This window comes from Macaca thibetana, chromosome 14 (genome assembly GCF_024542745.1).
Source record: "Macaca thibetana thibetana isolate TM-01 chromosome 14, ASM2454274v1, whole genome shotgun sequence".
Classification (NCBI taxonomy): Eukaryota; Metazoa; Chordata; class Mammalia; order Primates; family Cercopithecidae; genus Macaca; species Macaca thibetana.
In genome coordinates this window covers 36,000,305-36,144,483 of record NC_065591.1, presented here as the reverse complement: position 1 = coordinate 36,144,483, position 144,179 = coordinate 36,000,305, and positions in this window count along the sequence as shown.

Here is a 144,179-nt window from a genome sequence, read left to right as displayed (position 1 = left end):
TGTTATTGCAAAAGAGCCAAAAGTTTTTTAAAAAAAGTTTATAAATACTTACAATAAGCTAATGTTAATTTATTAATGAAGAAATAATCTTTGTATATAAATTTAGTGTAGCCTAAGTGTACAGTGTTTACAAATCTGCAGTAATGTCCCAGACCTTCACATTCACTCATCACTCACTCACTGACTCACTCAGAGCAACTTCCAGTCCTGCAAGCTCCACCCATGGTAACTGCCTTATAAATGTGTACCACTTTTTACCTTTTATACTATATTTTTACTGTACCCTTTCTACACTTGTTTAGATACACAAATACCACCGTGTAACAATTGCCTACAGTATTCAGTACACAGATATGGTGTACAGATGTGTAGTCTAGGAGCAATAGGCAATACCATATAACCTAGGTGTGTATAGGTTTGTGTAAGCATACTACACAATGCTTGCTTAGCTATGTGCAAGCATACTCTATGATGTAAACATACTCTAGGATGTTTGTATAAGTGTACTCTACGGTGTTTGTGTAAGCATACTTTAAATTTGTGTAAGCATACTCTACGATGTTTACATAACCATGACATCAACTAATGATACATTTTTCAGAATGTATTCCATTGTTAAACATAAATGACAGTATTTAATAAATAATTAAGTGCCTACTGTATTCCAGGCACTGTACCAAATGTTAGAGAAACAAAAAAGAATGAAAAGTATATTTTAAAATTTTTGACGTGTAATTTTAGTGTTGAATGAATGCAGATCCTAAAGCAAATTATCATCTTAATGAGGAAAAAAATCACCTTTAGTTCAAGATGAACAAGAACTCTGCCTCAACTCCTAGTTTATGTAGAAAGAGACTGCACAAATGTATTCACGGGGAGTAGGTCCTTGCATACCTTAGGGGAGGTCATGGGTAGAAATATGAGCCAAGTACTTGGGGGGACAGATTGAGGAAAATATAGTTGGATTGAAGTTCATTCAGCAAAGCCATTTTCAATCCATTTCAATAGAATAAAATGATCAAGAAAGGCTTCCATAGGAAATATTTTAAATAAAAGATAAAAAGATGTTAAAATAATTATACAGCTATTTTAGCTATTTTAATTACATTTAAAAATATTATATGACAAATTAGGATTTCTACTCCTTGCACTTGGCCATGAAGCAATTCTCAACAAATTCAAAAAAACTGAAATCATACCAACCACATTCTCAGGCCACAGGAAATAAAAATAGAAATAAATACCAAGAAGAGATCTTAAAATCATGCAATTACATGGAAATTAAACAATCTGTTCCTGACTGACTTTTGGGTAAACAATGAAATTAAGGTAGAAGTCAAGAAATTATTTGAAATTAATGAAAAAAATATACTTTTAATTGGAGTATTTAGCCCACTTACATTTAAGGTTAATATTGTTACATGTGAATTTGATTCTGTCATTATGATGTTAGCTGGTTATTTTGCTCATTAGTTGTAGTTTCTTCCTAGTATCAGTGGTCTTTACAATTTGGCATGTTTTTGCAGTGGCTGGAACCAGTTATTCCTTTCCACGTTTAGTGCTTCCTATGGGATCTCTTGTAGGGCAGGCCTGGTCTCTAAGCATTTGCTTGTCTGTAAAGGATATTATTTCTCCTTCACTTATGAAACTTATTTTGGCTGGATATGAAATTCTGGGTTGAAAATTCTTTTCTTTAAGAACGTTGAATCCCCACTCTCTTCTGGCTTGTAGAGTTTCTGCTGAGAGATCCGCTGTTAGTCTGAGGGGCTTCCCTTTGTGGGTAACCAGACCTTTCTCTCTGGCTGCCCTTAACATTTTTTCCTTCATTTCAACTTTAGTGAATCTGACAATTATGTGTCTCGGAGTTGCTCTTCTCAAGGAGTATCTTTGTGGCATTCTCTGTATTTCCTGAATTTGAATGTTGACCTGCCTTGGTAGGTTGGGGAAGTTCTCCTGCATAATACCCTGCAGAGTGTTTTCCAACTTGGTTCCATTCTTCCCATCACTTTCAGGTACACCAGTCAGACGTAGATTTGGTCTTTTCACATAGTCCAATATTTCTTGGAAAACCCTTCAAAAAATCAATGAATCCAGGGGCTGGTTTTTTTTTTTTTTTTTTGAACAGATCGGTAAAATAGACCACTAGCCAGACTAATAAAGAAAAGAGAGAAGAATCAAGTAGATGCAATAAAAAATGATATAGGGGGTATCACCACCAATCCCACAGAAATATGAACTACCATCAGAGAATACTATAAACATGTCTACACAAATAAACTAGAAAATCTAGAATAAATGGATAAATTCCTTGATACAAACTGGCAAATTGGATAAAGAGTCAAGACCCATCAGTGTGCTGTATTCAGGAGACCCATCTCACGTGCAGCGACATATATAGGCTCAAAATAAAGGAATGGAGAAACATCCACCGATCAAATGGAAAACAAAAAAAAGCAGGGGTTACAATCGTAGTCTCTGATAAAACAGACTTTAAACCAACAAAGATCAAAAGAGACAAAGAAGGCCATTACATAATGGTAAAGGGATCAATTCAATAAGAAAAGCTAACTATCCTAAATATATATGCCCCTAATACAGGAGCACCCAGATTCATAAAGCAAGTCCTTAGAGACCTACAAAGAGACTTAGACTCCCACACAATAATAATAATGGGAGACTTTAACACTCCACTGTCAACATTAGACAGATCAACGAGACACAAAGTTAACAAGGATATCCAGGAATTGAACTCAACTCTGCACCAAATGGACCTAATAGATATCTACAGAACTCTCCACCCCAAATCAACAGAATATACGTTCTTCTCAGCACCACATCGCACTTATTCCAAAACTGACAACATAGTTGGAAGTAAAGCACTCCTCAGCAACTATAAAAGTACAAAAATTATAACAAACTGTCTCTCAGACCACAGTGCAATCAAACTAGAACTCAGGATTAAGAAACTCATTCAAAACTGCTCAACTACATGGAAACTGAACAACCTGCTCCTGAATGACTACTGGGTACATAACGAAATGAAGGCAGAAATAAATATGTTCTTTGAAACCAATGAGAACAAAACCACAACATACCAGAATCTCTGGGACACATTTAAAGCAGTGTGTAGAGGGAAATTTATAGCACTAAATGCCCACAAGGGTAAGCAGAAAAGATCTAAAATTGACACCGTAACACCACAATTAAAAGAACTAGAGAAACAAGAGCAAACACCTTCAAAAGTTAGCAGAAGGCAAGAAATAACTAAGATCAGAACAGAACTGAAGGAGATAGAGACACAAAAAACCCTTCAAAAAATCAATGAATCCAGGAACTGGTTTTTTGAAAAGCTTAATAAAATTGATAGACCACTAACAAGACTAATAAAGAAGAAAAGAGAGAAGAATCAAATAGATGCAATAAAAAATGATAAAGGGGATATCACCACAGACCCCACAGTAATACAAACTACCATCAGAGAATACTATAAACACCTCTATGCAAATCAACTAGAAAATCTAGAAGAAATGGATAAATTCCTGGACACATACACCCTCCCAAGATTAAACTAGAAAGAAGTTGAATCCCTGAATAGACCAATAACAGGCTCTGAAATTGAGGCAATAATTAATAACCTACCAACCAAAAAAAGTCCAGGTCCAGACAGATTCACTGCTGAATTCTACCAGAGGTACAAGGAGGTGCTGGTACCATTCCTTCTGAAACTATTCCAATCAATAGAAAAAGAGAGAATCCTCCCTAACTCATTTTTTTAGGCCAGCGTCATCCCGATACTGGCAAACCGAATCTAGCAGCACATCAAAAAGCTTATCCACCATTATCATGTGGGCTTCATCCCTGGGATGCAAGACTGGTTCAACATACACAAATCAATAAATGTAATCCAGCATATAAACAGAACCAAAGACAAAAACCACATGATTATCTCACAGATGCAAAAAAAGGCCTTTGACAAAATTCAACAGCCCTTCATGCTAAAAACTCTCAATAAATTTGGTATTGATGGAACATATCTCAGAATAATAAGAGCTATGTATGACAAACCGACAGCCAATATCATACTGAATGGGCAAAAACTGGAAGCATTCCCTTTGAAAACTGGCACAAGACAGGGATGCCCTGTCTCACCACTCCTATTCAACATAATGTTGGAAGTTCTGGCCAGGGCAATCAGGAAGGAGAAAGAAATAAAGGGTATTCAATTAGGAAAAGAAGAAGTCAAATTTTGTCCCCGTTTGCAGATGACATGATTGTATGTTTAGAAAACTCCATTGTCTCAGCCCAAAATCTCCTTAAGCTGAGAAGCAACTTCAGCAAAGTCTCAGGATACAAAATCAATGCGCAAAAATCACAAGCATTCTTATAAACCAATAACAGACAGAGAGCCAAATCATGAGTGAACTCCCATTCGCAATTGCTTCAAAGAGAATAAAATACCTAGGAATCCACATTACAAGGGATGTGAAGGACGTCTTCAAGGAGAACTACAAACCACTGCTCAATGAAATAAGACAGGACACAAACAAATGGAAGAACATTCCATGCTCATGGATAGGAAGAATCAATGTTGTGAAAATGGCCATATTGCCCAAGGTAATTTACACATTCAATGCCATCCCCATCAAGCTACCAATGACTTTCTTCACAGAATTGGATAAAAACTACTTTAAAGTTCATATGGAACCAAAAAACAGCCTGCATTGCCAAGACAATCCTAAGCCAAAAGAACAAAGCTGGAGGCATCATGCTACCTGACTTCAAACTGTACTACAAGGCTACAGTAACCAAAAGAGCATGGTACTGGTACCAAAACAGAGATGTAGACCAATGGAATAGAGCAGAGCCCTCAGAAATAATACCACACATCTACAACCATCTGGTCTTTGACAAACCTGACAAAAACAAGAAATGGGGAAAGGATTCCCTATTCAATAAATGGAGCTGGGAAAACTGGCTAGCCATATGTAGACAGATGAAACTGGATCCCTTCCTTATGCCTTATACAAAAATTAATTCAAGATGTATTAAAGACTTAAATGTTAGACCTAAAACCATGAAAACCCTAGAAGAAATCCTAGGCAATACCATTCAGGACATAGGCATGGGCAAGGACTTCATGTCTAAAACACCAAAAGCAATGGCAACAAAAGCCAAAATTGACAAGTGGGATCTAACTAAACGAAAGAGCTTCTGCACAGCAAAAGAAACTATCACCAGAGTGAACAGGCAGCTTACAGAATGGGAGAAAATGTTTGCAATCTACCCATCTGACAAATGACTAATATCCAGAATTTACAAAGAACCCAAACAAGTTTACAAGAATAAAACAAGCAACCCCATCAAAAAGTGGGCAAAGGATATGAACAGACATTTCTCAAAAGAAGACATTTATGCAGCCAACAGACACATGAAAAAATGCTCATTATCACTGGCCATCAGAGAAATGCAAATCAAAACCACAATGAGATACCATCTCACACCAGTTAGAATGGTGATCATTAAAAAGTCAGGAAACAATAGGTGCTGGAGAGGATGTGGAGAAATAGGAGCACTTTTACACTGTTGGTGGGACTGTAAACTAGTTCAGCCATTGTGGAAGACAGTGTGGCAATTCCTCATGAATCTAGAACTAGAAATACTATTTGACCCAGCCATCCCATTACTGGTTATACACCCAAAGGATTATAAATCATGCTGCTATAAAGACACATGCACACGTATGTTTATTGTGGCACTATTCACAATAGTAAAGACTTGGATCCAATCCAAATGTCCATCAATGATAGACTGGATTAAGAAAACGTGGCACAAATACACCATGGAATACTGTGCAGCCTTGAAAAAGATGAGTTCATATCCTTTGTAGGGACATGGATGAAGCTGGAAACCATCAATCTGAGCAAACTATCACAAGGAAAGAAAGCCAAACACCCCACGTTCTCACTCATAAGTGGAAATTGAACAATGAGAACACTTGGACACAGGAAGGGGAACATCACACACTGGGGCCTGTTGTGGGGTGAGGGGAGAGGGAAGGAATAGCATTAGGAGATATGCCTAATGTAAATGATGAGTTAATGGGTGCAGCACACCAACATGGCATATGTCTACATATATAACAAACCTGCACGTTGTGCACATGTACCCTAGAACTTTAAGTATAATAATAAAAAAGGAGAATGAGGAGAAAAAAAAAGAAGAAGAAAAGAAAACAAATATACAACATACAGTAAGCTCTGGAACATAGTCAAACAATGTTAAGAGAATTTATAGTGTTAAATGCCCATATCAAAAAGCTAGAAAGATCTCACATTAACAACCTACCATCCCACTTGAAGGAATTTGAAAAAGAAGAGCAAGCTAAGCCCAAATGTAACAGAAGAAAAGAAATATCCAAAATCAGAACTGAACTGAATGAAACGGAGATGAGAAAAACAAACAAACAACAACAACAACAAAAACCCCGAGAGATTAATGAAAACAAAAGTTGGTTCTTTGAAACAATGAAGGCTGATAGACTACTAGTTAGGTTAATAAGGAAAAATATGGAGAAAAACAAAATAAACACTATCAGAAATACAAAGGGGGCCTTGCCACTGATCCCACAGAAATACAAAAATCCCTTAGAAACTATTGTGAACACCTCTGTGCACACAAACTAGAAAACCTAGAAGAATTCCTGGAACCTAGATAAATTCCTGGAAACACACAACCTCTGAAGATTAAACTATGAAGAAATTGTGTCCCTGAACAGACCAGTAATGAGTTCTGAAACTGAATTAGTAATAAAAGCATACCAACCAAAGGAAAAAAAAAAAAAAGCCCTGGACCAGATAGATTCAGAGCCATATTCTACCAAATGTATAAAGAAGACCTAGTACTATTTTCCTATTAAAAAAAAAAAAATCAAGGAGAAACTCCTTCCTCACTCATTCTATGAGGCCTTCATCATTCTGATGCCAAAACCTGGTAGAGATACAACGAAAAAAGGAAACTTCAGATTAATATCCCTGAAGATCTTAGGTGCAAAAATCCTTAATAAAATACTAGCAAACCAAATCCAGCAGCATATCAAAAAGTTAATTCACCATGAATAAGTATGCTTTATCCCTGGGATGCATGGTTGGTTCAACATGTCCAAATCAATAAATATGATTCACCATATAGACAGAACTAAAGACAAAAACCACATGATAATTTCAATAGATGCAAAAAAGTCTTTCAATAAAATTCAATATACCTTCATGTTAAAAACCCTCAACAAACTGGGTATCAAAGATACATACCTCAAAATAATAAGAGCCATCTAACACAAACCCAGAGCCAACATTATACTGAATGAGTAAAAGGTGGAAGTATTCCACTTGAGAACAGGAACAAGACACAGAGGCCCAGTCTCACCACTCCAAATTCAACATATTACTGGAAGTCCTAGCCATAGCAAACAGGCAAGAGAAAGAAATATAAGGCATCCAAATAGGAATATAGGAAGTGAAACTATCTCTCTTCACAGACATTATGAAACTATACCTAGAAAACTTCATAGTATCTGCCCAGAGTCTTCTAGATGTGATAAATAACTTCAGCATAGTTTTAGAATACAAAATTAATGTACAAAAATAAATAGCATTTCTATATACAAATAGCATACAAGCTGAGAGACAAATAAAAAATGCAATCCAATTCACGATATCCACAAAAGAATAAAATACCTAGAAATGCAGCTAAATAAAGGAGGTGAGAGATTTCTACAGTGAAAATTACAATATACTGCTGAAAATAATCAGAGACAACACAGACAAATGGAAAAACATTTCATGCTCATGGATAGGAAGAATCAATATTTTTCAAATGGCCATACTTCCCAAAGCTATTTACAGATTGAAAGCTATTTCTAACAAACTACCAACAACATATTTTAGAGAATTAGAAAGCAAATTTTAAAATTCATTTGAAAACAAAAAAGAGGCCAAATAACCAAAAGAATCCTAAGCAAAAAGAAAAAAGCTGGAGGCATCACACTGCCCAACTTCAAACCATACTACAAGTACACAGTATGGTACTGGTACAAAAATAGACACCTAGTCCAATAGAATAGGTTAGAGAATCCAGAAATCAAGTCACATACCTACAACTATGTGATCTTCAACAAAGCCAACAAAAACAAGGAATGGGGAAAGGACTCCCTATTCAATAAATGCTGCTGGGATAGCTGTCCTGCCATATGCAGAAGATTGAAACTGAATTTCTACCATTCACCATATACAAAAATCAACTCAAGACGGAACAAAGATCTAAATGGAAAATCTAAAAGTATAAAGGCCCTAGAGGAAAATTAGGAACTATCATTCTGGACATCAGCCCAGGCAAAGGCATCATGAGGAAGACTCCAAACCCAATTGCAACAAAAACAAAAATTAGCTAATGGGACCTAATTAAACCAAAGAACTTCTGCACAGCAACATAGACTATCAGCAGAGTAAACAAACAACCTATAGAATGGGAGAAAATATCTGCAAAGAATGCACTCAACAAAGGTCTAATACTCAGAATCTATAAGAAATTCAAACAAATCTATAAGCAAAAAACAAACAACCCCATTAAAAATGGGCAAAAGTTATGAACAGACAATTCTCAAAAGAAGACATGTGGCCAATAAGCATATGAAAAAATGCTCAATATCACAAATTTTTAGGCAAATGCAAATTAAAACCACAATGAGATAGCATTTCATACAAGTCAAAATTATTATTATTAAAAAGTCCAAAAGTAGATGTTGTCAAGGTCACAAACAAAAGGGAACACTTACACACTACTAATGAGAATCTAAAGTAATTCAGTCATTGTGGAAACCAGCCTGGAGATTTCTTAAAGAACTTAAGCAGAATTACCATTCAACCCAGAAATCCCATTACTGAGTATATACTCAAAGGAATATAAATTGTTCTACCATGAAGATGCATGCACTCATACATTCATCACAGCAAAGATGTTGAATCAATGTAGATGTCCATCAGTGGTAGACTGGATAAAGAAAATGTACATCTACACCATAAAATATGCAGCTGTAAAAAATGAGATCATGTTTTTTGCAGCATCATGGATGGAGCTGGAGGTCATAATGCTAAGACAATGTGTGAACAGAAAACTAAATACTGCATATTCTCACTTATAAGTGGGAGCTCAACATGGACAAGATGCACATGGACACAAAGAGGGGACCCATAGACACTGGGACCTATTGGAGGGTGGAAGATGGAAGAAGGATAAGGATTGAAAAACTTCCTATTGGGTGTTATGCTGATTATCTGTGCGACTAAATAATATGTACACCATCCCCCAGGTCACTTAATTTACCCATGAAACAAACCTGTACATATATCCCTTGAATCTAAAATAAAAGTTGGAAAGAAACACAAATACTGTCCGGATATGGACATGTAAAAAAAGAATTGTATATGGAGGCTTAGTGTGAAGAAAACTGTACTGTATGTGTGTTTCAGGTGAGCACACTCTCTGAACCTTTTTGTTTACATAACAATAGACAGTTTTATTTGTTTATAACAAACCTCCATTATCAAGTCATATGAAAGGATAAACATTCTTAATGTAAATAGCTCAATTTATGCTTGTGTGTATATATATTTATGTTTGTGTGTGTGTTTATATATATGTGTATATGTGTATGTATGTGTATATACACATATATGCATGTGTATAGGTTTGTATATATACACGTGCATGTACATACATACATATGTGTGTACATGCATACATATATACACACGTATATACATATATACATACATTATATATGTGTATATGTAAACACACATGTGTATATAAACACACACATGTATATATACACACATACACACATACATATATACACACACACACACATATATATGTGTAATCAAACCAACAAACAAATCAAACCATTGGTTTGAATCTCATCTTCATAATTAACTATTTGCATGATTATTTTCTCTTCCTGTTATAGTGAGGTAGGTAGTATTTAGCTATTCTTCATTCTACGAACAACTATCAAAACTGGATAAAATTTAAGGGGAAAAGCTTATTTTTGGATTTATTGGAGAGCAGACAGTAGCTAGGGCTTGAGGAATCACGATGCCAGATATAGTCAGAGATAATGTAAACACATTGAGAGGAACTGTGTATTTATGCCAAAATTTTCTCCTCAGAGAATTTGTTTTTAATAGTGATAAATACGGGCTGAACAGAACATAGTGATCCAGATATTGCAATGGTTTCACTGAACGAGTTAAACTAAAATTTGAATTTAAGGCTGCTATAGCATTTATAACTTGAAGGACCAAAGTCAGAGAAAAGAGAAACACAAATAAGTAATCCATGAATTTTAATAAAATTTCTTTTTTTAAATTATTTTCCAATAAGTTATTGGGGTACAGGTGGTATTTGGTTACATGAGTAAATTCTTTAGTGGTTATTTGTGAGCTTTTGAGGCATCCATCACCCGAGCACTATATTTGTAGTTTTTTATCCCTCACCTCCCTCCCACTCTTTCCTCCAAGTCCTCAAAGCCCATTGTACCATTCTTATGCCTTTGCGTCCTCATCGCTTAGCTCCCACATATCAGTGAGAACATACGATGTTTGATTTTCCATCCCAGAGTCTGTAATCTCACTGCAAATGCTGTTAATTCATTTTTTATGACTGTATAGTATTCCATCATATTGGTTCCACGATTTTGCAGAATTGTGCTGCTATAAACATGCATGTGCAAGTATCTTTTTTGAATAATGACTTCTTTTCCTGTGGGTAGCAGTAGTGGGACTGCTTGATCAAATGGTAGTTCTAGTTTTAGTTCTTTAAGGAATCTCCATGCTGTTTTCCATAGTGGCTGTACTAGTTTACATTTTCACCAGCAGTGTAGAAGTGTTCCCTGTTCACTGCATCCACACCAACATCTACTGTTTTTTGAATTTTTGATTATGGCCATTCTTACAAGGAGTGAGGTGGTATTGTATTGTGGTTTTGATTTGCATTTCAGTTTTTTTCATCTGTTTGTTGGCTATTTGTATATCTTCTTTTAAGAATTTTCTATTCAGGTCCTTAGTCCACTTTTTGATGGGATTTTTTTTTTCTTACGGATTTGTTTGAGTTTGTTGTAGATTCTGGATATTAGTCTTTTGTCAGATGTATAGATTGTGAAAATTTTCTCCCATTCTGTGGGTTGTCTGTTTTACTCTGCTGACTATTCCTTTTGCCATGCATAAGCTCTGTAGTTTAATTAGGTCCCAGCTATTTATCTTTGTTTTTATTGCATTTGCTTTTGGGTTCTTGGTCATGAAATCCTTGCCTAAGTCAATGTTTTCCAATGTTATCTTCTAGAATTTTTATAGTTTCAGGTGTTAGTTTCAAGTGCTTAATCCATCTTGAGTTGATTTTTGTATAAGGTAAGAGATGCGGATGAAGTTCCATTCTCCTACATGTGGCTAGTCAATTATCCCAGCAGCATTTGTTGAAAAGGGTGTCCTTTCTCCACTTTATGTTTATGTTTTTGTTTGCTATGTCAAAGATCAGTTGGCTGTGTTTTGGGTTCTCTAATCTGTTCCATTGGTCTATGTGCCTATTTTTGTACCAGTACCACGTTGTTTGGGTGACTAGGACCTTATAGTATAGTTTGAAATCAGGTAGTGTGATGCCTCCAGATTCGTTCCTTTTGCTTAGTCTTATTTTGGCTCTGTGGGTTCTTTTTTGGTTCCCTATGAATTTTAGAATTTTATTTTCTAATTATGTGAAGAATAATGGTGGTATTTTGATAGGGATTGCATTGAATTTGTAGATTGCTTTTGGCAGTACGGTCATTTTTACAATATTGTTTCTACCCATCCATGAGCATGGGATGTGCTTCCATTTGTTCTTGTCATCTATGATTTCTCTCAGCAATGCTTAGTAGTTTTCCTTATAGGAATCTTTAGACTCCTTAGTTAGGTGTATTCCTAAGTATTTTATTTTATTTTTTATTTTTGCAGCTATTGTGAAAGGGGTTCAGTTCTTGATTTGATTCTCTGCTTGGTCGCTGTTGTTGTATAGAAAAGCTACTGATTTGTGTACATTAATCTTGTATCCGGCAACTTTGTCGAATTATTTGATGAGTTCTAGGAGCTTTCTGGAAGAGTCCTTAGGATTTTCGAGGTGAACTAACATATCGTCATCAAACAGTGACAGTTTGACTTCCTCTTTACCGATTTGGAAGTCCTTTATTTCTTTCTCTTGTCTGATTGCTCTGGCTACAACTTCCAGTACTATGTTGAAGAGGAGTGGTGAGAATGGGCATCTTGTCTTATTCCCATTCTCTGAGGAAATGCTTTCAACTTTTCCCCATTCAGTATTATGTTGGCTGTAGATTTGTCATAGATGGATTTTACTACATTAAGGTATGCCCCTCATATGACAATTTTGCTGAGAGCTTTATTCATAAAGAGATGCTGGATTTTGTTGAATAATTTTGCTGCATCTATTGAAATGATCATGTGATTTTTGTTTTTTATTTCGGTTTATGTGGTATATCATATTTATGGATTTGCATATGGTAAACCATCCCTGCATCCCTGGTATGAAACCTATTTGATCATGGTGGGTTATCTTTTTGATATGTTGCTGGATTTGGTTAGCTAGTATTTTGTTAAGGACTTTGGCATCTATATTCATCAAAGATATCAGTCTGTAGTTTTCTTTTGTGATTTTGCCCTTTCCTAGTTTTGGTATTAGAGTGGTGCTGGCTTCATAGAATGAATTAGAGAAGGTTCCTTCTTTCTCTATCTTGTAGAATTGTGTCAAAAAGATTGGTTCCAATTATTCTTTAAGTGTCTGGTAGAATTCTGCTGTGAATCTGTGTGGTCCTGGACTTTTTTGTTGTTGGTAATTTTTAATTACCATTTCAGCCTTGCTGCTTGTTATTGGTCTGTTTATCTAGTTCTTCCTGATTTAAACTAGAAGGACAGTATTCTTTTCCAGGAATTTATCCATCTCTTCTAGTTTTTCTAGTTATATGTATAAACGTGTTCATAGTAGCCTTGTATGATCTTTTGTATTTCAGTGGTGTCAGTTGTAATATCTCCTGTTTTGTTTCTTAGTGGGGTTATTTGGATTTTCTCTCTTCTTTTCTTGGTTAATTTTGCTAATGGTCTATCAACTTTATCTTTTCAAAGAATCAGCTTTCTGTTTCATTTATCTTTTGTATTTTTGTTTGTTTGTTTCAATTTTATTTAGTTCTGCTCTGATCTTGGTTATTTCCTTTCTTCTGCTGGGTTTGGGTTTGGTTTGTTCTTGTTACCTCTAGTTCCTTAAGGTGTGACCTTAGAGTGTCAGTTTGTGCTCTTTCGTTCTTTTTAATGTAGGCATTTAGGACAATGAACTTTCCTCTTAGCACTGCCTTTGTTGTATCCCAGATATTTTGATAGGTTGCGTCATTATTGTTGTTCAGTTAGAAGAATTTTTAAATTTCCATCTTGATTTTGTTTTTGATCCAGTGCTCATTCAGGAGCAGGCTATTTAATTTCCCAGTATTTTCATGGTTTTGAAGGTTCCTTTTGGAGTTGATTTCCAATTTTATGCCACTGTGGTCTTAGAGAGTGCTTGGTATAATTTCAATTTTCTTATACATATTGAGGCCTGTTTTATAGCCTATCATATGGTCTGTCTTGGAGAAAGTTCTCTGTGCTGTTGAATAGAGTGTGTACTCTGTGGTTATTGGGTGAAATCTTCTGTACATATCTGTTAAGTCCATTTGTTCCAAGGTATAGTTTAAATCCATTGTTTCTTTGTTGACTTTCTGTCTTGATGACCTATCTAGTGCTGTTGGTGGAGCATTGAAGTCCCCCACTATTACTGTGTTGCTGTCTAGTGCTGTCAGTGGAGTACTGAAGTCCTCCACTATTATTGTGCTGCTGTCTATCTCATTTCTTAGGTCTATTAGTAATTGTTTAATAAATTTGGGACCTCCAGTTTTAGGTGTATGTATGTTTAATATTGTGGTATTTTCCTGTTGGACAAGGCCTTTACCATTATATAATGCCTGTCCTTGTCTCTTTTAACTGATGTTGTTTTAAAGTTTGTTCTGTCTGATATAAAAATAGCTACCCCTGCTTGCTTTTGGTGTTTATTTGCATGAAATGCCTTTTTTATCCCTTTACTTTAAGTTTATGTGATTCTGTGTGTGCTAGGTGAGTCTCCTGAAGGCAGCAGACAGTTGATTGGTGAGTTCTTTTCCATTCTGCAGTTCTGTATCTTTTAAGTGGATCATTTAGGCCATTTACATTCAATGTTAGTATTGAAATGTGAGGTACCATTGCATTCATTGTGCTCTTTGTTGCCTGTGTACATTTTTTTGTTTTTGTTTTTGTTTTTGTTTTGCTTTTTAACTTGTATTTTTGTTTTATAGGTCATGTGTGATATATGCTTTAAAGAGGTCTTGTTTTGATGTGGTACCAGGATTTGTTTCAAGATTTCGAGCTCTTTTTGCAGTTGTTGTAGTGGTGGCTTGGTAATGGTGAATTCTCTCAGCATTTGTTTGTCTGAAAAAGGCTGTATCTTTCCTTCATATATGATGCTTAGTTTTGCTGGTTAAAAAATTCTTGACTTATAATTGTTTTGTTGAGGAGGCTAAAGATAGGTCTCCAATCCTTTCTAGCTTGTAGGGTTTCTGCTGAGAAATCTGCTGTTAATCTGATAGGTTTTCCTTTATTGGTTACTTGTTGCTTTTGTCTCACAGCACTTAAGATTATTTCCCTCATCTTAACTTTGGACAACTTGTTGACAATGTGCCTAGGTGAAGATCTTTTTGCAATTAATTTCCCAGGTGTTTTTTATGCTTCTTGTATTTGGATGTCAAGGTCTCTAGCAAGGCCATTGAAGTTTTGCTCAATTATTCTCCCACGTATGTTTTTCAAGCCTTTAGAATTCTCTTCTTCCTCAGGAACACTGATTATTCTTAGGTTTTGTCATTTAACATAATCCCAGACTTCTTGGAGGCTTGGTTCATACTTTCTTATTCTTTTTTCTTTGTCTTTGTTGGATTTAGTTAATTTGAAGACCTTGTCTTTAAGCTCTGAATTTCTTTCTTCTACTTGTTCAATTCTATTGCTGAGAATTTCCAGAGCATTTTGCATTTTTAAAAGTGTGTCCAAGGTTTCCTGAATTTTAGAATTTTTTTCCTGTAAACTTTCTATTTCCTTGAATATTTCTCCCTTCACTTTTTGCATCATGTTTTGGGTTTCCTTGTATTGGGCTATGGCTTTCTCTGGTCCCTCCCTGATTAGCTTAATAACTAACCTCCTGAATTCTTTTTCAGGCAAATCTGGGATTTTGTCTTCGTTTGGATTCATTGCTGATGAACTAGTGTGATTTTTGGGGGGATCTTGATGAGCCTTGTTTTGTCATGTTACCAGGGTCATTTGTCTGGTTCCTTCTCATTTGGATAGGTTCTGTCAGAGGGAAGGTCTAGGGTCAAGGCTGTTATTCTGTTTCTTTTGTTCCATGGGGTGTTCCCTTGATGTAGTACTCTTCCCCTTTTCCTGTGGATGTGGCTTCCTGTGAGCCAAACTGCAGCGATTGTTGTCTCTCTTCTGGGTCTACTGGCTCTGGGCTGGTGCTGAGGGTTGTTTGCACAGCACTCTGTTGTGAACCATCTATGGGTCTCTCAGCCATGGATACCAGCGCCTGTTCCAGTGGTGGTGGCAGGGGGGTGCAATGGGCTACATGGGGGTTCTTGGCTTTGGTGGTTTAATGCTCTATTTTTTGTGTTCGTTGGCCTTCTGGCAGGAGTTGGTGCTTCCCAGAGAGCATCACCTGTGGTAGTATGGGAAGGAACTGGTGGTGGGCAGGGCTCTGGAACTCCCAAGATTATATGCCTTTTGTCTTCTGCTACCAGGATGTGTAGGGAAGGACCATTAGGTGAGGGCAGAGCTAGGCATGTCTGAGCTGAGACTCTCCTTGGGGAGGTTTTGCTGTGGCAGCTGTGGGGAATGGGAATGAGATTCCCAGGTCACTGTAGTTGTGTACCTAGGAGGATTATGACTGCCTTTGCTGAGTCATGCAGGTTATCAGGGAAGTGGTGGAAAGCCAGCGGTCATAGGCCTCACCCAGCTCCCATGCAAACCAAAGGGCCAATCTCACTCCCACTGTGCCTGCCCCTGACCCGCCAACAGCCCCCTGTTGGAGAGTGAGATGGGCTTGAAATTTCCAGGTGGAGAGTGAGATGGGCTTGAAAACCTGCCCCAGGCTACCCACCTCCCAGCTGCAAAAGATAAGGGCTTAGTTCTTCCCCAACCTAAGGAATCTGCACACCGGAATTGCACCCTCCCCTGAGTTCTGGCCAGGAGGCTTCTCACCTGGTTAAAAGTGTTACAAAGTTCAGCTAAAGATCTCCTTCTTGCTGTGTAGTTGTACCCCCAGCTCCTCTCCCATTGGATCACTGTGGTGCTAGGAAGGAATGGCCTGCTAGGGGACCCAGTGAGCTCCCAGGGCATTCTGATGCTTCCTCTACCCCTGTATTTCGCTTGGCTCTCCAAATTGACTCTGTTGCAAGTAAAGTGGGAAAATTATCCTGCAAACAGACCGTCAACTTCTCCAGTGGGGGGCAGTGTGTTCGGGAGAGGAGGGTCTCCCTTTCCCATTTCTGCAGTTGGGGCACTCACAGTTTTGGTAGGGTCTCTGGGTCCTGCAGGAGTAGTCCACTTCCTTCAGAGGGTCTGTGGGTCCTCTCAGGACTGCTGGTTTGTTCTTGCAGTTGATCTGGAGGTAAAATTCACAATGTGAGTCCCCTCCTGCTGCTCTGTCCAGAGCTGCAATCTCTGATGCAAATTCTTCTTGAGACATTTTTTGTTTCCTAATTTGGACATGGGCAGGGCAAGATGCTCAGCTACTGAAAATTGTTAATCAATAATTTAAAAATAAGCAGACATTTTAGCAGTTTCATCATACTAGAGACACAAAATTTTGAGTTGAAAACCTACCCAGGAAAAAGATCCTAGTATATATGGAAGGCTTTCCAGTTATGAACCCAAGAAAAAAAAGAGTTAGAAGTAATGGTACATTGGAAATAGACTGTTTAAGATCATGTTGCCCATTGTCTTCATGCTGCTGGAAGAAAATTAGTTTACTACATCATGTATACCCTTGATATTTTTTTCACATAAATTTCAAAAATTCAATAACAATTGACAGGAATAATAAAAATAGATCTAAGTTGCTAAAAATTAAATTAAAAATTTAAATTTCTATAAGTAATCCAAATATTTGTGTTATCATCTGATATGGTTTGGCTATGTCCTCACTCAAATCTCAACTTGAATTGTATCTCCAAGAATCCCACATGTTGTGGGAGGGACCCAAGGGGAGGTAACTGAATAATGGGAGCCTGTCTTTCCCGTGCTATTCTCATGATATTGAATACGTCTCATGAGATCTGATGGGTTTATCAGGGGTTTCCACTTTTGCTTCTTCCTCACTTTCTCTTGCCACCACCATGTAAGAAGTGCCTTTCACCTCCCACCATGATTCTGAGGCCTCCCCAGGCACATGGAACTGTAAGTCCAATTAAACCTCTTTTTCTTCCCAGTCTCGGGTATGTCTTTATCAGCAGTGTGAAAATAGACTAATACAGAAAATCGGTAACAGTAGAGTGGGATGTTGCTGAAAAGACACCTGAAAATATGGAAGCAACTTTGGAACTGGGTAACAGGCAGAGGTTGGAATAGTTTGAAGGACTCAGAAGGAGACAGAAAAATGTGTCAAAGTTTGTAACTTCCTAGAAACTTGTTGAATGGCTTTGCCCAAAAAATGGCTGATAGAGATATAGACAATAAAATTCAGGTTGAGATGGTCTCAGATAGAGATAAGGAACTTGCTGGGAACTGAAGCAAAGACCACTTTTGTTATGTTTTAGCAAAGAGACTGGTGGTATTTTCCCCCCGCTTTTGAGATTTGTGGAACTTTGAACTTGAGAGAGATGATTTAGGGTATCTGGCTGAAGATACTTCAAAGCAGCAAAGCATTCAAGATGTAACTTGGGTGCTGTTAAAGGCATTTAGTTTTATAAGGGAGGCAGAACATAAAAGTTTGGAAAATTTGCAGCCTGACTTTGTGATAGAAAAGAAAAACCCATTTCCTGGAGAGAAATTAACGCTGGCTGCAGAAATTTGCATAAGTAACTAGGCACCTAATGTTAATCCCCAAGACCATGGGGAGAATGTCTCCAGGCCATGTCAGAGACCTTCATGGCAGCCCCTCCCATCACAGGCCTGGAGGCCCAGGAGGAAAAAGTGGTTTTGTGGGCCTGTCCAAGGGTCCCCCATGCTGTGTGCAGCCTAGGGACTTGGTGCCCTGTGTCCCAGCCATTCCAGCCATAACTGAAAGGGGCGAAGGTACAGCTAAGGCTGTGGCTTCAGAGGGTGGAAGCCCCAAGCCCTGACAGCTTCCATGTGGCATTGAGTATGTGGGTGCATAGAAGTCAAGAATTGAGGTTTGGTAATCTCCACCTAGGTTTCAGAAGTTATACGGAAGCACCTGGATGCTCAAGCAAAAGTTTGCCGCAGGGGCAGAGCCCTTATGGAGAACCTCTGCTAGGGCAGTACAGAAGGGAAATGTGGGGTCAGAACCCCCAGACAGAGTCCCTACTGGGGCACTGCCCAGTGAAGCTGTAAGGAGAAAGCCACCATTCTCCAGACACCCAGAATGGTAGATCCACTGATCGCTTGCACTGTGTGCCTGGAAAAGCCACACTTAACATCAGCCCATGAAAGCAGCCAGGAGGGAAGCTGTACTCTGCAAATCCACAGGGGCAGAGCTGCCCAAGAACATGGGAACCTACCTCTTGCATCAGCATGACCTGGATGTGAGACCTGGAGTCAAAGTCATTTTGGAGCTTTAAAATTTGACTGCCCTGCTGGAGTTTGAACTTGCATGGGCCCTGTAACCCCTTTGTTTTGGCCAATTTCTCCCATTTGGAATGGTTGTATTTACCCAATACCAGTACCCCCACTGTATCTAGGAAGTAACTAGCTTGCTTTTGATTTTACAGGCTCATAGGCAGAAGGAACTTGCCTTGTCTCAGATGAGACTTTGGACTGTGGACTTTTGGGTTAATGCTGAAATTAGTTACAACTCTGGGGGACTGTTTGAAAGGCATGATTGGTTTTGAAATGTGAAGACATGAGATTTGGAGGGGACAGGGGCAGAGTGATATAGTTTGGCTCTGTGTCCCCACGCAAATCTCATCTTGAATTGTATCTCCCAGAATTCCCATGTGTTGTGGGAGGGACCTCAGGGGAGGTAATTGAATCATGGTGGCCTGTCTTTACTATGCTATTCTTGTGATAGTGAATAAGTCTTACAAGATCTGATGGGTTTATGAGGGGTTTCTGCTTTTGATTTTCCCTCATTTTTCCTTTCTGCCACCACATAAAATGCACCTTTCACCTCCCGCTATGATTCTGAGGCCACCCCAGCCATGTAGAGCTATAAATCCAATTAAACCTCTTTTTCTTCCCAGTCTCAGGTATGTCTTTATCAGCAGCATGAAAACAGACTAATACATCATCTAGGGACTTTAACTGCAATTACAATAGCAAAGACGTCATATCAACATAAGTGCCTGTCAATGATAGACTGGATAAAGAAAATGTGAAACATATACACCATGGAATACTATGCAGCCATAAAATAAAGAATACAAGATCATGTCCTTTGCAGGGACATGGATGGAGCTGGGGGTCATTATTATTAGCAAACTAACACAGAAACAGAAAACCAAATACTGACTATTCTCACTTATAAGTGGGAGCTAAATAATGAGAACATGTGGACACAAAAAGGAGAACAACATGCACTGTGACTTTTCAAAGGATAGAGGGTGGGAGGAGGGAGAGGGTCAGGAAAAATAATCATTGTGTACTAGGCTTAACTGGATGATGAAATAATCTGTACAACAAACCCCTATGACACATGTTTATCTATGTCACAAACAAGCACTTGTACCCCAGAATTTAAAAGTTTTTTAAAAAGAAAAATAACAGAAACAGAAATATAATAAAATAAAATAATTATGATTAATATGTGGGTAGGAGGAGGGAGCAGATCAGGAAAAATACTGGGTACTATGCTTACTTGGGAGTTGGAATAATCTGTACAACAAACCCTGTGACACACTTATATCTCTGAACTTAAAATAAAAGTTTTCTAAAAAATGAAATAAGAGAAACGGAAACAAAATAATATAAAATAATTGTAATTAATATGTTTGAGAGAATATATGGGAAAGTTAATTTTATCAGAGAAATTGAATGCATTAAAAATAAATCTAAATGTAATTGAAAAGAAGAATAACTGAAATTAAGAATTGGATCGATTTAGCATATTTCATAGTACACAACAAATAATTAGTGAACTGGGAGTTACGTTGGTAAAAAGAAAAACCCAGCTTGGAACATACATGAGAAAAAAAAAATACAAATTAGAAAAATGAGAGTAAAAATTAAGAAGATCCCAGTAAAAAGTTTTAACTTAAATGTAATTTGAGTCTCAGTAAGGAAGTAATAAACAGTAAGTGGGTCAGAAGCAATATCAAGAAGATAATGATACTAACAAATGAGATATATCAACTCAGAGATTCAAGAAGCTTTGCTAACCCAAAATGGAAAAAATTCAATGAATAACCATGCTTAGGTCCATCATAGTAAAACTGGTGAAAACCAAAGGCAAGAAAAGAGCATCCAGAGATAGAAGATACTCTAGCTTCAAAACACTAAAACTCATGTGTAATTTTTCACTATAAACAATGGAAGTCAGAAGATAAGATAATGCCATTTTTAGAATACTAAAGAATACTTCTAATATTCTAATATTAAATATATAGTGAAAATATTTTTGAAAATTAAGGTAAAATGGCCATCCTTGCCTGCTTCTACCAAGAAAACCCCACAAAACTAGGTTTGTGACCAACAGCTTCATAATAAAGAAATTATTGAAGGAAGAACTTAAGGCAGAAGAAAACTAATCCCACAGGGAAACATAGTAGTATAATAAGTGAAGAGTGCTTTTAAAAGTACATATATAAGCAAAACATATATCTATATATACACAAATAAAATGTTTAAAACAACAATGATTTTTAAGGTAGAATAAATCTAAAATAAAATACATGAATAACAGTACAAAGATTATGTTTGCATGGCTAAGAATTGAAACAATACTAATTTAAAGTAGATCCTTATTTGCCTTTTTTGCTAGTATTTATAATATTAGCATTTTACTCATGTCTAGGGAAGCCACTAAAGGAGTAGTTGAAAGACAGATTTATAACAAGCCCATAAGAGAATATTATAGACTACTTCATCCCAAAATTTGGAAATTGAGTGGAAATAGAAAAATTTCTAGAAAAAAAAAATGTCTCAAAATTGACACAAAAGAAATGGAAAATGTAAATAGCTCTATATTCATTAAAGCTATAATCACAATCTACAGCCTTTCAACAAAGGAGACTTCTGGATTAGATGGTTTCACCTGCAAATTCTTCCAAACAATTAAGGAAGAAATAACACCAATAATACATGAAATTGCAGAAAATAAAGATGGAACATATACCAATAGATTTTTGTGTGAGAAAGAGCCATCGATTGGAAAAACAGATGAGGATATACAATAAAGGAAAACTACAGACCTATCTATCTAAAAAAATGAAATAAAAAATCCTGAACACAGTATTAGAAAATTGGATCCAGCAAATATTGTATGTAAAATTATATATCACAAATAAATTTGACTTTCCAAAAATGTAAAGTTGGTTTATTATTTGGAAATATATCATTGTAAGTCACCACATTAGGTGAATATAGAAGATGAATCATATGTTCATGTTGACTGATACAAAAAGCAATTGATAAAAATTCAACAGTCATTCATACTTAAAGTTTTTAGCAAACTGGAAATAAAATGAAAATTTGTTAGTCAGTGAAAATTAATTTAAAGTTTAGAGCAATTATAATGTTTAATAATGAACTATTACAAACTTTTGTCCAAAGATAAACAATTTGACAGGATGTCTGCAGTCTTTGCTTCTATTCAGCATTTTGATAGAAGTCTTCCTGACCAGAGCAATAAAAACAAGAAACAAACAAATGAATTTTATAAGAATTTTGCAAGGAGTAGTAAAATATTCATCATTAATAGACAAAATCATTGTGTATTTAGAATATTATGTATGTGTACATATATGTACTTATAAATATATATCCATGTATGTATGTATCTGAGTTTAGCAATGCTACTAAATACCAAGTCAATATGACACTATCAGTTTTATTTCTACTTGTAGCAATGGACACTGAGGAATATATCTAAAGAAACATGAGTGAGATCTCTATAAGGCATTGCCACCTTTAGTCAAGGGTCTAGCATCTTGTTTCCTAGTGTTAGTTAATCATTAAATACAGGCTCTCTCTGCCTTTACTGCATGGTGGTGGTCTGGAGACAAATCCTCCCAATATGATGGTTTTCAAAGACAATAACCTACAGAAGCAGCACGTGTGCGCAATTATCAGCCTAAACTCACAACTATCACTAGCTGAAGTAGGGGTGCATTGGCTTAGTAAATGGGATTTGAAGGCATACCAACAGGGTCCCTGGCATTTGAGTTTCTGCCAGTTGCCTCCCCATCAGAAAAGAGTACTAATATTCCTCTCACCATAATTTATTATATCTTAATCAATAGTTTAGAAGATTACTAAGAATCTCTTTTAATATATAAGAAAATTTAATATAGAAGAACATTTCATAAAGATGAGAGTATAGGGTGAAATGCAGAAAAAAACAGCATGAGATGCAAAAATGAAAGTTTTTGAAAATACAATGCTCAGATTTTTTAAAATACTGTAATACAAGAATGCTGGAATAGATCACTTAAAAAGCAGAAATAAAATTCAATGTAGCCCTCTTAAAGATGATATCTGACTAGCAGAATATAGTCTACAAAATAAAAATTAAAAATCTCATTATAAAACTAAAACATACAATCATGAAAACAGAATCAAACAAAATTTTATGTAATGATGAGCTTGAAGATATGAAATGAAAATCACCACTAGTGATTGAAGCTAAAACAAAATTTTGTTCCGAAGGAAATAAAATTTGGGGAAAGAGATGAGAAGACATCTTTGCATTTTATTTTTGTGTTTTAGAAATCAGGATCTCCACTAAGAAAACTAGTTGTCATGATTTTAATCCCTTAAGGCATTGTTTATTCTGTTTCTAGTAAAGTAATAAAGAAATGTGTAAATAGATAGATGCTAGCACTCTTATTCTAGAATTTGAAATCAGGCAAGCAATAATTTGTGACAGAAAAAGTCATGGGATGGTACTGTCTTCACATTTTGAAGTTTTGGAATTTTAGATTTTTCCTCTAGCTTTCTGGCCAGAGGATAATTAAGCATTACAGTTGACCCTTGAAAAACAGAAGGGTTAGGGGCACTGATCTCCTACCATGCAGTGAAAAATCTGCATATAACTTTAGACTCCCCCAGATCTTAACTACACCCTATTCTTGGCCAGAAGCCTTATCAATAACATAAATAGTTGATTAGCACATATTTTATGTTACATGTATTTTGTACTGTATTCTTAAAATAAGCAAATGAAAATAAAATGTTATTAAGAAAATTATAAGAAAGGGAACATATGCTGTTGACCCTTGAAGAACATGGATTAGAACTGTGTGCCACCACTCATGAGTGCATTTATTTATTTATTTATTTATTTATTTATTTATTTATTTATTTTTGAGGTGGGTTCTCACTGTGTTTGCCTAGGCTGGAGTGGAGTGGTGAGATCATGGTGCACTGCAGCCTCAAACTTCCTGCTCAAGCAATTCTCCTACCTCCAACTCTCAAGTAGCTGGGTCTACAGGTATTCATTACTATACCCAGCTAATTTTTAAAATAAATATTTTGCAGACAAGGTCTCATTATTTCTGGCTTCAAGCAATCTTCCTCCCTCAGCCTCCCAAAGTTTTGGGATTAGGGATGTCAGCCACTAAACCCAGCCTGGATTTTTTTCAATAGAAGTCAACCGGGTGGCCGGGTGCGGTGACTCACGCCTGTAATCCCAGCGTTTTGGGAGGCCGAGCAGGGCAGATCACGAGGTCACGAGACCATCCTGGCTAACACAGTGAAAACCTGTCTCTACTAAATATACCAAAAAAAAAAAAAAAAAAAAAAAAAAAAAAAGAAACCCAAAACCAAGAAAACAAAACTAGCTGGGCATGGTGGCGGGCACCTGTACTCCCAGCTACTCGGGACACTGAGGCAGGAGAATGGCGTGAACCCCGGAGGAGGAGACTGCAGTAAGCGGAGATTGCGCCACTGCACTCCAGCGTGGGCGACAGAGAGAGACTCCGTTTCAAAAAATAATAATAATAATAATAATAAAATAAGTAAATAAATAAATAATAAACAAAAAGGTTAACGGGGTGTGCCTAACTCTTCTGCCTTATCTTCACCTTCTTTACCTCTTCTGCCCCTGCTGAGACAGCGCAAAGCCAGTCTTAACCTCTCCCTCCCACTCCATAGCCTGAACAAATGTGAAGATGATGAGGATGAAGACCTCTATGATGATACACTTCCATTTAATGAGTAGTAAATATGTTTCCTCTTACTTGCAATTTTCTTTGTAACACTTTCTTTTCTCTAAGTTACTTTATTGTAAAAGTAAGATACATAATACATACACAAAATATGTTTATGTTATTTGTAAGGCTCTGGTCAGCAGTAGGCTATTAGCAGTTAAGTTTGGGGAGAGTCAAAATTATACACATTTTTACTGTGTGGTGGGTTGACACCCTAGCCCCTGCGTAGTTTAAGGGTCAACTGTGGGTAATATTTATTAAGTGGAAGTGGATCATCATAAAGATCTTCATTCTCATTGTCTTCACATTGAGTAGGCCAAGCAGGAGGAGGAAGAAGAGTTGGTCTTGTCTCAGGGGTGGCAGAGGTAGAAGAAAATCCACATATAAGTGGACCTGCTCAGTTCAAACCCGTGTTGATCAAGTATCAACTCTATTTTCAATTACTGACAAATAATTTTCACTTTTCTTAATTCAGTCCAGAGAGAGCTGATGATAGCTTCCCTTAATTTTGTTAAGCCACATTTGATAAACTAAACACAATTTTTTTTTTCTGAAAAGCTACATATTAATACATCTGCTGGCTCTCTAGCTTAAGTCCTGAGAGGAAACACTGATACTCAACCAGTAAACAGGAATAGAAATGAAGGGAAATGCCAGTTTATGGTCAAGTAGTATGAATGACTGAATCTCTTTTCATTCAAAGATGTGTAAACAGAAATACAGAACCAAAAACTGACCATAAAGTGATTATGTACTCAAGTCACAGAAAAAAAATACTCAAGAAACAGAGCATACTTTAAATATTATAAATATCCATAACAAAAATATTAAAAATACATTTGCTTTAGTTCTAGGATATAATTAAATGAATTAAGAGCTTTATAAATCTCAAATTTTGACAAAAATAAACTAAGGTTTTTTTTTTAAAAGAGATGTTGTTAAATGGAGAATGGGAATAAAAAGGCGGCCATTTTATATGTGGGATTATTAAAATAAAATTATTTATAGATGCACACATACACACAAACCAATACACACATGCAATTTAAAAATAATCATTAAAAACAGTAAATTTCAAAAGCAATTTTAGAGGAAACATGTTTGATGATTTGTAAGATAACTTAGCAATAACTCCTAGAATACAGAAGTAAGTGTAATACAACAGGGCCAATAGGGAGAGAATATGATCAGGATGGAAGAGCCAGAAGAAAACTCACATTGTTTGTGAGACTGTTGCATAATAGACAAACTCATAATAGTTGCTGGTAGTGATAGGCAATATGTTCATTTATTCAACAAATATTTAGCACCTATGATGCATGAGACATTAGTATAGATTTCTGCAGCAGTTCAGAAAACAGTTAAAGATACCTATGTATGTAGTGTCCAGAGTGAGGAGAGAGAAAAATTTAAAATATCACAATAAATGGTTAAATTATAAAGCCAGGACTTTGAGGGTGGAAGTTGCAGAAGAAAGAAGATGATAAGGCTACACTTCATTGAAGAAGTGAAATTTGAGGAAAACATTGTCAGAGATATGGTAGACTCCAAGCAGGTAACTGAGAGAAGAATAATTTACAAGAGGGAACTAAGAGGCTAGAATGTGAATGTTGTGTAAAAACAGTAACCAGGAGGCCAAGTGTGTTCACAGTGGAATAAATGAAGAAGAAAGTAGTGAAGGAGAGGTCAGAGCTTAAATAGTGGGTCACATATGTAGACCTCATAGGAATTTTGGCTCTTACTTTGATTGAAATAGGGAGCCACTAGGGTTCTAGGCAGAAATTTAATAACCTTTCTAGAGAGAAATGTAATAAGATGAAACAAGAGATTTGAAAACATTCATATTCATTTCTCTAGTAATTATATTTATATAATTTACCCTGAAGACATAATCAGATATGCAGCAATGATTTATGTCCAATGATACCATAACAGTAGTGAATTTATTATAACAAACAATTGAAAACAACTTACTGTTTTGATGGTAGAGTGGATTAAATAAAGTGTGGAATACTCTGCAAGCTTTATAAAAAGATTGCTTTTTTCAAAAACAACAAAACGAAAAATTTTTATAGAATAAAAGCTGGTAAAAATGGAGGTGGGCCTGTGTAAATATGCCTTTTTAAAATAAAAGGCTAATTAACATAAATGAATTAATACATGAAGAGAACAAGAGGAAAATTCTAGCATAGTAGAAGAGAATGTCTTGGGGTGCTGGTATTACAGATTTTTTAAATGTTTTTCTTTAGACATATTTACAAATTTATTTTTGGTAAGTTAGTATGCATATTTGAAAGAAATAACCATTCTTCAAAATAAAAAGAGATTATGAAATAAATTACTTAGAAAAATCCGTGTCAAGAGGTCAAACATGAAATATGTTATTTTAATGATGGGGATAGCAAACAGAGATTTCTTCTTATGATCCAGGCACTGCTTTAAATGTTCTGCCTTAATTAAGGCAATCTGCTTTCTGATCTGCTAGATTCAAATTAATTTTGTGGACTATAAGGAGTTGTAGAAATCTATTTTATTTCATCTACTGGATCAAAAGATGCACAACAAAGATCCCTTGATAGCATCTTAATGGCCAATATTAGCATATTTTGCATGGTATTTCAGTCTAAGACTGATTACAATCAAAATAAAACAAAACACTGTGCCAACTATGGAGCATTTTTGTTTCAGGGGTTTCATGAAATATTACCACACATTATAATTTTTAATCTTTACAACAATGTGAAGTAAGCATTGCTCATAATTTACATGTCATAAAAGTGAGTCTTTGGGTGGCTACATTGTTCAAAAAGATCTTAGCTGACAAATGCCAGAAGCAGGGTACCACCCCAGGCCATATCCAACACTCAATCTCATTTTTTTAACCACTCCTCTGAACTTCCAGGGGCACCATTTTAACCCTTAAATTGCTAGATTTTCATTAAAATGTTGAGTACTTTTCTTTCACTACATTTATCTAAGTTCATTAGGTTCCTAAACAATCTATTTTGTAATTTTTATTTATTTATTTATTTATTTATTTTTTTCCTGAGGCCACCTCGCTGTGTCACCCAGGCTGGAATACAGTGGCGTGAACTCGGCTCACTGAAACTTCCGCCCCCTGGGTTCAGGAGATTCTCCTGCCTCAGCCTCCCTAGCAGCTTGGATTATAGGCATGCACTATTATGCCCGGCTAATTTTTGTGTTTTTAATAGAGACGGGGTTTTACAATATTGGCCAGTCTGGTCTTGAACTCCTGACCTCAAATGATTTGCCCACCTCAACCTCCCAAAGTGCTGGGATTACAAGCATGAGCCACTGCACCCGGCCCTATTTAGTAATTTTTAATGACCACATTATACAGTTAGAATTAGAGAATACTAGAATCCAAAGAGAATTTATATATTTTGTCTAACCTGACAAGTCAATACCAAAAATCCCATTTTAATGTGCATCTGCTACATCAGACCATAAGTTATGATATTTCTGGTTAACACTTCTTATTGGCATTGATCTAACTACTTTCTGCTCAAATGGAACTGTTCCCACATTATTTTCAAGGACTGTTCTATAGTTTCAAAGCATCCTTCACAGTTTTAGAAAATGTGAAGTGAGTTTAGACTCAGATATCTTTGCCTTTATAAGAAGGAGTGATATCTTTAATAGCACATTTAGTAATTAGGTAGAATATATTCAAATGCCTAAATATATACTAAACACCTGAACGCACATGTGTGTGCACACATACCAACCTCTCGTACTCATTCATTTAGTTGCAAGTACAGGTGGCTAGAACACTTACAGCATTCCAGTCAATATCCTAGATCCTAATGGCACACTGCTAACAAAAAAGGTGTGATGGTTAATACTGAGTGTCAACTTGATTGGACTGAAGGATACAAAGTATTAATACCAGGTGTGTCTGGCAGGGTGTTGCCAAAGAGATTAACATTTGAGTCAGTGGTCTGGGGAAGGCAGATCCACCCTTAACCTGGTGGTTACAATCTAATCAGCTTCCAGCAAATACAAAGCCAGCTGAAAAACATGAAAAGCAGATGGTGGGCTTAGCCTCCCCAGCCTACATCTTTCTCCCATGCTGGATGCTTCCTGCCCTTAAATATCGGACTCCAAGTTCTTCAGTTTTGGGGCTTGGTCTGGCTCTCCTTGCTCCTCAGCTTGCAGATGACCTGTTGTGGGACCTTGTGATTATACAAGTTAATACTTAATAAATTCTACCATTTTTATGTATACATGTATATAAAAGATATGTCCCTCTGAGAGAACCCTGACCAATAAAATAGGCAATGTTCCTCACTTTCAGACTTTAGGGAGGACCACATGCCTGAAATACCCAAGATCATTTTTTGAATGGGGAAGTGACTGGAGATTGCACAATTGCTAATAAGGCTACACCCAAAGTAATTGTTCTGAAACTATTTAACTTCATTAATATAATTTACACTAATTTTATCTTTAGGCTGGTTGAGGCCAGGAAAATATGCATTATATTATTTTACAGAATTTTAGAGTTGAAAAGAAAAGAAACCATCACCTATGCTCAATCTTCCTGCTTATTTGTAGTATTTCTTTAACTTTCCCCATTAATCTGGGTTCTGCTTACTAGACAGTATAAGAACAAGAAAACATGACATGAGAAAGGTATTTTTATTATTACAATGCTCTACAATATATGTCAGCATTCTTATTTTACAGATTTTCTTTAAAAAATGATGCTTAAAGAAGTAAATTTCCAGCCTAAGACATACAATTATTAAGTGGAAGATCAGAGATTAGAGCACAGGACTGTTTGTCTTGAGACCTGGGTTCCTGACCATAGGATTCCCTCCCTAGTCAAATTCTTCCAAGTCAACAAGTTCAGTCCTTCATGCAAAGACTGTGCTAGGTGACCTGAGAGAACTCTGTGTCTCATAGTCTCTGACTTCCAGATGTTCACATTACAGCATGATCAACAGAGATATGCATGATTTTACTCTACTAGATTGACCAATTTGTTAAAACAATTTGTAAGAGATGTGCTAGGGGAATAGAGGTAAAAACATAATTAATGCCAAATAGGAGAAATTAGGCATGGTTTCACAATGATTGTTTGAGGTAGCATGGAAGATAAATAGGATTTTGACAAATATAGATATGGTAAGGCATACCCTATGGTCTTATTTTGATATAAGTAGTAAATAAGAGCTGACTTCCTACTACCCGAGAATTCTCTACTACATCGGATCCATGCTGCCTACACTCAAAGAAGGACAAATACGACAAAAAAAAAAAAAAAAAAAAAAAAAAAAAAAAAAAAAAAAAAAAAAAAAAAAAAAAAAGACTATTAGCAGCAGCCCTCAACCAATAACAAATGAGAGTTTCTCTTCTTTCCTTCCCATTTGGTGTTTCCTAGGATGTCTGACCTGCTAAACTACTTCATTTGAATCCTTGACTCAGGATCTGCTTCTGGGAAGCCCTAAGACTTTACCTCCATTAATCTCAGCCTGCACACTAGAGTGGGTGGTTCTGAAGAGACTGAAGAGGCTACTGTCAGTCTCAAGGTCATCTAGTAAATTTCCCCTCAGTAAATTCAAAATCTTAGTAAATTGAAAGACAAACTTAGACTGCAACAGCCAAGAGAGTAGTTGTCAACTACTGACACCAACTGTGAATCTCAACTTTTGCTCATGTGGGGCCTCTAATGTTGTCAAGATTGATGAGCTCCCTTGGTATTCTGCCTTCCAAATCTCACACTAATGCCTCTCCCTTGACACCTAATGCAAAAATTCTGAAAGTAGTGATGGTGATGTTGAATCAAAAACAAAAAAATGAGCATAATTTTAACCTAAACGTTCTTTCATCGTTTATGTGTACAAATACCACTGCCTGCCACTATTTTCATTTCATATCAACATTAGCCATGGTGAGATTTCTTGCCTCTCCTTTTTCTCTCTGTAAATAAACATTTTACCCAGTCTTCAAAGTGCACTTTTATCACTCCCTTTTGGTAATGTTGGGCAGCTGGACGAGATTTGAATAAAGATGAACTTCTCTTGTTGAGAATTAACAGAGAACATGCCAAACTTAAGGAAAATTAATGACAATGAGTTAAGGAATAAAAAGCTGAAGAGAATTAGGAAATTTATTCAGACCCATATGGCTAACTACTGATTTTAGAAAAGCATCCAGCAAATATTAATGAATTAGCATTTTGAGGAGGTTACCAGCACTTTTCATTTCCTGTCTTTCTGACTCTGGGAGAGTTACCATTTCCAAAATGTTATATCAGCAAGCTTCATCATTAAAATGCTGAAAAAGTGCTGCTGGAAAAGTTTTACTTAATTTAGTTCTGGAACTGAATATTGGCTTGATGACCTTCTTTGAAAGAATTTGAAAACAAAACCCCTTCTCAAACAATGACATATTTTCTTCTTTCTGTTTTGTTTGTGTGCATAACCAAGGCATCTAAGCAAAGATTTTCCCAAATTTTATTTGTCTGGGAAAAGCAAATTCAATCTTTAGATGTGTGTGTGTGTGTGTGCGTGTGTGTGCGTGCGTGCGTATGCATGTGGTATTTGTTATGTGTTCCTCTATGTACCAAAGGAATAAAAGATTTGAAATTATGCTCTGGATTATGTTCTTCTAAATGCTTGGGAATTGTGATAATGATTTCTCCTAAAAATTTATTACAGTTGTAAGGCTCTATGTCACGCTTCCATGTGTATTTTCTTTTAATCCTCAAAATAAACCTATTGCATTCATGCTTTTATTATCTTCACTCTTGTAAACAGTTAAATAAGTTAAATAAGTTGTCTAAGAGCACAAATTATTAAGAGCTGGATTCAAGATCCAAGATTGTTTAGCTCTCACTTTTAACCAAAAATCTTCTGTCCCTAGAAGATATTTAATTTTGTTTAAGGATTTATGGTTCATTATTGGAGTATTTCAATGACTCGGACATGGGATCTGAGGCCCCTAACATGTGAGGTGAACCAGGATGCTTGCAATTTTCTGTCCATTCCCATACATGACTGTATATTAGCATCCTAAACATAAGCAGTAAACGTCAGGCTTTGTTTGAATGTAAAATAACAGGATTTTCACCATAAGGACCAGATCTTCATTTTTAAAGTGAAAATGTATTGAAATAAGTGGATACAATTGGAATCAACATTTCTTATTTTGATCTCAAACGCCACCATATTACCAGTTCTATCTCTGCTCTTTGAAATGGCTGTAGAACTTCCATGAACATAGATAGGACGTGGTCAAATTACAATTTCCTGTACTAAATGTCCAAGTGACTGGAAACAAATAAGAACTCTCCAGATTATTTCAGTGGGTAGCCTTGACAAACTATGACTCTATGAGGAATTCCAGTGCGCAAGAATAAAGTAACCCTTAAGAACATGATTAAGTACTTGTTTTGTACTCTTGGATTTGATAACTATATACATGATAGTGTTCCATTTGTGTTAAGCCTATAATATACGATCTTTAAAAATAAAAATGTCATAGTGCAAAGTAGGGAAAGTTGTTAGAAACCAAAGCCAGGAAAGATATTACTACTGCAATGGTCACATAATGATAAGTCTGTATTGAGCATATTATCTGCTTTCAATAAAGTGATTTTTCATATAGTCTTGATCCAGAAAGCATCTCTCTGCTTATGCTGTTTAAAATGGTTATTATTTAAGTACATTTCTGTCTTAAATGTGAGCCTGGAAAGTGCAGATTGCAACAAAAACAAAGACAAAACAAGAAAATATTTCTCAGCCGGGAATGGTGGCTCATGCCTGTAATCCCAGCACTTTGGGAGGCTGAGGCGGGTGAATCACGTGAGGTCAAGAGTTCGAGATCAGCCTGACCACCATGGTGAAACCCCATCTCTATTAAAAATAAAAAAAAAAATAGCCAGGTGTAGTGGTGGGCACCTGTAACCCCAGCTACTCAGGGGCCTGAGGCAGGAGAATCACTTAAACCCAGGAAGCAGAGGTTGCAGTGAGCTGAGATTGCGCCATTGCACTTCAGCCGGGGCAACTAAAGAGAAACTCTATCGCAAAAAAAAAAAAAAAAAGAAAAAAATTCTCTTTTTTATACCTGTAAACAGGCCATGGATCAATTAAGCCTGGTTGCAGTGACTAGAAGTAACATATAAATGCATGAAATGAGATTGGTCTAGTTGTAGCAGAGGAGAAATGCTAGATGTAAGGTCAACTAAGAACTGTTACAACAGTGGTTATTCTAAGTAAGAGGGAATTGAATTATTTGAATGGAACAATAATTGAGACTAAGCTTCATTTAACACTTAATGAAGAGGTAACAAGGATGGACTGTCATAATAAGGTTTCACAGTGTTCATTTCTGGATAATTTTTAAGCACTCCTGAGATTAATTGAATCTCAAAGAGAATACCTTTTGAGAAAATAAATCTTAGGATATAGTTAAGAATAATCACTTTACATTCTTGATTAGAAAGAGGTCTAATCAAGAATAAATGTATAAGGACCATTAAAGAGGATAGGGGCAAAAATAATAACACCATTGAATCTATACTAGATTTTTAATATCAAAAACACTTTGATAAGCTAAACAGATGTTTAAGTCATTTGAATTCTATTTTTCTTTAATTTCCTAGTGTTTTAGGAGGATAATAACCTATGTGATGGCGTCTTACCTTTGCTTCAGCAAGCTATTTAAATTGCAATGGTTCATTTAAATTTTATTTATAGCAACCAGAACCTTAACAGAAGGGAAGAGAGATGTTTTATTATAAATTCTTATCCTTTAAAGAGACAACATATTTTCCTTTTGTCCAAATATCTTCCCTCACATTGTATTACCATGAGTTTCCAAAATATCTTGTGGTGTTGCTTGTATTTGCACATGCCTGGAATTCTTTAACTCTATTGTCAGAGAATAAAGAATAACCACTGTTTTAACAGTTCTTGGTTGACCTTACATCTAGCGTTTCTCTTCTGCTGCAACTACACCAATCCCATTTCATTCATTTATAAATTATAATTATTTTAAATATCAACCTTGGAAAGGTAGAAGTAAAATCATTTTAAGATGGTATGGTGTACATATTGTAATTCAATTGCTCTATTCAATTAAAAAATGCAGAATGAGAAACGACTATAGCAGTCTTATTTAGAAGAACAGATTCCACCTGGTAAATACAGCGAGTTAATTTCCCCAGGTTCAGCTGACTCCAATAGTTAAAAGCAATCCCTCAAGCTTCTTTCATCTCATATCTGATCAGTTCTTCTTAATTTGCTTCTTAGGTGATATACTCCATTTGTATCATGGTGATCAATGCCATTCTTGTATCAGTCAATATATACTTTGATAACAAGCAATGCCCCTATTTCAGTGGCTAACAACTTGTCTACACTCTATGCCCTAAACGTACAATAATAACCCTCCTCCATTCCCAGGCTATGATGGTAGAAGAGACACGATGTCACTAGATACTCGTGTTTGACAAGACCTACAAACTCCTCTATATCGACCTCTTTTCTTTAACTTCATCTTCCTCCTCTCTACCCTATGGACCCTGTGCTGTAGCCACACATAACATGTTTGTAGTTCTTTGACTATAACAGACTCTGCGTTAAACCCTGTTTTTTATTTTATTTATTTATTTGTGATATTGTTTCCTTTACTTGGAATGCATTTTTTTTTCTCTGTTATCTGGCCAGTGCCTATTCACTCCTCTAGATTCAGCTTAAATGTTGTCTTCTCTGGGGATGAATATAGTCTGCCTTGCTTTCACACCAGCCAAATCTTTTGTGGACCTCATGTATCCTGCTGTTTCCTTGTGGCCTTCTTTTGGCCAATCTTTACCACAAGGATATGAATGCCTGGAAATCAGAAGTTCTACCCTTCTCTGAATTTGAGTACAGAACGTTGTTTGCACACAGCAAGACTGTAATAAGTAAGTAAATAAGTTGGCATTAAATGTTTGGTGAGCTCCTCTCAGAAAAAGCAGCATTTTGATGGGGATTGTATGTTAAAAAAAAAAAAAAAAAAAAAAAAAAAGGAATGGTTTATGCCTGTCAACTGACAGGATAAGAAAGTCACATTCCTGTTGTGACAAAAGGTTCCAACAAGAATCATAGGTCCAAAGAGATTCCAGACACTTTGTTAAAAAGCATAAATTACCTGTGTGCTATTCCAAAAAGATGAATAAGTAGACATTTTTTAACTGCAAAGATAACATCTTGCACAGTCAGCACTAAAATTAAAGTTTTAAAAGTTTTCAGGAAAACTGATGGCTATATGTTGGTAACAGAACTCTTTTTGTGCAAACAATGATAGTATGCCTAGGTCTTCTATCCTCTGAATTTAGTATTAAAATTTTCACATGTTTAGAATTCTCATGAAATAGAATGTCCTAAGCAATAATATTTATTCATTGAAGAGTAATTTTGTAATTTTTTAATATTTTATTCACTACTCTATGTAAGTCAGGTTCCTTTAATATTGACAAGAACATTATGAAATAGAAATAATAATTATTTTTCACAGAGGAAAATTGAACTTAGCAGTTGTGTGAATGCTCACATTAAGATAATTACATTTTTTCTACCATGTAGAATATCTTTGTAAAATGGGAAAATTATAATAATTAGAACTGGAAAATACCATTGAAATTATTTTTATTCTTAGATCAAGCTAATCTCCTGCCTTGTGAAGATGGGTAAATCTTGCCATTTGAAATAAATAATACTGTGTTCTTCACAAACATGCTGATGTATGCATTCCAGTATGTATAACTATTTGAAACAAAACTTTTAAAATCATACTTTGAGAGTCCCTAAATAGTCAGCAATGAATGTAGAATGACAGAAATGAATATTTGACAAAATGATTCTGGCAGTAACTTTATCCTTATAGCATCCTCCTAGTACTGTGATTCAATTATATGGCAATAAGACCCCAAAAGCAATTGCAGCAAAAACAAAAATTGACAAACGGGAGCTAATTAAACTAAAGAGCTTCTGCACAGCAAAAGAAACTACCAACGGAGTAAACAGACACCCTACAGAATGGGAAAATGGGTTCACAAACTATGCATCCGACAAAGGTCTACTAATATCAAAAATTTATAAGGAACTTATACAAATCAACAAGCATAAAACAAATAACTCCATTAAAAAGTGGGCAAAGAACATGAGTGGATACTTCTCAAAAGAAGACCAAGTGGCCAAGAAACATGAAAAAATATTCAACATCACTCATCATTAGTGAAATGCAAACCAAAACCACAACGAAATACCGTCTCACACAAGTCAGAACAGCTATTATTGAGCCAAAAATTAACAGATACTGGCAAGGCTGTGGATAAAAGGGAATGCTTATATAGTCTTTGTAGTAATGTGTAAGCCCCATTTCCACTGTGGAAAGCAGTTTGGAGATTCATCAGAGAACTGAAAACAGAATGTAATTCGACTTAGCAATTCCATTACTGGGTATCTACCCAGGGGAAAATAAATCATTCTGCCAAAAAGACACATGCACTCACATGTTCATTGCAGCAGTATTCACAGTAGTAAAGACTTGGGGTCAACCTAGGTGGTCCATCCATGGTGGATTGGATAAAGAAAATGTGATACATATATACCATGGAATACTACACAACCATAAACAAGAATGAAATCATGTCATTTACAGTAACATAGATACAGCTGGAGGCCATTATCCTAAGCAAATTAAGGCAGGAACAGAAAGTCAAATACCATATGGTTTTGCTTATAAGTGGGAGCTAAACACTGGGTACATTCAAACACAAAATGGGAACAATAGACACTGGAGGCTTTAAAAGAGGTGAGAGAAGGAGAGGCAAAAGGGCTGAGAAACTGTCTACTGGGTATTATGGTCATTACCTGGGTGACAAGATAAATCATACCCCAAACCTGTGACATCATACAATACCCCCATGTAACAAACCCACTGAATCTAAAATAAAAGTTAAATAAATAAATAAAATACTTAGAAATACATTTTTAAAAAAACAAATGTGTGGCTGATCAAAATTACACAATGCTAAACATCATGGATATATGGGTTCATTTTGGAATGGCCCAAATCATGAAGAACACATTTCAAGTGGCAATTCAGTGATTATATGAAACCATTTATTTGACATTTGACATTCAAAGGATTTCCAGTGCTTTGGGGTCTTGATTCAATTCTGATTTCTAGTTCTGTGAAGGCATTTAGATCCAACTAAAGGAATGCAAATAGTAAGGGATCCAACTGCAAGATAATTTTTTTTAACAAGTCAACTTTACCAATTTCTTTTTTTCCTCTCTTTTTTATTTTCTATTTCCTTTCTTTCTTTCTTTCTTTCTTTCTTTCTTTCTTTCTTTCTTTTTTTTTTCTTTCTTTCTTTCTTTCTTTCTTTCTTTCTTTCTTTTTTTTTTTTTTTTTTTGGCAGAGTCTCACTCTGTCACCCAGGCAGGGGTGCAGTGGTGCAATCTTGGCTCACTGCAACCTCCGCTTCCTGGGTTCAAGCAATTCTTCTGCCTCAGCCTCCCAAGTAGCTGGGACTAGAGACATGTGCCACCATGCCCCGCTAATTTTTGCATTTTTAGTAGAGACAGGTTTTGCCATGTTGGCCAGGCTGATGTCGAACAGATCTCAAGTGATCTGCCTGCCTCGGCCTCCTGAAGTGTAGAGATTACAGGCATGAGCCGCTGCACCCAGCTCTTTTCTGGATATTTATATTTCTGGCCTAATAACCAAATGTAATCAATAAAATGTGGTCAATATCTCCACTTCATTTATTTGAACATGTTTTGCAAGATTCCCTAAGTAAGGTATTGAAGATTGAGACTAGTCTGGCAAAGTCATGAGATCCTTAGCTGATCTCATAAAGTCCACCTCATGAAAGGAGATGATTCAACATCTCAAGCTAAGGTATAAAGTGTGGACATACAAAGGCTTACAGATTTTATACTTCCTTATATGTTTCATATTGCTCCATACATATTTATTACATATTATATAGTCAACGTCTCCTCATCCCTTCCCTGTTCAACATGTCTCTCCCTGTTTGAATCATTTTTGCAACAACATTCTTTTAAAAGCAATGATGATTTCATCAGAAAAGAAAGAAGAAAAAACATACTAATGTGGCCTTAGCCCTCAGTTCAGAGGTGTTTGCACTGAAGGAATTGATTCTTGATATACACAGTATGTGCATTGCAACTAAAAAGATTCAACTGGAATCAAAGTCCTTTTACATTTTTGTGCAGTAACTGTTTAGAATAATAATGTCCCCTACATTACCCTTAATTTAACTTCATTCAGGCTTGCATAGGAAATAAAAGAGGAAAATAGTATAGCTCTAGCTACTTAAGTACCCTCTCAAGGTAATGCTAGGATTCATACTGATGGTAGTACTACCCAGAGAAAGTGAGTGAGGGGAACTAGACATTTTTTCAAATTGTAATTAGGATACCTACTCACTTCTTATCTTTGTCTCCTAAACTGAAACCCAATTAAGTTAAATTTCATTTAAATAATTACCCTTTTATGGTCATCTCCACTACACATATTTGAGGATTATGGATGGTTGAATCCTGATTAATCAAATTAAGATGCATCATAACTGTGTGCATTTACTTAATGAAAGATGTTCAAATAGGATAATGAGCGATTTGGACTGTTAATTGTTCATGGAGTTCCAGAGGGGATAAGACAAGGCATATACAATTTTTGAAGGTCCTAAAATTATGTACAAATATATATGTTTAACTATACATATGAATGAACATCAGAAGATGTTCATTCCATAGATTTGTTTTTCAAGGTATCAAAATTACTCTCTTGTGAGTACTCTATTACTCAAAAGAGAGCCCTTAGTGACCTCTAATATTATATATTTTTAATCTTTCTTAGGAAACAGAGCACTTAAAAGTCATTGTACTTATAGTGGGACCCCAAATATAGATATATTTTAGATGTTTTATGAAACAAAAATTATTTTAATGGCATAAAGTATGACTTATGTACTACCCAGCTTCCTTCAGGTTGCTCAGGGTAATTCCTCTCTCCTATCTTAATACTAATGTTGGAACATATTAAGTGGAGTGGCTTAAATTAGAAGCAAAAATACAACTATCCTGGGCAACGTGGTGAATCTCCATCTCTACAAAAAATACAAAAATTAGCCAAGCGTTGGTGGCTCATGCCGGTAGTCCCAGCTACTTAAGAGGCTGAGGCTGGAGAATCACTTGAACCCCAGAAACAGAGGTTGCAATGAGCTGAGATCGTGTCACTGCACCACTTCAATTTGGCAATCTGGGTGAAAGAGTAATACCCTATCTAAAAAAAAAAAAAAAGCAAAATACAACAATCTTTTGAATTTAGATTTACTTTGTACCACGTTTGGATTTGCTGCTTGTACTTGAAACATTCATGTCTTTCACCTATCCATCTCTGTCCGTACTAAGGCAGTAATGTAAATGTGGAACATATTAAGTAGTTTATCCTGATGATTAAGGGACAAGTCTAGTTGTGGGACCATGAGAAAGGTATTTAACCACATTGACAGGATTGCTGTGGAGCATGGATGAGATGATCCATGTAGTGCATTTAGTACAGTATACATTTTTAATCGATACTAGATATACTATTTTTTATATTATAATGATTTTATATGTCTCCTGTGTGGCAGACACTTAGGTCTTATATTCATGAGAGCTCAACCCTCATGGACTAATTACCTTCCAAAGTCCCACCTCCAAATATCATCACATTGAAGATTTGGGTTTGATTATACAAGTTTTAAGAGGACACAATCATTCAGTCAATAGAACATAAGGCATTTGTTATGGAAAACTACATTTGCTACAGTGTTTATTAGAGAAAAATGTTAGTTGTTTACTTAGGATGATAAGCCATATCTACCACAGAAGATGATTTTTCCATCAAACTTAGTGATAATTAATGCAGCCAACCTCACTTATCTAGCTCTAATTTACTCAGCTGGTAAAAATAAAAATTAAAATTAAAAAAAAGAAGAGTGTGAAAGTCCTTCAATTCATTAAAATTAGGAAATAACTAGAAGAATATTTAATCCTTATAAAATATTTGCAAATAGAGGTAATTTTTAAATAAAGTGCAGAACCTAAATATTGTCAGACTAGTGATATGTAATAAAAATATTCTGTTAGCCAATTAATTTTGTGAATTTCTGGGTTAATCAAAGTTAAGTTGGTTTCTTAATTACAGAGTTTCTCTGAGTCTTTAATTTAAATCTTTATGGTGCTTCTTAAGGTGAGGATAGTGTAAACTGCATTTAATACATTCATCTGGACTCACAATTCTTTTTCTTAAGACATTCCCAAAGAATATGCCTAGGAGTGCTGATATACAAATGTTTTTCTTCTCTGTAATTCTACATTTTATGTCTTTGATTTACACTCTTATGAATATACCTGGAGAAGAAAAAGAAAAAGAAATAAGACTCTTTTAAAGTTCTGAAGCAGGGATTTCAGCCTTAAACAAACAAGGAAAGAATGGCTTTCAAATCTAGAACTATATGGAAAAGGACATATTCTATGCACTTTCCTTTTCCCCAATCCAATTCTAAATTGGAAGTGTTACTCCTTTATGTAATATACACCTAGACATATGCTCTCTGCCTCTGGCTCTCTCTCTCTCTCACACACACACACATACACACACACAAACTTATAACACTTGGTTGAATACAAATTGCTGAATATAGATGAAACAATGGCTAGTGATATTTTCATGACCTTGAAGGTAATCCAAATGTGAACTTCAATATACTACTGTACACTGAATGCCTTTCAATATCCAACTTTTAAAATTTAAATTCTAAACAAAGTAAGCAGAATCTTTCCAGTGTACACTAGCTCAAGTATCAAATTATATAAATTATTTAAATGCTTTGTCAAAAATATGGCCAGTTTTAATTCATATTGCCAAATAAATTCAAAAGAACACATTCATTAAATTCTTCCATTATGTTCTTGTCATTGCTATTGGTATGAACGTTCTGACCTTTGAAAAGGATGAACAATTCAGAAATTCAACATAAAAAAGCAGTATTAAACTATGATTGAGGATACTGAAGAGGTGTTTTAGTATTATTGACTTTTAGAATTTGCTACCAGTTATTAATGTCATCTAGCCTTATCCTCAATAAAAATAAATAAGTAAAGACTAAGGTAGCTGTAAGGTTGATATATGGGCACTTTTATTGAAAAATCAAATATGGAGCCTGAGGAATTATTTTATAAATCTAGCACCATAGAATAATAGCAAAACAAGTTCTGAACTCTGACTCATAGAATCTAGTCAGATGTCAGAGATCAGGTTTTTCTATCTAACACATTCTGCTGCCTTTAATTTATAGTTACCAAGCATCTACATAAGGGAGGAAGATGCTCAGTTACCTTCTGGGAATCCAAAGACAAATGGGATGTGGCATTTTTATTTAGGACCCACAGTACTTTTGGGTAGATAAACATACAAACAACTAACAAGTAATTCAAATGTTTAAATGGAGCATATTCATCAAGTGATGACATCACAGAAGTGAGATGTGGTTTTCAAGGAAGAATTCAAAAAAGGTTGTAATTTTAGTTGGGTTTTAAAACATGTGTAGGACTTTACAAAAGGAAATGGAGGTGGACGGGTGAGGAAAAATGAGGGAGCTCTAAGATTGTCAGATTTAGTAAGTAAAAATATAGGATGCCTTGGAACTACTACCTGTATTTTATTTGACATTCCAAATAAAGAGGAAAACATACATATGCATGATTGAATAACATTAATGTTCATATTTAAGGAGTGATCCTAGTTAAATATAATCTTGAATTTATCAGTGATATGTAAAGCCAAGTCACCTCTGTAGAGTGAAATGGGAGTCAACAGGCCTGTAAGTGTGTGCAGATTTAAAAAAATTAAAAACTTTAGAACAATCCTAATGGGAATGGCAATGGTTAATGACTAGTATCTACTAAAAGAACGTCCTCTTGGCATTGAATTTTCTTCAAGTTAGAAACTTTCTCTACTATTTTAAATATTTATATACTTGATACAGTGTAAGAACACACAGAGACAAATATATAGTTTTAATTATATAGATGCTTTTTATATGTTTTATTATATATTGCATATACTTTATGATAAAATTAATACATATGCAATCCAGGACATTAAAAAATACATAATAGATAAATATAGAGGGAAAACCATAATTATATCACCACACAGAAATAACATTATATTGTTATTTATAATATATGAATATGAATAGATATATAGATAAATGTTATATATATAGGTAGCTATAGATAGGAAACGTATACTGTGTTTGAAGTTTTGAACACTGCTCATTGCACATAATATTACAGGGAGAGCATTTTATTTCATTAAAATATGAAAATATCATTTTTATTTGCTATTTAGTGTTAGCATTGTTTGTATTGATCATTACTTACTTAAACAAGTCCCTATTGTTTAAGCCTTAGATGGCTTTTTAATGTGCACTGTTATAAATACAACACTGCAGTAAAAACTCTTTAGTGTAGAATTATCATTTTCATTTTTGATACATTCTTAGGATGAATTCCAGAAAGTGTAATTAGTTGGTTAAAGCATATGTGTCTTTTAGATCTCTAGATTCGTTTTGCCAAATTGCTTTCTAGAAAGGTTGTATGAATTTAACTTGTTCTGGGAATGTAAGATAATATTTGCCTCACTATAAATTTGCAAACATTCAGTATTTTTAGAATTCTTGAGTATTTTTGAAATTTGCATTTGTTCATTAGAAAATTTTAATGTTTATATTACAGTAAGCATATATGTTTTTAATGTCATGACTTATCTGCTCATGTGTTTTTCCAGTTTCCTCTTAGATTATTAAATTTCTTTTTTTTTTTAAATTTATTTATTATTATTATACTTTAAGTTGTAGGGTACATGTGCATAACGTGCAGGTTTGTTACATATGTTTACTTGTGCCATGTTGCTGTGCTGCACCCATCAACTCGTCATTTACATCAGGTATAACTCCCAATGCAATCCCTCCCCCCTCCCCCCTCCCCATGATAGGCCCCGGTGTGTGATGTTCCCCTTCCTGAGTCCGAGTGATCTCATTGTTCAGTTCCCACCTATGAGTGAGAACATGCGGTGTTTGGTTTTCTGTTCTTGTGATAGTTTGCTAAGAATGATGGATTCCAGCTGCATCCAAGTCCCTACAAAGGACTCAAACTCATCCTTTTTTATGGCTGCATAGTATTCCATGGTGTATATGTGCCACATTTTCTTAATCCAATCTGTCACTGATGGACATTTGGGTTGATTCCAAGTCTTTGCTATTGTGAATAGTGCTGCAATAAACATACGTGTGCATGTGTCTTTATAGCAGCATAATTTATAATCCTTTGGGTATATACCCAGTAATGGGATGGCTGGGTCATATGGTACATCTAGTTCTAGATCCTTGAGGAATCGCCATACTGTTTTCCATAATGGTTGAACTAGTTTACAATCCCACCAACAGTGTAAAAGTGTTCCTATTTCTCCACATCCTCTCCAGCACCTGTTGTTTCCTGACTTTTTAATGATTGCCATTCTAACTGGTGTGAGATGGTATCTCATTGTGGTTTTGATTTGCATTTCTCTGATGGCCAGTGATGATGAGCATTTTTTCATGTGTCTGTTGGCTGTATGAATGTCTTCTTTTGAGAAATGTCTGTTCATGTCCTTTGCCCACTTTTTGATGGGGTTGTTTGTTTTTTTCTTGTAAATTTGTTTGAGTTCTTTGTAGGTTCTGGATATTAGCCCTTTGTCAGATGAGTAGATTGCAAAAATTTTCTCCCATTCTGTAGGTTGCCTGTTCACTCTGATGGTAGTGTCTTTTGCTGTGCAGAAGCTCTTTAGTTTAATGAGATCCCATTTGTCAATTTTGGCTTTTGCTGCCGTTGCTTTTGGTGTTTTAGACATGAAATCTTTGCCCATGCCTATGTCCTGAATGGTACTACCTAGGTTTTCCTCTAGGATTTTTATGGTATTAGGTCTAACATTTAAGTCTCTATCCATCTTGAATTAATTTTCGTATAAGGAGTAAGGAAAGGATCCAGTTTCAGCTTTCTACTTATGGCTAGCCAATTTTCCCAGCACCATTTATTAAATAGGGAATCCTTTCCCCATTTCTTGTTTCTCTCAGGTTTGTCAAAGATCAAATGGCTGTAGATGTGTGGTATTATTTCTGAGGACTCTGTTCTGTTCCATTGGTCTATATCTCTGTTTTGGTACTTTCTTAATGATTCACAATAAGTTTTATTAGGTTAATATAATTTATTGTTGGTCTTATCTTTTAAAATATTCCAAATTTGCCATTTGCTTTTTGTGATATTTATGATATACAGTAAAATTTTTTTCTTTTTTCTTTTTTTTTTTTTTTTGAAACAGTTTTGCTCTGTCGCCCAGGCTGGAGTGGCACGATCTCAGCTCACTGCAACCTACTGGTTCAAGCAATTCTCTGCCTCAGCCTCCTGAGTAGCTGGGATTACAGTCACCCGCCACCACACTGGGCTAATTTTTGTATTTTTAGTAGAGATGGGGTTTCACCATCTTGGTCAGACTGGTCTTGAACTCCTGGCCTCGTGATCCACCTGCCTCAGCATCCTAAAGTGCTGGGATTACAGGCATAAGCCACTTCACCCAGCCTACAGTAAAGTTTTATGTCATTAAATGTTTCAATATTTTATATATTTATGGCTTATATACTCAGAATATACTTTAACCCAAAAGTAGATGGATATTTATTTAAAAGTCCTAGTGTTTTATGTCATATTTTAAAACTCTGAACCATTTTAAAATTTTATTTATTTATTTATTTATTTATTTATTTATTTATTTATTTAGATGGGGTCTCACTCTGCCACCCAGGCTGGAATTCAGTGGTGCAATCACAGCTCACTGCAGCCTCAACCAACCCTGGACTCAGGTGATCCTTCCACTTCAGCCTCCCAAGTAGCTGAGGTTACAGGTACATGCCACCATGCCCAGATAATTTTTTAAAGTTTTTTGTAGAGGCAGGTTTTTGCCATATTGACCAGGCTGGTCTCGAACTCTCAAACTCAAAGTGATCTGCCCACCTTAGCCCCTGAAAGTGCTGGGAATTACAGACATGAGCCAAGGCGCCTAGCCGCAATTTATTTTTTAATTTGTCAGTTTATATGTAGATATAGATAAAAAATACAGATACTATGTTTGGGGGCTATGTATTATGTTCCTATCATTTTATTATTATGTCTTGAACCAGTTCCACACTTCGTAAAATTGCCCAACCTGGGTAATATCAGATAGGTGCATGGTTATCAAGCTCAACCTTTGTCTCTGATAGCATTACGCCTAAATGTCTAGAATAATTTTACTGTTGATTTCTTTTCCAGACAACCTTTAGAATAGTTTTGTAAACTCCTATCCTTGACAAAAGGAATTTTATTGAGATGACATCAGTAGTTAATTGGAATTTGGTAAGAACTAAGAATTTTGAAACAATTGTCTCTTCAAGGAACATAATAATAATAACATTTACTAAGTGTTTATTATATTCTATTATTCTAAGTCATTCCCACTTACTAACTCATTTTAAAAACAAATGCACTCACTTCATTGGTGATTTGATTTAGTTCCAAGGCTTTAAATGCATTCTCTGTAAGCACATCCACATTTGCTTTTCCAGTTATAAATGCTCTCCTGAATTCTATTAAATGTATCATCTCCCTACTCAACGCTTCCTCTTTGATGTCTAATAAGCATTTAAGGTTTGACATATCCCAAACTAGACTTCTCTGTTCCTTTCACCGTCGAAGTTAATGACTCAGTTTAAAAACCTTGTAGTCCGAATTCCTAATTGACTTTTCTCTTTCTTTCATACTCTTCATGCAATTGATCAATAACTCTATTTTCAAAATGTATCAAGGATATATCTTAATACATATCCAGAATATATAGCTGAATACTTCAGATATATTTGGTGCTGGATTCAATTCTCAAAAATTTCATTGCTACTATAATCCAAACAATTTGTCATCTATAATGCTACAATAGCCTCCTTAGGGATCTCCTTGCTTTGAACTCTGCTCCACTAGGATCTTTCCCCAAGAGAACAGCTAGACGGATCATTTTAATAAGTGACTCAGATAATGTCATTCCTATGAGAAAAGTGTCATGTGGTTCCCCATCTGCTCACAGTAAAGCCAGAATTTTTACTGTAACCTAAAAGGCTATCTGATAATTCTGTGCAATTTTCTTACAGTTTTTCCATGGCTTATTTCTTTTCCCTCTCAAGAATATACTTCCCAAAGGCAGATATTTGTCCATTTTGTTCACTGATATATCAAGGCACCCGAAATGGTATATTCTTGTTATAAAATATTGCTCAATAAATATTTTTCATAAATGCATAAACTTTAACATAATCTGATAGGAAATATGCTATTATTGTTTTTACTTTTCTAATGAGGAGACATAATTTTAGCAAGGATATTTAGCAGCAATTTTAATAGCCAGGATTTGAACTCAGGCCCTATTTCTGGAGTCTGACTTCTTAAGCTTCAGATTGGGTACTGCAATTAACCTTATTTTTCAGTTAGATTGTGGTTAGTATTGTACTACCTAAGCCTCTTTGAGATTAGTCATGGTATGTGCCTTGCTTTGGCCAATGAAATGTCAGCAGAAGTGTTACAGGACTCTGTTATGCAATCTTCCATCTTCCTTTTCCCTTGCCACAGATGCAGAGTATATCAATAGCTGGGACCTGAATGAGCACCATGTGGAGGAGAGTTCTCTTCCACCTAACCAAGGATATGTAACAAGAATGAAAAATAAACCAAGGTTATTTGAGTAGATTATTTGTCAACACAATATAACCTAGTTCATTCTAAATAATACAAATATTTTATAGTTTTCTTTTCTTCTCTCTCTCTTTTTTTTTTTTTTTAGGAAGTAGGGTCTCACTGTGTCACCCAGGCTGGGAGTGCTGTGGTGTGATAATAGCTTACTGCAACCTCAAACTCCTGGGCTCCTTCTACCTCAGCCTCCCAAGTAGCTGGAAGTACAGGTGTGTGTCACCATGCCCAGTTACTTATTTTTTTTTTTTTTTTTTTTAGAGATGGGATCTTGCTATGTTGCCCAGGCTGGTCTCAAACTCCTGGCCACAAGGGATCCTCTAGCCTTAGCCTCCCAAAGTGCTGCAATTACAGGTGTGAGCTACCACACCCAGCGTATAATTTTCTTCATGTAAATTCACCCAGTGATATTCCTAGACAGTGGTTGCATGTATATGTATGCAAATGATAGGTTGTTTTATGTTTTTTCATGATGGCATGATTTGAGGTTGAGAATGTTTAATTGAAAACTTTTTAAACATATTTAAGTGATACAGTTTCGGTGTTTGTCCCCACCCAAATCTCATGTTAAATTTTAATTCGCAAAGCTGGAGGTGGGGCCTGGTTTGGGGGTGTTTGGATTATAGGAATAGATACCTCATGGTTTGGTGCTGTCTTCACAATAGTGAGTTCTCACAAGATCTGGTCATTTAAAAATGTGTGGCACCTCCTCCCCACATTACTCTCTCTCTCTTGCTCCTGCTTTTGTTTTGAGAGGTGCCTGCTCCTGCTTCATCTTCTGCCATGAGTAAAAGCTCCCTGAGGTCTCCCCAGAAGCAAATGCTGCCATGCTTCCTATACCATCTGCAGAGCCATGAGCCAATTAACCCTCTTTTCTTATAAACCACTCAGTCTAAATTATTTCCTTATGGCAATGTAAGAATGACTTAATACATTCAGGTACTATATTTCAAGCATAGTAAAACATCTAAATTTTTAATATTAATGTAGAATACAACCACTGTTCAGAAGATAAATTCAATCTAAAAGGTTGTCCATCTTCCATTTACTTCTATACAATTTCACCACCTGCAAATAATGCTAATTTTTTCTTGTATCCAATAGTTTTATCTATTTCTGTCTCCTGCCTTATTGTTTTGGAAAGAACTTCAAGACAATGTTAAAAATAATGATGTCTTTGTCTTGTTCCTGATTTTAATGGGAATGACTATAGTATTTCACCGTTAAGTGTGATGTTGGAAGTTGATTTTTTTTTTTTTAATTATCATGTCAAGTAAATAATGTTCTGTCCTGGCATATCTACATGTTTCTTTTCTTTTTACCCAGAAGTGACTATTCAATGGCATGAAATGCCTTTCTTGTTATTTATTGAAATCATCATTGGATACTTTACATTAATTAGTAGAATTAATATTAACATATTAGTTTATTTCCAAATGTAAAGAAATGATATTTCTGACATATTGTCCACTAGATGGCCTTTTCTTGGTGTGTGGTGTGTGGTGTGTGGTGTGTGTGTGTGTGTGTGTGTGTGTGTGTGTGTGTGTGTTTTCCCGAAGCCTTTCTACTATTAAGATGAGGGTAAGGCTTATAGCCCCAGAGAAGAAGAATAGAAATACTGCTCTGGAAGGAGAAAAAAACATTAAAGTAGTTGCTTTCAGACCAGAAGGGGAGATGGAAGCCTCCTCTGTTGCAAAGATGAGTTTCTGGGGAGAGAGATGAAAACAGGTAGTTTCTAGGGGATTAGAGAGCACATGCTGCCAAAGATGCAGTTCTCACTATTCCATTTGCACAGATGACCCTAGGCATGGGGAATCAAAGCACTTTCTAATTCTCCAAAGCTTTATGTGTTCCTAGAATAAAATAACTATTTTTATTCCTCAGTAAAGGCAGAAGTTTAAAGCTTCCAAATGGAGACTACTAAATGTTTGCAATATAGGAGCTGAACGTTTTAACAGGCCTTTGTCCCTTATAATTTGGATGGTATATATGTTTAGTGAAGTAGTCAGAACTCTGGTTTCAAAAAACAGAAACTCAACTTCCAGTAATTAAATAAGAAAGTTAAATTTGTTGGTTGTATTTTTACCCTATTTGTGGTTTAATTTTGGGAACCCATAAATCTCCCTAATAGAACCAAATATCATTCAATTTTCCTCACTCTCTGCCCATTCTTTCTCATCCTTCTCTACATATTACTTTATGTCTGCCAGGTCTCTTGTTATTATGAAAGTGACATCATGGCTACTGGTATTTTAATGTGGGGTGGGGGCAAGGAAAAACCGGTTGGTCTTGCTGGGGTCATATACCTCACTGGCATCAATATATTCTGTCCTGGAGATGAAATGCTGTGCAAATAGGTCGTATGTCTGTTCTTTTGACTATAAGAGTTGGATTCTATGACTGTTAGCTCCCACCTGAAATCTGTAAGTGGAGAGATTGTTAGTTCCCACCTGAAATCTGTAAGTGGAAGTATTTCACTAAAGTAATGGGTATGTGGTGACCAGGAGAATGGAGAGTTATTTGCAACCCACAGCAGCAAATATCTATTGCAACTAGGAAATGGAAAACCATGACTAAATATGTTCTGATAAACAAAAAAGCAACATTAAAATGCAAAGTAAAGATAGGCTGAATTAACAGTTCAAGAAAGAGAATGTAATCAGTTGACAGTTAACAACTGACAGTTGAAAAAGAGGAAGAAAAAGAACAGTGAAGTGTTGAAAATACAAATATAATTGGTATTTGCCTACTGAATGGCAACAATGGAGAAAGGAATTAAGAAATTGAAAACAATACGGTCTAGTGAATACTTAAATATTTATCAATAGATCTCAAATTACAAACATATTTGCTTTGCTATTAATGGAAAACAAAAATTTGTGATATAAGGTTATGAGAATTTTCTGATTGAGAAAGAAAGGATACACGGAATCTTAAGGTGGTAATTGTAACTCTCTGCACCTGATCTGTGAAGAATCACAAACACTCCAGGCACAGGGAAAATATTCACAATCATGGCCTGTCACTACTGTCTCACCTGCCACTGTCAAGAGACCATAAAAACAGAAGGTGGCTCATGGGGGATGGGTTAGAAATTAAGTAGTGATTTATTAATGAAGCAATTAAGTAGTATAGTTATTAAGCAGTATGTAATTGTTGTTTCTACCATAAAACCTATGGAGATTAATATATTCAGTAAGCATTTGAAGATATCAAGGTGACGTCATAGGAAAAGCTGAGATGAGGTAAGATTTTAAGTTGAGACAAAAAGAAGTATGTATTCGATAACTCTATCCATCCCCCATACTCTCTCAGTTTACCCATTCATTCCAGCTTTTGCTGTGGAATCCAGGTGTGTACCGCTGTAACCTTATAGCATCTCACCTCATTTGTACTCTGTAGCTCTCGTTTTCTGCTTCCAAGCTTTCATTCAGCCATTTTGATGCATTTGCAAACAAATGCAAGGTAGTTATAGGTCAACTGTTGTCTGGTGAGAAACAGAATCTAGTGAATTAATACCACTGCTTTTCTTATCCTTGGATAGATAATTCTGAATGCATTCTACGTATAATCCTCAGAGCTTTATAACAGGAGCAAGGCTCAACTATCTATGACGGGTTAGGCTTGCAACTCGCCCTTTGGATAATTTTTCCCTCCCTTCTTGTTGCACACCTACTGGTACTTTACTCTTGTTCTCAAAATAAGCTACCTGTAGAAAAGCCGCTATTTTAGACTTTTCTTTCAAGGAAATCTAAAATAAGACAAAGGAATACATATGTGATACATATATGCATCATATGTAACGTACATATATGATAGGCACAAACCAATTCAAAGAGGCTAAAGGCCAAAACCGATAAAGTTTGCATGCTAAAGGGAAAAACTAATAAAAATACTGACTTTGTAAGTTATGATCTGGCCAATGAAGTGAAAGTTCCATTGCTTGGTGAAAATGGTATAATGTTAAGGGATTATAGTGGAAAAATAAGCCTATTTATTTTCAACTTTACTATGAGAAACTATAGTGCTTCGGATAATGTGACTAGGAGCAAGTTACTTGAGTTCTATTAGCCTCAATGTCCTTATCTGTAAAAAGTGGAATAATGATAATAAGTACCTTATTTTGCTGACATAAGAATGAAATTAGGTAATGACTATAAATAAGTAAGATATTTTGAAAACACAAGGGCCGATATTCCCTCCCTGAACGGAAAGAGAAACACCTTATATTACATTCTGATGAATCAATACCCACTCAGAAACAAGATAGACATTTCCCCCTACAGATGTAAAATCAATAATTTCAAGTTAGTTATCAGTAGGTCATCCTACCATTCCAAAAACTTCATAGAATACCTTATTGCTTTTACTAGCACTGTTTTTGCTTATATTCCCATCAATACTGTTACTAATCCTATCATCAATGTAATTTTATTCACATTTATACTTCTCACATCTATCTAGTGTCTCACCTAGGTACTCAGTAAATATTTGTTGAATGTGTAAATAAACAATTTGCTAACTGTGAAGAGTGGGAACAATTAACTTAAATAAAGAGTTGATAGCTATACTGATGTGGAAAATATTCTAGCAGCTTGGGCTCCTTGGTGGTACAAGTTTACTATAATGAAGACAAATATTAATATAGGGTACCAGAGCAGAGAAGTTTAATAAAATTAGATAATAATTAAAAAAAATTTATTATAAATAATATATTGTTTATTTTTTTTTAAAATTTTAATTTTTTTTATTTTATTTTTTAATAAAAAAAAATAAAAATTAAAAAAATTTTTTTTTTTTAAATAATTAAAATAAAAAAATTTTTTTTTTTTATAAGTTTTTAAATTGTAGGTTAACATCATAATGTTTGTCTGCATCACAGGCATAGATAACAACATCTAAAGCTCAACTAGGAGGAGGAAGCATTTCCCATCCCAATATATTACTGTGTTGAAGAGTAGATAAACACCAAACTTACATATATTTCACATAGTATACTTCAGGAAGGTAAATAATTTGATGACACTATAATCACAATTTAAAACTTCGAAATGCTCTGAATAAAATGCAGAATGTTGCAAAATAGCTTTTAGCCACAAATAACAACACATGTAGGCCTTTACCAGCAATATAACCGTATCACCCAAGAACAAAAGGCAGTCCCCAGGCCAACATAAAAGTGCTCAAACCAGTGAGGCCAACTTAAAAATTTCAAAGAACACTGTTGTCTTTCAAAATCTCTGGACAACATACAATTCTGTTTCTACCCAAATACCTTTATTTTTATTTTATTTTATTTATTATTATTATACTTTAAGTTCTGGGATACATGTGCAGAATGTGCAGGTTCGTTATACAGGTATACATGTGCCATGGTGGTTTGCTGCACCCATCAACCCGTCATCTACATTAGGTATTTCTCCTAATGCTATCCCTCCCCTAGTCCCCAATCCCCCAACAGGCCCTGGTGTGTGATGTTCCCATCCCTGTGTCCATGTATTCTCATTGTACAACTCCAACTTATGAGTGAGAACATGCTGTGTTTAGTTTTCTGTTCCTGTGTTAGTTTGCTGAGAATGATGGTTTCTAGCTTCATCCATCTATGTGGCCAACAAATATGAAAAAAAACTCATCATCACTGGTCATTAGAGAAATGCAAATCAAAACCACAATAAAATACATCTCACGCCAATTAGAATGGCGATCATTAAAAAGTCAGGAAACAACAGATACTAGAAAGGATGTGGAGAAATAGGAAGGTTTTTACACTATTGGGGGGAATGTGAATTAGTTCAACCATTGTGGAAGACAGTGTGGTGATTCCTCAAGAATCTAGAACTAGAAATACCATTTGACCCAGCGACCCCATTACTGGGTATATACCCAAAGTATTATAAATGATTCTACTATAAAGACACATGTACACATATGTTTATTGCAGCACTATTCACAATAGCAAAGACTTGGAACCAATCCAAATGCCTATCAATGATAGACTGGATAAAGAAAATGTGGCACATATATACCATGGAATACTATACAGCCATAAAAAGAATGAGTCTAAATACCCTTATTTTTAAGTGCCCTTAATAAAGCCAAGTGCACATGAGAATATATTTTAAAAAAATGTAGTCACTCAGATTTAAAGGCCCAAATGTATTGCATTTTAGTGTAAAAGTAAACTTTGAATTAAGATCTCAGTATCACAATGCTAATTTTGGAGAAACCATGGTTTACTGAAGAACTGCCACATGATTACAGACAGACAGACATTTCACTTGATTGAAAGCAGAACAGAGGAAAATGATGAAAAATGTAATAAGTAAACCTGATGTCCAGCTTCAACAAAATTCTAGAGTAGACTGGTAAACACATGCAAAACATTTAGTACAGAATGTGTGAACATTGGTTATATAGGGAAAGTTATGTCAAGCTAATCAAAATGTTTAAACTATCGTGTTCATAATGTGCTATAAATCTAAAATGCTTTAAGTTCATCAAAATACTTGACAAAGCGAGAAGACTTTGGAGATGGCAATCTTATGGTGAGCTGAAGCCTGAGTGATGTGAGAGTGCAGCATGTGAAACTCTGATGAAGTGCTTTTCCATGAGAAAACAGCAAGGGCAAATGTCCTAGGGTGAGAAAATGCTGATTATGATCAAGGAACAAGGACGTCAACTTGAATGGAGTGGATGTAGATTAGGTCAGAAATGAGAGGAGAGAGACAAATTATGTAGGGGCATGATCATAGTACAGAGAATGTTTTCTATTTCATTGTGAGAGTAAGCCACTGGATGTTATAAGCAGGAGAATTACATGGCATAATCTGATATTTTTAAGAAAGTTATTCTGGCTGCTATGGGGAAAATAGATTATAGGGGGGGCAAGAATAAAATCAGGAGACAAGTTAGGAGGCTATTGCAATATTCTGATTTAAACATAGTAGTGCCATGGATACGCTGCCATGGAAGTGGAGGTGGTGAGGAATGATTATATTTGAAATCATTTTGAAGATCAGCCAATGGACTTGCTCTTAATTACATCTAGTGACAGGGCACATGGATGGTCCTTGACAGATTTTTTTTTTTAATTAATAAAATATTTTGTGATGAAGTGAAAGGGAAAAGCAGGGGCAAGCATCCTTCTTACTTTCAGACCTAATATGAATTGTAGAAAATTAGGAAAGAAGCAAACTTGGTTAGAAGAATCAGGAGTTTTACTTTAGATGCATTTAGAACATCTATTGTATATATATTCTCCTGGGATGTCACAGGGTCTTTTAATAAATAAACCCACATGTTTAACTAACCTTTATTCAGTGTCTACTAGTAGGAAACACTAAAGATAAAACATTTTCTCTGTTCTTGTCTTTACATTGGCAGATAAAATATATGTTCAGTGGGTCTAGAGGAGAAAGCCAACCTGGGCTCAGTTCTGTAGAATTATTTCTTGTCAAGAATCAGAGCCACCAATTAGAGTAGCCCTTGAAATGTTCTGAAGATGTATTGTTTTATAAAAGAAACACTATTGCCTCAACATTTAGAGTGCTTCATTTCTTTAAACATTTGTTTCGAATGGTATGTTGTATTAGTTTCCTATTGATACTAAAATTACCATAAATTTGGTGTCTTAAAACAACTCAGCTTTACCATCTTACAGTTCTGGAGGTCAAAAGCCTGAAATGGGTATCACTGGGCTACAATCATGGTGTCATAAGAGCTGTGTTCATTTTTGGAAGCTTTTAGAGGAGAATCCATTTTTTCTCTTTTCAAGTTCTAGAGGCACTCTTAGGCTCATGCCTCCCTTTCATCTTCAAAGCCAGCAATGGTGGTGGGAGTCTGTCTCAAAATACATCACCCTGACATTGACTCTTCTGTCTCTCTCTCTCCCGTGTTGGGCTCACCCAGGTAATTCAGGATGATCTCCCAGTTTTAAAGTCAGCTGATGAGCAACCTTAATTTCATCTGACAGCTTAATCTCCTTCTTGCCATGTAATATAACATATTCACAGGTTCCAAGAATAAGGATGTGAACATATTTGTGGGATCATTATTCTATTACATATAAGTAATATCTATACCTATTACATATACCTAAAATTTCTCAGGTTAATATTGTAGAAAAGAAGGAGGCAGATATTAGGCGCGGCTATTGCCCTATTGATTTCTGTGCATTTTATCACATTCTGGGAAAATACAGCTTAATTTTCCCAGACAGCTTAATCTCCTTCTTGCCATGTAATATAACATATTCACAGGTTCCAAGAATAAGGATGTGAACATATTTGTGGGATCATTATTCTATTACATATAAGTAATATCTATACCTATTACATATACCTAAAATTTCTCAGGTTAATATTGTAGAAAAGAAGGAGGCAGATATTAGGCGCGGCTATTGCCCTATTGATTTCTGTGCATTTTATCACATTCTGGGAAAATACATCAAGAAAACCAAAACATTGATGGGTGCAGCACACCAACATGACACAAGTATACATATGTAACAAACCTGCACATTATGCACATGTACCCTAGAACTTAAAGTATAATAAAAAAAAGAAAGAAAACCAAAACATTTGTAGCATTTTGCACATTTATTTAATCTTCATCAGAACATAGTCAAGTATTAATTACTAAATAAAATGCATGGCTCAATATTGATCCATAGAAATGGGTATGAGTTCAGAACTTGTTTATCAATGACACCACAAGAGTCAAGTTTGGTAGAAACTATCTCTTAATGGATATGATAATTTTCAATGGAAGTTAAAACTATGTATGTTTGGCATTGGAAACTCCTTGCACTCCATTCTCTAATTTATACACGAATGACTTCATAACACTTTTGATAGGCAGGATGCATGATCCTTTCTTTTATATCCACTGAGAAAAAAAAAAATGAATGTTCCCTATAGATTTTTGTCAGACACTTCCAGAACCACAGATCCTTATTTTAGTGAATGTTTCTGAAATTCTAAGCAGCAGCAAATATCAGATTAGATAGAGATGTTGTGTTAGTCAGCGTTCTCTTAGAGGGACAGAACTAATAGGAAATTATATATGGGAGTTAATATATTAAGTATTAACTTACATGATCACAAGGTCCCACAATTGGCTGTCTGAAAGCTGAGGAGCAAGGAGAGCCAGTTTGAGTTCCAAAACTGAAGAACTTAGAGTCCAACGTTCAAGGGCAGAAAGCATCCAGCATGGGAAAAAGATGTAGGCTGGGAGGCTAGCCCCATCTCACCTCTTCACGTTTTTCCTGACTGCTTTGTATTCCCTGGTGGCTGATTAAATGGCACCCATCCGATTAAGGGTGGGTCTGCCTTCCTCAGCCCACTGACTCAAATGTTAATCTAATTTGGCAACACCCTCACAGACACACCCAGGATCAATATTGCAGCCTTCAATCCAATCAAGTTGACACTTGGTATTAACCATCACAGATGTCTTCCTTAAGGAAACTTTCTCTGTGATCCTCACCTCTTGAGATTAGAGTAATTCCTTTAGTGATGTCTCTTCATGAAACTTTGCACTTTTTCTTCATACTTATTACAGGTGGAAGGAATTAATTGTTTTAATTGTTATTTGCTTGATGTTTGTCTCCCCTGAGTTGGAGCACTGCGCCTGTCTCATTGACCACTCTGCTTTATCACTAGTTCTTTGCACACTATCTTGCTACCAGATGCTCAATAATTATTTGGTGAATAAAGAGAGTCATCAGACTTAAGAATCTAGAGGTTTTTAAATTAAGCTAACTTATAGGTATTTCATTTTATTTTGAATGTCATCTTGGGAATTTGGTAACATTTACTTTAAATAAAAGAAAACATCCTGGCTAAAATTATTAGTCAGGTGAATTATTGTGGGCCTAAAATAGATAATTGCTACATATCTAAAAATGGATCAAAAATTATTTAGAAATATTTTTGCCCTGCTGGCATACCATATTCTTGGTTCACCTCTATGTAGGCCTTCAATAGAGTACATCCCTCTTATTAAAAATACCTTTGCTGTCATAACTTACCGTTAGATATAATAGTGACTAACATTTATTGAATGCTTACTAAGGGCCCGGCACTATTCTGAATATTTTTCATACCCATTTAATCCTGGCAACAATCCTACAATAGAGTTATTAGTATTGCCTTTATTTTACATATGAACTGAGGCAACTGAGACACAGAGAACATACTTACCCAAGGTTATACAATTGAGGGAGGTCCAGGATTTATACCTGGTCTGATTTGTTTCCAATGCCCATGCTTTTAACTAGTAAAATTTATTATCTATACTCAACTGTTAAAGTGATAGAAATTGCCTTTGTTTCAGGTATTTCTTAAAGGGTATAAACTTGGTGCACAGCTACCAGATAGTTTTCAAAGCTTAAAAGTGGAAAATGATTTAAATATGTTGTATCATAAATTAAAGTGAGGACAATCTGAAGAAACAATTGTCTGAGTATTCCTTTAGATCAATGATTCTCAAAATGCAGTCCCCAGACCAGCCACATCTTCATCCCATGGGAATTTGTTAGACATGCAAATTCTCTGCCACATCACAGACCTACTGAGTTAGAAACTCTGGGGGTTGGGCCCAAAAAGTTTATCAAGCTCTCTGGATGATCCTGCATGTGTAAGCCTAGGAGCCTCTGCTCTCCTGCATGGTAAGCAAACGATGGCCTGTGGGCCAAATTTGGCATAGAAACTTATTTTTGTATCACCCATAAGCTAGAAATTGATTTTACATTCATAAAGAATTTAAAAAATACAATGAAGGGTAATATTTTGTGATGTGAAAGTTATTAAATGTGAAAATATTTAAATTTCTCATTCATAAGTGAGTTTTATTGAAAGACAGCCAAAGCTCATGAATTTACATATTATCTACATCTATTTTTACACAAAAAATTGCAGAGTTGAACAGTAGCAGTAAAGCCTATATAACATGCAAAGACTAAGATACTTCCTTAATTAAAAAGTGTTTGCTGGCCCATGGCCTGATGAAACAGTGGTTTTCAACTGGGAAATCAGTGTCATGGTGATTAGAATCACTTGTGAGGCTTTGTGACCCTGTAGGTGCAGCCAGCCACCCCAGAGCTACTGAACAAGAAACACCAAAGATGGGACTTAGGCATGTGTTACTACAACAAAGACTATTGCAATCATGAGCTGAGTTTGAGATGCAGCCAGAATGGGAAACCCCATTTCTAGAAATAGATTCATCTGTAGTATCTCAGACATTTCTTACAATAATTCTGACAGATAAGTTATTTATTAATTTCCTCCTTACTGATGGGAACACTCAAGTTCAGAGATATCAAGAACTTTGTCCAGTCACATAATTGGTAGAGTCTGAACACTGGATTTGAGCGCAGGGTTGTACATCACAAAATCAATGTTTTAACTCCCTCCTTTATACTGCCTCTGTGCTTTTTGTGTTGTTGTTGTTGAATGGCATTATTGCTGGGTCTCTTCCAAAGAATATCTTTAAATATTCTTTCACAGTCTCTTGGCTTCACTACTTAACAGGTGTCTGGTTGTCAGGTTTTTACAAGTTTCTACTATGTCTGAGTATTCCTTCTGGTTCTAAACTTATGTTTATCTGTCCAGGTCTGGTCGTATTTTTCTGGCTTTCAGCTCATTTCCATTTGCCTGCTATTACCTGTAGATCCACCTTGATCTTGTACCTCTGTCAAGGTCAAACCTATTACTCTAGTTTTCAGCCTCAAAACGAGGTGAGCTGATACCCAATCATGGTTTCCTCATCTGTTCAAAGAGATAAATCTGAGTACCTAGGGGAGGGTAGAGACATAGCATGGTAGGAGCAGGAGTTTTGATCTCTGAGTATCTGCAGGGAGTAAACCCCAACACACACACACACACCCCCTAACAACCTACCTTGGAATATGACATGAGCAAAAAATAGGATTGTGGCTGGACTCAGTGGCTCACACCTATAATCCTAGCACTTTGGGAGGCTGAGGTGGGAGACTTGCTTGAGTCCAGCAGGTCGAGGCTGCAGTGATCCATGATCATGCCACTGCACTCTGGCCTGAGTGAGAGACTGACAGCCTGTCAAAAAGAAGGAAGGAAGGAAGGAAGGAAGGAAGGAAGGAAGGAAGGAAGGAAGGAAGGAAGGAAGGAAGGAAGGAAGGAAGGAAGGAGGGAGGGAGGGAGGGAGGGAGGGAGGGAGGGAGGGAGGGAGGGAGGGAGGGAGCGAGGGAGGGAGGGAAGGAAGAAGGAAGGAAGGAAGGAGAGAAGGGAGGGAGGAAAAAAGATGAGTGTGTTAAGCCACTACATTTGGGACTTCATTTGTCACAGAATCCAATGTTGTTCACCTTAAATAATGCTGTACTTAAAATCAACTCTGAGTAATCACATTAGTTGAGGTAAAAGTAGACATCAGATCCTGGGACAAAAAGTAACCAAGTGCAGTACTATCCCTTTAACAGCAGTTTTACTTTCTTGGTTTTAATTGCCCATGGTCAACCATGGTCCAAAAATAAGTACAATAAGACATTTGGGTTGAGAGAGAGAGAGACTGATTTTCACATAACTTTTATTACAGTATGTTGTTATAATTGTTCTAACATTTTATTAGCTATTGTTGTTAAACTCTCATTGTGCCTAATTTATAAATTAAACTTCATCATAGGTATGTATGTATTTTAAAGAAACATGGTATATATAGGCTTGTTGCTATCTGCAGTTTCAGACATCCGGGGGGGGTCTTCCAACATATCCCCTGGGGATACGGGGTGATCGTTGTATAGATGACTCAAAGCAGAGAGACACTGCAGTTATAAAAACTTTTTTGTGTAATAACCTGTTTAACCTCCAAAGGACCTGTTTTATGGATAAGGAAACCAAGGCACAGGGAGGTTGAGAAACTTATTTCAAGTGACACAGTTACAAGAAGCAGAGCTGAGATTCAAACCCTGGTCACCTGACTCTAAAGTCTTTATTTATACTTGACTACTATGCAATACAAATATGCTATTACACTTTTATAATCTTCAGATTATCCTGAGTTAAAGATTGCTTCCACCACTGTTTTTAAGAGCCTGTTTCCTAGGGTGAGGTGGGTACAGTATTCAGTATTTATAGATCTGATTTCATTGAATACCTTGTAACAGTGCTATTATCTCCACAGAAGAAACACTGAAGTTTGACAGTTTAATGGTCAAGATGCCAGAGCTGTTCTGAGCTGTTATTCTTACCCAAATCTTCAGATTCCAGAGTCTGTGCTCTCACAAGTATGCTCTGCTGTCTCAAACCTGTCAAAACATCCCTTCTAGAACACTGTTTTCCTCCTGGCTGGATTCCTCCTGTCTAGAGGATTGCTTTGTTAGTAAAATGACATAATATATGGGAATGTGTTCTGTAAACCAGGAAACACTGAACAAACATAAGGCATGATTATTACCAGTAGTACTTAAGACAGAGAACAAACCATGACAACCCAATTGCATGTACTTCCTTATTATTCAGAAAGGGAGCTCAGAGGAAAAATCTTGCCTGGGGAATTCAGTACAGTCTGAGTGTATACTCTGCAGTTCATTCAGAAAACTGATTCCACAGTTCTCTTCCTAAGTTCTGCTTCCCAAGTAATTGGGTAATATCCACGTACATGCAGTGCAGTAGGATCACCTCTGCCTCACGCATCCGTGCCTCATTTCCTCACTTAATGCCTTCTCAGTTCCGTTATTTATTTTCTTTAATATTACAACAGTACAGCAGGATGAGTCACACTCCCTGCCATTCCCAGTAGCACCCTCGAAGGCCCACAAAACAATCCGGTGATTTATGAGGCCTTTTTCTACCCAAATGATACATAATCACAGAAGCTGGCTTTTCACTGCCTTAGTCTCCAGATCAGGGACAGGTTTCAGATATCAGGTCAGAGAAGGGGTTTGGATGCTTTGATGGAGCCCCCACAGTGGGGTTGTTCTAAGGCAGGGTAAATTGGATGACTGGATGGGGCAGAAATGGTGTAAATGAGGGTTTGGAAGACAAGCAAATGTAGTTTCCAGGAAGAGTCATCGTAAACACAGGAACTCAGGCTGTATACTAATACTGAGAATGAGAAGGCTGTATATGTAAACCAGTTATTCTCAACCAAGGAACCCCAAGGGGCACTTGGCAAAGTATGTAAACATTTTTATTTGTCACTAATGGTAACAAGTAAAGTGGGTGCTGGTTGGGTACTACTTATACCTAATAGATAGACGTCAGAGATGCTTTGTAAATTTATTTAGTTAACTCTATATATTTATAAGAATCATATATATATTTATGGTATACAACATGATGTTTTGATATATGTATACATTTTGGAATGGCTAAGTCAAGCTGAGGAACATATCTACTACCTCACACACTTATTATTTTTGTGTAGTGAAAACATTTAAAATCCACTCTTTTGGCAATTTTGAAGTATATAATGCATTGTTATTAACCATAGTCACCATGTTGTACAATAGATCTTCTGAACTGATCCTCCTTTCTAACTAGAGTTTTGTATCCTTTTACCAACATCTCCTCAATCCCCAACCTCCACTCCGGACCCCCAGCCCGTGGTAACCATCATTCTACTCTCTGCTTCTGTAAGTTTCAATTCTTTAGATTGCAGAAATGTAAGATAAGGCAATATTTGTTTTGCTGTCCTAGGCTTGTTTCACTTAGCATAGTGTCCTACATTTTCATCCATGTTGTCACAAATGACAGGATGTCCTCAATTTTTAAGACTGCATATTATTTCATTGTGTGTGTGTGTGTGTATATATGTGACTCTGTGTGTGTGTATATATATATAAATGTGATATATATATCATTTTTTTATCTATTCATGGTTGATGGACACTTAGATTAATTTCACATCTTGAGAATTATAAATAATGCTGCAATAAACTTGAGAGTACAAATATCTCTTAGACATACAGGATTACTTTTAAGCTTTCTACAATGCACAGGACAGCCCTCTCACAAGAAAGAATTATCCATCTGAAAGTCAGTTGTGTGGAAGTTGAGAAAACCTGCTCTAAAACCAAGAGAAAGAGCCCAATTCCATTCAGACATAGAGGTTGAACCATGGGACCATGATAAGGGGAGACAATGAGTCTCTAAACCCTTGGCAACACAAGTGTTTTCTTCTACCAATGGTACCTGTTTCGAAAGTTTAATTATATCACCTTCTTAACTTAAAGATGGAGCTTTACAATTGAGCAAGAGGTGGTGAAATTTGTGCTGAATAGACCCTAACTTGAATTCTTGGTCAGTTGCTTACTAGCTTTGAGACCATGCAGAATGTTCTTAACCTCTCTGTGCCTAAATTCCAACATCTGTACAATGAAAATAATAATAATTAACTTGCACAGTAGCATGAACATTTAATAAATTGATGAAGTTTCAGATGTTCGCAGCTAAAGTTTAAGATCCCTGCCATCAGATCTACAGTCTAATATCCATGCCAGTGGAGAAGACATTTTTGATGCTTGCTATGTGTTACTTACTTTATACACATAATAATTTCACCTATTCAACAGCATTTAAAGTTGACTGTTGCACTGGCGGCCGACAAAAAGGAGAGGATGGGTACCATATTATCTCGTCTAGACTGAGGTTTTCCCAGCAGGGATCTTAATTGTACTTTTGTGATGAGGCATTTTCTTAGTGCAAAACAGGACAATATCTGACTCCCTAGAAAGACCGCTCACAAAATTTCCCTTTGCATCCTTGACGTCATCCTCCCTCAGCTCCTGCCTACTTCTTTGACTTTTTTTGTGTTTTGTTTGGTCAATCTCATTAAATAATGCATTTTAAAGATTAATGCATTCCTGAAATTCTGTCCTGAATCTTCTGCACTTCTGAATCTTTCTCATTCATTCCTAATTAACACCATCCCTGAGTGACTTCATATACATTCCAGATCTCAACTGCTTCTTCTAGGAGCAACATCTCCAGAATTGATTTCTAGCTAAAAACAATTTTAAGTCCTACAGAGCATCAGCTTCACAAAGGAGGCAGTGTTGTATAGTGGTTAACAAATACAGGTTTGAATATACATAGAACTGTAGTAATATTTGACTATGGCATTTAACGAATTAAATGGAGCAAGTTAACTTCTATGAGACTTCATCTTTAAAATAAAAAAGAATAATACCACATTACATGACTTTTGTGATGATTAACATATGGAGGGTCTGGTAGAGTTTCTGATATTTAATTAACCCACAATATTTTTACTCAACATAGATACCTTAAACGTAACTGTTCCCAAATGTAAATTACTTTTCCTGTATTCTCATTCGCCAAAGGAGAAATCCTCACTCTTTTTTTACCTTTCACATTGAATACCTATATATTCTAATTATAATTCTATTTTGGTTCTGACCTTTCCTTCCATTCTCAGTGTTCCTGCTTTAGTTTGGGCCTTTATCACTCCTTACCTGGATTACTACAATAGCCTCAAAATGTGTCTCTCTACCTCCCCTCTCCCCATGTCCCTAAATTCCTACTAAAAGAACTAATCACTTACATGAAAAACAAAAACAAAAACAAAACAAAAAACTAATCGCTTACATTTCACACAAACTCTTATTGACTTCATTTGACTTTGAGAATAAAATTCAAACTGTTTAGTCTACAAGATCTATGGTCTGGCTTCTGCTTTCTTCTTTAGCCCCATCACCACTACACCTGGTGAACTCTAATCTTCATTTTTCACTCACCTTGTAGCAGGCATTCTCCATCACCTCCAAAGACAGTGAAGCACCTCTTCCTCTATGTTCCTACACCTCTTGAGCTCACCTCTGTCGTAGTATGTATCACATTATTGCAATTATTTGCTATGTGTCTGGCCAGATGTACTGAGTTCATACGAAAAATTTAATAAACATTTGTCAAAGGATTGACTGATGTGTGAATTTGTCTTGCAATATGAAAGACAGCAGCTACTGGTATCCTTGCCCTTGGTGTGTAACTGTGCTTTACTAGCCTGTATTGCCTATCTCTTTCTACTATGCTGGGCAAGTTAAACTGGTTTATTCATACCTGAAGTTTAGAAAGAAAATAGTAATAAGTCATGCATACATACCTACAATCATAAACACATACAGGTTCCCAGTATAAATGTAATCAAAGCAATCATTTGATAAATAGTTATTTGATTAGTGAAATTATCTTTTGTATATGCAGCCTGCAAATCCATTGGGTCATAAATGGCCAGTAATTCTCCCTAATTCAGCCTTTAAAGGTATCTTCATATTTTTATAAAACACATTTCTGAAAAAAAGACTGCTATATAAGGAAAAGGTCAAATACATCTGAAGACTAGCTTTCAGAGTTGTAGTTTCCTTTGCCACCAATGCTTGCCCAGCACAGCCTGGTGCAGTAGAAAGGTCTAGCTTTTGCAGCTAGATAAGTCTGGATTCAAATCCAGATGCTTACTATGTGAACACAGGCAAGTCATTTAATTGCTTCCAGTGGCCTCATCTATAAACTGGCAGTATTAACACTTATCTCAAACAGCTTTGTGGGATTCGGTTGCAGGGTTTCTTAACATCAATACTATTAAGATTTGGGGCTGTGTAAATCTTTGTTGTGGTAGGGGGACTGTCCTACGCATTTTAGGATGTTTAGCAAACACTAGATTCATGACAGTCTGCAGACATTGCCAAAAGTTCCCCAGGAGGTGGGTGGGAAGTGATTATACCTGGTTGAGAACCAAATTATATATGTTTTTTTTTAATTTATTTATTATTATTATACTTTAAGTTGTAGGGTACATGTGCATAACGTGCAGGTTTGTTACATATGTATACTTGTGCCATGTTGGTGTGCTGCACCCATCAACTCGTCATTTACATCAGGTATAACTCCCAATGCAATCCCTCCCTCCTCCCCTTTCCCCCCTTCCCATGATAGGCCCCGGTGTGTGATGTTCCCCTTCCTGAGTCCAAGTGATCTCATTGTTCAGTTCCCACCTATGAGTGAGAACATGCGGTGTTTGGTTTAATATTTACAATATGCCGAGAATATAGTAGATGTTTCATGAATCTCCTTCTCCTTTCCTTCCCTATTGGGGCTAATGAAATTCCATACTTACATTTTCTTGGAAAAATACTTATATATAACAATAAGCACCTTCCTGTCAATGCTTAGTCTGAGATGTGTGATATATTTTTCAGCCTTATCTGGCTCTCCACAGCAGATTTACTCAGAAAAATTTAATTATCAATGCAAAGTGATGGTCTGAATTTTCCAGTGATGAAGTTGGGGTTCTAATAAGTGGTTTTTGTGAAGATGGAAAATATATACTTCTTTTAGTTGGAGAGGAAAGAGAAGGAAAAGCAAAAGAAACTACAAAGCTGAAATAAATTTGAGGCTGTAGGTGTCATGGCAATGCAAGTTGAGGGATGATCGATTCCCCTAGATTCTGAGTGGCACATTCTGTGCACGGAGTGCCGGCTGACGTCAATCGGATTAAGTGGCCTCAATGCGAGCACTGCATGCAAGATGAGTGCAACGCAGGCCCCAGGATTTGTCATTGCCTCCAAAGGAAGGTTCCTGCTTCAGAGCAAGAAGAAGGACAGTCTGTGAATAAGTAATGAGAAGAGGCACATTCTTGCTTAAGGAAAAGCTCTCCTGATTTGTAAAATTGTTGCAATGCAGGTGAAATCTGAAAACACATAACATTTTTTGCACATGCATTTATTCAGAATAATCACTGCAGCAAAAATGGTGTACTTTTCTATTGGATTTGGGGAGTATAAGCTCCTCTGACTTCATTTTGTAAAAAGGTGATAGATTTTCAAGGCAATATGACCTTAAGACATGAATTCAGGGAGAGCGGAGGCTCAGAGTTCAGTAATAGATGTTGCCACTTCTTCTAAATTAATAATTTAAGTAAATTAATCCATTCAATCTCTTAAAATTATGTCTGACATAATAAATTCTATATAAGTGTTAATTATTTTTATTACTATTACTTCTACTGCTACTGCTGCTACTTTCATTTTTTACAAAATACTATCTTTCATAGGTCATCTGAGGAAAGATTTCTCAAAACCTCTAGGATGGATTAAGCTATTCTCTTCTGTGATTTCATAGATATAAGTTATCCCATTTATAACTTATTCTATTCTATTAAAATTGTCCACTTAAGCTGTTTTTCTTTTATTGAAATGATCTCTTTGGTTGAAAGGTCTTGTATTATTATTTTCTTTTTTGAATTTTTAGCATGAACACATTGCTTAGTTCACATATGTTTGTGTAATTAATTGAAAATTTCTTCTCATTAAATACTCTTCATGATCTTTCTAGAATATTTCTGTTGTAAAGAATGCATGCCTGGCTAACCAGTAAAAGTGAGAAGAATGTTAGAAACTGTTCCAAAGCATCGTGGGCGTGCTCTTCATCAATGTCATTCATCTGAGTTGAATGGAGACTCTTTTTCTAATCCTGTGCAGTGAAGAATTAACCTTACTGAAAGAGAGGACTGGCTTTTTCCCTTAGCACCAAGAAGTGATCTCTATGTCCCTGGAATGCTGTCTATAATAGGAGTGTCTTTGTTGCCTGGGAGCTTTGGCCATCAGATACCCTGATGATATAATTTATGATGGATACTTTGGGCCACACACTCTTGGTTTTAACATCTGGGGTGATTCATAATTAAAGGATTAATCTGACCTCTGGAAACAGCTAGAAAGTAAGCCTGTGGATGGCATGTGATCAAGCCCCAATAAAATTTCTAGACACCAAAGACTCAAAAGTGCTTCCCTCGTTGGCAATACTCTTGTGTGTATTGTCAGATGTCAGGACCAGGAGGAGGTAACACTCTCCTTAACTTCACAGGAATAAAACAATTGGAAGCTCCACATTTATACCCCTCCAAGACTCTGCCCTATACATCTCTTCTTTTAGATACATTAGACATGCTTTCTTTCCCCGTAATAAACCACAAGTGTCATAGTTTTCAGTGAGTTCTGTAAGTTCTTCCAGCAAATTTTCAGATCTGAGGGTGATTTTGAGATGCCCCTGAGCTTGATGCCAGAAGTGATGGTGATCTCAAGGGTAATGTTCCCTTTAACTATACAATTGGCTAACACTACTGCATGTTGACTTGAGCTTAGGTCAATTGATGATGTTATCCTTTATAGTTTGCATTAGATTGGTTTAGTATTTTTCTTGGAGATCATTTCCCTGTGTCTGGAACCTTTGAGTCTACCCGAGACCTTAGCAGTAAATTTTCTTCCATCCGTTGTTGGGCAGAATTGGGTGGGTACAGGGGTGGGGGTGCAAAGATAGAGTGAACACATTTTAAGGGTATTACAGGATGAATTTAGCTGAATTGTTTGCCCCCTTTTTACTTGAATAGATATAATCTCACATTTCTTCGTACACATGTTATCCTTTGCTTGCGTTGTTCAAAGATGATCACTTTTGTCTGAATTGTTTGCCCCCTTTTTGCCAATCACTCAGGACTATATGTTCATACTTAGATACATTGTTGGATAATAGACATCATTTTCCAGAACTGAGTGAATCCAGGGGCTGATAGTTAAATTGCCAAGAGGAATAACCATCCCCATATTTGGAAGCACACTTTTTTTCCTACCTCTACACCTGAACCTTCTACCTTTCATCATGGGGCCACTAACAAGGCATATCCTTAGAATAAAACAAGTTTGTAAGTCATGAATCAGAGAAAATCCTCAATCTTCAAATGGAGGTATACAAGTATATAAGTATACTTATGTAGTTACCTATGTATTCAACATAGCTTCTTTTTCAGGCCCTCATTCCCCTAGGCTGGAGGGCATATTAAATCATTCTTCCTGGGGTATTTCATGGTTTTAATAGGAACATGTGTAGTTCCAGGACTTTGTAAGATATGACAGAAAATATATGGTCTTAGAGATATCTAGATTCATAAGTAATCACCAAAATGTTCATATCTACTATCAGTTTGGTGGCATACTCTGTTTCTATGCCACTCTGGGTCTGAAGATTCTTTCTGTGAGCCTCTCATGATCCCATCTGTCTCGATTAAACAACTTTCTCTCTCAGATCTTATTGCCTTCAAGGGAAACTGCTGAGAAGTTGGTGGCTGCACTTCTTCCTCATTATCTGCCTCCTCTATGTCTTAGCTTAGAAGAAAAATTATTCTCCCTATGTTTAGCCCATACATATGTGTGTTCATATATCTACACAATGTAATACATATATGTACACATATATACATGTATATATGCAAGCATATGTGTGTATATGTATCTATAAGAGAAACAAAAGTTTTTACAAAAATTCATACCTCTACTACATTGTATAAAGAGTATTCTTTAAAAAGTACTTATGTCTATCCTATTTTGTTATTGATGATGGTCATTAACCAGATTGATTTTATGAACACTGATGCATCACCACCTAGTGTTTTAAAAACACCAATTCAGTCATGTGGCAGTTCTGTTTTTACTGCTGAAATGAACTTTTCTGGGAGGTGTTGAATTCTCTTCAACTTTCAGGTCAGAGAGTCAATGATCCATGAAACCATGCAATTGGAAGGATTTTGTTGCAGAGGATTACATTAAATTCCAACTCCTATTAAGTTCTATGATTCTGAGAATACATGTTTGGAAAACTAAAATTTAGGGCTTAATAATCATTTTTGAGTAAGTGATCCCAAGTCTCATGTAATCACTTCAGCACAGGTATTAGTGTTCCTGTTTTATTGACAGAAGGAAAGGAAAGGGAAGGGGAAGGGGAAAGGGAAGGAGAAGGGGAAGCGGAAGAGAGATTCTGAGAGATTTACCATCCTTAGTGTCACACAGCTAATAAATTTAGAAGTGGACTTAAATCCATATAATCAAGTTACTAACCTCATTCACTTTATACTATATCACTTTGCCTTTTCAAGGACTGTTAAGGTTTATAAAGTGCCTATTATAAGTTAACCACTATTCCAAGACCATTGCATGTAGTCACTAGTAAAGCCTCACTGCAATCCTACGAAATGTATGGACTATTATTTCCCCCATTTTATAGAAGATGAAACTAAGGCAAAATAGGTTAAGCCACTTGCTTGATAGCATATAGCTTGTAAAGCATTGAACCAGAATTCAGGCTGAGATGGCTCAAGTGCAGAAGTCTGTAGGAAAAGTATGTTTACTCACTGGTCTAAAAAAAAAAAAAAAAAAAAAAAAAAAAAAAAAAAAAAAAAAACCTTGTACTTTCAAAGGTAAATTTTAATGTCAACCTATGACTATGAATATATGAATATATATATATAGTTTTTATTTTTTGCTTAAGTACTTATATTATGATTCATTATATATGCATATGTTTCACATATAGACAGAAAGTTTAATAAACTCTATATCATTAAACCATAAGCTAAGAATAGTCAGGAAAAGGGCTGGACATTGTAATCCTAGCACTTGGGGCAGCTGAGGTGGGTGGAGTTCAAAACTAGCCTGGCCAACATGGTGAAACCTCATCTCTACTAAAAGTACAAAATAATGAGCCGGGCATGGTTGGGGGCACCTTTAATCCCAGCTACTTGGGAGGCTGAGGCAGGAGGATTGCTTGAACCCAGGAGGTGGAGGTTGCAGTGAGCCAAGATCATGCCACTGCACTCCAGCCTGGGTGAAAGAGTGAGACTGTCAAAAAAAAAAAAAAAAGGAAAATAATGATAGAATAAAATAAATAATATATAGTTATTACATAAGAACCATGATGAATGTCAGCCTTGGCCTTGACCACTTGGAATGGGAGGGATGATTTAGTGCTGATATTCCCTGAAGGTTTTATTTTTGATTACAGACAGAATTTATTAAGTAAAATAAACTTTTATCATAATCTAACATAGAAAAGTGGTTCAGTTTATTAAAATGTTTGATTAACACCAAAGAGGATTTATAAAACTAGCCCAAAGACTTTATAGTTCTATGGCTATATTAGGATTAAAGCCAAGTATTTAAAGTTTAAAAGCTAATAAATTGTTGGTAATATATAATAGGAAATAAATAGAAGTGGAAATAGCATAGATTGGAAATAGTATTGGAAATACTATTAACAGAGGCCCCATTGATTAAGTAGAACTGAGCCTGGAAATAGACAATATTACCTTATTTCAGTGACTTTAGATGAAGAGTTAATTCTGTAGACTCAGTAAGCACGTGTTGAAGCTTTTTTTGTTTTTGTCACCAATGCTTACATGCCAATGATTCAGTGTTATTTGCAGATTTTGGTGAAACATCACAGTTTTTCAAAAAGTAAAGCATAGCAACAATTTATTATCTGAACCAGGAAAAGCTTGAAAATAAAAGGGGAGTTATTAATAATGACACTGCGACAATAGGCATTAAATGGGACTGTCCTAGGCAAATTGAGAGGTAAAGGAAGAACTTTCAGCTAGTATAGTTAAAATGTTGAAGTTCTTTTTCTATATCAGTTAGAACATCACACACTGGTGCCTATTATGGGGAGGGGTGAGGGGGAAGGGATGGCATTGGGAGTTATAACTGATGTAAATGACGAGTTAATGGGTGCTGACAAGTTGATGGGTGCAGCACACCAACATGGCACAGGTATACATATGTAACAAACCTGCACGTTGTGCACATGTACCCTAGAACTTAAAGTATAATAAAAAAAAAAGAAAAAAAATTTTAGAATCAGCTTGTTAATTCATACAGAACTTCCTAGTGCAATGTTGGTTGGTCTTGCCTTTTATCTATAGATCAGTTTGGAAGAGAATTGATATTTTAAAAATATTAAACATGAGCGTGGTGAAAAAAAAAAAAAAGAAAAGAAAAGAAATTGTCCACAGCCCCGTCTCCCAAATATCCCTCATTGTTTCTTGAAGCATTTCAGTCCCTCTCTTAGGACACACCAGACCAAACCTTGATCCAGAAAATGAAGAGACAATGGCTAGGCCCTCTTATAGCACTATACATTGGGGTCCTGGTATCCAGAAACAGGGCAACCATATTCCCAGTTTCTACCCTGATTTAACTATTGATAGTGTCGCCTTTAAATCACAGAAATTATGCTGTAAGTTGAATGAATTTGTTTTGACAGTCCTATCTACAGGACATTCTGAATGAATGCAGCAATCCTGGTTGGAACAGGAAAAGAGAATGGAAACATTTCCCAGTTCCCAAATCCACCAAACTAAATAATGTAATAAGTACTCAAGTTGTGAAATATGGCATATAATAATAGCCTCCCAGTGTGACTGGTATCCTATGGTGTGGGTCTTGCAGCTTTACTCTAGAACACAAAGTTATTTGCCTTGAAGCTGTGGACTTCTTTGAATGAAGATGAGTCAGACAGTCCTTTGGGGCAGAAAAAGAGGATGTGTAATACTGCACTGGAATTGATTCCATTTCCTGTGAATATTCTGTTCTCCAGAAACAGCCTTTGGTCTCCAATAATTATTTTAAGATACTTTCTAAGTTGACATTGTGTTGGTTTTTTGGCACTTAAAATTGTGTTTATCTTGAAGCATAATGTATCTCAACCACCTACATATACAAATCTTATCAAAGTCATACTAAGAGTGGTATTCTTCTAAAAGCTGAAAGTGATCAGAAAAGATTAAATTTGCTCATTCATAGATTTGTCCAGTGATTAAGTATTTATAAGTACCTCTTCTGTGTCAGGTACTGTCCTAAATACTTGGAACACATCAAAGAAAAAAAGACAAAAGAATCTTGGGGAGAAGACTCTGCATTTTTAAATAAGGTAGTCAAGATAATTCTTATGAAGAAAATGAGATCTGAGCAATGACTAGAAAGAAGTGAGAGATTTACCATTATGAAAATTCTGGAGAAGAGAATTCCCCGAGGTGGGAGTAAGCAGTATACAGGTTCTGAGATGAGGTTTTGGATAACCAATCAAAGAACAGCAAGGAGGCAGACATGACTGTAGCAGAGTAAACAGGGGAGAAAGTAGCAAGAGATGAGGCTGGATGAGCCAGGAAACAAGAGTCAGATAATGTCAAGTTTATATAGGTCATTGTCATTATCTAGATTTTAATCTAAGAAAAATAGGATTCCACTGGATGGTTTTGTCCATATCTGTGACATTATATGACTTGCATTTTATAAGGTATACTTTGACTGTTGTGGTTTAGGAACAGGCTGTAGGGATGAAGGTGTGGAGTCCACAGATAGTAATCCAGGAGAGAGATGATGTTGAGTCAGAATAGGGTAGACAAAGCAGAGCTGGTGAGAATTGGTAATATCCTCTCTACAGTTTGCAAGTTCAGAAACAAGAGTTCCTGAGGAATATGAAGTGTGAAAGAAAGAGAAAAGGGAAAATTCAGTGATGATTCCCATGTATTTGTTTGTGTTACTAAGCATCTGGAAGGATGTTGCTGCTATCAATTGATATAGAACAAATGGTAGGGAGGTAAGGATTGGAGGATTGCAAGCAGAAGAAAAGTTTAAGTTATGTTTTGGACATCAAATTAATATATCATGTCAGCATTTAAGTATATATGTCAGGAATTCAAAAGTTTCATTGTGTTCAAAATTGTGTTGTATCTTGGAACATACAAAATTACAGAAGATACAATCTCTACTCTTTTTGAACCTGTAACTCCTTTACTACAGATTTATTTTTTGCCTTCACAGTCACATTCCTAAAAGGTAGTTTGTACTTATTTCCTCTTCTTCACCACAGATCATACCACCCACTACAAAAGGCTTCTTCCTTTACCAGTTCCTTAAAATTAACCTTCCCAAGTTAACACATAAGTTGTCACTCCAAAAGTTTTTAGTTATTTTGTTATTTGACCCCAATGTGGTATGCGACACTGTTGATCACTTTCTCTTGAAATTTGTCTTTCATTGATTCATGAGACAACTCTTCCTCTAGTTCCCTCCCATCTCACTATTATTTTTTTTTATTTTCTCCTGATGGGTAGTTTTCTTCTGCTCATGGTTGAAATGTTAATATGGTCTCAAGTTCCAGTGTTAGTCCTCAAATTCTCTAACTCAATGTAACTCTCTGAGAAATCTTTTTTACTGCCATAGTTTCAATTTTCATTAGCTATGCTAATGGTATTTAAGTATATACCTTTATTACAGCCTTTTCTCTTCAGCTGTAAACTCATTCAGGTAAGGCCGGGCGCGGTGGCTCACGCCTGTAATCCCAACACTTTGGGAGGCCGAGGCGGGCGGATCACAAGGTCAGGAGATCGAGACCACGGTGAAACCCCGTCTCTACTAAAAATACAAAAAATTAGCCGGGCGCGGTTGTGGGCGCCTGTAGTCCCAGCTACTCGGGAGGCTGAGGCAGGAGAATGGCGTGAACCCGGGAGGCGGAGCTTGCAGTGAGCCGAGATCGCGCCACTGCACTCCAGCCTGGGCGACAGAGCGAGACTCCGTCTCAAAAAAAAAAAAAAAAAAAAAACTCATTCAGGCAATTGTTTGCTTGGTATCTCCAACAATTTGTCTTATAGACACCTCAAGTCAACATAATTTCAACTTCCACATTCCCTAGACACATACACATGCACACACATACGCCACATGCACGATCACACACACAAACGAATTTCCCTTCTCAGTTAATGACATTTCCTTCATAAGAGGTCCTTCAAGCCAGAAAACCAAAAGTTACGTCGATCCCTCCTTACCCCACCAAATTAATATTACCACATTTAAGTTTTTAATGTATTCCAAATATCTCCCTTTCTGATTGTTCCTTTAATTCAGCCTCTCATGCATACCTGCCAGATATTTCTGGACTTGTTACCTACAAAGCTGGTATTATGTGCTAACTAACTGAGATGATAATGTGAATGCTAAACTGTATTTGCTTGGTTTTTCCATGAACTTCCTTTAAGCTCATGACTTTTTGTTGCCCACTAGACATGAAAATTTATCATCCTAAGAATGGTTCAGAGCAAAACCAAAGATCCAAACCCTGCACTTTTACTGTGTACTTCACTTCTAATGTTTTAATGGTTTTATTTTAATGTTCAAAGAAGAAGTCCTGTTATAAAGAGGAGCAATTTTTGTGAGAATACTTCATGAGTCTCTTTTTATTCTTTTCAGAAGTGATAAATACTCTCTGAGCTGGAAAAAAGATTTAGATGAGAGAGTAAATGAGTATGATTACTATGTCATCTATAGCTTATTTTTAAAAACTTCTGTAAAAATGGTTTTCAAACTTTTTAAAATCTCAATTTATAGATTGAAGGACTTTGTTGAAGTTCAGCATGCACAGACATGCAGATACACACATGTGTGTATTGTAACTAATATGAACATTTTAAGAGAAATATTTACCCTTGTTTTTTATGTCCCAGTATTCTTTATTTCATACATCATTTTGTAAAAATTCTGTTCTTGGCACATGAAGTCGTTTTCTTGACACATTAATGGGTCACTAAAATCTGTAATTTGAAAAACAACAGTAGACAGAGTGACATAGGCACATGTGTGTGTAATTTAATTTTAATCTACAATCAAAAGGCAGTTAGTTAAAATTTGAATCACCGTAATCGGTTGTTGGTTAGCACACACAAAAAACTCAAATCAAGGGTTCATGTCCCTAAACTTTATAGCAAGTATTTCAAAAACTTTCTAAAATTGCACTAGCATATTGGCTAATTAGACTAAAGGATGTTGGAAATATATTTTCTATGTCAAAATAAGTAGTATTCAAAATATGAGATGGCTACAAATACTGTACAGGCATGTCTGACCTTGAAAACCTGTGAAAACCTGGTAAATTCCACAGCCAAAACTTGGAATTGTACATTTGGTCTAAAAGTCCATGCTGTTCTAGGTTCCTACTCTTTCTCCTCACTAACGCAAAATTATCCTGTCGGATCTAATCTAAATAAAAGCATATCTGATTCTGCCATAGGGTCATTTCTGCGTTTACTTTGTAGTAAACCTTTCACTCAAGGTGGCTGTTGGAGGGCTTAAGACAAAAATTTTAAAAATACTGAGGTTGTAGAACAGTTTGCTTGTATAACTGTCTTTGGACCTGTTTGTTAACAAATGTTTATGCCTGTGGGAGATTTGATTCTGGATTAGCTCACATTGTAAGAAAACATATAGTAGTGAGAAAGCTCAGGGAACAAGAGCCTTCTGCACCTCTAATCATCGGAGTATCCTCATATTACCAAAAAGGAACAACCTGAAACATGTCAATGGTCACTTTAGCCTATGTCAGTTTGCAATGTAGATATTAGTGGTGTTTGAGAAGTGCTACAACTTCTTAAGCAATTTGTCCAAAGTCACATAGCATAGACATAGTTATGTCTACATTAAAATTTGAGTCCGACTTTAAAAGCTGTCCTCCATGCTCCCACCTGATGTTGTCATGTTAAACAAAGCTGAACACTATGTGAGGAAGACTCAGTAGATCACCTTAAGAATGAGGGCAAGTCAGTCAGGCATGGGGGCTCACATCTGTAATCCCAGCATTTTGGGAGGCCGTGGTGAGTGGATCTCCTGAGGTCAGGAGTTAGAGACCAGCCTGACCAATGTGGTGAAACCCTATCTCTATTAAAAATGCAAAAATTAGCCATATGTGGTGGCATGCACCTGTAATTCCAGCTACTCGAGAGACTGAGGCAGGAGAATTGCTTGAACCCAGGAGGTGGAGGTTGCAGTGAGCTGAGATCATGCCATTGCACACCAGCGTGGGCAACAGAGAGAGACTCCATTTTGAAAAAAAAAAAAAAAAGAATGAGGGCAAGTCATCCACACTACTTTTAGTAACATTCTGGAATATATGGAAGAAATAATTTACAATACCATTTTTCCAAAGGAAGTTCAACAAAGAAATTTCAGAGATATTTTCAGGTAGAGGAAAAAAAATGGTTTGAAGTAAAATCATATAAATATTTTTGCAGGATAAACAAGTAATTTTTAAGGTATAATCTTTTTTTCATAGCCTACCAGCATTACAGTAGACCAAGATTATATCCTTCAATTAAAGCTTAACCAATAGAAATCTTCCTGCTTGTGTTTATTTTAGTAGATACCACAGAATAGTAAATGAATTAGAAGTACAGGATTTGGTTGTTCCTGATTATTCAAGATGGAGTGTCACTCTTGTTGCCCAGGCTGGAGTGCAATGGTGTGATGACTGCAACCCCTGCCTCCCAGGTTCAAGAAATTCTCCTGCCTCAGCCTCCCAAGTAACTGGGATTACAGGCACCTGGCACCACACCTGGGTAATTTTTATATTTTTAATAGAGACAGCGTTTCACCATGTTAGCCAGGCTGGTCTTGAACACCTGACCTCAGGTTATCTGCCTGCCTCGACCTCCCAAAATGTTGGGATTAAAGGCGTGAGCCACCGCACCCAGCCTAGCCCATTATTAATAATAACAATATATAGCTTTAGATTTAAATATATTATCTTGTCATTTTTACTATGATTGTATAAGATGCTTTTTTGTTAATTCCATTTGACAGATGATGGAATTGAGGTTCATGGAAATTAAGATATATGTCTAAGCTCATACAGCCATTAACAATCTGTTTCTTGGTCTCTCCAAGCTCCATTTACTTTCCACTTCTCATGCTGCCTCTATTTTGCCAAAGTCCTTTAAAATCCCTGGGAGATTAGTCACTGGAAAGAGCATTCACCAGAAGAAACTCATGAGGCTTGAACTCCAGGTTGACCAAACATCTCTATCTCCACCAAAATCAGTTTTATTGTTGCCTAACTATTCTAATCCTCTCTTAAGCAACTGTTTGATTCCACCTCAAATACTCTCTACTTGGGATATTTACTTTTTTATTTTGATAAATTGTCTTCTGTTGCAGCAAGACTTGCCTGCACCATTAGAAATGCTGCCAGGATATTTTCACTTTTCAATAATCCTAACAAGGGCACTCAATGTTCTACAATAGATATATTTATTATTTATTGAGGAAAGGGGCTTGAGAATAAAATGTTAAGGAGATAAACCCTTATTATTGCTTATCAAGTTTAGATGAAACAGTCTCACACTTAAAGTAAAATCGGGGCTTACTTTTTAAAGAGTTAGAGTTGCCTTCAAATAATATTATAGAAAACTAGTATCAGGGTTAATAAGCATAATAAAATCAACTCTACATTTCTGACATCTTGTGGTACTGTGGGTTTGAATTGCCCTTATTGTGAGTGTCCATTCATCAGAGAACTTTAAGTATACTGGTAGGACTGCCATTTTCATTTTTCTCAATGCTTTTGTGAAGGTCATGTCCAAGAAACCTCTTTGGGAATGGATGTACAAGGTGAATGTGTTAAATCTACCACACTATTCCTCTAAGTCTTCAGAATGCTTTCTCTACATTATTCCAGGGACATTTTGATACATCAGCCTCGTTCAATATAGAGCATTGTTGAATCCAAATTTCAATCAACAAACTCAGTCAAATGACAAAGCCACTTTTAGCTAAAAGAACTCACATGTTAATTCTGCAAACTCTAATATGTACACCCATATTAATACATTTAGCCCAGTGTATTATATTTCCTCTCCCTTTGGTACATATTCTCTAGTTTCTGCTTATATAGATTAGAAAATTCTTGCAGACTTTTTGGAGAATGTTTCCTCTTATGTCAGACATTGTCCTACTGATCCCACTGAAGCATACTGGGATCTGACCCTGGTGTGTTCAGCGACAATGAAAGATGGTTATAGTAGGTCATGACAAGAAAGAGCACCCCTTGCAAGACAACTGCCCCAGCCAAGGTTATAACAGGGTCTTCAAAGAAGGAAAAATTGGCTTCTTCAGACATAGAATAGCAGGCCTCTTCCACAGACAAGGAAAGCTTTAAGTAACTCAGGGGTACACGATTTTCAGCTGCATGTCAGTCCAACCAGATATTCTTTTTCCAAATCTCAGGGTCGCACTCCTTCCTAAACAAAGCTCTATTTTGTACATGAGCAACTTGTGAGGCTGCAAAGTAAAACTTTCTTTTTTATTTTACAATATATAAAATCAAACTGTGTGTGATTTTCAATGAGGTCAGTTCCAAGCTTGCAATAAAAAAGGGAGTCTTTTAGGACCACCATAAAAACTCTCTGATTCTGTGATCTTGATTGAGCTGAGTCTAAAGAAGAAAGCTCATCAGTTTTTCTTCTGCAAGCTCTTCAGTATTCTCTACTAAGATGTGTCTACCCCACCACAGTCTTTGTAGTAACTACTATTGTCCTATTAGTTAAACACAGCAATGACTTGATATATATAGGCACTTACTTTTGTTGAAATTTCCAAACGCACAAAACACAAATAACTTTATCAATTAGGATGCTACAGTATGTGATGGATTACAAGTGTAGTGGTTTTAAAACGTCCACAGTTATTTGACTTTCTTCCTAAAGAGAGATGGAGTCCCCATCCCAATCTCTTAAATCTTAGCTGGGCCAAGTGACTTATGTGTAATCAATAAAATGCAAAATTATTCTGCATGACTTCAAGGTTAGTTGAGAAGAAGCCAACCTGCTTCTACTTGGCTCTCTTGGTAATTAATTGACTTTTTGCTTTTCTGTGTGTCTCAGTGAAGACTGGGATAAGCAGTATTTAAAGCTGGAAGTGGATATATTTCTCCTATTATCAAGTTGTTATGGTGAGGGTGTTGAGTCAATCTATTCAGGAGATGTTTGGTTCAGATTTTGTTGTTAACATTATTCCAGTGTATTTTGTCTTCTAGAGGTGAACCGATGTTGTTTTGTGCTTACGATGAGCCCTGGAGTGCCAAAGGGGTTGTTTTTAATGATCGTGCTCCATCTTTGTCCTTCAGCCATCTCTGCACATCCCTGCTACAGAAGAGATCTTTCTCTATGCTCTTAACTATAACCCAGCAGTAGACAATTGTAGCTAACCTAGTTTCAAGGTGGGAGCTGAGAATTCTGTTAGTATAGTCCAACCTCTCTAGTCTGTTCCTGTGTCCCTGGACCTCTTGTGGTAGAACTTTTTAGTATTCCTACCTCTTTTCTGCATAGCATCCAAGTCTGCCTGGTATCTGTGGTTGGTCTCTAGTGGGTATTTCCTGCCCCAGTGTCAACAGTAGCAGACCTTTGCTTTCTACACATTTAAAATATTGAACAGTTAAAGATTTCCTGCGGTAGCCTCCTCCTCAATTAGATTTTTTTTTTCTACTTTCTCTCACGTGAAATGGACCTTTGACATGCACAGGGCATGATTGAGGTTGCTGCCTCTTCCCCAGCAACCTAAAGCTTATTATTATTATATTTTAACAGAAAGAAAGTATCCAGGAAGTAGGTGAAGTGGGTACCTTTTCCTTAGCAGTTGCTATTCATATCATCTTCAGGCGGGCGTTAACAAAAGGGATTTTCTTTTTTTTTTTTTGAGGTCTCCTATCCTATGCCCAATTTATCTTGTGAGCTTCTGGTGGATCCTCAAGGAAAACAAGTGTTGTGTGAGTGCAAGCTCCCCTGTGTCACGGTTTTCCAGCTCTTCTGGACTAACTCTAGCTCACACTTGACCTTTAAAAACTCATTAAAATGTTAACTAATTTCCTCCTTTCCTGTTTATGTGGCAACCATGCATTGGCTGCAGGTGATCCAGTTTATAAGTCCAATCTCTCCCTGGAAAGGCTTGTCTCTTTAGGAAAATTAATGATTTTTGTTAATTATTTATTTTAAATGTCAGATTAGTATGTGTACATATTTATTCCATATTTTTCTATATATGAATATCAAAACAAACTCTACAGAATATGAGTGAACTGAAAATCATGCAAAGAAACTTAAAGTTCATCTAATTTGATGAACTGTCCAATTCATAAAGGTGTATTACAGCATTCTATCATGTATTCACGTTGCCTTTAAATTTTAAAATAAACTATTTTATGACAGTTTTAGATTCACAGAAAAAAATACAAATATAATACAGAGACTTTCAATATACCAAAGGCCCATTTTTTCTACTTTTAATATCTTACATTTGTATGAGACATTTATTTTAATGAGCAAACCAATATTAATACATTGTTAATTAAACTTAAGTTTATGCTTTTTAAGAGTTTCTTAGTTTTTATCTAATGTCCTTTTTCTGTCCCAAGATCTCATCTTGGATCCCACATTATATTTAACCATCTCTCTTTAAGCTTCTCTTGTCTCTGACAGTTTCTCGGACTTATCTTTTTTTGATGACCTTGACATTAAGGCAGCTCATGCATTTTCTAGAATGGCCACCAGTTGGGATTTTTCTGTTTTGGGGAAGAAGACCACAGAAGTATATTACCTTTTTCATCACATCATATTTGAGGCACATATAATCAACATGACTTATTGTTGATATTAACATCGATCTGCTGGGTGAGCTAGCGTTTGCCAGATTTATCCACTATAAAGACTTTTCCTCCTGCTTCAGTGTACTTTTTTGGATGAAAATCACTATGTACAGTCCATACCTAAAAAACAGAGAGTGACATTCTATCTATTTGAGGACAAAATATCTAAATATTTAGAATTCTTATGCATGGGAGATTCATCTATTCTCCCAAATGTATTTATTTTTTTCAATTGTTGGTATTATTGGATATCAGTATCAGTATATATTTATTTTATACTTTGGATCAAAAACCCAATATTACTTTATCTAATCTGTTGACCAGTATGTTCCATCTTTGGTCACTGGAAGCTCTTTCGGTGACCCCTGTGTCCTTTGGTCTGCCTCCATCAGTTTTGTATACACATATGCATGTGTATGTGTGTTTAGCACTTTCTACTTTTTGTCACTGCCAGATGTTCCTGGTCATGTTGCATATATCCTACCCCAGTCTTAGATCAGGCATTTCTATAAGAACTTCTCAATCCTTTTGTGGGAACATGGAATTAGAAACCAAGACCTGAGTGTCAGGTGTGCTTGTTGCAACTGGGTTATCATTGCTTTTAGATCCCTCACTTGACAAAGCAAGGAAATATATGTGCATATATTAACAAATGTATATATACACATCTATTAATATTATGCAACCATCTCTGTGTGTGTGTGTGTGTATATATATGTGTATATATATGTATATGATCTCGAACATGAATTCAAACTTGTCTTCAACTCTAATCCGTTTACTCATGGATCATTCTAGATTCTTCCCCTTGGTTATCTCTAACTACGCTAACAGTGAAAACATGGCTCCCACATTTGCCATGTATTCACAAAATTGTTCAATTCTTGTATACATTTACAGTATCAGAATCATGAAACTATACCCCAGTGGGATAATGCTTTATCAGCTAAAGTACTATTCTTACATACAATTCCTTTTGACTTCAGTTTTAAAGATTTCTCTTACTATTACTTAGATCCGTGCCTTTCCCTTCCCCACTTCAGTGAGATGGTGTCACTGATGGTGTCACATTTTTTATATGGTTAGATTGTTTTGTCTTTCTCTGCATTCCATCAAGATATCCCGTAACTTCCTAAACAGTTTTTTTAAAAATATTTGCATACATTAAGCTTCCATCTTTGTGCTGTAAAGTAATATGGGTTTTGACAAATGCATAATGTCATGAATCCATCATTACAGTATTATGCAAAATAGTTTCAACACCGTACAAAAAAATCCCCAGTGCTTCATCTATTTAAACATCATGAAACATCTAGTTTTCACCAATAAATATGATGTTAGCTGTAGAGGGTTTTTTGGTAGATATTCTTTATCAAGTTGAGGAGATTTCTCTATTTCTAGCATTTCTGCTGTGAATTTTTATCATAAATGTTGGAGTTTATAAAATAATTCTCAATTATAATTTTTTTCTTTAACCTATTGATATGGTGGATTACATTAATTCATTTTTGAATGTCAAACAAAGCTTGCATAGTGTTTTTTCTAACATAGGCATTTAGTGTTATAATTTTCTCTCTAAGCATTGCTTTCTAAACATCCACAGGTTTTGATAAGCTGTATTTTCATTTTTGTTTAAATTGAAAATATTTTATAATGTATTTTTCTCAAAGAAACTTCTATTTTATTTAGAAGTGTTTTTCTTAACTTTAAAATATTTGGAGCTTTTCTTGCTATCTTTCTGTTGTTCATTTCTAGTTTAATTGCATTGTGGTGTGAGAATATGCCTTGCCTGATTTCTATCATTTCAAACTTTGCTTAAGTATATTTCATAGCCCAAAGTGATATCTATCTTTGTGAATGTTTCATTTGAGTTTGAAAAAATTGTGCATTTTGCTGTTGTTGGAGGGAGTATTCTGTAAATGTGATTTAGGCCAAGTGGATTGGTAGTGCTCTTTAAGTCAACTATGTCCCGATTTTCTGCCTCCTTGCTATATCATTTACTAAAAGAGGATGGCTGAAGATACCAACTATAGGAGTCAATTTATCTATTTATCCTTTCCCTTATATCAGATTTTGGCTCACATATTATGACACACTGCTGTTAAGGACATATACATTAAAGATTGCTATGTCTTGGACAATTTTCACTTTTATTATAATGTAGTAGTCCTTTTTAAACCTGATAATTTTCCTTGTTCTAAAATCTACTTTGTATGAAGTTAATATAGTTGCTCTAGCTTTCTATTGATTTATGTTGACATGGTATATCATTTACTATCTCTTTATATTTTACCTGATATTTTTATATTTAAAGTTGTTTCCAGTAAGCAACATAGAGTTAAATATCATTTTTTGTTTATTTTTTTAAATCCAATCTGACAATCTCTGTATTTTAATATGTGTATTTTGTACCATGCCCATTTAAAGCGATTATTGGTATAGTTGGATTATCTACCAAATCAGTAAATGCTTTCTATTTTTAGCATTTGCTCTTTATTTTTTCTCCTCCTTTACTGCCTTCTCTTTTTTAGTTGAGCATTTCATACAGTTCCATTGTACCTTCTCTCAGCACATCAATTATGCTTCTTTTTAGAAAATTTTAGTAGTGGGTTTAGAGCTTATAATATAGTTTTTTACCTAATGCATCTCTACTTTCAAATAACACTATACTACAGCACATGTAGCACAAGTATTTTATAATATAGTGTTCACAATTTCTTTTTAGAGCATTGCTATCATTAATATCACTTGGACATATGCTATAGTGACCCAAAACATCATTAGTGCAATTATTTACACAGTAATTTTTTAGATCAATTAAGATACAAAGAAAATACTTTATTTTACCTTTATTTTATATGATATGTGTACTCTGAGAGCACCATGAGGGAGGTCTCAGGTGTTCCCATCAACACTCCCAGATTAACCCTCAGGTCATAGACAGCAGTAACTGCCAGTCATTAGGGAGACCTGTTGAAGAATGTGATTAGCAAACTATGGCCCACAGACCAAATCGACCCTCTGCCTGTTTTTGAAATCATTTTATTTTAACAAGGTCACATCTACTCATTGAAATATTGTCTGTGACTGCTTTTGCACTATGATAGCAAAGTAAGGTAGTTGTGACGAACTACTTTGTTTATAAAACCTAAATTATTTATCACTTTTCTTTTTGGAAAAACCATACACCTATGTTTAGGACCTCCAGCCTAGTTGAGTCTTCAGATGACTACAGCCTCAGTTAACATCTGACTGCAAGAGACACTCTGCAAGAATCAACTGGAATACTGTTTCCCAAATTCCTGACCCACAAAATCATACATAAAACAAATTTTGTTATTGTTTTGTACAATTAAATTTTGGAGTAATTAGTTTCATGGTAATAGAAACAAGAACAATGTGTGCCTGGCTTCTGCTTATCAAGAAGCTTAGCATTGTGTTCACGGTCAAGACAACAGCCTCAGGATCTTCTGTGAGGCTCTGTTTGCTGCCACTGTTTTTGTTTGTTTGTTTGTTTTTAGTAAATACTGTGTCATTCATGTTTTATTAAAGAAAACAGGTACACATGTGTTATTTTCAGAGCAAGAATTCCATGCAAAGAATTGGCTAAAAGGACATGAAAGAACTGGAAATTCAAGCGAGGGTTCTGAAGTAATACAGAGACACTAACTGCCAGAAGCAGTTAGGGATGTATACTTAGGGAAGAATGAACAAATAAATAGAAGAGACTATGAGAATTAGAACCTTACAGTTTAAAGGAGATGCTTTTCAGAACTTGGATTTTGACCTCAGAGGAGTTGGTGCTGTCTAATTCAGTCATCTTGGGAGACAGGAGAAAAGACTACTGATCATGGCCCAATTTGAGCTGGTGCCTCAGGAACTCAGAAGAGGGATTAGGCAGAGTTGGAGCTCAGAATAAAGAGCAGGCACTGGTCAGTGGGCACTGCCTCTTGGGAAGGGCCATATGAAACTTGTTCTGGGAATATAAGAAAAACTGGACACAAAGAGGAAAAAGCCCCAATAGTATGAAAGAACCATTACTAGGAACCTGTTGACAGGGATAGAAAGCAAAAGAGGAAGCAACAGCCCCTCTTCTCTCCTTCAACTATGTAGTCTCCTTTTAGCACTTCCTTTTGGTTTTTTCTTTCTTTCTTTCTTTCTTTTTTTTTTTTTTTTTTTTTTTTTTTTTTTTTTTTTTTTTTTTTTTTTTTTGAGATGAAGTTTTGCTCTTGTTGCCCAGGCTGGAGTGCAATGGCGCGGCCTTGACTCACTGCAACCTCCGCCCCCTGTGTTCTAGCGATTCTCCTGCCTCAGCCTCCTAAGTGGGATTACAGGCATGCCCGACCACACCTGGCCAATTTTTTTTTTTTTTTTTGTATTTTTAGCAGAGACGGGGTTTTACCATGTTGGCCAGGCTGGTCTCGAACTCCTGACCTTAGGTGACACACCTGCCTTGGCCTCACAAAGTACTGGGATTACAGGCATGAGCTACTGTGCCCGGCCCCTCTAGCACCTCTTATAGACAGAACCTAGTAGGTAACAAGCTAGTGAAACACATATGCTTCATCAAGAAGCCAATAAAGAAGGTGAGTTTGCAGCTCAGATACTATAACAGTAAATATTATACTCTTATCATGGGACATCCAGCTCTTTCTCCACCAAAGTATTCCCAGCTGTGTACATAAACAGTTCACATATCCTCTCAGGTACTATGTGACATCTACTACTTTTCCTACTCTATTGATCTTTCCAGACATTGGAACTTGAAAATAAGAGATAATGGCTTCTCAGATGCTATTGCTACTGGGGTTGCTTCCTAGCACTGGGATACTTCTTACTGAAGGTTCACCTGGGATTTCAAGTGTGCTAATACTACACAGCACTAATGTCATTGAGCTGTGCTGGGGATAATTCCCATCCAGTCTGCATTCATATTTTATCCCTTCTAGACCAATAATTTTTGTATATGTTAGGACTGTTAGGTTCAAGCGACAGGAACCTAGTCTTGCTAACTAAAGCAAATATGAATGTATTGGAAGGATATGGGAAGCCGAGGCACTGAAAATTCTTTTGGGTCTGGGTATTTGAAATTTGTAGTCTCTTTAGAGTAATATAGGGCAATGTTAAAATGTTTTCAGTTTTTGTGTCACATTGCTCAAGATTCAAATTCAGGCAAACAATATCTAATTGGCTTAACTTGTTCATGTGTTCAAATTTTGGACAAGGAAGACAGAGACACCTTCAATGACAGCTATACTAAGATGATCTACAATGGATGTAGGGTAGTTTCCTTAAGTAAAATAGGTATATTTCTTAAAGAATTAAAAGAAGAACTGGATTCTAATCTAACAAAAATAGCTGACCACCTCCTGGTTAGACACTTTGCCATGATTACTACCAATGACTTCATCTGGTATCCTTCTATAGGTCATTTTACCTTGTTTTCCATCCCTTTTCTCAGATAGACATGGTATGTTCAATCTGAGAGTACTCACACTCATGCATTCATTTTGTCTTCTTACAACTGAAACACCATGTCTCCTTCTCCTGTTAGTAATCTACCCCAAGTCATGTCATCACTCAATTTAACACAAGGCTACTTTAACATTTTACTTTGAAATTTTTTCTTTCTTTGTTGTTCCTGGATTTAAAAGGCCAACATTGTCAAAGACATGCTGTAGGCTGGGCACGTTGGCTCACACCTGTAATCCTAGTGCTTTAGTAGGCTGAGGAGGAAGGGTTGCTTGAGTTCAGGAGTACAAGATTGTGGTGAGCTGTAAATGTACCTCTGCACTTCAGCCTGGGCAACAGAGTGAGACCCCCTATCTCAAACAAAAAACAAAAAACAAAAAACAAAAAAAAAAACACTGTAAACAAACTATGAAAAGCATTCGGAAAAGTTAGAAAATTTGCACATGAAATGAGATTGCCACTCCTGGCCCAGAGTTCTTTTAGACCAGCAATAAATTTTGATAACATGCAAACAACAACAACAAAAAGAATAAATGCTGGCAAGTCAATAGTACCTGAAAGAATGCTGAAAACATATATCAAACATGAGGGTTATTAGTTCTTTCATTTTTTTTTTAGGCTCTGTGGCTTTAACACATGCTACCTTATTGCCAGAGATTTTTCCTAATACGTCTGTCTAAACACTCATAGTCTGTCACTTTTCCTAGGTTTCTTCCTAAAGCCACATGACCATCTGATGGGGTCCAAATTTCTAACTAAGAAAATATTTTATTTTCTGAAAAATTATTGGCCAAGTGACATACACATTTTGACTAAGCTAGAAACTTCCATTAAACATTGATGAAAGAACTGAAGAAGAAATAAATACATGGAAGATATTCTGTGTTCATGAATTGGAAGAATTGCTAATATGTCCATGCTACTTAAAGCAATCTACAAATTCAGTGCAATACCTATAAAAATTCTATTGACATTTTTCACAGAAATAGTGAAAAAAAGAATCCAACATTCATGTGGAACCAAGAAAGACTCACAATAGTGAAAACAATCTTGAGTAAAAAGAAAAAAGCTGGAAGCCCAATACTACCCAATTTCAAAATATACTACAAAGTTTAGTATTCAAAATGCCATGGCATTGACTTAAAAACAAACATCTAAACCAATAGAACATAATAGTCCAGAAATAAATCCATGCATTGAACGTCAATTGATTTTCAACAAAAGTGCCAAGAACACACAATGGGGAAAGGACAATCTCTTTAATAAACTGTATTGAGGAAACTAGATATCCACATGCTGAATAATGAAATTAGACCCTTACCTCACACTGTACACAAAAATCAAGTCAAAATAGATTGAAAACAAAGTCATAGTATAGGAAACTGTTAAATTATTGGAAAAAACATAGGGAAAATGCTTCTTGACATTGGTTTAGGAGATGATTTTTTAGATATGATTCCAAAATCACAGGCAACAAAAGTGAATATAAACAATGAGATTACATCAACCAAAAAAACTTTTGCATGGCAAAAGAAACAATCAACACAGTGCAGAGACAACCTCTGAAATGGAAGAAAATATTTGCATACCAGACATCTGATAAGGGGTTGATATCCAAAATATCTCAATATACCAAATAACTCAATAGCAACAAAACAGGTAAGCTGGTTTTAAATATGGGCAAACGATTTGAGTAGATATTTCTCAAAAGAAGACAGACAAATAGCTACAAGTATACAAATAAATGCTCAACATTACTAATAAAGAGGCAAATGCAAATTAAAACTACAATGAGTTATCACCTCACTCCTATTAGAACGGCTATGATCAAAAAGACAACAATGACCAGTGTTGGCAAGGATGTGAAGAAAAGATAACTCTTGCACACTGTTGGTGGAAGTGGAAATTATCATAGCCATTACAGAAAACAGTATAGACATTTATCAGAAATTAAAAATAGAAATAAAACATGGTCTACCAATCCTACTTTTTGATATATGTACAGAAATGTAATGAGTATGTTCAAGACATGTCTGTATTCCCATGTTCCTTGCAGTATTATTCACAATAGTCAAGATATGGAATCAACCTGTGTCTATCACTGAATGAAGAGATAAATAAAATGTTTTATATATACAATGGAATACTACTCAGCCTTACAAAAGAAGGAAGTCCTGTCATTCTGTCTGTCACTTGAGACAACATGAATGAACCAGAAGGACATTATTTTAAGCAAAATAGGTCAGGCACAAAAAGACAAATACTGCTTTATTTCACCTACATTTGTAATCAAAAAAGTCAAATTCATAGAAGTAGAGAATAGAATGGTGGTTACCAAAGGCTAGTTTGGGGAGGAGGTGGGGAAGATATTGGTCAGAGGATACAAAATTTTATTTAGATGAAAGGAATAAGTTCAAGAGATTCCATTCAAGAATACAACATGGTGACTATAGTTAATGACAATGTGTTGTATTCTTGAAAATCACTAATAGAGTGGATTTTAAGTGTTCTCATCACACAAAAAATGATAAATATGTGAGGTTATGCATGTTATTTGGCTTAATTTAGTCATTCCACATGCATGCATACTTCAAAACATTGTGTTGCACACAATGAATATACACTTTTTTGTCAATTAAAATTAATTAAAAATAGTAAAGTAAAAACTAACATATACAATTAGATCATTAGAAAGAAAACTTCCGCCTATTCCATTTTAATCCACAAGGACATATTAAGGGTCAATAGTATATCAGGTACTATATTAGTCCATTCTCACGCTGCTAATAAACACATACCTGAGACTGGGTAATTAATGAAGGAAAGAAGTTTAATTGACTCACATTTTCACAAGGCTGGGGAGGCCTTAGGAAGCTTACAATCATGCCAAAAGGGGAACATATCCTTTTTCACATGACTGCAGCAAGGAGAAGAATCAGTACCCAGCAAAGGGGGAAGCCCTTTATAAAACCATCAAATCTCGTGAGAACTAACTCACTGTCATGAGAACAGGATGGGGGAAACTGCCCCCATGATTCAGTTATCTTCACCTGGTCCCTCCCACACACGTGGGGATTATGGGAACTACAATTCAAGATGAGAACTGGGTGTGGACACAGCCAAACCATATCAGGTACAATGATAGAAACTAGGGAAAAAATGATGCATAAGATGGATATACCATCTGCCTTTTAGATCCTACAGATAGTGCAAGATAAAAATATTAAATAAAAATTTCCAAGTCTGCTGGATCTTAGGGTTGCCAGATTTAGCAAAGAAAAATACAAGACACTGTTAAATTTTAAGTTCAGATAAAACCATATATTTTTAGTTTATATCTTTTGCAATATGTGTGACATACCAAAAAATTGCTGTTTATTGGAATTTCAAATTTTACTGGGCATCTTGTATTTTATCTAGCCACTCTAGATAAAGGTTACAAAGAAAGAAGTATAATTTGAGGTATGTTTTCTAACAAGGACTGATCTCTATATCTTAAAGTCCTATTAAAATAATAGTAAGAATGAGCCAGTTTGAAAAAAGGATTATGCAGTGCATTTCCGTGGGACTTTTGTTCCAAATTTATATTGAGATGAACAATCAAAAGGGTTACCTTTACTTTAGGAGAAAAATCTTCCCTGAAAAGGACATAGCATTCCACTTTGGGAAATTCTGTATAGCTTATGTAGTGTTGTCATCTGTGAACATTGTTGAAACTAATCATAAGCCTGCAAAGACTACCACATCAACACAGACACAAACTTTTCAATCAGGATGGGAAAACCTTAGTGTGAGAAACTGAAAAGTTGGTATATAAATGATAAATGCAGTAGTACAGAAAGATAAAGTTCAAGGGCTAACCCAGATGACAGTCCCATACTTTTCCATGATAGTCCATGCAGTAACTGCCACTACCTCACACACAGTAGGCTGTTGAGAGCTGTTGACTTTTAATTTGGTTATCTGTGTGTTTCGATGTCTGCTGCATGTACTAGTTGGTAAAGGTGTATTAAGATTTACCTGTAAGATGTCACCACCCAGTAACTAGATTGTAGGCCTAATCCTGCCAGTCTGTGAGAATTGCCTAGTTTTATTCGAATGCATTTAATAATGATTATCTCTGACCTTTTATTAGTGCTTAATATGTGTCTTGTCTAAAGCTAAATATTTACTTGTATGCAGTATTTTAATCTTTACGGAAACATTAATACATAGAAACTATTTTATCTCTATTTTACAGTTTAAAGAATTGAGGTTCAGAGTATTTATTTGTCCAACATTCAGTGACTAAGAAATGATATGGGATTAAAACCAAGACAGTCTGATCCCAGAGCATGCACTTTTAATCACTGTGAATTCAGTCTCCAAATGGTAATAACTACCAGTTTTTTAATAACTACCCGTTTTTCAGTGCACTGAGTATTTTATATGCATTATCTTGTTTAATCCTAACAAGAACCCTATGAGAACATTAGCTTAAGGAGATCAAGTAACTTTTCCAGCGTCACAGAATAAATAAGTAGCAGAGCCAGGATTCAGTTCTAATCCTTCTAATTCCTAAATCATGCTCATAATGACTACTAAATGCTAACTATTTTTTCTTACATAGGAGGAAACTGAGGATCCTGAAAATTAAGTGGCTGACCTACGATCACATAGTAACAGGAATGGGACTAATAAATACACCATCTCTTGACTTCTTGTTCAACAAGCTTTTGATTATTTCTCTGACAGTTTTCTCATTTAGTTGCTCTCAGTTGATGCTCATTAGTTATCCAATTTAGAGAGACTCTTTCTCTAAGCGACACTTTCTCCGAATCCTGACTTCTAATAGAAGTCATGATTTCTGCCATAAGCCTCTCTCCAGCAGGCAAGGCCTTTAGGGACTCTGGTGACCTCACCAGCTTGCAAAATTACAACTTATGGGCTTCAAAGGGGCCAAGTGCACAGTTATAGAGTGCATATATAGCCTGAAATCATGACTTTAAATAAATCATCTCCCCATTGCTGGTGATAAAATCTGGATGTTGTGACCTCAGAAGTTAGACATAGATATCAAAAATCTTTAAGTTCCACTTATAATTATGATTCTGTCTCACTGGAAAATGCGCTTAAATGAGAATTTCCAAAAGTTATGCCATAGAATATTAGTTATTCTGCTAAAAAAAGGAAATTCAGAGCCAAATGCATTTGAAAAATATAAGATAGTGTAACCATTTGTGTAGACTGATGATAATATTGGAAAGCCAAAGAGTCGGAGAAGGCTGAAAGTTAAGAAACTTGTTTAGATTTATTCAACCCATTGTTTTCCAAACTTTTGCTTGATCATCAAATCATTACTGTTATTGCCATTGCTGTACAAAACCTAATCATTCAATGAATCTAGTGTTATAGTTCAATGTTTTGTAAACTTTAATATGCCAACAATTCACAGGGATCTAGTTTAAAGGCCAATTTTTAATTTATTAGATCTAGGGTGGTCTAGATATTCTGCATATCTAATAAAGCCCTGGTGATGCTGCTGCTGTGGGTCACTTAGGTAGCAAGGTTCATTAGAAAGGACTTTAGAATAATGTTGTAAACCACTCTCAAATTGATTAATATTTTCCATTGTACTATATAGAGTGAAAACCCGAAAAAGTCAGCAATGCAGCTAAAAATTGTAAAGGATTTGAGTTTCACTAAATGTTCTATTCCAGAAAATGATACAAGGCACAGCTACTCAAATATTTATGTCTTTTGGTAAGGTGTATTGTAATTCTCAATTAAGCATATCTTACCAATAGAGTTAGGGTAGTACTTTTTCATGTTTTGCATTTTAATAATTTGTTTCCTAGCTGACATATCTAGGGATAATAAAAAATATAGAACAACCAACCTTTTCCCCACTACATTGCTAGCACTCTTAATACTAAATTATAAATAAATTTGATAGAAATATTTTAATATATTTTGTTTAATATGCTAAAACAACCAGATTACAGTAAGTCCTAATACAATCTTCACTTTGAAGGTGAAACAACTGGTGAGAGATTATGTGCCAAAGATCTCAGATACTACATTGAAACCTAGGTCTGCTCACCCTTAATCCTAATCATAACCACTAAGAAAATCAATAAATTGCACAAGTAATAAGGTATTTTATCAGAAAATTTTAGTGATCATTCACTAATGTCGCTTATAAAAGTATTATAAAGAACATGTTTCTCATCCAGATTTTCTACTCAGTGCCCAGCTACTGGTGTCTGATTCTCATGATCCAGCTTGCCAAGAACTCATCTGAGTCCTCTTATACAAGCCAAATAAGATCTGTGTTGATACCACATACGTATGAACCCTCTGCCCTTACTTCCTTTCATTCAAACTTAGCATCCCAGTGTGGGAAACTCTTAATTAGTTTTTAAAAATCTTTACTTAATGAAGAAAAACTGAGTGCTTGTTTCCTAAGATCATGAAACAAAGTAAGGATGTCTGCTATTATCACCTATATTAAGCATACCCCACAGAAGTTTCTAGTCAGTACAATAACGCAAGAAAAATAAATAAAACTGTAAATATTGAAAAAGAAGAAATAAAACTGACTTTATTTGCAGATAACATGGTTGTTTATGTAGAAAATCCCCCCAAAATCATAAAAACTCCTAGAACTAATAAGGATATTCAGCTATGTCTCAGAATACAAGATCAATACAGAAAAATCAATTGCACTTCTATCTGCTAACAACAAACATATGAAAACCAAAATATAAAACAATATAGTTTGCAATTGAAGAAAAACCTAACAAAACTTGTATATAATCTTGCTGTTCACTGTAAAATGCTGATGAAAGAAATCTAAGGTGACTTAAACAAATTGAGAGATATACGATGTTCATCTATGGAAAGATTCAATATAGTAAATAAATCAGTGCTCCCTGATATAGCTATAGGTTTAATTTAATTATTACTAAAATAATAGGAAGTTTTTTTTTGTAGATGTAGACAAGATTATTCTAAAATTTATATGGAAAGCCACAGGATCTGAAATACTAAAACAATTTTGAAATAAAAATAAAGTGGGAGGAATCATTCTACCTGATGTTAACGCTTATAGCTATAGTAGTCAAGAGAGAAAAATACTGGCAGAAGAGCAGACATATAAATCACTGGAACTAGAATAGAGAAGTCAGAAACAGATTTATACAATATGTCCAGCTGATTCTTTAGTTTTTATTATTTTCTTAAAAAATAAGAGCATTATTGAAATATACAATATACCATAAAACTCTTTTAAATAGTGAAAAATTATGTTTTGTAGAATATTCATATGATGACATACTACCAGTACTATCCCTTTTTAGAATATTTTCATAATCCTCAAGGAAAACTCCATATCCATTAGTTGTCATTCCTCATCTTTTCCTCCCCTCAACCCCTAGCAACTCTAACCTACTTTATGTCTCTAAGGATTTGCTCATTCTGGACATTTCATATAAATGAAATCAACCAATACATAGTATTTTGTGGCTGGGTTCTTTCACTTAGGACAGTATTTTCAAGGTTTGTCCTTGTTGTAGCATGTGTCAGTACTTCATTCATTTTATTGCTAAAATTATACCACTGTGTAGACATACCATATTTTTTTTATCCATTCATTACTATGGATTGCTTCCATTTTTGGTGTTCTTTTTTTCATGCTGGAGCATATAATTTTTTGTGTCTATCATTAACATTTCTGTACAAATTTTTATGTAAACCTTTTTATGTGTTTTCTTTTTCTTGAGTATATACTTATGAATAAAATTGCTAGGCCATATGGTATCACACTATGTTTAACACTTTTGAGGAATTGCCAAGCTGTTTTCCAAAGTGGTTGCGCCATTTTATAATCCCACTAGCAATGAATGAAAGTTTTAATTTCTTCGTATCCTTGTCAGTACTTATTATTATCTGTTTTTATTTTATCCATTTAGTGTTTGTGAAGTAATATCATATTGTAGTGTTGATTTGCAGTTTTTCCAGTGATTCATAAGTTAGAACATCTTTTGTGTCTATTAGCCATTGTATATTTTCTTTGAAGAGATGTATTTTCAAATCCTTTGCCTATTTTTAAAAGTGGGTTTTTTTTGTTGTTGTTGTTGAGTTGTTCTTTATATTTTGAAGATATAAGTCTCTTACCAAATGATTTGCAAAAATATTCTCACATTTTCTGTGTTGTCCTTATACTTCTTGATGATGTCCTTTGAAGCACATTTTAAGATTGATTAAATTTATCATTTTTTTTTTGTAATTGTGCTTCTTGTGTCACATCTAAGAAAACACTGACTAATCAAAAATCATAAAGATTAGCATTTACCATGTGTTTTCTTCAAAATTTTTTATTGTTACATTTTCAACTTTTACATTTAGGTCTCTCATCCCTTTTGAATTAACTTTTTCATATTGTGTGAAGTAGGAGTCTAACTTTAATTTTTCTTAATGTGGATATCTACCAAATGATTTTTTTTAAAAACAATTGAACTGCTTTAGCGGAACAAACTTTTCAACACATGATGCTGGCTGGAGCAATTGAACATCCATAGACAAAAAGAAATGAATCTAATTCTAAACCTTATATCTTACATAAAAATTAACTCAAAATGGATCATGGACTTACATGTAAAATATGAACTAAAAAACTGGTAGGAAGAAAAGACACAAGAAATATTTGGTATCTAGAGCTGGAAAGGAGTTTTTAGAAGAGAGAAAAGCATATCTGATAAAGAAAGAACATGTTAAACTGGACCTCATTGAAATTACAAACTTTTGCTCTATGGAATAACCTGCTGGGAGCATAAAAGCTATAGACTAAACTAAAATATTTGCAAACCACATATCTGACTAAAGTAATCATGTCTAGGAAGATATAGAGAACAATATATATATAACAATTCAATTAGATAATGGGTGGAATACATGGCAGACATCTCACTGATGACAATATGCAGATGGCAAATAAACACTTGAAAAGGTGTTCAATATCACTAGCCGTTAGAAAAATATAAATAAAAACCACAATTAGATATCACTATAAACATATCCAAATGGAAAAAAAATAGTAAACCAAGCAAATGCTGGTGAGGATAAATAAAAACTGGATTATACTTTGCTGGGGGAATGTAAAATTGAACATCTACTCTGGAAAATCACTTGGCAATTTCTTATAAAACTAAACATGCAATTTACATAGAGCTCAGAAATTGCTCTTTATTGCATTTACAACAGAGAAATAAAAATTTAGCACTTGCGAAAAATACAGGAATGTTCATAATGGCTTTATTCGTAATAGCCCACAAGTGAAAACAGTCCAGATACCCTTCAATGTGTGAATGGTTAAACATACCATGGTACATACATACCATGGAATTCTACTTAACCATTTAGCCATAAAAAGAACAGACTGTTAAGACCACAGTAACTTTAATAGATTTCAAGGGAATTCTGCTGAGTAAAACAAAATAAAAATGTTTAAAGAGCTAAAAATTATCACTTGCTATCTATTTATATAACATACATGAAATGAAAAATTATAAAATAGAATAGATTACTGGGTGCCAGGGATTATGGATGGGGGAGGGAAAAGATAAGTAGTGAGTATAGCTACAAAAGCGTAGCAGAGAGGATCTTTATTGAGAAGAGACTATTCTTTATCTTGACCGTGGTGATTGTTACATAAATATACACGTCATAAAATTTCATAGAACTAAATACACACTTGAATGTATATAAGTCTAATAAAGTCTGAATAAGATCAGTGGATTGTAAAAATACCAGTTTTCTGGTTGTGATATCATATTGCTATTATTCAAGATGTTACCATTGGGAGAAATTAGATGAAGAGTATATGAGGTCACTCTATATTATTTCTTACAATTGTATGTGAAACTACATTTTCCTACAAAAAAGTAGTTTAATTAAAAAAAAAATCCCAAACTGGATTTTTTAATCCTGCCATAGATTATTCCAAAGGTAACAAAAGTTTTTCTATTTCTGGGCATGATTAAAGAGAAGATAAAGAGTGCCTCTATTTCCTCTAAAGACAGAATAAACAATTTTCTTTTTGGTAAGAAGACATGCAAAATACCACTGAAACAAGTCCCACACAGTTTAATCATCTCAGAGCAACCAGTGAAATCTTTCTAAAATGTAATTTAGAGCATATTTGTCTTATGCTGAACAATCCCCGCTGTTTTCCCATTGCAATTGGAATAAAATTCAATTTCTTTGCTATGACATATAAGGTCCTACATAATGTAACTCCCATATATACTTTGATCTCATCTCAACTTATTTTACTCATTTTGTTATCTATTGCTGTGCAACAAGCTACTTTAAAATTTTGCAACTTAAAAGAATAAACATTTTTTTTATCTGCCATTTCTGCAAAGTAGAAATCAGGGCATAGCTTAGCTGAGTCTTCTGCGTTGTCTCTCACAAGGCTGTAAACACATCAGGCTATACAAAAGTGTTATCTGAAGACTCAGATGGAGAAAAATCCACTTCCAAGCTCACCGACGTGGTCATTAAGAGGATTCAGTTCCATAAGCACTGTTGCACTGAGAGCTTCCATTCCTTGCTGGCTATTGGCAAGAAGCTACCCTCAGTTTCTTGCCACATAGGCCTCTCCAAGATGCCTCTTGTTTCATTAAGGCTAATGAGACAGGGGGAGAGAGAGAATCCACAAGCAAAGCAAAGTCAGCATATTTTTTGACTTAAGTAGAAAAGTGACATCCTCTCAATGTTGCTGTATTTTATTGGTTACAAGATAGTTACTCTAGGGGAAGGCATTACCCTAGGTCCTGAGTAACAACAGGTGGGGTCACCGAGGGCTATATAAGAGCCACCCTATCACACTGGTCTTCTTGCTATTTACTGTATATCTGATCCAAGATTGTTAGAAAGCTGACTCCTTGTCATTTGGTAGGTCAGAGTTAATTGTAGAGAAGACTCAAAGTCTATAGAAGTGAAGTTGGAAATGGAGGTATATTGGGCTGATTGGCAGCTGGTAAGCTACCTGAGTGTGTAGGTGTTTCTGTAGATTCGTAAATTGAGTTAGGCTGGCCTGAAGTGAAGATTACCAAATTCAACACAAGTGTGATAGTGAAAAATTAGAAAAGGAAAGATTGATTAAATATCTTTTATGACTCAGTTACCATGTTTGTTGTTTTGCACAGAAAATATTTTACAAAATTATTTGGATGATATCATGATCCTAATCTTTTAAATAATGAAATCCAAGGCAGAGAGATTAAGTATCTCCAAAGATTACATAGTTGAAAAATAATTCAAATTCCAAGTCTTTCTGACTTTAATAACTGTTCGTTTTCCACTGTCCCACAGTGTCTTCTGAGATGTCAGGTAGGTTGGGAGTCAGAGACTTCTCAGAGGAGCTGGTGGCCCAGGCTCCTGCTTTAGCTGGGCTCTCCTAGTGAGCTTTTTCCAGGATCCAGCGATGCTCTTTTGCATTCTGCTGCTCCCTTATGGCCATGACTGTAATTACAGCTAAGCCTACAGCTCTGGAAGAGGTTTCCAGGGGAGGGAGGCAGGAATCTGAAAGAACGTTGGAGTGTCAGCCAAGAAAATAGAGAATTTGCAAATGAGGAAAAAAGAAGAGAGAGAGAAGAAAAAGGAGAAAAGAGGAGGAGGAGGGGAGTTAGGACACGGACGAGAAAGAGGAGAAGGAGAATGGTATGGTTTGGCTCTGTGTCTCCACCCACATCTCACCTGCAATTGTTATCCTCATAAATCCCCACGTGTCAAGGGTGGGACCAGGTGGAGGTAATTGGATTACGAGGGTGGTTTTCCCCACGCTAGTTTCGTGATATTCACGTGAGTTCTCAGGTGATCCGATGGTTTTATAAGTGTCTGGCATTTCCCTCTTGCACTCTCACTCTGTTCTGCCACCCAGTGAGGAAGATGCCTGCTTCTCCTTTGCCTTCTACCAAGATTGCAAGTTTCCTGAGGCCTCCCCAGCAAGGTGGAACTGTGAGTCAATTACACCTATTTCCTTTATAAATTCCCAATCTCGGGTATTTCTTCATAGCAGTGTGAGAACAAACTAGTGCAGAGGGGGAGCAAAAGCAGAAGAGGAGAGAGGGAAGAAAAAAAAAAAAGATTGTGGTTGGACTGCTCCAGGAATCAGACAAGTTTATCAGAAATAAACTTTCTTCTTCTGGCCTTAGAGAATACATGAAAGTTTGATAGGAAAGCCAAGTATCTGCTAAATAGTGAGAGGATGGCCATGCCTCTTACAATAAAAGTATACTCAATAAAGCTTAATGACAAAATAACACCTATAAATATAAAAAAAATGAATTTTCATTTTATTTCAGATGCATTATTACATTTCATTAAAAGAAACCTGTGAAATAGGATTCTCATTATCCCTATTTACAGATGGAGAAATTGAGGTTTGGGGAAATTTTGACTTGCCTATAAGGTCACTCAGCTAAAACGTAGCAGACCCCAATAGTACTTCATATCTTTTCATGCCAAACTCTGTCTTTTGCTTTATATAATACTTCTTATGCTTATATCATACTTCTCTATTATACCTATCTTTCAGTTTTAAAGATTCTCCTAACCTCCAGTTCTCCCTCTAGGAGGTCTTCTGGGTTTCCTAGATCCTTTTTGACTTCAGTTCCTAGTTGCATTATCTTAGTCTTTAAATTACAGGAATTGCTCGTGTATGGTAAATGTTCACATCCAGACCACTAGCTCCATGCTTTTTCCACTCACAGATGATGCATACTTAGAACATTTGAGGTCATATTGCACAGACCTTTTAAAGAGAAATATCAGTGAGTTTTTAAAAATCTGTCTTGATCTCCTGCAGGTGGTTGTTGGGAGAGGGCACGTAATTGAGAGTTAATTGATTGCATGTTTTCCCCACTAGAGTTTCCTTACCATCCTACACTTATATGGGTCTTGAGGAACAAGATTTCCAAGGCCATCGCTGATTCACCAAATTAATACAGAGCAGAGCTAGTAATCACAGCTTGGAGATGAGGGAATGAGAGCACACTGACAGAAGTAAAGGGCAGTTTGGAAGGGAGGACAAGGGCTGCTTCCTCATTGTTTTTCCTGTCTGCAGTTCATTGTGTTCTTGAAAATGTTACTTTTCCAGTACCTAATGAATGATACATCAAGGCCTGCCATGAAACTGTAGGGAGAAACTTTATGGTATGACTCATGAGCCATGCTGAATTACAGATCTTTTCTCATTAGTCTGATTAAAAACCTAGGCTCATTATGGCTCAGGAAGTGATTTAGTTTCAATGCCTTTTGGTTATGTTCCTTTTTTTATTTTCCAGGAGTGCATATTTTGGCTAAGAATTCATTTTCTATTTTAAATGGTTCTAAATTTCAATTCTTAAAATGTGTGTTCATTATCATATTCAGACCTGTAAATGTTCTTTTTATATTTTAAGAACTATTATTTATAAGCAAAGTGATTTCAATTTTATCTCATGTAATATTTTTCTTCACAAATGAGAGTCTTCAAGAAAGATTTTTGGCATGTTTTTTTTTTGACTTTTTGAAGAAAATATTTTTCCATAATATTGGAGAGAGAATGTTGGCTTTGGAGTTAGAACTAAGATGAATGCATACGTCAGTCGCTTCCTATAGTCTCATCTTGGACAATTCATTTAAACCTATTAGGTCTCAACTTCTTCATCTTTTAATGAAATTGGAATAATAGTGACTTAATACCATTGATATGAAGATTAAATATGTTAATATATGTAAAGCATGTGAAACAATAGTGGCCCAACAAATGTGAGCCTCCCTTCCTCCCTTTACTAATATGTCAGGGCTTTTTTATTTTAGTGCTAATAAAAAATTCTTCAAAGAGGATGATTAATTAATTTTTAAATATTGCATCTCTGATAGGATTTAAGTGTGTGTTCACATGTCTCTGGGGTCACATGTGCCTCTCTAAATGTTAACTAGGAGTTAATAGCTTAAAACTCTTGGGATTATTTTTCAGAAATTCTGTTACAAAGCAGGCAAATGAGTCAGTCTATATGTTAACTGTTAACAGTTAACACATGTTGGAAGGTGCTTACTGTTATAGCATCTCAATTTAGAAATTCTCAAAACAAACAACTTTATCTTTGAACCTTGGAAACAGCCTGATAATAACTACAATAGTGTTTTCTATCTCTTAATAGCTGGGATTCCATATTAGGTGTATCCAACTGATCAACTGAAGGACATGAAGACTTTGTCTGGCATGTAAACCTGCCCCTTGCCAGTTGTGACTGAGTAGTTGTCCCTCAAACAATAATACATGGTTCTCACTGGAGTGTGGTCAATTTTTGCCCTCCAGGGGGCATTTGATAATGTCTGCAGACATTTTTTATTGTAGAAAATGGAGAGGTAGTACCGGCATCATATACAAGAATACTTACTGCTAAATGCCTTATAATGCATAGGATAACCCCTCCTAACAAATAATTGTGTGGTCCAAAATTTCCATTGCACTGCTATTGAGGAACTCTGGCCTGATGAAATCACCATTTTCCTCAAGAATATTCCTTTTTGTATCCTGTTTTTGATGTCATGTAGAAACAGCCAGAGGCTTACAAAATCTGAGGGGTTGTCATGGCTATTGAATAGAGATGTGACCAGCTGTGCTTTCTTTCCATTCAGGACTGATCAAGTAAAAATAGGTCTGAGGTACAAGAAACCTAGTTTGAAATGAGGAAGAGCTTCCTCTGAGTAAGGAAATACAGTGCTATTAACCTTAGTACTGGAATTTTAATGTAGGCCATGTGAATTGCTTCCCTTGTAATATTTCACATTGGAGGTCATTATAGCTTCCTATATCCCAAGTTAGTCACAATCAGATAAATTATTTAAATGGCAAAAGAGCCTGGTGTGGATTCTGTAAACTTTTATTACCTGATGCTTCTTGTGAACCCTACCATCTTAACTCTTGGGCTTCCCAAAAAGTACCATTTCATCATCATTACAAAATTCTAGATTAAATGCATTTTTTTCTTTTCTTTTTTCTTTTTTTGAAAGAGGGTCTCTCTCTGTCACCCAGGTTGGAGTGTAGTGGTACAATCATGGCCTGCAGCTTCCATCCCCTGGGCTCAGCTCAAGCTCTCCTCCCACCTTAACTCCCCCTAACTTCCTGTCTGGCCAAGTAGCTGGGACTACTGAGACTATATAGCTCAAGCAATCCTCCCAAAGTGCTGGCATTACATGCATGAACCGGGCCCAGCCTTTTTTTTTTTTTTTTTTTTTTTTCTTGAAGTAATACTTGATTGTTTTTCTCCCAGCATAAGTTTTTATCACCTATATTATTGCCAAACTTTCTGTATCCATGGAAGTCTACAGAAGGCTCCTAAACAGAAGGATAAAAGGATACAGGTATGTTTGGTGCATAGAAAATATTTCTGAAACTTTGCTATTGTTTTGATTGTTATCAAATTCATAATGAGAGGAAACAAGTAGAATGGGGTACAGTTGGATAAATATTCATAGAAACTTGGGCCTAAAATCATCAAGGTGGAAAGTTTTAATTATTTTAATGGTTATGGTTGATTATTTCCCTTCATCTTCACAATTTTAGATCACCCTTAACTTATAAAGAGCTTATTTTATAACACCTATAATTCCATGGCCTAATACACTCTAATCTTAAGTATTGGTTTTCAAAAATATTGTTTTCCAAACAATGTTTACAAATCATTGTTATCAATGATTTTTGTTAATTAACTACCTCAGAGACTCTAAACACTTATGCCTTTAAAAATCCACCTATAAATCAAAAGGGCATTGCTATTACCTTCTCATATTCAATTATTATGCTTCCTTTATGTGAGTTATCTCACTAATCAGAGTATTAAGTTTAGGGGAACATAGAGGCTAATTTCACAGGTTAATGAAACTTTTCACTGTGTGGAAGTATTAAACTTCAGTTTGAGGATACTCCTTAACTATTAGTGGATGTTTAAATTGTAAAATCTTTATGAAAGAAATTTGAAAAAATTATGCCAACATTTAAGACAGGCATTTCTTTGATTCAGCTATGCCATTAGTAGAAATATACATAAATACTGAAAAAGTACGCATAAATGGGTCTGCAAGAGGCATTCTTTACAATTGAACTTAAGCTAAACGTACATCAATTAAGCACTAGAACAAATTGTAACACATCTATATAATGACAGTCTAAATGGGCATCAAAAGGATAAGATGATTTCTATGTATTGGCATTGAAATTTCTTCACATCATATTATATAGAAAAAGACTGCCCAAATAATAGGGTTTCACTCATGTAAAAACTACACACACACACACACCACACAGAGAAAATAAAGATTGGAAGAACAGTCCTTTAAATGGAAATAGTCATTTCTTAGGAGAGGAGCAGGGATTTTGTCAGACTTTTATTCTTTACAGTATATATTTCTGTATTGGTGGAAGTTTTTGCAATGAGTATGAAGTCATTTTATAATAAGGCAAATAATTACAATAGTTCAATTTTGAAAAGGTAAATTAAAAAAATCACAGTGAGACAGAAAATTACCGTGACTTACGTTCATTTGCTCAACAAATGTTTAGGAGCACCTGCTATGCATCAGTCACTGTGCTAGCCATCAGTGAAATGCTACTTTTCAAATAGAATTCCCGTGCAGTTTGAAGCGTAGTGGGAGGGATGCATATTGAAGTAACTCATGCCCACCTCATATTATGGTGGCATATAGTGGTCATTTTCTTAACATATTGAAAGTACATGAGTGGTAAACTATACTAGATCACCTCCAGGAAGCCATTCTTAAAAAGTGTCCAGAAACAAATGGAGTTTGATATCCATGGAAACAATGCACTTAATGACACACTAAAAATGTGCAACCATTTGGGTACAATCATAATGACAAGAACATAACTTCAAAAATGTACAATTAGAATTTGAATGTTTCTGAAAGTTGCAACTTTTCAAATGAATTAAGTGACCTGTTTAAAGCCCAGAATGAATAGGAGGCTAAAAGCAAGATTTTTGTCAGTGCGTTTCCCTTTGTTCTGGGAGAGGCCTTGTGCCCTGATCATTTGCATTCTATCTACTTGAAAGGTATATTCCAAAAGATGGACACGTTGATTCAACTCCTTTTGCTAATACTAATATTCCATGAATATTAAGCAGCTTTCAGATGATAATTTAGTTTCTTTTATTACTGTATGCTATAGGATAAGAACATGCTGCTCAGCTAACTTGGGCCATCCTCGTAAGATTTACAATTGCATTTAACATAGCATTATTAAATGGGCACAGTTATCTCTTCAGAATGAATCCCTCTGAATCAAAAGATTGATCACTTTTGAACAGACACGACAAAATTGAGGACCAAACTGGAGCTTGGGGAACTCAAGTATTTTCCCTGTAAACTCTTCCTGAATGACAAGATATTACTCCTTAGCCTCCCAATCTGCCTTGAAATTCATGCTACTAGCAACTACATGTTAATAAGCCAATCATCACAGAAGCAAAATATCATGATGCATGTAATCTGTGTTTACAATCCCTGAAAGTCCAGTCAATTATTTTGATTGAAAGTTATGGTTGGAATTCTTCTAGTAGCCAGTTGTTATCAAATAAAGAAATAATTCAAGATAGTCACTAAGAGCACAGTCTGTAGATGTAGATTCCCTTAACATTTGAATCTAGTTCTGCTGCTTACTAGCTGTGAGACAGTGGGCAAAACAATTAATCATTGGAGTTTAGGCTTTACAACTATAAAGGAAAATTTTGACTTTAAATAAATACCGATAGCAATTATGTGAAATAATATATCTTAAGTTCATACCAATAGTGTCTGATGGAGTACGTCTTCCATAAAGATAACTATTATTACTTTTTATTTATTTTATCCTTCAAAGCTCTAAAGTCTTACCTCGAAGAATCTCTAGATAGATTCTGTTTCCCATGTTCACAAATAATCCTCTGCACATGATACTGTTGTTTGTCTACATTGCCAATATTTTACTTATCTGTTTCATGTGTTCTCTGATCAGCCATATTTTCCATGGTGTAAAATAGAGACATCCTCCCCAAACTTGTACAATTGTCACATGTTTTAAATTCTAAATGTTGGCAAATATGCCTGGGACACAAAATGGATGTTTGATACTGATGATGGTAAAAGGAATTTCATGAGTATGTCTTAGGATTATATTCCAATAGCAATTTTAAAAAGGCTGGGGTTTATCACCAAAATGAAGAGAAAGTAAAATCCCTATCAATGCCAGGATGTTTCCTCTTTGATCTACTGCATATCATCCATGCTTGTCTTGAGCTGCATGCCAGCGATATTGCAGGGAAAACCAATGCTTATGAAGATGAACAGGTGCAGTGGCTTATCCCACAGGGAGGGCAAAGATTAATGAAGTGTGTGTGTGTAAATTCTAGGAATACAAGAGGCAACAGTCAGCCTTTTAATAATACGTTAATTAACACTGATATAATGCATTAAATAACCCTCAGCAGCACATTTGAACTTATTTGCTAATCTTATTCCTTACAGCAGCTGTTCAACTATATCCAAAAACATTGTTTTTTTATTGGACTTTTAAAAACCCAGAGCCGTATAAAGCAGCCTACAATCTTACCAAGCTTTTTGGCGGATAGTTCATTGTCAGTGAAGACAAAAAGAGCACAAAACATTGGAAGTATAAATATTGAGTTATTGTCTACATCTTAGGTCATGTGAGTTTTTCTGGCATTCCAGCAAATCAGCTTTTATACGGAATTTCCCTGAAAATCCCTGACATTTTACATCTTCTCTCTTGGTTTATGCTATTTGCTAGCCTAGAACAACTTTCACCACTTTCTTTTTTTCATTGTTCAAAAGCTAGGTCAGATTTCACTGTTTCTCCCATATTTGTATATTCTTGTCAGATCAGCTTCGTTTGTGCTTCTCTTACCAATTTACTTCTCTTCTTGCATTGGTCACACTTTTATCTGAAAGATAAAAGATTACAAATAAACAGATTAAAGACTGGAAATCCATAAAAGGTTTATCTGTTTAAATGTATCTAAAAACCCATTAGATTTTTGAGTATTGGTGGTTAAGAATGTGTATTTATCCTTGTATCTATAGAGTCTGGCACAGTGGTTGATTTCTGCAAGCCCTACAATCATACTTGTGATATGAATAAATAAATAATTACAAATTACTAAAACATTTTATTTGAGTCAGTATTCGTTTATATCCTTTAGTTTCAAAAATCCACAAAATTAATTAAAATAATATTTTTAAGAAATATTGCCTATTACCTAAGATAGAAAAATATAATTTAGTACTAAAACTATAGCCTCATATACATAGACAGGGAGTAAGAGTTCCTCCCATTCTGTTTACCATAACAAATCATTCTGACTGCCCAATGGCTATTATTTCTGCTGAATGTCATAACTAGGCAACAATTAAAAAGGAAGGCCAGATGTTAGAAAACAGGGAATTTGCACTCAGCGAATTTTCCAGTTCTCTATGCCTTTAAAAATACTGTTCTCTTTTTCTAGATCAGCTACTCTATTATTTACAAGCTTAACTGTTTTCCATTTTTCAAACTCAGCTTCACTGAAGCTTTGAGATAGACCATCTATTACACTGTGTACCTACACCTGTCCAACTATGTGTTAATTTGTTTTATTTAACAGTATGTTTTTCACTATCAATTTTTGGATCACTGGGACCATTATTTTAATCTCTGTATCCCTTCAGAGTGTTTGGAACATAGTAGGTACGCAATACATATTTGATGAATAAAAATTGTTATTTAATCTAAAGAGTGGCTTGTCTTATGACTGTTAGTTTCCATGATGATTGTATTTTAGTAGAAACATTTTCTTGTCAGTGGTAAATGTATTTTAAAACATAACTGAATGTATGATAAAAGTTTCCAAAGCTTGGCTTGTGTCCTGGTGCTCCATCTTTCCTATGTCATTCTTGAATTGAACTCATGAGGAGTTTAGTGTTCCGAGCACTATATCACTCTGTAGCTTACTTGATTTTCTGGAAAAACCCAATGCAATGTTCATGTCTTTAAAGAATGGATCACCCAAAACAAGAGACACTCTTGGGAAATAAACCTAATAGAGACTTTTATCTAACATTAGTTCTGGAAACCCTTTCACCATGAGGTGACATTTTGTAGTGCAACATTGCTACATCAGGTATGTGGAGATATAAAAAGATAACTCCTTAGACTTTTCAGAGCTCTTTCCTTGGTTTCCAAGAAATATGAACAGTTATGTGATATGATAAATCACAAGCTCTGTGTGATGTTTGTTATTATTTATGGTGGTTGGGTTTGAAAATTTACCATATAAGTCTGACTCACTTCCACATCCGTTGGAGCTGCTTCCACCAGTGAATAGTGCTCTGTTTACAGTTACAGTAAGTTTGTGATGTTGAGTTAATGATTATTTAAACTATTTACTGCCTTGACTCTCTTACTAGAGTCAGAGTTCCTTGATATAGACTTTGTTTCACTCATCTTTGTATTTCCATTTCCTTAATGCATAGTACCAGACAAGCATTAAGTATTTAATAAGTGCTTGTCATTGGAAACTGTTGTTGAGTTCCCAAACACTTCTATACTTTTCTTTTCTACTATCAAGACATGTGTACACACACTCAGAATACTCTGGGCCTACAGGAAATTCTTGAAGACTAAATTACTTAAACTGAATCTCTTTTTTTCTATTACTAATTGCTAATGGTGCCTGCACATTCTATATTACATTTTCTATTTTCTGAATTGTGACTATTGAAGACACCTTTGTTCCTTGGTAGATTCCATGCAGCTCATAATTTAAAAATTATTTTGATATCCCAATGGCACAAAAGATATAAGTAAAAATTCCTTCTGTAAAACTCAACATTGTGAGTTGCACAATGGGGAAACACGTTGTTGCTAACATCAGACTGACAAGACTGGCAGGATTTGCTGACAAATGGGATGAGATATGAAAAAAAAATGACTTCAAGTTTTGTTTTTTGTTTTTAGAATGGAGGTGTCATTTATGAAAATGGAGTGATTATGGGAGGGCCAGTGTCTTACAGGAAGCCAATTATTTGTATAAATTAGGTTTGAGATACCTCACAGATATCCAAGTTAAAGATGTTGAGTAGGCAGTTGGATATGTCTCTAAAATTCAGGAGAGGTTTTCCACTAAAAATAAAAATAGGGAGTGAAAATAGTATTCCAAACTAGAAGATTGAATTAAACACACCATAAATGTTGGAAGTTATTATTACTGTAGTTATAATTGTCATTGTCATCATCATCACCATCCCCATCAGCAGCAGCATTGTCATTATGTTAGCCCCATTTTCCTTTGTAAGGGCATCAGGATTAAGACTCTCTTTGGAGATACGGTCTAGTTTAGAGATTGCATTGTTGCAAATAGTTTGTTTCTATTTAGATAAGAAAAAGCAGACAGGAAGGTGGACTGGGAATACAGAGTGCTGTGATTTTATATAATATTGCTGAAACAGGAAAGATTTTGAGGTTGATTAAAATATTGTCAGGCCTAAAGGTCTTTTGAACCCATTTGCAAACCTGATCAAGAATAGTGAGGATAGATTAAAGCTGAGCAATAAAACAAACACTTGCATGTCCCAAGGAGAGACGGGTTGAGTAATTAAGGGCAGGTCTGTACTTCTATTTCATTAGCGTAATATTTGCATTACATATTAGAACTCCATTAATCTGGCAATTAGTTTTTCTGCTCACAATTCCCTTTCTTAGGCACTAATACTGAAAATGATTCAGAAACCTCATGTAATAAAAATCCTTCAGCAAAATTCAGCCAATCAAGGAACCTTTCAAAATCAATCCCTCTACCTGGTCACTTTCTACTAAATGTAGGTCGAATTATAAACAGTGGGTAGCCTACATGGTGAAACTCTGTGTATGGAATAGAAATTAAAATGCCCAATTCTGAAGTGGGATTTATCTAGTCTTTACAACAACATGCATCCTATTTCATTTTTTAAATTTAATGTGTTATTATTTATTTGAGATAGGATCTTGCTCTGTTGCCCAGGCTGGAGTGTGGGCCACTATCATGGTTGAATACAACTTTGCCCTTCTGGGCTTAAGCCATCCTCCTGCCTCAGCCCTCTGAGTAGCAGGGACTACAGGTGTGCACCACCGTGCCCAGCTAACTTTTTATTTCTATTTTTTTGTAGAGATGGGGTTTCACCATGTTGCCCATGCTCGAACTCCTGGGCTCAAGAGATCCACCTGCCTCAACCTCCCAAAGTGCTGAAACAGGCATGTGCCACTGTACCTGACCCATAAATTCTATTTTAGATTTAAAAAAGTAATTCTTCAATATATACTATTACTAATATTAATACATTAATTCCCAATTATTTGACACCCACTATGCCAAAATATCCTACTAAACCCTTGGAGAATACTATTTTATTTAATTCTGACATAACCTTATACTGAAGCCATTATCCCTGCTTTATAGATGAGAGAAGTTAGAAACAAGAGAGTTTAGGGCAATGTTTCTCAAAGTGGATTCAAATCAATTGTTCTGGAATGAGGCCTGGGATTCTGCATTTCTAACTAATTCCCAGCCTTAGGGAACTTGGTCTTAGGGATTAATAGAATTGACCTAAATTGTTAGGTGTGGAGGAGCTTCTGCTTATAGCCTACTTATAATATATTTTTAACCAGCTATATTTCATTGTAAAAAGTTTTGCTTCTTACAGCTGAGTTTCTTCCTGCAGTGTCTATCCTATGGCAATTCAGCCCTTGCAGGGAGAGCAGCCTATTTCATGTTTTCTGTATATTACTCCATGAATGTGGCCTAATACTTGGACTTAATACATCTCCTATAACTGTTCATTCCTTCTGGCTACCCAGTCAAATCACAGACCCAAGTTCTGCTTTTAGAACCTGTTTCCTTTACTGCGGTAAAGGCCATGAAATTTTTCCTTCTCTGCCCTGTCTCTAAGGATCAAATTCAAGGGCTTCCCTAGATTGCCTAAGTAATTGCCCACCCTTTCTCACCATTCCTTTCTGTTCTGTCTTTCTAGATTAATTATCACATACAAGGTGTGGAGGAGTAAAGAACCCACTGTTCCCTCTATACTCTCACCTCCTACCCTATTCCCTACCATGCCTTTCTCACTTATATTCTCACTCATGCCATTCATTATTCTTGGAACAACCTTTTACTTAAAGTCTACCTTCTTTCCTCTTTTTCAAAGGTTTTCTAAATCTCATCTCCAACATTAAAGTCTTCCAGAAATAAAGCCAATGATAATCATCTTCCCAAGGCTGATGAGTGATGAGTAACTCTCACATTTTTCATCCCACAAACCACAAACATAGAAACTTTCTTTAATGAAAATGTCTATTTAATTACTTGAGTCTTTTCTATAAATTTTTCCTTCTACAGCTGTTTGTTATAGATCCATGATGTTAAACCTAGAAGCTACCTTAGATTTGATATAGTTTCAGCAAAACCTCAGTACAGTGTTCTGCAACTAGGTAATTAAGCAGAACAAAGCACAGTTCATTCTAATGGTAGGTTTAAATTCCAACCCCCACTAGCTGTGTGTCCCTGAAGAAGTTCCTTAACATTGTAATATCCTTAGATTTATTTTTCCATCTGTAAAATAATTTAAAAAGTTACCAAATGCCAATACCACTATGAAGATTAAGTCAGAAAAGAATGCTACATGCATACCAGCACAAGTGTGTGCCAAGGGTTGAAAAAATTCTAAAACAAAACGTTAATAGCAAAGTTTATGAGAAAAATTGCTGGGAAAAAAGCACTCATTTGGTTCTGCTTCCATTCAACTATATTGAAATTAAAGAATTTGCATTTCAGACTTTGAAAGTAATGACATAAAAGGAAGTAGCTGCATTTTTGGGACTCACAGTAATAGGATATTCAAATCTTTCTTTGGCCTCTACAGTTAAGGTGCACCTGTCTTTCAATATTGGTAGAGGATACATGATCAGAGAGTATTCCAAGCTTTTTAAATCCAAAGGAAGGACAGAGCAAGACGGACTTGAATGTGTAATCTTCAATTAGTCTAATTAAAGGAATAATAGCAACCATAAGGTATCTTTAGCGCCACCGAAGCCATAAGTTCACCTTCTTCAGCTCCACGGATATTGGAGTCATCTAAAGTTGTCCTATAAACTTTCAGAGGGAAAAATCAGGGAAAAGAGAAAGGAAATAGTTCTTACTATAGTCCAGACTTTCTTTTACACAATTTAGAGCTCTAATTGCCTGTTTTATATAACCATCTTTAATTATAGGCACCTGAAATTGGGTACTTCTAAAACAGAACTTTTAGTCTCCTTCTATTCATTCTCTACCTCACTTGCTCTTTAAAATCATCCACTCTGCCTCCTCAGCCAGGGCATTTGATGTCATTTTTCATACTAACCCCCTCTATATCCCTTTTTTTCTATTTAAACACTACATAGAGTATCAGTTATATCTAGAGTTTTTTTAGATCCATCTCTCATATCTATCTCAACTGCCAATGTGTTAAATCCTATCCCTCTTCATCTAACACTTGAAAAACTGCAACTATAACCAAATGCTCTGGGTGCAATTCCGTTTTCTAAATTGTCACAAATTTTTACTCCCTAAAACAAGGATAATTTTATCACCCTTTGGACAATATTTACTACGGAATCTTTGTCTTTTGGATTAGACCTCACCTTTCTAATTAGCAGGGAAGGTCTTCTGCAATCTGGCACCTCACAAAAATCTGTCTCTGATAATGTTACATAATGATCAGCGAAGAACACCGAACTGAGTCTTAAATACTAGAAACCACGTTTGCAGATTATTTTTGGTTGTTTTTCAAATTATTTTTATTATACACAAGATCCATAAGTCTTTATCAAACACACAACCATCAGCCAACTGAGCTGAGTCCCAGATACTAGGAATCAAGGATGTGCAGTTATTTTTATTTGGTTGATTTTTAGATTTTATTGTAAAGACTAAAGATCCATAGGTCTTTATAACAAAATACAGAAACCTTGAGCCAAAACAAAACCCGAAGAAGTCAGAGTGTAGAAGTTTACTTGTATAAATATTAAAAGGATGTAAGGTCTACATTAGTTGCATCTGGTAGGTTGACTATCAAAGTCTTTAGTTCATGTTTTTGTGTGTCTATCAAGTGTTCTTGGTCTTTGTGGAATATATGCTTTTGTGGGTTAGAAAATATTTTAATTTCAATTGGTTATCTGGTAAGATTTTAACCAGACACAGGACATTTCTATATGTGCTGTTCGATAATAGAAGAAAACTTCTTAGCTTTAGTGAATTATTTTACTTTAAAAATTGCTAGATAAAATATTACAAGAAAGAATAGTTTCTTGGCCTCCTTCTATGAAAACTTCTTTGGGTGAATACATTTGCAGAGACATATAAAAGCATTCATTAGAAGTGAATCATGGTGTACTTTCTTCAAATAATTTTCCATTCAAGTGACACTTAATTCATAGTTTATACATTCAGGGCCAATAACTACACAATCCACATTCCATGAGGAGTACCAAAAATTTATGAGATGCTCTAGGCTTCCTGAAAATAGAGCATATTATGTCTACACAGATGATAAGAGGAGTGAAATGGTGAGATTGTCAGCATTCCTTTGATGTCTTTTAAACAAAGATCCTATTGAATGTTGACTCATTTTCACTCCATGTGATCTTATGGAAGAAAAATGTTGTTTGGGTCTTGAGATCTTAGGCATGCAATGAACTTAGATTTCATTCAAATATTTTTTCATTTTTGTAGTGGAAATATTTTTATTCTTCAGATTTCAGCCTCATTAAATTTTCAAGCTACAAAGACACATAAATAGCATTCAGTGCATTTCTAACTGTATGACAGTCTCAGTAATTTCAAGAGGTCTTCACTAATTTACCATTCTATGCACTCGAAGTAGAAAATGTATCTCCTGTAAACTGTTTAACTGCTAATGCTGAATACCACTGAGGACAGCTATCTTTAATATGTTTTTAAATGCAGAAAACATATTTTCCTAAAAGAAATCGACAAGGACTCAATTACTCTGTAAAATTATTTGTTTGGTGGGAAGTGCCATCTTACCTCCATTCATATTCCATTTAGAAAGTAGGGTTTTTTGTTTTTATTTTAATTGCTTTTCAGTTGGCCTGTTCAAGTAGAGTCTCCATTATGTATTCCCCTGAGATGGAAAGTTAAGTGCTTTGTTATACGTGTTTAAGTCTTTCAGGCTACCAGAAGGATAGGAAGAGTTTGGGAGAGATATCAAAGGAAAGGTTCTTTATGGTGGGGCTTACTTAAATTACAATAATTTTTATTTTCTTGGGACTTCTTCAAGGACATGTCAGGGAGAATGAGAATTATACATCTGAAAAAAGAAAGACAGAAAAGAGAACAGTAAATATAACAAATGAATATTCCCATGGAACAGAAGTATTGTTACAAAATATTTGCAGAGAATTTATTCTTATTGTTTATTGAAAGTTTTCTGCTTAACGGGTGTGAGGTTTTGGTTTTCAACCCAACTATCTCTTCCATAATCCCACAAAAGTTTTTTTTTTTAAAAAAAATAATAATTATGAAGAAGAGGTAAGAAAGGCTGTTTCTCTCCCTTTAAACATGTCCTGTCCCCAAACTTCACAAAATGAAGACTAAACTCCTTTTCAAATCTATAAGGGAACTGAGCACCTCTCTGACATTTCCTAGTAGAACAATTAGAAGAGTCTGTAGCCTTTTCCTTCTGGACGTCTGCACATGCACCTGAATGTATACAGAACAGCCCAATATGCCATGTAATTTAATTACAGTGAGATGGGGAGGGAAATATTTCTAGCAATCCTCCAAATAAGGCTTAGAAACCCCAGCAACACTAACTACAAAACGCTCTTGACAATACAGATGTCAACAAACAATTTATAATATGTTGAAAAGGAAGCAATCTGGTGGATGATACCAATCATTAAATCTTCCCTAATCATTAAGTCAGGACAATTCCTTTATGAAATATTGTGGTGAGAAATATAGTGACCATGATGATTGTTCAATAGTCCTACAAAATATACAAATACAATTCCAATAGATTCCATGAGATTCCAGAGGTCCTTAACAATGGTCACAGAGAGGAAATTATGAAAGCCACTAGTGATGGTCTGAACAAGAAGGTGTTGCTGCTTGATTTTAAAGTCCTTTGTATTAGACAACAAACTGTCATCCATATCAGGCTTTTAGGATCAGGTTTCCCACAGCAAGAGCTATTTGATGATAAGATGCAGGTTTAAACTTGCCATCTGTTGTCAGAACCAATCTGAACTGAAGCCGAAGTTTTTGTTTTCTACTTTTTATTTTTTCATCAGTAGTACACTCTACCTTGGTTCAGCCAATTATTTTAAACTCAGATATATTTGAATTTGGATATCAGGTTGGAACTCACTGCTTGCTTTGCTTTGAGGAATTTACTTGTCCATACTGAGTTATGGCTTTTTCATCGATCAGGTGGAGATGGATGCCAACTCTCTTAGGGTTTTTACCCTTATGAACCTGGTTTGCTGATTTGCTTAGGACCTGGATTCCCTAGTATGTGGAACCCTTCCTTTAACTAGAAGTTCCTTTCTAGAAATAGACCTCAAACTATGATATGCCTTATCTAGAATTCCCTTAAGTAGAAGGCAGCAAGGCAATAGCCCTGATGAGCTGCTGTGTATAAGCTTTCCTATGTGCTGACCTACCCTACTGTTCTAAGATGGTTCCTGATAACTCATATGAAATTGCGCCTAGTTATTGCTATGTTTCTTGGGTACTAGACTTTTTCTGCCAGCAGAAACTCTCACTTAAGTCCCGTCGTTTGGCCAATTTCCCCAGAATCTGTGCTTTTCTGGTGAGTAGGTTTAATTTCAGGGCTACTCTCTAGGCCAGTAATGTTTTATTCTGAGAGAGACAGGGAAATGCATGGCTGAGTTCCAGGATATGAAAGCACAGGTTCTTGACAAGATGTTAGGAGAGTGAGTTGACTTTCAACAATGAAAATATAATAGAATAATGATCATTATCGATGGAATAATTTCTAGGTATATTGTACTTGCTGTTTCACAGATATTATCTATAAACCTCAGAATAAACCTAAATGGTAAATATTATTCTCATTTCACAGATAAAAAATATTAGGTTCTAATACACCAAGTTACTTGCCCAAGAATAGATTTTTAGTAGAAACCAAAATTGAATTCAAACAATTCTGAGTCAAAAACCTATGTTCTTTTTACCACATCATGGTTCCTTCCACATTATCATGAATTAGGCCACTATTTTGATGCTGTTAGAGAAAAGTTCTAGTGTCCTTGATAGTTTTGTTTAACATCATGAAGATATTCTTTTTCAAAACAAAGTAGACAGTTTACACTAATATCTATCACCAATATCTATGGAGACTGATCTTTAGTTCACTAACACTAATCATTTAAGTTTTTCCTTTAACTTGGGGATACACAAATTACATAATGGTGGCTATTTTACAGTAAGGCTTTCTTGAGCTTGGTGGCCTTTGACATAATTTTGTCATATTTTTACCTGTTTAAATTGGTCAAAGCATCCTTTTGTAGCCACAGCCCATATCTCTTTGCACACAACATCAGTCCCTTAATTTAATTCCCTTCTAGAAAGTGACCCTAGAAAACAGAATTAATGGGTATAATGATTGGAAGAATCAATGCCTTGTTTATAAGTCTCCATCTTCAGAATAAAGTTGGGGAACTGAGGCAGTTATTTCTATGAATTGCCCTCCTGTTGGGACTGGGGCTGAAATCACTAGCACTCTAGTTTGCATATGCTGACCTTGGTTAATATTTTTATTGAAGCTGCTTTGTATTTGTTTGGATAAGGGGGCACGTCATGGAGCATACATCTTAACACTATTATTCATCCTATTATAAATGATGCTAACAAATGTGAAGGAGGGGCCCACTTAGGATGTATTCATGACACACTCCTTTTCTACCATCCCACGTCCGCCCGCCTTGACATTTCTGATCCAAGCTATGTAGTAATTCTTCTCCTCATCCTATGTTTTCCACACATTCTTTCAGGTCAGTACACAGATGCTTTTACTTCTCTGAGTTTGAGAAAATAAATCATACTCCCACACCCATCTATAAAAGATTATTCAAGGTCATGACGATAACAACTCTTTCTTCCTGTGCAAAAAAGAATACCTTTGTTTCTTACAACGAATCTTCTTTGGTGTTTGTCTTAAAACATTCTTGGGGTTAAAAAAAAATAGATGGAGTTTCCATTGTTATTCATGAATTCAAAATGGCTTGCTATATGACGTAACCCAAAATATCTTAAAAGTAAGAGCTTCCCAGGTGCATTATAACATCTCACCAGTTAGTTCTTAACTCTGGATGCACATAACAATCACCTAAATCACATTAAAAATATTTTTTAACCTCAGGCTCTGAGGTTTCATATTCTGATTAAAATAATCTAGGCTGGGTCCCCAGTATGATTACTTATTAACATTTTAAATGTAAACCAGGTCGAAATGCATCTCAACAATATGACACAGGGGTTATAAACACAGACTTCATAGTCAGACAGACTGGAGATTGGATCTTAGTTATCTCATCAGCTAGTAAATCCTGGGAATTTGCTTAACCTTCTTCAGCTTCAGTTTCTTCATCTATAAAATGGCTTGATGATGCTCAAAAGTTGCTATGGAAACAGAATAAGAATTAATATAACATACTTGAGTGACTGGTACTTAGTTATTTATCAATGCTTTTTTTTTTTTTTTTTTTTTTTTTTTTTTTTTTTTTTTTTTTTTTTTGCTATGTGATTAAATTTTTCAGGATTTTGAGATGTATCTCTAAGGTAATACATGAACCAGGAAACAAGTATTTTTTGCTGACTAAAATTTTATTTAAATCTCCAAATTCAAATGTATCACAAATATTAATAGTTGAGAACATTTATTCACTACAAAAGTATGTGACAGGGTCTGTGTTGAATGTTTTACATGAATTACATTTTCAACCTATTCAAAATTTTAAAATCTGTTTTATTACATTTTTAAAACAGAAGACATCGAATTTGAGAGCTTAAAATCTTTTTTCAAATTATCTAGTATGAAGAGTTGGGATTTGAACCTATGTCTATATAAATCTAAACTCAGATTTTTAACCATTACACTCTTTTGCCACCAAAGCAACAGATCTGCACAAGATTTACACAGGCGTTTTAAACAAATCACCCTTTCTCATCCCCTCCTTGACTAAATTGAGATTAAAAAAAAAAAAAAAAAAAAAAAAAAAAACCACACAGCTTCATAGGCTATAACCACACAGTTATATACACAACCATATAGGCTGCCATGCTCAAAGAACCCCACTCTTGGGATCTAATTATTTGCAATTGTTAACCTTGAAATTCTTAATTTCATTTTTTACCTTATGTTTTATAAGTGAAATCTGATAGGCCAATGGAGGATATACTTAACGTAACTTATATTCCTGTTTTCTAACCTTTTTTTTTTTTTTTTTTTTTTTTTTTTTTTTTGAGATGGCTTCTTGATCACCCATTCTCCACCCTATGTTGCCTTGGACTCTACCTAGCTTCCCCTTGCAAGTTCCCCTACTTCCTCCCCATCTCCTATGTGGGTGTCTCAGTCACATTAATTGGGGAGAAAGCCTGTATTTCACGCCAGCTTTTGCTCTTGGCAGGGGCCTGAGTATGGGTACAAGAGAATCAAATTTAGGCGTATACCCTACTGCATCTCCGAAGAAAGCAAGGAGGCAGTCATCCTCAATCTTCCCTGACAATGTCATGGCTCCTTCAGCAGGAAACTTAGTAGAGGCTCTTGTCCACCATTCTTCCAGGTACCAAGTGTCTCTTGATGGAGAAGTTGCAATACCTTAGAGGTCACTCATCTGCTTTGGGTTGGAGTAGCAGTGTGGCAAGGGAAGATTTACTTCCCCAACCCCGACTGGAGACCTTCATTTTCATTTTACATTGGTCCCTCAAATTATGTAGGTAGCCCTGATAAAAATAAATGACAAAATACAGAAACGTTCCACAAGAAGCAGTGGGGTTTGGGGTATTTGGAGAAGAACAAGGCAAGGTGAAGCTACCTGAGCCTGGTGAGACCCAGGCTGGATAATGTGTGCCCAAGAGTTTGGAATCATGGGCTGTGGAATTAAAAATATTCTTGCTATAAATCCCAGCTTTGCCCTTATTAGTTGTGTGATACTGCATAAGTAACCATCTCTAAATTTCAGTTTACTCTTCTATAAACTTAGCATAATAATTATACTAACCTCATAAACTTGAGATAGGATAAAATAAGACAATGTGCGTGAAACAATTGTTTACCAGTGTCTGGGACAAAGTAAGCACTGGATAAATGTGGTTTTTGCTAGCTATTTTAATTTTGTTCTTCACTGAATGTCTCTGGGTCGGAGCGATGTTTGTTGCAATGATTTGACCCTATAGAGAAGAAAAGATTCTAAAATATATGCTCCTTCTTATCCCTCACCCCATACTTTAGGTCCTACTAAATCCATATAAACCTATTTTATTTTCTCATTCAATCAGATGTAAGAAAATTGTAGTTTCTTATATTAGCCATCTCAGAAAATAGATCATGTCTGAAATTAGAATTCTGGGTTTGTTTCACCTCTTTATACTCCCTGAAATGCCATAATTGAAGAATTATGGATAGAATTAGGGATAGAAATATTGAAGGAATAATTGTCTTCCATCCTCTACCCCAATAAAACCCAGATGAACATCCACATATTCTCCTCCCTTCTTGCTCTCCTCGCTCTCTCCTGGGATACCCATTCACATACACATGCTAATGTTCTTTGAAACATTTAAGATGCATTTCCAAGTGACAGAAAGTGCTACCATACAAAAGCATCATCTTTTTTTTTTTCTTCTCTGTTATTCTCCAACACATTAATTGGTTGATTTTCTGGATTAGGAAGGAGGGGAGCTATGCATTAAAAAAAGATTGATAGGATAGCACAATTGTTTGTGTTTCAAAACACAATTTTCTCAGAAATAAATATATAGGATATTGAGGAGTCTAGAAAGATCAAGGAGTACATTTCTTGCCTTAATTCATCTATGTAAAGATATAGTTTTCTGCATGAGAAATTACATTAACAGTTATTAACCAGTAAGTAATCCAGAGGAAATGTAGGAGGAAAATAAGGACACAACAAAATCTAATCCTATTAATAATTGGAGTTAAAACAATAGTGTCCCTCTTTGCATTTAAAAATTTAACAGACTTTTTTCTTAAAACTATTATAATGCTTTTTGGAGAGGGTAAGTTGAGGTAGATACCCTTATAAATTACTAGTGAAAACAGACTGTAAACCTTTCTGAATTATAACATAAATATATTTCCAGAGCCTCAAAACTGTTAGGGCCTCCAGTTACAATTATTCTAATCTAGGAGTGCTGTCTCAGAAAATTATAGGAAATCTGGACAAAGATCTATACACCAAAATGTATGTTTGTACCATTACTTATAATGGTAAATAATTGACCACAAGCTGAATTTCAAAATATAGGAGATAAATTATTTTTAGTTCTTCTCCTCTAATTTCCCCGCTAGCACTTCTACCCTTCCCCTTTCACTCAATGGATATTACTAGCTCTTCTGATTTGATGTTTTTTTCTGAGGGAGAAGAGGCAAATGGGAGGAAGATTCAACATTACTGGCATAGCCTGCATTTGCTTTTTTCTGAAAGGCATTTGTGGGCTATGGGAATATGACTACCATTGGGGATCTTACACCTTACTTCCTTCTGGGAGGCATTTAGTTACTGAAAGTCCACTTGACAAAGACTCTCTGTTGGAGATCCCATTACTTTTCCAGGCATTACATTTATTTCAATTCTTTTTTTTAAATGGGTATAGGAAGACTGTTATATACTCCATATTTGGTCCATAAGAAGTATATATTCTTTCCCCTTAAAATTCTAGATATCCTTAACTTCCCCAATAGAGTAACCTTTCCTTTTCCCACTTTCAGAGTAGCTACTGAGTCCAAATCTCACAATTTTAGGGTTTTCTAGGAAAGAATTTGGCATCAGTTGAGGTACTCCTGTAGACACTAGTGAACACAGATCCAGATGACCAAGTGGTCTTATGGAAATCGTCTCTCATTGGTCTTGAAGGGACATGGAAACACCCCCTCCTTGCTCCATGAAAAATGATTTATAGTCTTATTGCAAATTGTTTTTCCAAACAATTTTTTTCTCTCAGACTTAACCTTAATTCTCTTATCCTTGAATGGGTGCTAAGCTAAGGTTGAAAACAAAGATATGGTTTACCTCCTTTGTTAATTTCTACAATGATAGTGTAGCAATGCCTTTGGAATATTAGAGTAGGCGGCAGCAGTTATCTTTCAAGTTCTGCTCAAATTGAGGCTAAAATAGGCTTATTTTTGCATTCTGCTATATTGTGCAACATTAATGGAAGAGATATACAATAGTATGACAGAACACAGGAGATACATCAATTCAGACCTAGCATCAGGAACGACTTTCCCAAGGATGCAATCGCTAAACCGAAAACTAAAGTATAAGTACAAGTAAGCATGAGTGGAGCAAATAGGGAGACAGGAAAGGAACAGCATTAAAAGAGAATATAGGCTGGGTGCGGTGGCTCACACCTGTAATCCCAGCACTTTGGGAGACTGAGGCTGGCGGATCACGAGGTCAGGAGATCAAGACCACTCTGACTAACATGGTGAAACCCCGTCTCCTCTAAAAATACAAAAAATCAGCCAGGCATGGCAGCAGGTGCCTGTAGTCCCAGCTACTCGGGAAGCTGAGGCAGGAGAATGGTGTGAACCCAGGAGGTGGAGCGTGCAGTGAGCCGAGATTGCGCCACTGCACTCCAGCCTGGGAGACAGAGACTCCGTCTCAAAAAATAAATAAAATATATATAAATATATAAATAAATATATAAATATATATGGAAAGCAAAATGGTATAGCCACTTTGGAAAACAGTTGGTGATTTCTTACAAAGTTAACTATACACTTAGCATATAATCAAGTATTCTCACTTTAAGGTGAAATAACTTATGTTCACAGTAAAACCCTTATGCGGATATTTAGGGTGGCATTACTCATAATCACCCCAAACTGGAAACAATGGTTCCTTACCTGTGAATGGAAAAACTGTGGTACATCCATACAATGGCATACTACTCAGCAATAAACTGGAACACATTACTGATACAAACACTGACATGGATAAATCTCAGAAGTATTATGCTAAATAAATGTATCTGTATTCAAAAGGTTCCAGGCTGTTTGATTCTATGTATCTCTCTTTCTGGAATAAAGAAAACCATAGGAACAAAAAACTGATCATTGCTTTTCAGGGACTGCAGGTAGGGGGAGGGGCTGACTACAAAAGGTCATGAGGGAATTTTGGGGTGACGGAAATGTTCTATATATTGCTAATGTTTGTAGCCTTCCGTACTCATCAAAGCTATAAATTGTACATGGTAAAAGGTTAATTTTACTTTATGTAAATTATAACTTAAATGAAAAAGAGTTCCTTTGAGATACTGAAAAATAGTTACTACAGAAATTAAATGAGAAGCAAGGAGTGTTAAACAATGAAGCAGGAAAGATATATGGGTAAGGGGTCATTAGGTTTTTGTAAATCATGCTCAGAAACTGAAACTTTATCCTGAAGATAATGGTGAACAATGAATGGTTTAACTTGATTGCAAACTATTTAGAGGGATCACTCAGCCAGTAGAGTGAAAGCAAGAAGACTAATTGAGATGTTAGGAAGAAATGTAGTAAACTTGGTAGAATATATTGCTTTCCTGAATTAGAAAAGTGTGGTGGGAATTTATTCATTGTTTATTAATGTGCAAAATGTCTATTACATTACAGACACTGAGCTGGTTCCTTGAGATAAAATGGTCAACAAAAACCACACATATACTCAGCCCTCTCTGAGCTCACAATCTGCTGGTAAAGACAGTATTCATATAAGCAAATATATAATTTTATCTATGGTAAATTCTATGATAAAAATATATTATGAAAGTGTGTACTAACAGGACTGTGTTAGACATAGTTACTCACCTAAAATCTGTCTTCCCTGTCTTAATAACAGAATCTGTTATTGTTTAGGGCACCTATGTATTAGCTTTTAAATAACAGGATTTCCTAGCTTTCTTAGCAGTTAGGGCTGGTCATGCGACACAATTCTGCCCAGAAATATATAAGTGGAAGGATGTTGTATATTTCTAGGAAGATTTTGCCTTCCTGATTATAATCTCTCCTTGCTGCATCCTTTTCTTTTCCCATCTAGCACATGTGATAACAGTAGAATTGATGGAAACATAAATGTTTTTGTTGCTGTAGCACAATTTCAATTAATTTTAAAATTTAATACATGATGATAATTATTGATTGTTATTTTTATAAGACCTGTTTTCTTATCTCTCTACTGCCTCCCCTGCCTAATGGCGCAATAGAAATGTAGCCCAAAATTCCCTCGTGCATGGCATGGTTCACCCCATTAAATTTCAGCCTCTTACCTGCCACCCAAATATCAACCCTAGAAGACTTGGGTACATCATGTCCAGATCAGGGTAAAGTTAGTGTTTTGGAGTTGTTTTTCTTGGTTATTGGTGTTTTTTGTGTATAACAAAGCTAATCAATTGGCACTACCTTTCCCAAACACCATCTATACCCAGCTTCAGCAGGAGAGATCTTTTTAAAAAAAAAAAAAATAATAATGTCTACCATGTACACAGAAAGCAACAAATATATTTTATTAACATGATGGAAGCCTTCCCTTTGAAAATAATGAAGGTGAGAAGAGCTTTATAGATGTTGCTTGGTATACTCAACACAGAAACAGGATTTTGGAGCATGTGTTAGCCTAACTTACATAGTTGCTGGTCTCTGTAGATAGACGTAAGGACAGTGAAGCCTCTTCCAGGGACAAAGCCCTAGGGTGCTTTGTGGCCAGCATATGTGGCCCAGGTGGCATAGCCCTGTGGTACCTGTGCCACATGTGCCACCCTATTACTTTATAGCACAGGGCTATGCTACTGTGCTACCCTATCGCTCTGTCATAGCCTTTTATCTATATCCATCTCCAAAGAGGTGAGCTCTCAAGTCCTTTGAGTTCATTTGCCACCCTTGGAAGCCAGTTACTTCCTGCCCAAAGGAGGTGAAGAGAGGTCAGGAAGTGGAGCCTGAGTGAAAGCAGCCTTCTTTGCCAAGCAGTCAGGTTGTGAACTGAAAGGAGAACAAGCCAAGAGGTTAATTTTGTCTGGTCTTAAGTACAAATTACTTTATTTTAGTTTTGGGGGAAGTAAAATGAAGCAATTCAGAAAGAAGAAAGAATTCCGGAAAGAAATTCTATTCTTACCAACCCAGCAGGGATGTACATTTCAATTGCTGAGAGGAAACAATATTAGATGTAATACTAGAGGCTCATTGGAAGCGGAAACAGGAACCCTAATTTGAAGCGGGAGCCATTCATAAAATGACTCACAAACTTGCTCACAAGAATTAAACCAAGTTTATGAAGAGTAATTCTTGTTTGCATTTTTTTTTTCAGTTGAAGCAAGTAATGAATAGCAATGTGGCCCATTCCCAAGGTTACACATTCTTTTTGTGATTTTCAAGCATGATTATTATTAGAGTAGGAGACTGACAGACACATATGTTGAGTAGCCAAGGACTAACTGACAACATAAGGGGAAATATCAGAAAACCCTGACTCCCAGTCACACACTGGATTAATAAGAGAAGAGAGCAGTTAATGGTGTTTCATACTTTAGGTAAATCTGAGGCCCAGATTCCTCCCAGGAAGAACATTAGGCAGCAGTTGAGCCAGTGACAAGCCTTTCATAAGCCAGCATGGCTGCCTCAAGGGATCAGCATGATGAAAGCAGGCGATTAACAGAAATCATGTTTTCACTGTGGGGCTTTTACACATTTCCTGCCGGACAGCTCTAGAGTCAGATGGCACCCTTTACCAAATTAATTGATCAGATTAGTACCAATGCCATGCTGTGTTTTGTATCCTCCTCCACATTCATGTATCTCACCTCTATCTGGGACGGAAACAGCTTTGCAGGCAGTAGATGCCAGCAGAGCTTCCGCAACTCAAAACCAAAAGAGTAATATCTTCTTCTGACTCATTTCTCAAGACTCCTTACTCTTACCCACTTTGTATCACATTATGAGGCAAGCAAGCTGCTTTGCCTCAGACTTGCTATGCATTCCGAACTTCCTCCCCAAGAGGGAAAACACAGTGTAATGTAAAGTCATGAGTCCGAATGAATTTTCTATTCTCCCCACAGATTGCTGTTGTCTTGCCTTACTACCAAGGGGAATGAAGCAATGGCACTTGTTTCTTAAAGCTTCCCTATTGCAGTTGGGACTCTACTTTCAGAGACAGAATTGGACATTTACTTCCCTGGGAAATCTAATTCCAGTGTCAAGGCTTTCTCAGCTGAAAGATGGGTCAGATGTTAAGTCTGTCCCTCAGATGGGGGGAACTTAACCTCGCCTGACCCATAGTATTCAATTACTACTTACTTAAAACCATGATTTTACTACTGATTGGAAAAAGAACAGGAAAAGAAAGCAGCTAATATTAGTTGAGCCCTAACCATGTACACGCCCACTGCAGCTAGAAAACAGGATAGTTGCAGTATGCAGAGATCACATAAGCAGAAATAAACAGGCATGCTATCTATTTCTGCTTACACGATCGCTGCATACTGTCTTCCTCTTTCATCCTATCCATTCTTCCTCCATTGATTTTTATGCCTTTTGCAGTAGGGCAGTTTGGTCATGGGCCAGTTTGTGTCACTATTTTCCTATATATCACTTTCTCCCCTGGCTCATTTCACACTTGGTGTATTTTCAAAGGTCTGACTTTTCTTTTAGACTGTCTCTCATGATCCAGAGCCTCATTCAGTTCAATCCAATTTAATTCAGTTCAGTTTGGTTAAAAGAAAAACAAATCATGTGTTTTCTACAACATGATACAGAGATGATTAAGGCAAAAATCCTGCCTCAACTTTTTTACAACCTTTCCTTGTTCTATCTCAGGTCATGCAGTTGATAATCTCCCTTTATAATTGGAATTTTAGCTGTCTTTATCATGACACCTTCTTTCTTTTCACATGCCTAAGCAAGTCAGAAATCTGAAGACAGTTAGCTGACCCTAAAGGTGGAAGAATGGCTGTCTCTGAGGCATCATTCATTATGTGCAAACTGCACAAGCACTTTTTCAAAAGAATGGTTAATCTTCCACTGCATCAAGAATTTAATAAAACTCTGTGAGTTGGGTATTTTTCAAGGTAATAATGAATATAACATTCACTGGCCTTGCTTCTTAAGAGCAGAGTACATTTTAGTTTCCTTTTTCTAGTGTCTGTCTACATGAAGCTAACTCAGAAACCTCCATCATGACCAATGTATTCTTTTATCTTCTAAATTTCCACCCTTTAGTTAACAACATCATTACTCCAACTTCATTTAGGAGCATAAACACTTCCCTTTGTTTGAATTAGGTTAAATCAACCTAGATACCACAGCCATAAGATAATTGAGTCTAATAAAGCAGGTAGGTATACATTCTGCCCAGTTGCCATTGTTTTCCATTGAGTAGCATGTTTATTTGAGTCTGATGTAATACCCTGACCATGCAAGGTAAAGTGCAGACTTCAAAAAAGCCCATTAGGCTAAGACTCAGTTATGTCCAGAACTGATTTGACAATGAAAACAACAGACAGATCAGAAAGAAGGGAAACTGAGATGCCAGAAATGAAACTCAACTCTTTGGTAGTAGGGCCATATTTTGTTTCTTGTGCTGTAATAAGACATTATGGAAAATTACTAAGCTTCCCATGACCCTGATGTTAAAAAAAACATTTTAAATCTCGTGAATCCTTCAAGTGCTGCCTCCAATGCAGAAACAGCTTCTTTGTCCATATAGAGTGATTTGTCAATTGTAATATATTTTCAAAAAACCAACTATGGACTTTCTGTGTCTTCTTTATTGTGCATTTATTTTCTATTTTATTAATTTACGCTGTTTCCTTAATTTAATTTTTTGGGGTTTAATTTGCAGTTTTTCTAAGTTATCAAGCTATTTGCCTAGATCATTGATTTTCAGCTTTTTAAATTAATAGTACATAGTTTCTTCTAAGCCTAGCTATAGCTGACTGGTGACTCAAAAAGACAGTAATAGTGGAAATAATAATGGAAATAAATAATGCAAAATCATAGTAATAAATGGAAATAATGCTGCCAGAGCAGCAATGTCTGATACAAGATACCTTGACCTAAGCTTTATGGTTTAGAAAGTAGCCAACTGTCATCATTCTTTCAGTGTTGAATGGGGATGGGGGGTGCTGATTAGTGCATTCTAGTCTGTACTGACATTTTTGACTTCTTACCCTGATTATAGGGAAAAGGCCACTGTTTAAGCAATACTCATACTTTCTGTCCTTCACCACCTCTTGTTCCTAGGATTAGGTATAAGGAGGACTTTGTTCCTCTCAGTAAGAGCTGAACTATGTAAGGTCCTAGGTGTATTTTCCATTTGGATTCTTCAGCCACTATTAGCTCCCACCCATTTTTATGCAAAGTCTCTTAATTTTCCAAATTGTAGCCCTGCCCATTTAACCCTTAAGCATCATATTTTGATCATGAATTAATCTTCCATTGCTTCAAAGAGTGCAGAACTGTATACATGGCTATAGTATGCATCTAGAATACACAAGTTAGAGTAGGATATACATTTTAGAAACCAATACCAATAAGAAAACACAAAATCTGTCCTTCTACACCTTCAAACTGTACCCCCATGGAAAGCAATTACTACATTTCCTGGCCCCAATACTTAAATTCTTTTCCTTGACTAAAACAAAATGAAATGAAAACCTATGAAGAGGAAAATAGTTTTTCTTACAATGTCTCCAGAAGACCCAGCTACTCAAATATTTTTAGCCAACAGGAATTCCATGTACCCCATTTACCTATCAACAGATCCAGAAATTATTCAAGTAATAAGCTGAAATTACTGATATTTGCAAAGTTAGGGGCAACTGCAACTTCTGGGCAATGAAAATGTAGGAGGACATTTTTAGAAGTTATCTGGGAAATATTTTATTTTCCAACATAGTTTTTTTGGGAAAACAAAAATCTTTTAAAACTTTTTCTAACTTTCTAGCCCAGGTTCCTCCTTTTTCCTCAATTTCTGCCTTTGTCCTGGAGCTGGGGCAGCCATCTTCTGAGTGTTGTACAATAAGTTAAGAGTGAAAAGTCAACCCACATAGGATGACAGTGAGCCTTGATGAAACTGTTGAACAGCTGAGTCAATGCCAGCAGCCACCTACCTCCAGTTTTCTTATTATGTGAAATCAATAAACCCCCAGTTGTTTAAGTAGGATATTCCATTACCTTTGGCTAAAATGGATTTCTAACAGATAAACAACTTTACCACCATCCACACTAAGTAGAACTTTATTTTCCTGAGTCCCAGAGCCTTGGAACCTACCCTCTGGTTAAACTGGCAAACTATTTTATACACAAAGCATTCATGGTTAATGGTGATTTAATGAGTTACATTATACCAGGAGGCATTTATGTTTTAAAAGTTGGCTTCAGATGCTTAAATAAAAAAGTATGATAATAAGGGAACAGTTGATGTTTTTGGACCAAAGAGTAAACTCCTTTACCTCTCAAAACACGCCTTTGCTGATCTGATCTGTTTGAAGTCAGCTTAGATAAGAGGAAGTTGACTGTGGGATTTATGAAATTGAACCTCACTACAATATGGTCAACAGGTGGAATCATGTGTCAAAAATGACCAAAGACTAAAGGAAAAGTGTTTGTGAAATTTCCTCAGCTGTTGGTAAACTTCTCTGAATTATAAACAAAAGACAGTCTCCATGCTGAACAACCAGTAGAGATTGAAGAAGGCAACCCTTTATTCTTTCAAGAGAAGAGGAAAATTCAGATAATCAGTGTCTAAGAATTTTCCATGGGCATCTCAAACTCATTGTTTTCAAAACATAATTTAAAATTATTTTACTGAAATAGTTTTATCCTCATCTTCTCTGATAGGCTCCCTGCTGCTTTTGATAATTTCACCCATTCACATTTAATTATGTTATCAAATCTAATGAATTTGTCCTCTTAAATTAGTTGATTGGAATTTATCATCTTTTCACTCTAATTGTTCTACTTAAGGCCGTTTTATTTCTTGTGTGATCATTTGCAAAAGCCCCCATCTTTCGTTGCCTTAGAGCTCACTGTCTTTCATGCTGTATTTATGGTGTTATCTCTAAAATTCAAACCCAGTTATGTCACTCCCATGAAAAAAAATCTTCTATAGTCCCCCAAATGTCCCTTACAATCTAGACTTCATTTGCTTCTCTGATAATGTTTCCTATCATTTCATTTACATACCACATGCCCCAGCCATACCCAAATCCTGGTGGTTATTCATCCATGCCACACTGTTTTAAGCTTTGTATCACTTAAAATATATTGTTTTGCCGAGAACCTCTTTCTTTCACTCCTAATTCCCTTTCAGTTTACAAGAGGATGACATGAAGTCATGGAAGAATGGGAGAGTGGCATAATTGGAGACTGCTCAGATGTTCCTTTTTTTCTTTTTTTTTTTTTTTTTTTTTTGAGACAAGAGTCTTGCTCTGTCGCGAGGCTGGAGTGCCATTGGAGTGCAATGGCATGATCTCAGCTCACTGCAATCTCTGCCTTTCAGGTCAAGTGATTCCCCTGCCTCAGTCTCCCGAATAGCTGGGACTACAGGCATGTACCACCATGGCCAGCTAACTATTTTGTATTTCAGTAGAGACGGGGTTTCTCCATGTTGGCCAGGCTGGTCTCAATCTCCCGACCTTGTGATCCACCCACCTTGGCCTCCCAAAATGCTGGGATTACAGGTGTGAACCACCGCGCCTGGCCCAGATGTTATTTGTTTAGAGAAGTCTTCCTTTTGCTCACAGTTTAAGAGGGTCTTATACTACCCGATATTTGTTGACATCAATAGCCTACTGTAGTATAAAATGATATAATTATCACTTTCCTAGTAGACAAGTAGTTCTCAAGCCTAGCTTTACAATCTAGGGAGTTCTTAGAAAATGCTGATCCTTGCTCTCTATTTTGGACCACTTGCTATGGCTATGTCTTGTTATAGAACAAACGTCAGATATTTGGAGAGCCAATTTTTTACTTCCTGTTTTTTCGACATACATAGATTGCTGCTAGTTGGCGATCTGACTCAACTAGTCTATGCACAGTTCTTAATTCATTTTGCCAACTATGAATTCAGAGTCAACATTTAATATCTGTAGCTACCTTCTCCAAGCTTGGAAACTCTATGCAGTTCTGGGAAAAAGAATAACTGGCTGGGCACGGTGGCTCACGCCTGTAATCCCAGCACTTTGGGAGGCCAAGGCAGGTGGATCACAAGGTCAGGAGATCAAGAAGTTGGCCAACATGGTGAAACCCTGTTTCTACTAAACATACAAAAATTAGCTGGGTGTGGTGGCACGTGCCGGTAGTCACAGCTACTCGGAGGGCTGACACATGAGAATCGCTTGAACCCAGGAGGCAGAGGTTGTAGTGAGTTGAGATTGTGCCACTGCACTCAAGCCTGGGCAACAAGAGTAAAAATCCATCTAAAAAAAAAAATAAATAAATAAATAAATAAATAAATAAATAAATAAATAACTTCCACCTCTATAATGCTTTTGTGGTGTTGAGCTGCAACTTCCTCCATGCTGGTTTGTTTTTCAATGAAATACAAATTGTTTTTAGTCTCACAGAAATTATTCAAATTCTCAAATTCTGCTTTATGTTAGCTTATCCCTTCCTCTTATTGTTAGAGCTTCTATGTATTTCTTCTCTTCTGAGTATTTTAACTGTGGTTCCAATGGGATGTGGGAGGGAAGGAAGGAAGCATATTTACAGAGGCTGTCATTTTGCCTTCAATGGCCACTTTAGGTATCTTACTATTTTAACATTTTGTAGTACTAGAGTTAGTCATTATATCAGTTAGGCATGTGTTAAGCTTCAAGTAATAAAAAGTATTAATTGATGGGTGAAATAAAGGTATAATTTTGGATATAGGAAATTTGAAAGTAAGCAATCCTAGATGTCACACATTTCCCCTTGTGTCATAAAAGGCCTATCCTCAAGACATTATCTAATTTTATAAGATGCATTTACCCTTCAAGAGTCACATCCATATTCTGGACTAGAAGGAAAAGAAAAACAGAATAAAGGACACACAGCTATATCTCTGTCCCTTTTATCAGAAAAGTGATAGCTTGCCTGGAAGCCGTTTCATCATATTTACTTCAGCATTACCTCAGCATAAAGGGATACTGTAAAATTGACTATTGGACTTTCCAGCCTCTGAGTACAGAAAAGCAAAGGAGAAGGTCGTAACAAATTAGTATTTGGTGCACCAGCTTATGAGTCTAATACAACTACTGACTGTTTCTTAGATTATAAGCAGTTAAAACAAAATGAAATGCTATAAAATATAATCATGTTTATGTCTAGTTGAGAGAGAAGCTGGGAATTGATTCACTGGTTTGGAGGAAGGAGAGGTTCATAGAGAAAAAGTCGAGTTGTAGTAGTGAGCCAGAAAGCAGTTAGATGAGTAAAAAGTGGAGCACAAGCAGCTCATCCCAGAATTTAAAGCCTTCCCATGTTTTAACTTTGATAGTGGTAATGCAGGGTCCACATACATGCACATGTAATTACTCCTGAATTTGTCTGTATCATTTTAAATTATATTTAACTTAGAAGCTTTCCTTCAAGGAACTAAAAGTCCGAAGCTTCTACTTTTTAGATTTTTGAAAAAACTTAGTTGTTAGTTATACCCCTTTAGTACTATCAAAGACCTTGTTTTCAACAGAGACTACCAAAAAGATAACTTAATGATGGCTTAAATTCACATTGTAAAAAGAAAGCAATGGTTTTCCCTTCTATATGTCATAGAAAGACTCATTTCTCATTTCTGCATGGACTTCTGCAGTTTCCTCAATGTAAACCCTAAATACAAACTAGAAAAGCTGAAACTGGTCATCACAACCTTAAGAGGTGTCCTGGAGTTCCCTCTCATTACACTGTTATAGTAAACACACTGTCAGTAGTGACAATAGAGTGGCAAAATACTCATGACATGATTGTGTTTCACTTACGAATGGTCAACTAAAGTGGGAACTCAGCATAGAAAGTATGAAGTTGTTATTCACATAAAGACAAAACTGGGACATGTCCTGAGGGCAAAGGCATAAACCTTCAACTCATAAAAGTATGTTGCTGCTGAAGGTTCTGATCCAACATGTCTCTGGAACTTGAACAGTTACATTTTTGTCCCACTCACCGAATATCATCTAGTCAACAGTTTTAATCTCAATAGGGCTCTCTCACTGAAGTCCCTTTTCCCTGCCAGTCAATCTCCAGTTTCCATCTAACTTCTTTATCAACATCTCTACCATATCAAATCTATTCCTCCACACCAAAAGTCCCATTGACTCACAGTTGTATATTAGGAAATGTCTTTGAAACTTTGGCCAAAACCATTAGCAACAAATAAACTGGTCAACCCTCAAGGTAATTACATTCGATTTCTAGAGGGATTAGCTTGTTTCAAAATTGAGTTAGATTTCCCTAGTCCATGAAAAGATCTACAGGCTCCTTTTATTGCATTTAAGGAAAAGTCAAAACAAATGACAAAACAAATATTTTGAATTTTCAAATTGAAGTAATTAGCAACCATGAGCAAGGTCACAGTTATTGACATCTTCTATCTGTAGATATCTGATTGAATTTTATTCCTGAGCTAAGGCACTGAATAATCTTTCCACACATCAGGTGGGCTCTTTGGACCTTCCTTGGTTTCCTTCATTGGAAATGTGAGACTGGAAACAGGGCCGATTACTGACAATCATAATTTGAATATATCTTTTATTAATGACCCATTTTTGCATATTGTCAATTTTAGAATGACTTTCTTATGCTTTTAATGAAAAAAGAAAATATAGGAAATATTCATTCTCACCACTTAGAATTTAAATTAGTAATGTTAATCTGTTTTTATGTAAATAATTTTGAAATGTAAGTATAAATCAAGACTTCATTACCCATATTTTCCTAGTAATATACACATTTCCTCTCTTTAAAGGGAAATAGAGCTCTATTTCGTGAGCTTTAGCTATCCTCCATTCCTAAGTCAAGAGTATCTTTACTGTGTTAGTTCGCAAATTAAAAGCAAAAAAATTAGTCTTGTTTTCCCTTTCTCTCAAAAATTACTATTATAGTATATGCAATAATTGTTTTGGCTTTAGAGTCAAATGTTTATTGATACAATGCCTGACTCCATTACAAACTACTTCTGGCAACTCAGATAAATTCATCTTACTGCTCTTGGCTTAGTTTCCTTATCTGTGAGAACTTCATAATAACCATATTATTTCATAAAATTATTATTTTTAAAATAAATTGGAAAATGTGCTTATACCAATGGCTAAATAAATGTGCTTGAGTGTGCATTAGTACACACACACACACACACACACAGTGTCTGTGATGTCCTGTTTGTATTTTCCTTGATGCATAGCCCAACAAGGAAGAAATTCATTCAACTGGGTGGATGGTGTGATCTTATAATGTTTAGAAATACATACCCAGATTCTAGACAATGTTCTGATTTTCTCTGGCTTATTTATGATGACACCATGGAGATCTAGATTTTCCCTAGTTTCACCATTTTATTTTATTCTTGGGTAATATATAGCTGGTGCTCAATAAATTCATGTCGTACTGAATTTCAGAGAGGTTTATCTAATATTTTTAAAAGCTGGAATATGTAACATAATGTTCGAAAACTTTTCCCACAATGAACTATTGAGAACCTAAAAAATCCTTCTACCACATTTGTATTTCACACACACACATATCAAATAGCAACTACCAGAAACTGAAGTGTGTATAACTAACTTAAAGGCTGCATAAACGAAGAGAGTGGACTAACAAGAAATGATTATAAACTAAATCTTTGGCATTAACTTACATGGAGACTTTCATTTCTAGAAATTCAAGTATCAAAGCAGACAGATCTTATAATTGTCACTGTGGCTTGGCATAAATGGAACCTTTCTTGAACTTAAGAGAAACAATAAATTAGGAATACTTATATTTTTCTTCATTTTTTATATATTTATTTTGAAAGTTAGAAGCCCCCGGTATTGTTAGCTTTAGGAATACTGATAGAATTAATATGATGAACTGAAATAGTCATACTTATGAACATGTAATATTCTTAGACATCATCTAGCCTAATACTGCAATGACTAGCTAGAACCATGAGAGGTTATGGAGCACACAGTCCAAGCTGATACATGGAAACTCTTTGTACTATCTTTGCAATTTCTCGGTAAATATAACACTGTTCTAAAATGGAAAGTTTATTTTAAAAAGTAAATATACCAAAAGTAAATATACAAAAGCTGCTACAAGTACAAAATATTCTATCAACATTCTTTCTCAGTTTAAAGACAGTATACAATTAGCACTTTTATCTACAATTTATGGAGTTAATATTTCTCTGGGCACAGCTCTGCATTTGTTATACCAAATTTTGTTTACAAATCATCTTCATTTAAATAAATTATAAATCACTTATAATATCGAACATTCTATCAAGATGAGTTGAAAGGATATACAATAAAATATACATAAATAATACAACCATTAAAATGAAAGCAAAATATCAAGACTGTACAAAAAGGATATGAAAGAGAAATATAGTGTTTAAAGGGCAGGAAAAAGCAATGTCCTTAGTACTAACAGTAATGAAATTATGCACTTAGGAGTATCGCTAATATTACCTTAAAATTTCCCTTGACCGCTAGATTACTTGTAATTCATATTAATATATTAAACACTTTTTTAATATATCAGTTGTCACTGTTGTCGAAGTTCTAGAGTTGAACAGATGGAAAATATTAAATACTGTGGGTGGCTTATTCGGCTTGGCGTTGGAAATTGAATTCTATAATGTGAAAAAAATTTCTGTTGAATTTAATTGTACCTATTCTACCAACACCCCCAACAACCTACTACTCTGCCCAGAAGGGGATAGCCTGACAGCTCAGGGTTCTTATACATACATTTGTCAACATCATTTCTTTCACTTTGCAATTCCACGGTCCCTCAAAATAAAATTAAAAATGAAGCACGTGGGTGGTTTCACAATCTTCCCATCCAAACATTGAAACCAATATCAAATTATTAACTTATGGAAAAGAACAAATAAAAGAAGGGAATCCCATCTCATTAAAAATGAAAGAGCCTTGTGTGGGGAAGACTAGGAGAGAGTCTACTTATGAAATCAGTTTGAAGAGAGAAGTGATTCTTGGTGTGACCATTGTTCAATTCGCAGACCATCTTTAATGTAACATTTATTACAGGTATCCTGATTTCTCAGTGCCTTTGGGCCAGCAGTATCCTGACAGAAAAACAGAATTTTGAGAACAAGAAAAAAATGACAGTGCTATGTATGGCACCAGAGAAAAACTAGGCTTAATTTCTAACCCTGTCTCTTACCAGCTGTGTACATTTGAGTAAATTACTTCATTTTTCTGAGCTTTACATTCCTAATAGGTAAAATGGGAATAATAATACAAACCACATTGAAATTTTATAAGAATAAATTAGATATTATAAGTTAAATGCTTAGTATTAAAATTTCAGCTTGAGTTGCCTAACCAGAGATGTGGTCCACACATCAATGTGCAAGCACTTTGAGATTCATTGGTCTTTGTATTGAGTTTCCTGGCACAAAAACTGGGGTTCTTTGTTGTGATACAATATCTCCTGATAGCATTCTCTGCAACACTTATATCCCAGGATCTTTATAAAAGTCAATGTTTTATTAGTAAATTAAAATACTCCTGAGAAGAAACCCTTTGAAATATCATTTAATATTGATTTTGTTAATGTAGTTTTCTGTGGTTTCTGGGAATTCCATTTGTGGGAATGTTAATAGGTGGTTCAGCTCACCTAGTACAAACTGTGATTTTTGGGTGTGGTAGCATGGCTCACAGTATCCATCTCCATCTAGGTGCCTCTTTATTTCTAAGTCTGGAAATGTAAACGCTACCTTTCTAAGTTTCTCTTGTAGTTATGATTCTGGATAGAGATTGCATTCTACCAACTCGATATGTTTGCCTGAAATTTGGAAGGTTGTTAATGAAATGAAGCCCGATTTTCTTCACTTATAATTCTAAAAGCAAAAGCAGTGAGACTTGAGAGTCAGTTTTAGCACCTAGGATTGAAGTTTGCTTCACAGGTGTTGAGTGCTGATGGTAGTGGTGGCTCTGGATACATGATCATTCACATATACTTAAATTCAATAGTCCTGTAGCTATTCCTGAACTCCCTGTCCTCCAGCATTTCCAATAATTTTGTAAACACCCAATTCTCTTTACAAAATCACTTTCTGTGGGAACTAACTAGACTTCTTTCTGTTTCCTGCATTTCACTCTGACTGATAAGCTATAACCTTCAGAAGGACTTTGTTTTGATTTCTTGATTTCCTAGATGGGAGTAAGAGCAGGAAAAGGAAAACTAGATAATTTTTAGGGTCTAGTCGAGCATTAAAATTGCTACTACCTCAGTGATCTTTGCCATTCTAGAAGATGGATATCCATTTCAATTTGAGGTTTATTTGTGCTATATATTTTCTGCTTCCCCCTCCAGATCCACTCCTCACCTTTTATTATCCTACTCTGTGTCACAAGAGGCTCAACTTTCTATCTTTATGAACTACATCCACCGACTCCACATTGTCTGGCTACTGGTTGGGCTTAGCCAACGCAAGGCACTGGCAAGATAATAGTGAGGGGAAGGGAGTGAGGTTGGAATTCTTGTTTTTCCAGCTTCCTCTCTTCCAAGTGGCCTTGGGTTGACAGTGTCCCTCAAGTGAGAACCATTGTTTCTGCAGGCAGTCGACTTCTCAACTACAACCATTTGAACCAGGTTCTAGTAACTATTTCCCTTCATAATTTAGGCCTAAATATACGTTCTTTGTTGCGTTTAAGCTTGGAATACTACACAATTCCTTGCTAATTTTTCTTAACCCTGCCCACACCTTTTTAAATAGTCCTTTTATTAAACTATCCCCAATATTAGTACGCCATCTATGTCCTATGGGACTTTTACTAATACAAATGAGAAAGTAAATGAATACTGTACATGTAAAAATAAAATCAAAACAAAAAATAAGCTTCCCACAAAACTCTGACATAGGGTACCACATTAAACCTTGGGAATATCATGTACTTATATCATAATACAATCTGGCTGTATTTTCCTCATTTTACCCACACACCCAGCTATCAAATCCCTACCCATAGTCATTCTATGCTTTACTGAATTAATCTTCTTAGATTATTTTTGTGTACTGTCAACTTTAGTTCAAACTTCAGGAGCTCCTTATTGCCTCAGAATCATATAAATCTTTTAACTTGGTATTTCAAGTTATCTGTGCTTCTCTGGAATACATTCTCATCTTTATGTTTTATGCCATTCTATCATTGAAGAACCTTCTGTGATTTTCTGCCCCTGAGCCTTGATCATTCTGTTTTCCTTCTCTACAATGACCACCTTGTCCTGCCTTTCAAAATTCAATTCAGTTGCCAAGGGTTAGCCGAAGTCCTGTCACCTTCTTGTTTACTATCGTGAGCAGTGTAATTTCTTTCTCAACTAGTATCCATATATTGGAAATGAGAATGTATGATGTATTTTGTATTATTGAATTGTACTCTAAGTTGATTTTTCTTTCGTCTCTTTATAATGATGAAAATAATAGTTAACATTTATTGAATGTTTACCACATACTGAACGTTGTCCTAAACACATGACATATAAACGTTGCAATAACGCCATGAAGTAGTTACCAAAATCTCTTTTGCTAGCTCTTGCTAGCTGTGATATGTGTTAATTAATCAAATTTCACCTCAGTTTTCTTACTGTAAAATGAGCATTAATGGTCATTCTAACCACGACAGACTGTTGTGAGAATTAAATGAGTTAATATATAAAAATACTTAGAAGCAAAGCTAATACATTGCGAGCACTCTACAAATACCAGTAATTATTAAATTATTATTATTGTATTCTGTTTTACAGAGGAGAAAACTAAAGCATAAAGACATTAATTATAAGCTGTAGAGCAGAAATATGGGACTGGTAGAGCAGTTAGAGTAGATTCTGCACTCTTAACTACTCAATTCAGCCACTGGATTATACGTGGTTTGATAATTTATCATCTTCTTGTTCTTATCCAGAGGGCAACACAGAGTAAAATCTTTTAAGAACTAATTATCATAGAAAATCTGACCTCTATGGAAAAATTTGTATGTTTTCTTTAGTCAAGTCATGGAAGTGACATTATCATTTGTTACAGTCTTTACCTTAGATGTGTCAGAAAGATCAGAATAAAATGTAATGTTCAAAAACAATAGTTAACATTTGCTAGGATATTGGTACAAATTATTCCTCTTCTTTCAATATAATTTGGATAATTTCTATTTTATTAAGGAAATAGGAAATGTGTATTACTGCAAAATAAATTTTGGAACTAGATGAATAAAATTTACAAATAAGTAATTTATAAGTATTTTACCTCTATAATATCATATTGCCTAATCCAGTGTATTTTGTGTAGTAGACATACAACATACATTGTTTGATTAGGTCAACCAAATATTTGGCTTTACTAATACAATGCACCAAAAAAACTTAGCATCAAATGCAGCTAATTAAAATTAAACCAAACTTCTTGGATTTTTAAATGAAAAAAATCTCAGGGAGTTAAATGAACTTCCTGTAGAAATGTAAAGTTTCAATTCACATTTTATTTGGTATCTCTTTCAAATTTTCCTGCCAAAACTATTGTATTATGCTACAATTATGCAGAGGTGCTATTTTACACTTGGATTATTATTTCAGAAGCTCTGCTTCCGATGTCTAATAAGGTTTCCACATATAACTCCCACACCCCAGAGCTACCTTCAAAGGTCATTTTTCTATCCCGTTCTTTGCCGACATAATTGCACCTGCCAGGTGAACTGCAAAACAAGTCCCAGGCGCACACGGTGAGTCAGTCTCTGTCATCCAAGCTGCTTTCCTGTTTATGCTCATCCTGAGCATTATGGGCTGGGAAGGCTCTGGGGCCATTTGTAGCTTCTCTTTTTGATAGCCAGAATTTTCCATACATTGGCTCTCAATTCCCAATCTCCCTTAACAGGAAGTCGAAACAGATTTTATATCAAAGAGGAGAGTTTAAGATGAGCTCAAACAAAGGGTAGAAAAAGAGTGAGAGAGACCCCTAACGTTTTCAAAACAATCCAATTTGAAGAGGGAAATATGTCATGTTCCTGAAATGGTTTAAAAAGGCATGCAGCTGACTGGCAAATCTTTTGCTCGCGTTTCTCTGTCATGTTTACCTCTCTTGTAATCTCCCAGGGCCTCTTTCAGTTGAAATTCACATCATTTCCTCACTGCTAGTTGCAAGTCTCATAGCAAAGTCAAGTATTGCTCTGTGAACAAATAGATGTGCTTAGTATTCTCCCATTTATCTTTGCAATTCGGGAAATAAGTGAATGTTTTCAAAATCCTATCCTATCATTGCACTATGATTTAGTGATATAACCTCCTAACAAGTGTCCTAAAAATAATGATGTAAAAGGTATAATTCTATAGCCAACAATACCACCTGTTTGCAGTCAACAATTATGTTTTTAAAAATATGAGGTATTTGTCAAGCCTTGAAAACATGAACATAAATAAGATATTACTTGTGAAATAGAGTTTCTTTTTTGTTTAAATCTTGGAACTGAGGGTAGATTATTTAAATACAGAGTAATATTCAGTAGAGTATTAACTGCTGTAATAATTCAGATGCTTTCTTCTCATAGCATTCAACATAGTGCTTCCAGTTTTGTTTTGTTTTTTTTAAATCCCACTGGGGGAAAGTTTCAGGTAAAATGACCCTATGAATGATTAAAGAGTGCTAGGTACTATGCTAAGCTCCTCAGCTCCCCTGGTGTAATTCCCCTGAGATAGGTATTCCTATTCTCAATCTATATGTGAAAAATACACTTATCGGTATTTTCTGCTTAAATGATACAACTAAAAAGAAATCAGTATATACTAAACCTCAGATAAGTCTGATTTTAAACCTTGTGCTCTTTTCTTTATGGCAGAGCTACCTAACACAAAACATTGTATCATTAAAATATTATATAGCATCACTATATTATTATATATATTATTGAACATTATACTAATTTGATATGATAATCACAATAGCAATATAATGACTCGAAAGAAGGCCATGACTAGCCAGGAGAAACATTTAGAAATGAAGCCTAACTGATAAGAAGCCAAATCAGGGCACCCTGGGGATGACTTTACAAATAACATAGGAAAACAAATGCTTCAATAGATAGCAGCAAATTTCAAGGGTAAGGCAAGCAATGGAGTAGACTTGCCTACCTGGAGAACTCATTTGGGACAGAAAGTAGCATGAGGTGGGGGTCTTTCAGAAATCCATTTCTGCATAAGAATGTCACTTTAATTACTTTTTGGAACCTGATGATATGGTGAGCTCTTTGTTTAAACATCAGTATGAATACTTCATAGGTCGAATTATCACAAGTCACTGACTGATCAGATGATCCCAGATCGACTTTTGAACTACAATAGTTTGGATACTCCATTGCTGGAGTCCCTGAAGGGAACTTGATACCCCATTGGCTACTTTTTCTTCTAGTTTGATTTGGATTCCAAGCCCAGCCTTAGCCCTTTTACGATAAATAAATAAATAACAAACATGACAAGATAATTTTTCCTTCTTTCTTCTCGTCCACATTTTAAAAACACAAATAAGTAAACAAAAAGTATTAGTATGTATTTAAAACTAAGTTAAAACAAGAAGAGATGGTGATGCCATTTGGGGAGAGATTCATACTTATAATTTATAACCTTTTCAATCATATTCTGACTTATAGTCTCTACCCCATTCAAGCCGTTCTCTATGCTGCCTTAACTATGATCCTTATAAAATGAAAATATTATATTAACTCTATGCTTAGAATCCATCAAATGACTCTGCCTCATATCAGAATAAATTGTGAATCTTTTAAGATTGCAGGCAAAGCCTTTTATAACTTGGACCCTGTTTTCCTCTCCAAATTCATTGCCTTTTTTTTTTTTCACATTTTAGCAATGCTAGAATATATGTAGCTCCCCGAAGATGCCAGCCATTCCGTTTTATTCACTGCAAGCATTTGCATTTGCTACTTCTTTGGTTTCTAATGCCTTTCATCTCTCTTGTCCAACTTACAAACCTTTTTAGACTAAATCATTTTTTTCTGTGCTCTTTCTGTAGCTTCTGCAAAGTTATTGTTGCATTTATTACACTATAGATAGATAATATATAGATAGACTGATGGATGAGAAGAGGGTTTATTATAGGAATTGGCTAATGCAATTAGGGAAGCTGAGAAATCCCATGATATGACATCTGCAATAATTATTTATATAATCATTTGGTGACCTTTTGGAATTATTTGCTAGACTGGTGGGATCTTTGGAGTCAAGTCCATGTCTTACATGTTTCTCCACAGCTATTCTTAAAGCATGGAAAACACAATTATTTTAGTTCTGTTGCATTGGATTTAACTGTGTCTCCAGATCATTAGAGTCATTGGAAAATACGTATGGAGGTCAAGAAACTGCTCTGGGTTACTGAATCTTTGTATTCACTTGTGGAGTGGTAGGTTCCTTTCAGATAGCTACCACCTGACTTTCCCGTTAAGCTCAAAAATCTCCAAATAGAGCCCATTTGTAACTTGGACCATATGAGGTCTTGCATGAGGTGTTGATTTGCATTGACAGAGTCATGGAAGTATATTTCAGAGCAAATGCTCCCTTTTCCTTTTTTAGTACTCTAATTTAGTGTGCCTACTGTCTATGTCAATGATGGCAAATGTGTGACACAAATGTCACCACTCTCATCTCCTGCAAAACTGATTGCCATCTGAATCTATTGGATAGTTCCTTCTTTGGAAGCGGAAGCTTGATTTATTCATTGGACATCTGGTTTTAGCTGAGTGGAATATTTTACACCATAATACATACCTACACTGTTCGCTTATGTAATATATTTGAGATAGCAGAATTTTCTGGCTTAATTTAATAATTATGATATTAATTATGGTGCAATTCCTGGTTAATTTAGGGATTTCCAAAAGGGCCTTCATAAAAAATCGCTTTCTCCTTCTACCTACCTGCATCTGAAAAAAAAAAAATGAAAATAACATCAAAAATTAAACATGAATGATAATATGTCACCTTTATAATTGATAGAGGCTGAATATGAGCATATGGATTTAATCTGATGGCAATTGGGCTTGGTAATACTAAACCCAAGAATCAGGCACTTCTATACCCAGTATCAGTTACTACTGTACTGGAGTAGGCATGCTCAGTCTGCCCAGGCATGATTCACAGCATGAAGGAGTGAAGAACATATGTTCCTTGTGAACATTTGCCCCCAAGAAGGGCAAAACTAATCAGACAAGACAAATGTATCTCTGCAGACTTTACCAGTTGGATAAGTCACTCCAACCTCTGAGTGGAGGTAAGACTGAAGCAGGAAACAGAGTCAAAGCATAGACTTAAGAAAAATTTCTCCTCATATGATATGATTAATTTTAAATATCACCTTTTTTGGAGTTAAGGAATATTCAGATATTAGGTAATACACTATTTCTGGGGATGTCTGTAAGGGTGTTTTTGGAATAGATTGGCATTTAAATCAATGGATTGAGCAAGGAAGATCTACTCTCACCTGATGATGGTGGGCACAGTCCAATCAGTTGAGAACCCATATACAGCAAACGATAGAGAAAAGATAAAATTAGTTTTTGCCCTTCTGGAGCTGGGACACCCATCTTCTCCTGCCTTTGGACATCAGATTTCAGGTGTTTCAAGGCTTTGGACTTCAGGTCTTGTAGCATCCTACGTTTTTAGGCTTTCAGCCTTGGACTGAGAATTACACCATTGGCTCTTTTGGTTGTCAGGTTTGCACTGAGCTAGGTCATCAGCTTTTCTGGTTCTCTAGCTTGCAGATGGCATAGCATGGGATTTCCCAGCCTCCCTAATTGCACAAACCAATTTCTATAATAATAAACTTTCATCATCTACCTACCTACCTACCTACCTACCTACCTACCTACCTACCTACCTATTTATTCTCTCTCTCTCTCTATCTCTCTATGTATCTATCTGTCTATCTATCTGTCTATAATCTATCCTATTGGTCTGGAGAACCTGGACTGATTCAGAGAGTCAAACTTTGGGGAACAGAAATTAGCTTCTATCACTTAGTTCCTAAAAACTGTACTATGATTTAAAATGTCTAAGAATTTGTCCATGTGTAATCTTCCTTAAAACTGACACACCTCTTTGAGTTTGGCAGGTCAGGTTCTTTTATATACACTGTCTAAATAAGAAAATAGAACTTTTTATAAACAGGTGGATTATGGCCAAAACAGATATTTTAATCTTAATCCTAATCCAAAGAACTTCCATTATAATATAGATTATCTGTCTTGGTTTTATTTCTAAATTAATCTCATTCCCTTTAGAGGAAATTTATTTTTACTAACGTCTGTATTTTTTATGTGTCTAGGGCAGCGCTAGGAACATAGTAGGCACCCTATAAAAATTCATTCAGTGGTGCCAGTAGTTTCTTATAAAAGCAATTTTAGTGCACAGGGTTTATTTTAACATCTTTGGTCTTTCTTAGCTATGTATTTTCTGTCTTCCCATAGCACTTGAACATCTCCAGACAGTAGTTTTGTGCTCAAGAAGTTTTATTGTCCTTAGTATTATTATTCATTAAATTGAATTTTAAGGTAGATATTTGAACATTTTGTACCTGCCTAAGACAAATAATGATTTAAAGTTATGAATATCTGTTGTAATGTTTAAATTTTAAACATAGATATAATGGTATGTCACTTCCTCCTTTGTTTCTCTATTAATTCAGCTAAAAATTAAGCTTAATTGAATTCTAGGGTTCTGTCAATTTTTGAAATTCTTTTTACAGAGGATTTTTCAAAATTGCAAATGTGCAAGAAATGGCATATTTTTATTTTCACTTTATTTTCAAGTCTCAGTGCACAAACTGTTTATTTAGCAAGTAATTCAAACTTAGTTATTTTTGGATTCTAGGACTATGCAAACTTCTCAATGATTTATTTAACCTCGAGGCATTGATGGTATTCCTCCATCTATTACTTGTTAGTGTCTACTGGCTACAACCAAGACCAACATTGTCCAGTTCACTTTGCCCTTCCAACTCCTATAGTGTTATAGTTACTCTATTAATCACCTCCCTTATTCTCATTGCAATCACCCATTGCCACCACCTTTACATAATCTGTCATCATTTAATCACCTCCCCAGTACTGTTATTATCACAGATATCTTTGCCATATTGCCAACAATATCCATCAGCAGCACCTCGCCATCGTCCACATTGCCACGCCATTTTTATTGTTAATTTTGGCACTAGCACTAAATTAACATCACAATCATCATTGCCATCACATACTTCATCACCACCACCATTAACACCATCTCAATAATCAACAATGGCAAAAGCACTAATACTTTTATCCAAATGTGGTGTTTTGATTTCACGTTCCAAATATAATGGTTTCACTTATTTTCTACTTTTCTCATAATAGCTTTCTAATAATTAAAACCTTCACATTAATTAGGACAGACATTATGGAAAACAGTATGGAGGTTCCTCAAAAAATTAAAAAATACTCCCATATGATCCAGCAATCCCACTAGCAGGTATATATTCAAAAGATACAAAATCAATATGTAGAAGAGATATCTACATCCATATTTATTACAGCATTGTTCATAATGGTCAAGATATGAATCCAACCTAAGTGTCCATCAGTGGATAAATGGATACATAAAATGTGGTATAGATACACAATGGAACAGGACTCAGACTTAGGAAAGAAGGAAATCCAGTCATTTGCAACAACATAGATAAAACTGGAGGGTTTTATGTTAAGCAAAATAAGCTTGGCACAGAAAGACAAATGTGGTCATGATCTCATATATATGTGAAATCTAAAAAAGTTAAACTCAGCAACCGGGAGTAGAATGGCATTCACCAGAACCTAGAGGGTGTACGGATGGGGAAGATGTTGGTCAAAGGACACAAAATTTCAGTTAGACATGAGAAATAAGTTCAAGGTATCTATCGTACATCAGGATGACTATATTTAAAAACAATATATTGTTGATTATATTTAACTTACATGTTGGTAACTATATTTAATATCAATGTTTAATAACATATAGTATTGTTATTGACTTGAACATTGATAAATCGATTTTTTGTTCTCAACACACACACACTCACACACACACACTCACAAAACCTTCACTTTAAGCTGAATATTTGAAAATAACAAAGGCAAGCTATCAAATCATTTCTTTCAAGATTTTTAGCTCATGTTAGTAGGTGTGCTCTTCGGACATAGTGTCTCAGATTACTTTGAATGCTATGTGAATATCTCCTAAAGAAAGTAATTTCCTGGAATATCATTAAATCCATAAATGGATACCTAACAAACAATTCCAGTGTGCCCAGTCATTTGCTAGTTGGAAAATACTAAATATATCAATATAAAATCAGTCCTATAGCCTCAAAAAGCGGACATTAGTTCCTTAGAGATCAAGCTTAGACAAAGGGAATTGATATAATTCTGCCATTTATAGCGTACTAGTTATGTTCCAGGTACTGCACAAATTATTATAAAGAATATGAAGATGAACGTCATTGTTTCTATGGAATTTATTGCTTGCAGTTTAAAAGTCTGCACACTGTCCTGCTTTTCCTACCTTCAATAATAGGCTGTGATCACCTAATGGGCAGAAATCTCTATTTACATTTCAAAAGCACCCAGCATAGCAGTTCTCTCATGGTAACCACTTATTATTATTATTTTATTGAAGGAATGCTGTTTGGATGAATTATTTAACACAACCAACAAAAGGGTTTGTACAATCTAAATTGTGACCACTAAAGGTTATAACAAACTTAAGTAGTAGTTGTTTAACTTACCTACAGCTATTGGGAAGCTATATAAAAATAATTTTAAATCTCCATCCATAAATTGTAAGGTATGATGTGTGTTGTGAAGCACTTTAAGATGCAGAGGAAAATAATTCAGGGCAAAGTGCATCTATTATCAATTAATGAATGTTTCCTTGAAATGAAAATTGAAGCAGCGCCTTACTTGAACTTCTTGGAACTAGCAGCCCACAGGAGATTCTTGAGATCTCCAGATAGCAATCCTACCACTATCCTCTGTTGAATATGACCTCATTGTCTACTTTTTTTTTTTTAATTTTTATTTTGTAAGTTAAGGCCACCAGAAACAAAGATCTCTGCCCTGACTCTGGAAACTTGAATTTGGAGAAATCTTATAAGAATCCACGACTTATTTTATTCCTCATGATTCTTCAGTGTTCTAGAAACTCTGAGGTTTCTGTTCCATTTTTACTTCAACTTCACCATTTTCACTCACAAATAAATAGAGA